The sequence below is a fragment of the Dama dama genome, chromosome 4 (genome assembly GCF_033118175.1).
Source record: "Dama dama isolate Ldn47 chromosome 4, ASM3311817v1, whole genome shotgun sequence".
NCBI lineage: Eukaryota > Metazoa > Chordata > Mammalia > Artiodactyla > Cervidae > Dama > Dama dama.
The window spans coordinates 30,492,924-30,616,146 of record NC_083684.1 but is presented as its reverse complement, the minus strand read 5'-3'; the positions used below and the strand labels follow the sequence as shown (position 1 = coordinate 30,616,146).

At 43.4% G+C, this 123,223-nt stretch overlaps 1 protein-coding gene across 2 annotated transcripts; it reads right to left on the bottom strand.

Moving 5' to 3' along the window:
- Nucleotides 1–14,119: 14,119 nt before the first annotated feature.
- NUP93 (nucleoporin 93) lies at nucleotides 14,120–118,919 on the bottom strand. Of its 2 annotated transcripts, XM_061138552.1 has the most exons (22): nucleotides 118,818–118,919; nucleotides 103,049–103,241; nucleotides 90,107–90,224; nucleotides 52,351–52,413; nucleotides 45,974–46,102; nucleotides 34,962–35,036; nucleotides 32,748–32,837; nucleotides 31,090–31,229; nucleotides 27,196–27,328; nucleotides 25,699–25,856; nucleotides 24,497–24,662; nucleotides 24,137–24,230; nucleotides 23,170–23,361; nucleotides 22,412–22,538; nucleotides 22,220–22,292; nucleotides 21,952–21,996; nucleotides 20,214–20,330; nucleotides 19,107–19,225; nucleotides 18,272–18,389; nucleotides 17,750–17,833; nucleotides 16,006–16,134; nucleotides 14,120–14,390 (listed from the first exon to the last, which is right to left on the bottom strand). In XM_061138552.1, exons 2-22 carry the CDS (start codon nucleotides 103,225–103,227, stop codon nucleotides 14,280–14,282), a joined length of 2,460 nt encoding a protein of 819 aa, XP_060994535.1. In that variant the 5' UTR covers nucleotides 103,228–103,241; nucleotides 118,818–118,919; the 3' UTR covers nucleotides 14,120–14,279. The 2 variants fall into 2 exon arrangements, with proteins under 2 accessions (XP_060994535.1, XP_060994536.1); XM_061138553.1 differs by lacking the exons at nucleotides 90,107–90,224; nucleotides 103,049–103,241; nucleotides 118,818–118,919 and adding an exon at nucleotides 59,592–59,748.
- Nucleotides 118,920–123,223: the final 4,304 nt, after the last annotated feature.

Below are 123,223 nucleotides of genomic sequence, written 5' to 3'. Positions count from 1 at the left end.
AGGACTCCAGGGCCAGGGCTCCTGGCCAGTTTTCAAGCTTCCCTGCAGCCCCCACCCCACCTGCCAATTCCTCCTTCCCTCCCATGGGGCCTCAGGGCAGAGCTTACAGATCTTATCGGCCTCTCCATCTTTAACTGCCACTTGACTGGTGAAAATCACAGCTGCCCAACACCCCCTCACACCATGTCCCCCGAGCAGCTGTGGAAAATTCCTGATTAAGATCTCAGGAGAGGAAGTGGCCAGATTCCAGCAGCACCGGGGCCCATGCCGAGTGAGGGGCCACCACTTTGCTGGGTGACCTTGTGCAAGCCACTTCCTCTCCCCTTCGCCATTCCCAGGCCTGGGTGAACTGCAAGGTTCCTCCTAGCACTGGAGCATTTGCTGTTTCAAGAAGCCTTCCGCATAGCCCTCCCCCACCCCTACATCTCTCTAGGGTGGGGTGGGATTTAAGCAGGACCCCTCAAAAGGCTTATTGGTCAGAGAATTGAAGGGACTGTCGGAACTCTGTGTCCCACGGCACAGACCCACACCCCAACCCCACCTAAGAAAGGGGCTTCCTGCCCTTGAGTGGGCGTCTATCACTTTGAGAAATGTTCACAGGGGCACTCTTCTTGATGGGGGCACAGCGCAGTCACACACGACTCCTGCCTGGCAAGGGTCTGAGACCTGGGGGAGGGAGTCACGAGAACCCTGAGCGAAGCCCTGGGATGTGGCCGCATGGGCTGTCAGGCTCCCTTCTCCACTGTCAGTTGACCCAGGGCTCTGAGCAGGCCCTCTGGTCTTGCTGAGCCTTTGCTCCGTCAGCAGCCACATGGAAACGACACCCATGCTAGCGCCGCTCGTCCTCACTCAAGGGCCCCTGTCCTCTCCTGCTTCTGAGAGGAGGGAGCACAGGGGCAGTGAAGGAACAGAAAAGACTCACTGTCGGGCAGCTCCCTGAAGTGGAAATTCTGGACACAGGGGGCTGATATGGTGAGGGCAGCAGGGCCTGTGTCTTTCACGGCCTCAGAGGCGCCTAAGTCTTGATGCACCAGAGCTGGAGTTCACAGCCTAGGCCGGCAGGTGAACCAGCAAGGAGAAGGCAGCAACAGGCTGGTAGAACAGGGAAGCTGCCCCGGAAGAGAGGGGAGCTGGGAGGGGATGTGTAGGCAGGGATGGAGGGGTTCTGGGACATGGGACCCAGGAAGGCGTGATCGGTGGAAGGGACCAGGCGTGGGACTAGAGCTCACGGAACTGGGGAGAGGCAGAGAGGAGAAAGGGTGGTAGATGAGGCTGAAAGGGGTCCGATTATTTCTCCAGTCACACACATTTATTGAGTGCCTACTGCACACCATGCCACGTGCTAGGCAAAAGAGGTACCACAGGGAACAAGACACAGGCCCTGCCCTCCAGGAGCTCACATTCTAGTGGGAGAGACAGACAGGCAGAAAACAAGCAATCGTTACAGTACATTCATTTTTTGTTGTTGTTGTTTTTCTAAAGGAGGGGCATTTAGGCTTCTCTGAGAATGAGAAATTTGAGCTGAGCTCCAACAATAACAGCGAGACACCCATAAGTGAGCAGATGTGAGCACAGGGGTTCCAGACAGAGGAGAGAGCATGTGCAAAGGCCCTGGGGGAGAGTGGTTGGGGCTTCAAGATGGCGAGGAGCCTAGGATGGTAGGAGCCAGGGGACCGAGGAGATGGGTTTGAGACACAGAAGAGGGGACACCAAGCCTTATAAGCTGGGGTTAGAAGCTTCATGTTCTATTTTGTGATGGGCAGATTTATATTTCTCAAAGGTCACGTTGGCCATTGTGTGGAGACTGGATGTAGGGAAGCAGAGTTAGACCAGTGGGGCCACTGTGGGTACATGAAAGTGGTGGCTGGGCAGTAGCTGTGGGTGACAAGGTCGTGAGAAGTACTGGGAGTCGAGATACATGCTCAAGGCAGAGCCGACAGAGCCAGCACATGGATTCATGTGGGAACAGGGAGGACTCTGGGGGGGAAAGGTGGTGTCATTTCTGAGTAGGGAAACCCAGTAAGAAGGGCTTGAATGCCAGGGTAGGAGCCTGGCCTTCGTCCTGGGGAAATCAGAGTTCGTCTGCTTCTGAAAAGCTGGTGGGGGGCATAATGGTGTGTGAGCAGTGCCAGAAGAAAACAGGAAGAAAAACAGGGCAGGGAGAGCTGGGAGGGTCTATGGCAACAATCAGGCAAGAACAGACAACTGCCCAGCTCTAAGCCCCTGACTGCACACACATTTCGCAGTCTCACGGGAGCCTCTGACAGATGCTGACTATGTGGCCCCTACTAGGGATTCTATGGGCCTGGGGCCCAAAAGGGGTGAGGGGCTGGCATCAGTATTCTTGGAAAGCTCTCCAGGTGGTCCTGAGGGGCAGTCAGAGATCCAGTGGGCTAAAGAGAACAATCTTTCACACACAGCCTGTCCGCCCCCACCCCACCCCCACGTCCACGTCCGCCTGGGTCCCACGAGGCTCGCCTGGAGAGGATGGGTATGATGCAACCCTGGTGTCGTGAAATAGCCGGGTAAGAGGATGCGCTGCTCGTCGGCCTGATTCACAACACCAGCTGCAGCAACGATACCAGAACTCGGCGCGCTTCCTCCTCTGGCCGGCGCTCCGAGGCTTCGAGGCAGCGATGACAGGCCCTGCAGACGTCCTCCCCGGCCCGCGGCTGCCCCGGGCCAGTGCTATGCAGAGGCCTGGGGCTGCCAACAAAGCAGGCTGGGTCCCTGCCCCCCAGGGGGCGCACAGACTTGAGATGAGGAAGTGGGGCAGCAGACGCACAAAACCCTGAATACAGTACAGAGGACAGCAACAGCGGAGGTGACAGGCGCTAGAAAGGTCTGGAAGCCACAGGCTGACTGCAGCCTCTCCAGCAACCAGAACCAAGAAAACTGGGGTTTCTCTACCATAATTCTGGACTTTCTATCCAGACACTGTAACAGCAGTTGAACACTGAATTACCTTGAAGCTACTGGCAGCGAAATAAAGCAAAAGGGAAACATGTTTGATGATTAAGATAGTTTTGGTGCTGAAGAACAATTCCTGGTTCTTTTTTCTTCGTGGTTAGACTTACTTAAAAAAAAAATCTATTTAGCCAACATTCACTCCACAACTAATGGCAGGTAGTAATGATGTGTTAGACTCGGTCCAGCTATTCTGGAGGGCACACAGAGACACTGCTCTCAAGTATCATGTAGTTCATCAGAGGAGGCAACAGCCAGAACCCAAGGCATAAAGGCATAAACCCCTGGATAAAACGCTACATGGCTTCATAGAAGGGATGCCTTCCTCAGGCTGGGGTGATGATGGAGGGGGATGTATGAAGTAGCACAGTTAGAGATAAGCAATCATTTAAGGAGGGAGAGTGCCATGTTAGCCTGGAGCTTCCTGGCAGCCAAGGCAAAAAGTAGAACTGTAATCAGTAGTCACTATCTGATAAAGAGTGAGATTTTATTTTCTCCCCTCTCTCTTTCCTCATAAAGAAAATAAATCTCCCTCAACCCATAATCCTGCCCCCTCACCACCCAAGCTTGGAAAAGCTCCCCAAATGAGGATGGCTTGAGCTCATTCCTGCTGCATCAACACAAACTGAAGCAGTGATTCTAATAGAAACGTGGTCCTGTAGTCACACGCATATGACCACTAGGTCTTCAACCCAATGACTGCCAATGTGCTCTCCAAGAGACCAATCCCATTGTTTCTCCTACCCAAAGCCTTTCACTTTTAAACACACCTTTAGTTTTTCTTACTTTCCTATAAACCTTTGCACCTTTCTTAAAAGCAATAGAGACCACCCATGGTCATTGTGCTCAATCTTGAATTCCATGGGTACATTTCTAATCAGAATCCTTTTCAATGGTGTCTTTTGAAGCCTAGGAGTCTCTGACTTGATCCTGGAGCTGGGACCAGGGGCCCTAGAATCATGGAACTGTTGTACAAGCTCAGCTTCCCCCACCTGCTCCCCCAAGCTGGGCCCAGCCGTAGACACATGGGGAGAGGGGGAAGGATAGGAGTCAAAGGAGGCCTGGACTACCTGGCTCTGCACCACGTACCTCACGACCTCAGGCCTGTGTGCCTTAGTTTCATCATCTGTCAAATGGATAACTCTTCTCATTCAATGAGTGTTTTGATGATCAAGAGAGGGAACTTGTGAAAGCAGCATTTCAGAAGACATTAATAAAGTTCTGCATATATATATATATATATATATATATATATATATATTCTGCCCCCCACCCCTCCTCCAGCTCTTTAGCTACAATAAAGGTGGGGGAAAACCAACTCACCTTTGACTATTTAAGGCAATGCTTTTTGGTAAGGGCAGGTGCTAAAATTTATTAACAAACAAAACAGGGCATTAGGAGGAGTTGGGGGGAAGAGGTGCTCAGGATCAGGCAGGAGGTGGAAACCCAAAGAGAGTTGGCTTTGGTGGTTTGCATTCATCAGAACTCAAGCTTCAACAGAGCAAACAGTCAGAGGAGCCTAGAAGCTCAGGGAAACTCCCCTGTCATCTTGTTGCCCCTTTACCAGAGACTTGAAATAAGCTACTGACCTCCTTAATATATATCCCAAAGGCTCTTCTGCGGGTGGTCATCCAGGGTTCAGAGGCAAAATCACACTTGCATCCAGGCTGGATCCAAGGGAGTCTGTTCTCCAGATGGGGTCCCTCAGGCCTGGTGCGAGTCCCCTGGGTATGGAGCCCCCCAGCAGGAAGTTTGAGGGCTGCATGTGGATCGGGCCTCGGGTCCTCACTCCCTGGAAGCTGAGTTAGCAGCAGCACTGAGCACATTGGAGAGGCGCCTAGTGAGCCTGGAAAGGCTAGTGCCCGCCAGAGGTGGACACGGGAGGCTGGGGGCAGGGGAGGGGGACACTGGGAAAGAGAACCCTGGATGAGGGCCCAGGGATTCAACCAGAGCTATCAGATGGTCTTTCACTTGTGATTTCCTGGGAAATGGGATACTGCTGTCCCCTCTGACCCTTTCACCCCAACCACCCCGCCTCCCCCCCCGCCCGCCCCCCCCCACAATGATGCACTTCAACTGGTGCCATTTTTAACTGATGAACCACCAACATCAAGAACCACTCTGGACAACTGGCTTTGACATTGCTGGGTACACAGTGGGCTAGCTGACCCAAAGGGCCCTAGGTATGGTACGTATTTTTCCTAACCAGTTAAAATTTTCATCTTCCTGTCTAGTGCATCTCTGACACACTACGACTTATTGATAGCCTTCCTTGAGGAGTGGGGAGGGGGAGTCCACATTTAGAGGGGCCCAGAGGCCTACTTCACTCCCTGCTTCCAGTCAGAACAAAGGTCTTGACCCTATTCTTGACTCAGGACATGAAAATCACCTGGGGAGCTTTAACAACCCAATCAGTGCCTGGGCCCCTCCACAGACCAGTTATGTCAGAAACTCAGGGGGCAGGGGCTTGGAAGTCAGTGTTTTTGAAAGCTCCCCAGGTGATTCTAATATGTAGCCAGGGCTGTGAATGGCAGTGCTGGGGCTGAAAGCCACAGAAAGTTGTGTTGACTAAGGCTGTGCACAGCACAAAATGTGGCTTTTCTTGATAAAGCTAATGCTTATTTAGGGTTTCTTAAAAATAATCTTTCATGTTGTAAAAGGATTTTAAAATGTTTCCTTTTCCTGGGTAGATTCATGAAGACATAAGTAGGCTATCAGCCCTTTGCTTGGGTTCATTGCTTAAGACCAACAGACAGATGTACAGTTACTGATCTGTACAGGTAAGTGTCCCCCTATCAGACTCCCTCATTGCTCTGCTTGATGTACCACACACCCCAGGTACAAACCTCACGTACTCACCTCTTGGACAAGGTGGGTGCCCCATAATCAGGCTTCTGCTCCGCCAGGAAGGGCTGAACATGAGGCGTGTGACCTCTGGTAGGTCTCCACCTGGCTTCAGAACCCCTCAAGTCCCCTGAGTCCTGCTGTTTCCCCAGTCAAGGTCACAGGCGAGATTAACAGTAGCGGGAGACGCCGGGGCCCCAGGGGGAGCTGGAGGGGAGCTCATTGTTACCATTCTGGGCTGGCAGGACGGCCACCCCCAACCGTGCCGTCCCACCCACAGCCCCCGCAGCTGTGGGTTTGGACCTTGGTCGTGCAGGGGGCTCCTGCATCCCCAAGCCACAGGCAACCCTGCCTCTGATCTTTAGCCCTTTCTTGTGGCATTTCCAAAAGGCTTCCTATCTTATTATGGTGTCTGTGTACACACACCTACCTCTCTTTCCCTAACCACAGCGTGAGATTATACAAGAGGGATTGCAAATCAGTCTCAAAAATCACCACATAGCTCTTAGCCCCAGGTCCCTTGTAGGTGCTGAAAGGCTTTAAGCTCTTCAGTTAGCGTAGGGTGGGGGTGGGGAGTGGGGGCAGAAGAGGCCCTTTTTATAGGAAGAGGCCCTTTGCTGTAGGTCTCACCTCAGTAAAAGGTAAGCTCCTTGAGGGCAGGGATGCCGACTCATCTCAGCTCTGTGTCTCCAGCACCTAGAATAATGCCTGAAACAGCACAGATGCTCAAACATTCGTTGAATTGCGTTATCCATTTAGCAGTCACTGAATCAATAGAAATCCCAAGTTGAACTTGACATGCTGAGGTCTGTCCCCTAGTAGCAAATTTTTGGCTTACTAATTTTAACCCTGTCTTCTTGCCAAAAAAAAAACCCAAAAAACTATCACCAGGGTGGGGGTAATTGATTCCACCCTGCACCCATGTGAAAAACCTGTTGTGAAGGGCAGAAGCCAAATGGTAGAGGAGCCCCAAGCTCCAGAGCCCCATCTAAACAAGGTTGGGGGCAGGGTGGCCAAAATTAACCTTGAGGCCCAGAGTGTGTCAGGCAGTAGGTCGGTGATTTCTGGAAATTAACTTCACCTTCTCATTAGCCTGATGGAATCGCAATTGGACCCCTGCTTTATACCTGAGCAATCTAGTTTGCAGCAGTCAACAATGTGCCCTCAGACACATGATTACCAGATTGTGAAAGGGGGACTTCAGCCCAACTTTCTGGCCACCTCCAAGATTTATGTCTCTTGAAAATGCTGGGTCTTGAGGCCTGGTGGGCTTGTTTCATCTAGGGCTCTGTGCTTGGAAAGCCTTCAAGCTCTGAACATCGGGCTGGCCCTGTAGGAGAGCGAGGCATCTGCAGTACCCGAGACTTGCCAGCCGACCTCCCCAAGGAAAAGGTCTTCCCAGCAACAGCAGCACTGCCGCACGCAGCTCCCAGCTCCGGCCTGGCTGCCCACCATCAGTCCTCCTAGTTCCCTCTGCTCCCCGGGGCTTCTATGGAACCCTGGGACCCCGCACCTGGGGTGACCAGTGGCCCTAACCTGGGCCTCTCTCCTCGCCACCTGGGTGGCTTCTGAAATATTTTAACTGAGGACTCCACCGAAAAGCCTCCAGTTCCGAGACCTGGGTGAACAGGGCTACACTTAACAGCGGTGGCCAGCTCTTCACCTGGCCCTGCGTCAGGAGGTGCTGCAGAGCCCAGAGGAGACCGCTGAGCCTCCACAGGGTCGGGGGCACTTGTATGAGGCCCAGATTTCAGGGCGACTCATCAGGAAGTGGCCTCCCCTCGGCCTCAGGGACCAGAACAAGCTGCGGGCCCCCAGGCAAAGGGAGTGGGCTGCAGCTCTTCCATGTGGCCCCTTCAAGGAGAGAACATTCCAGCCACAAGGCACCTGGAGCCGGTCTCTCCAGGGCTTCTCGTTAGGGCCAGGTGCCCCAGGTGGAGAGAGATGAAGACCCCCGACCTCCTCAGCCATTTGCACATCCCCAGACAGAAGCCCAGGCTCCAGACCCTGAAAACCCCTCCCAATCAGAAACACAGGCAGATATTGCTCAAGAAAGTGGGAGACACCTGTCCCACGACCAGGCCCAAGTCTCTCCCCTCACCAGACCCATCCTGCATCCCCTCCCCCAAGGCCAATAACTGGCTCTTGACCCCCATTTAAAATTCTTTCCACTGAGAACCCAACACCAATGGTCACAGACTTGCAGCAGCTCCCAGCCCCAGAATGCATGCCACACGCGGAGTTACCACCCATATGCTCTGGATGGTCTAGGTCCCACCACACTTCCAGCCTGACCCTCCTCAGACCCCTAGCCAGGGGACTGAACTCCAAAGCTGGTGGGGGGACAGCGAGACTTCGGAGCTGGGAGTCCTGTACTTACATAAACCCCTGAGGGCTTCGCAGACCCAGGGGCCCGGCAGGCCTCAGCCCTCCTTGCGGGGAGTGGAGGAGGGGCCTGGTGCTGTCACCCCAGAGACAGGGAAGAGGCACTTCGGCTGCCTTCTGAGGAGTCCCAGGCTGCGTCTCAGCTAAGGACCTTCCCAGGAAGGGAGCCTGAGAGCGGTTCCTGCTCCACTGAAGGACTGGGCAGAGGGGGCACTTGGGGAGAACATTCAGGAAATTTACTGGCTACAGACAGGGGTGGCGATGAAGGAACCATTCTAAACAGAGTAAATGCAGAAGTTACTGGAAGGAGCACGAGAACACATACACCGGCTCCCACCCTGTCCCTTCTCCCCACAAACACCACACAGAGCGACAGTGTCAGCAAAGCGAAAGGAGAAGAATCAGCCAACCAAACAAAGCAAAACATTCTCCCCCCGTGCATGTCTTATCAGTTACTGATCAAGTGAGCAAAGGCTGTACCTCGCCTCTTCGCGCCCTTTATAAAATACACATTGAAATTCCTGGCGGAAAAATACCCAGTAGAGGCGAGCAGCTGAAGTCAAGGGGGGCCCACACTCATCCGACTCAAGTCAGCTTGCCTGGCTCCTCAGAACTGAATTCTTGTTTCCGCCCTTTCTCAGGTGGTGCAGTGATAAAGAATCCGCCTGCCAATGCAGATGTTAGAGATGTGGGTTCGACCCCTGGGCCGGGAAGATCCCCTGGAGGAAATGGCAACCCACTCCAGTATTCTCGCCTGGAGAATCCCATGGTCAGAGGAGCCTGGTGGGCTACAGTCCACGGGGTCACAGAATTGGACAAGATTGAAGTGACCAAGCATGCATGCATGTCCTTTCTCAAGTGACTCAGCACGCCCTTTCTTAAGTAACTGTGTAGCTGTCATTTCCGCTGCCCACAGAGGAACAAACAGTGCAACAAATCAGGGCAATCCAGTTTAGCTGGAGAGCTCCTGGCAGCCTGTGCCCAGCCTGGAAGCCTCTGCACAGCAGATGCCAGCAGAGGCAAGCCTGAATCGGGTAGCCAGATAAAACTGGGACAAACTTAAAGAGTGAGAACTATTCGTTGTTTATCTGAAATTCAAATGTAACCAGGTGTCCTGTATTTTTATTGGCTAAATCTGGTGCGGATGAAGGGGCCTGCCTAGGCCGGCTCCACTGGGGCCACCCAAGAGGCTATGATGTGTGTTTCTCTGTTAGAAGTCCCCTCTGGGATCACAGGCTTTCCCACTTCCTGCTCAAACAGAAGCCACTGTCTGAGGCAACTCTTTCACCCTCCCCAAAATCTCAAGGACCCCAAAGGCAAAGGCAACAGAGAGGATAGATAGCGTGCCAATGTAGTGCTGGGTTTCTGCCCATCCCTCAACCTTTTTTAAGATTTGACCTTTACTGTTGTTAACAGTGAATCAAACGTCCACCCCCTTCTTCTCAACGTTTCCCTGCAGACTGTGCAGCTCCACAAGTTTCCTTCTTTGAAAGATCAGCCCTGGTCTCTCTGACCCCCAGGAGACACTCCCCTCTACCTTCTTTCAGGCTGAATGCCTATTAGAGGCCCCTGAGTCTGAATCCAGGCACGTGGAGCTGGGACAGAGGATGTGGGCAGGGGGCTGGTACAAGAGACGGAAGCAAAGAACCTGCTTGTTCAAATCTTTGCTAAACTAGGTGGGCTAGATTACCCAGAGAGGGCACATGGAAGCTATTTAAAAACAAAGTTACGACAAAAACATTTTCCTTTCCTGGGTGAGCAACTTAGAACCAACAGTATTTCCACTTAGGTGGTTCTGGCCAAAAAAAGAAAGATCGATCCCACTGAGACTTCTGAATGGATGGGGACTTGATTACCCTGGCCATTCCCAGCTCCCGAGCACAGCCTGGTATGTGCAGGACTGTATAGCTGAAAGGAACTAAGGCAGACACATCAATACACATCAATACATCTGTTTGGCCAGATCTACTATAGCCAGTCACAAGGCAAGAAGTACAGATCATTTGAAATTAATGTTCAAAACATTTTAGGTAGTGGTTTTAAGTTTTTTTCCACCAACCTTTTCAGTTAGAAACAAGCACTAAGAAGACAGATTCAGTTCCCTCCTGTCCCTGTCCTGTGAGGGATACCAGTATACTATGAAGCGGTCAGAAGATGGGCTGGAGGCAGATGATGTCTCAATTCCACCTAGAAGAACGAAGAATGGGGGACATCCGGGACCTCAGCACAGCCTCATTGCCTCATTTCCCTCCAGGGAGCTACATGATTTCTGTTTAACGAGTCACTGACTTCCTCCTGATATTCCTGAAAGGCAGGCACAAAAGTTTTTTTTTTACTGATACAAAACGAGCATCTTGAATGATACCATAAAGTGTGCATTTCCATTAGGAATTTTATAACATTTTTCCCAGTTTGCTGGACAGAAGGCTCAGTCTCCATGACTGACTGAAGCTAAGTGAGAGTCCAGTCAGGCTGGGGCCTGCCAGCACTTTGGCAAGCCTGGGACAATGCCCCAGTCTGGGGTTTTATGCAGTATTCCGCATGCTCAGTCACCTCCTGAGTGGTTTGATGTGAACTACCGAATGAGCTGGACAAACACTGTGATGCCTAACAGAGAAACATGGACTGTGGAGATCCATGTAAAGCAGCAGGGCACTGGCACATCTGCACGTAATGGCTTAATTGAATATTAATGCTTTGGCCCCATGAGTTCACTCAAACAGAGCAGGCAGGGGTGAGAATCCAAAGAGGAAACAGTCCACAATTTTTTTCCCTCTATATCAGCAACTGTGGGATTCTGCGGGAAAGTCTATGGTACTGTGCTTAAAGTAACCTAAACCCTAGACTTCAAGTCATTCATCAAAATAACAACAGGAGAGATGAAACCAAATGATTCACTCTGAGAGCACACTACTCCCACTCCAGTTTTCCCTTAGAAGTCAGGGGGCCAGCGCTGTTTAAAAAAAATAATCCAAGGAACAGAATCTTTGTAATTAAATCTTGAGGCCTCTGAAAAGGCCCTAGACCAAGTGAGTACTTCCCTTTGAGTGTCTCAGTGAGTTTATTATAAGCCATTTGGAGGCAGGCACTGACCCCATCAAGCTCCAAGTGGCCTTGATTTTGTTAGAAAGATTGGAATCTTATCTGGGGAAGATGACAGACTCCCAGGGCCACTTTCTCTGTTTCTCTAGATAAATGGTGAAATCACGGACCAGTATCAAGGGAGAGGATTTAGTTCCCTGACCGAGTGAGCTGAGGATGACTTTTAACCTAATAACCTGTCATAGGATCATGAATTCTGAGCATAAGCTGTAACCATGGGCACACGGTAACCTGTTGATGCTGTGGCCTTGCAAACTCAGCCTTGTGTCTCCTGCATCTCTGCATCCAGCTATATTTTACCACAGAATCAGTCAAAAGGACAAGCACCGGGGTTTGCTCCAGAAGCCTGGCCCTCCTGGAATAAACAGAGTTATCTTATTTCTCCTGTAAGTGTCTCTCGCTAGGCAGGCCCTCAAATGCCAATCAGGGACTGTGTTCCTCTCAATTCCACAGTTTCCCCATCAGGGCAGCTTTCCCTCCCTTCTGTCCAAAGATGGAGGACCTCACCCCTCTACGCAGGGCTCCTGTGCAGCTCCCCTGTTTGGAGCTGGCAGAACTGCATGACGCAAAGAAAGGCAAATCCACAATTAATTCTCATGATGAAAATGATGAACAAGAGAAGAACCAGGGAGTAAATACAAATTTAAACACCTTGTGCCTTCTGTCCTCGATGGCAATGTTACATTTCTATCTATAAGATCTAGCATTAAAAAAAAAAAAATCAGAACTCTTAAGTCACATTTATGAAAAGTCCTCAGAGAACTCTTTTAAGGCACTGTTAAAGCAAATTGTTTGCTTTGTTTAAAATACAAATCAATGCCTAGAAAGAGGGCACAACTTGCTAAATCAAGTCTCCTGCAGCGCCTGTCTTCTGAGACTTTCTCAGTAAAGCTCAACTGAAGGTGAATAGATGCCAGTCGAGGAGACAGACCCTCAAGCTACGTCCCTGATAGATATAATGGGATGCGACTGACACAGCAGATGGCCCCATTATCTACAGATGAGCCCTTTACTACAGGCAAAGGCAACAATTCGTATTTACAAGATTATGAGGGTAACCGTGCCCTGTGAGGAGAGTTTTCTCTCTAGAAGCAAAAGGTACGAGACTCTGGGGACCTTAACACTCTCCCCCGGGGAGAGCTGCTGCAGGAGCAGTCCATAAAACCAGCAGGGCCGACTGTACCCGATCCTGTAGCCCCGGCTGGCACATTCAGGAACACTCATCCTCCCGTCCTCTCCAGCTAAGCCCAAGGCCTCAGAAGAAACAGGGCCACCAATGGGGAACAACCTTGCTCAGGGACCACATACTGATGGTACTGATGCCCAGTGGAATGATACCCATAAGCTGACCTGGTCAACTGGCTTTATGAATGGAGACAGGGAGAGGAGGCTGTCCGAGGAGAGGAACCAACTAGTGGAGAAGAGAGAAGAGGTGCCAAGCAGCCGCCTCGCCGTGGAGCAGCCACAGAGGGAGAAACGGCCAGGTCTGCGCTGCCTTGAGCTCCAGCTGAGACCCCAACAATGTTCACTGATTAGACTATGGGTCTCCAGGACTATGTTTTCATCTCCAGGGGGATTTCAGCAGAACAGCAAACATTAATCCCAGCATCAGGGCAGATAATTTGGAGAATGGTCTTGGAGAAACACCAACAACCTTAGATATGCGGATGATAGCACTCTAATGGAAGAAAACAAAGAGGAACTAAAGAGCCTCTTGATGAAGGTGAAGGAAGAGAGTGAAAATGATTAAAACTAAATATTAAAAAAAAACTAAGATCATGGCATCCGGCCCCATTACTTCATGGCAAATAGAAGGGGAAAAGGTGGAAGCAGTGACAGATTTCCTCTTCTTGGGCTCTAAAGTCACTGCGGATGGTGACTGCAGTCATGAAATCAGAAGATGGCTGCTTCTTGGCAGGAAAGCAACAACAAACCTAGATAGTGTGCTGAAAAGCAGAGACATTACTTTGCCAATAAAGGGTTGTATAGTCAAGGCTGTGGTCTTCCCAGTGGTCACATATGGCTGTGAGACCTGGACCATAAGAAAGGCAGAGTACCAAAGAACTGATGCCTTCGAAATGTGGTGCTGGAGAAGAATCCTCAGAGTCCCTTGGACAGCAAGGAGATCAAACCAGTCAACTTAAAGGAAATCAACCCTGAATACTCATTGGAAGGACTGATGCTGAAGCTGAAATTCCAGTATTTTGGTCATCTGATGTGAACAGCCAACCCATTGGAAAAGTCCCTGATGCTGGGAAAGACTGAGGGCAGCAGAAGAGGAGGGTCAGATAAGAAGGCTGGATGGCATCACTGATGCAATGGACACGAACCTGGGCAAACTGTGGGATATGGTGAGGGAGGCCTGGTGTGCTGCAGTCCATGGGGTCACAAAGAGCCAGACATGACTGAGTGGCTGACAAACAACAACAACTTGGGCCTCAAGGCACGCCCTGGGGAGGTAAGAGGGAGGAGGATGTGGAGTGCCTGGTGTTTCACACACAAATCTTAACTCACCCAACGCTGAGGCTGGCTCTCACATGCAAATAAAAATGTGAAAAGCTAACTGTGACCCTGTTATAGGGAACATTATATCTAAATAAAAGCAACTCCCAAAGGCTTCATTTCCTCGCTCACTTTGGGTCAATTTTTAATCATATCAGGTCAACTTTAACCAGCTCCTGGATGCCTATACAAGGCTGTCATCTTCTGGCCCAAGCACTAGTGAAGACAATTCCTCTCACACAAATAAAAGTTTCAACAAAATTCCAAAGGGGGGGCGGGGCGGGGGGAAACAGTGAAAATAAAAGAATGTGAAAAAAAATACAAATCAAAGAAATTTATTGGTGTTGACAAAAATACATAATACAGAAAAATGAAACAAAACAAACACAACAGAAACGAAACCAGAAACCAGCCCCCACCCTGGAGGGCCCCGAGGTACCGACAGCAAGCAGCCCCGAGAGCCCCTCAGAATATCACACTTAATTCATGAGGACCTCCATCTGCACCAGCCTCGCGTTGGTATCCCCAGATGTCCTGTAGGGTATCATCCCAGCAAAGGTGATCAGGGCTCGGGCTTGGCTGCGGAGTTGCTGAGAGAAAGGGGAAGAAGAGAAGGAACCCAGTTAAGTTTTGGGTCAGAGCTCTGTCCTGGGAACCAGCACTCCATCCTTCCGTTTTCTCCCCTCGGTGGTGTCATGACAGACTCCCAATGGGTGGATGACCGTCTTGCCCTCCACTTTCACGTTCCTCCAGGGTGGTGCAGAGCAAGCAAAGATGGGCCGCCGGGCCCCCAGTTGCAAAGCCCGTTTACTCAGCAGAAGACGGATGGGTCTGCCAGGCAAGCCGCCCCATTTGAGCAGCCGCTGACCTGGCTCTGTGCTTCAGACGGTCTGCTCCACTTTTTGGAACCTCTCCCTCCCCTGACTGGTGAGGACCTGAGGTTCTAGGACCCCCAGGAAGCACCTGCACTGCCTAAGTGCAGCCCATTCCAGATCTTTCCCTCTCCTGCGTCTTCCCCTTTCCTTCTTTTCACTCCTTTCATTTCTCTCTTCCTAATGGAAATGAGTAGCCCTCTTTTCTCAGGCAACAATATTTATGAGATTCCTGGATTGCTCCAGGAGGGAAAAAGGTTTTAACTCAGGTGTTTTCAATATTAGAAACAATAACCTTCACTCTGATTTCCAAGTGATAAATCACTGAATAAAGAAAAATGAAATCTCAGAGAACAGCTCAGGTTGCCCATATTGAGGTGTGCTGGATGCTTACAGAAGGAAGGAAACCAAAGCTGGGATAGAAAGGGTGGTGGGGGTGGGTGGGTGGTCTACACATTTTCTGGACTAGTAACGAGACTTTATAGGAAAATTCACGGGTCACTTACTAGGTCTCTTAAGAACCATTCAAGAAGAAAGCTGAAAGGCAGGTGCCTTTTCCCTGATATGTGAGGTAAACTGGCAAGTCTAAGGCGGAGGTTCTGACAATGGTAGGACCTGTGGGGGTCATGGCTGAGAGAGCCCACAGACATCCTTGGAGGCAGAAGATAGATTTTCAAGGCCCTCGTTTCTTGATTGCCAAAACCAGGTATGGCTATTACACACCATACTGAGAGCCTCATCAAACATTAAGTGGAAATGTTAAAGGAAAGGTAATTCTAAAATACCACCAGTTTTAATGTTTCAAAGGGTCAAACACATTTCCCTTTTTGTCAAATCAACTGTACAGCACATGCTGTTTGGGTCCAAGGGTTCTATCTGCCTGGACTCCGTGTGACCCAGGTAATGCTGGAGGCCCCACAGGCAGTAGAAGGGGTACTGGCCCCGGTGTCAGACAGACCTGGCTTCCAGACACAGCAACTGTTAACCAGAAGAACAGTTTTCATGGAAGTGCTGAACTGAGACTCATAAAATGACTGTATATTTTAGAGTGGGCAGGAATTCTTATGGAATCAATATAAACTAGCATTTTGATTGATTTTTTAAGACCGGATATTCACTGACTTGGCACATCATTATTTTTTAGCTTGAGAAGAGGAGCAACCCCATTAATGTTCAGTTTCTTCTGGAAGCCCTCAACATAAACTTTACCCAGATGCCAGGTAGTAAAGAAACAAGCACTTTAGGTCATGAGCGGTGGTCTCATGAGGAGCAATCGAAGGCAAACCAGAAAGGTGGTTCTCAGCGATGGCTGTGGCCAACGCTGGGATCTTACAGAATCACGGTCCTCGATGACTCGCTGAGGCCTGGATGCCGAGGATGGACTTGTCCCCTTGAGCCTCTTAAACTGTGTGAACAAGATGTTCATGGTGGCGAGAAGCACTTCTGAGAGGTTGTGCCTGATCTGCAGAGAGAGACACAATGAAGTAAGAAGAAAGCACCCAGCCCTGGGGCTAAAGACGGGCTGGGGGAGCGGGGACTAGTGCTCCGGGAAGGCCGGGCCACGCCACACCCCACAGTTGCCAGCTGGTGTACTACACAGCCCCCAGGAAGGAGTGGATGGCACTGGAATGTCAAGCGTGAAAGCAAAGCCCAGGCAACGCTGTTCAGAAGGTCAGATCGGTCATTCTTCTGCTCTTTTTTAAAATATTTATTTGGCTGCACTGGATCTTGGTTGCAGCACTTGAGGTCTTTTAGTTGCAGCATGAGCACTCTTAATTGCAGCATGTGGGATCTAGCTCCCCAGCCAGGGATCGAACTCTGGACCCCCTGCATTGGGAGCATGGAGTCTCAGCCACTGGACCACCAAGGAAGTCTCCTCTGCTCCCTTCTTGATGCAGGGAAGTGAGCAGAGAGCACGTCGACTACGTCTGGCTAGCAGAGGGATTAGCAGAAGTCTGCATCTGAACATCAGGAGGTAGGGATGCACACGCTGGCCCTTCAGTCCCCATCACTGCCCACAGCCTCAGACCCACCAGACTGTCTCCCTGGGACCTGCACAGCCTGAGCAGAGTCCTTGAGAGTGTCTACAAGGACAGGCCCTGGTACCATGTTTTAGTCTACAAAACAACGGATGATGTAAGCAGGGGTCGGCAAGAAACAACAAAAGGAGGAGTAGCTAGGGGCAGAATTTTAGTAGGTGTGAAGGGAAGGTTGGCAAGAGGCAAGACCTCTTAGCTGTCTATACCATAGGAGGCAGCCACCCCACGTGTGGAAGCTGGCCTTCTTTCTTCCTCTAGAACGGACACATATTTCCATAAAAGGAATGTGTTCACCGAGTAATGCTTTTAAATTGAAACACTATTAGGAACATCCTGGGACCAGGCAGCTGGTTCTAGAGAAGAGTCTTACTCTAGCCACACACAAGAATAAGCAGGGGAGTTCTGGGCTGCAGGCTTAGATCAGAGAAACCAGAATTTCTAGGCCTTGGCATGAGGATTTTTTTTTAAAGGTCTCCTAGCAATTCCAGTGTGCAGCCTAGTTGAGCAGCCTTGGGCTAGGCAGTGGCAACATGCTAGAAACCCTGCAGAGAGAGAAGCTCTTCGGTTCTAAGGCTGATAACTGAGACCATGGTCACTGCACCTGCTTCTTGAGACAAAACTTCTCTGCTTCTTCAGAGAAGGGAAAGAAGGAAGTGGATCACAATGCATGTTTCATGCACCCGAAGGAATTACTTAATATGAGAGTTAAGCACTGATACACCCTCTAGAACAAGTAGATAATAAACAATTAAGCCAGATTTCACAGAATCAGTAAGAAACCTTTTTCTCCCAAGAATATGTCTGATCACTAGAGTGGGTGTATTTTCCAAGTCAGGAATTCAGACAATAATCTGATGGGTATACGTGTACTCACAGGAAAAACCAGCCCAGGATTCCTGAAACTGGACTCGTCTTAGAAAATTCAGTCTGGATGGTGACTGTACTAGACTCTTAAGAATTACTGGTTACATTAAAACAAAAGCTTTCAGTAGAAGTGAGGAAAAAAGAATTTTGTAATTCAGGAAGAGAAGGACTCACCTCATCACTGAAATTTCTGAAGGCAGCCACTCTCTCTTCCACACTTTCCTGATTCAGGGGCACCAGCTTCAAGCGATCAATTATCTGTTTAAAACAAAGGCCATCAGCCCCATATGATACAATCATCACAGTCATTCCATCGCTTCAAACACATGTCAGCATCTAACATGTTCATAGGTGGCTTCTTAGTAGGAAATTCTACTCCCCTTGTTCAAAGGCTTTGATTCCAACTTGCTGACTGACTCAATTCCTATTCTCGTTTTCCAAGGCAGTTTTTATTCAGAGACTTCAAATTATTTTGAGAAATCCCTGTTTTTAGATTAAAGAAGAAAGGAAAGGAAAAAAGAGAAAAAAAAGAACAACATAGAAATCCCTTTTAAATTGCCAGGATCTTACTTGTCCTCCTTCACTTAACAGGCATACTGGTGACATTTCCTTTGTTTTAAATGAATCCCACAAAATGTTTTGATTTTTCAAGGGCATAAATTAACCAGTACTTCAAACACCCCTCCTGAAACTTACATCAAAGGCTCTGTCAATATGCCCACTGTGATACTCGTCAAAAAAGGTAATCAAGTCCAACAGAAGATAGAATGTGGAGTCCACAAATTTATTTGCACTGATTCCCTGGGCCCTATACCTGAAGGACAAAAAAGAGGGAAGGGAGGCAGGGGTATATTAGGAATTTCTGTGCAATCTGTAACTTGAGGACAACATCTAAAAAATGTTAAAACCTCTTAGGGTCTCTAGATGAGGTGAACTAAGGAGTGGAAAACAGTGTCTCTTTTGTAATGGCCAAGCATTTGATGGTGGATTTGACAGAGATCCACCTATAAACGTTCTGTATGAAGCCCAGCTCTCCAGCTTTGGATGCCATCTCAGCAGGCACCCTGACCCAGTTCTCAGGCGGATCTGGAGAGGGCACAAAAAGTAATGACTGCTCCCCAGCCAGGGCGTCACACTGGTTGGAGTACAGCTCCACTCACTCATGGGGAGGAGGGGAGATTCTGAAACACTGGCCACTACACCTTGAGGAACCCCCCATCTACCCATCCATCCATCACTAGCTCCATTACCAAATCCCTTTGAGATGGCTGCTAATGGCGCAGAGATGAGTATAATGCCTAGAACTAAACTGCAGGCTTAGAATGCTGAGATATTCTTACATCCCCTTCTTTTTGAAAAAAATGTTTACCAAGTGACAGCTGGTTATGATGGGAATAAGAACTCTCAAAACTGTCAGCGCTGGTGGGACGGTGGAGCCCCTCTTGGGGACTGTGTGATGTTACAGTGAAGCTGACGACACACCTGGGTGGGTGCTGAGAGCCCGGGGCCCCGGGAGCTGCTTCGGCCTTACCGTTCCGCGATGGAGAGGGCCATGTTCTTTAGCCGCTCCTTGTTGGACTGCGGCGCGCTGATCTGGGGCACAACGGGGCTAAGCAGTTTGTTCATCAGCTCCAGCACCTTGTCAGCGTTCTGTCCAGTTTTTTGAAATTAAAGAAGGAATTCATTAAAAATAATCAATAAGAAGAAAAAAGCTAAATCACCAAGACAAAAGAGGGAACTCTTTGTTCTGGATCTTGACCTGGGTGGTGATGACACAGACATATACCTGTGGAAAATCCATCAAGCTGTTATGTATGCTGAGTATCTACACCTTTTTCTATTTTTTCATAAGACCTCAGTCTCAAAGAGGGCTTTCCTGATGGCTCAGCGGTAAAGAATCTGCTGCAATGCAAGAGACCTGGGTTCTATCTCTGGGTGGGAAAGATCCCCTGGAGAAGGAAATGGCAAGCCAGTCCAGTATTCTGGCCTAGAGAACTTCATGGACAGAGGAGCCTGGTGGGCTACAGTCCATGGGGTCACAAAGAGTCAGACATGATTGAGCAACTAACACTTTCACTTTACTTTAAGTCTCAAAATATTTTTAAATTAAAAAAATGAATTATAATCCTCTTTTTGCCCACTTCTCTCAGGTGATAAAAGGAGAGAATGCAGTCTTCTCCAGGCTATGCAGTTACTAGTATCCCCCAAATGTTCTAATGCAGAACTAACTCCAGGGCTCTCAGCACGCCTTGGCTGTGGTTTTGTTCCCAAACATCCATCCATCCCCAGTGGGTCTGCCGCTGCTTGGAGGGTGAGCACCAGGCAATTTCACCAGCAGCTTCACTGTCCAAGCATGATGGAGGTTTATTCTGCTGCCAAGTGAGACTACAGCTCAATGCCTGCAGGACAGCCTTTCAATATATCATGCTCTCGTCTGGCCATAAGCACCTTATGGGCAGAAATAATTCTGTAAAATGGGAATTTCACCCTGCCCGGATCATTAACTGCCTAAGCATTAGGAGACAATGCCTCAGCAGACAGAGGGGTACAATAACAGCACCGTTGAAATGGTTGTGCTTTTAACGCAGCAAGGCTGACAGATCTATTAGGTGCAGAGGCAAGAAAAGGACACATTTACCTTGGCAAGGTCGTAAAGCTTTGCTGCTTCTTCAAATAGTCCTTTATTTTCTGCCACAGAAGCAACTTTGTTGATAATAGGCTTCGTGTCACTGGTAAACTTATCTATGACTCCAGGCTGACAAGACAAATTATGGAAGGGAGGAAGAGAGAAACAGGGGGACAAAGCTGTCATTTTAAACACAGAGAAGCAATCAGGGATCTGAAAACTAACTGAAAATGCTTGCTCTGGGCAATGCATATATTTTCATCAGGCAGACTCTGGCTTTCCTGAAGATATAAGGGCCTATTAAACATATGAAAAGGACCAAGATGAGTATCCATGAAGAGGCAGATTCACAGGCAGCCCAGAGGAGTCAGCAGTTAAGACTCCATGCTTCCTCATTTTCCAAAATGATCTAGCGAGTACGTGAAATCATCAATGATTTTAATTTTGCAGATGACCCTAGTGGAGGCAAAAAAATCAGGAGGCTCAGAGAAAATATCTGAAAGATTTTGGATCTGCTTTATAAGACAGACAGCAAAAGAAACCCAGTCCTGAAAAAAATACACAGCAAGTGGTGCCAGGATACTAAAAACAACAAAAAAATCTGCATCATCACTCAACAGCAACCAAATGGTCAAGAGAGTATGAGACAGGCCTTAGGTAACACAGGGAGAGAGGACAGACTCTGCAACATCTGACTGGCTGCCTGATTCTTCACCAGCCTTGGACCAAGTCAGGCAACCAACCTTCTCTGCCACTCTGGCAGCACAGGAGGTGAGTGAAGAGCATGGGCTCTGCAATCAAGAAGGACTGGGTTCCAATTCCAGCTCACTTTCTTACTAGTTGTGTGACCTTGAAGACAAAAATTAACCTCTCTCGTCTCTACTTCCTCCCTTGAAAAACAGGTAACCGTTCCGACTCTGTTGGGTTCTTGTGACCATTAGGTGAGAACATATGCATCGAGCATTCAGCACAGGACCTGGCAGTTGTCACTGCTCCATAGGCATGGCCATCATCACATCGTCACCAGCACTGCCACTGGTCTTCCTGAGCTAGATGGTGTAAGCAAGTGTGAGCTCATTTCACAATTTCTGGGTCTAAAACCATCCATTTTTGTAAGCAGGGAAAGTAAGTCCCTGAGAGAGGCACAAGGAGCCCTGAGGGGGATCAGGAGGAGCCTCCACGCCAGGGCCTCTGCCCCATCCACATGGCCCCGAGTGGGGTCAGGAGGGGCCTCCACACCAGGGTCCCTGCCCTTCCACACGGCCCAGTAGCCATGATGGGTCTCAGGGAATCACTGAGGCTCATGGGAGCAGCTGCCTCTCTGGGGTCAGTGCAGAGTTCTGAGCCCTTGAAAACTACCTTTGGAGAGAGGTCAAGTGCATCTCTAATTTCCCATCTGGGGAGAATACGCGTAGTAATGAATTTCTTTCTTGCATATTTTCTGAGCCAAGAATGGCAGAAATGTAGCCTTCTCAGGTGAAAAAATGGCAGGTGTAAACAGATGAGTATTCTGAACATAATTTAAAAAGCTATCTCACCACAGATTTACATATTTCAAGGAGAAATGTAAATGTGTCTAACATCAAGGTCATCACTTGGGACCTGTAATTTTCATTTTTTGTTTTTTAAGCAACTTCATTCAGATCTGCATCTTTAGTACCTTGCATCCTAAAACCTAACTGTATTTTTTTGGACAATTGTAAATCCCCACCTGCAAACTAACACATCTCCAGGGGTGTCTTTAACCCACCTTTCTGCTTCCATCATTCTCCAGTTTCCCAAGAATCATATCGAACTGCAGAGACAAAAAATGTTTACCCAGTTTACTGGAAGAGGATATACACATAACCCACAATTCCTTGCAGATGAGAGAGGGCGAGGGGAGGTGGAGGAAGTCTCGAGGACACTGGGATTGAACCAACATTTTTAGAAACCAAAGAATACTCTAAAGCTCCCCACAACCCACACTGAGGTGATCAGCATGAGAACCTGTATACTGGGAAGGTTAGGAGATATACCTCTCGACTTTCTATCACCAGCTCGCTCACACAGCGCAGAAACATGTTTTCTCCTTGACTATCCTTCTCATCCCTAGGAGGAGACAAAAACACACTGATTTCTGAAGGTGCGACTTTAAGGCCTCTAATCATCATTCTCATAATGGCAGAAACCAAAATCAGCTGAAGTTAATGGTCAAAAGCCAGTCTCACCTGAGGAAGTAAAAGTACTGGAGGGCCTCTCTCGGGTCCGTGGACTCAAACTTCCGGGTGTAGAGCATGAGCAGCCGCACAAAGTTCAGCCTCCGCATGCAGGGAGGGTCGCCAGGCTCATGGCTGACTGCATGGGGAGGCGGGTACAGAACTGGTCACAACCACACAACCAGGAACTATGGGAACCAAGCCCAAAGACCCAGTGGCACCTACTCCTGCAGCCCAGCCAACATCTGGCAGTGTGAGCTCAGCCCAGGCCCTTCACCACCGCCCTCAAGTTCAGCCCAAGCACAGAGTGGAGAAAATGGCATTTGTAGTGAATCACTAGCATGTTGGTCTCTGAGTGAAGAGGGGGCAACAACCGACCATTACAGCATGTGCTCCGGGAGGGGCGGGGGATCTGCTGCGCTACTCAGGAAACTGCAGCCGCTCGGGCACGTGTCTTCTCTCCCTCCTGACTGCCGCCCCACGCTGGCAGGCATGTCTGATGGCTGGCTGGGCCTTCCAGTGACTCCAATTAGAGCCCCAGTGGGAACCAGTCTCACTAGGTTTGTATATTGAACTCCCCAGGGATCTGAATGGAGGATGGAGAGGCAAGACCCCTCACACTGATCATCCCAGAAGCCCAACTGTCTACAACACTCCAAAAACGATTGGCTCTGTCTGCCTGGATCCTTGTTGGTCCCAGTTCTGCGACCACTGCCACCCGATGGGGAATGTGTTATGTTGTGGAGGTGTGAGGGCCAACAAATACTCACGGAGCTGCGCACTCTGTCCTGAGGATTTTAAAAGCAGCTTCAGCTCAAAGAGCACCAGCGCCACGTGGACGGCATGGCAGCGCAGCCGCTCCATGCGGAAGAGAAAGGCAATGGCGGCTTCAAACTGCGCTGTCAGGAACAGCACTTGGAAATAGAGGAAGGGCTGCTGGTTGACCGTGAAGTGGGACTCGCCTGAGGGAGAGGAGGGATAGTTGACTCAGAAGAAGTGAGTCCAAAGGAGCAGCTGACTGGCAGCCCTGAGTGCTTAAAGGGTGGGATGAAAGCACCAGCCTGAGCAGGAATGGACTTGGGGGCTCTGGACACAGTGGACGCCACTCCAGCTTCGCCCTGCTTCCACAGCCTCCTGACCTCCCAACACAATTGGAGCCTCGGGGGCCTGTGTTGTAAAACCTGGACTTCTTGCATTAGGTGGGAGAGAAACAGAGAGTAGGACCTTAGAACAGAATGCAAAAGGGTCTGTTTATCTCCTCTGTCCTGATGAATCACTCAGTAAGGAGAGGAATGATTTCCAAGCTGCAGTTCCCTCAGGTTCATGGCATTTAACATTGCTGACCACCAGTGGGAACTTCTTTTCTTCCCAGAATTTTTAAACAGTGAGAGAAAGAAAAAAAGAAAAACTATTTCTCTCTGTATTCAGATGTAGTCATTTCGAGATCTCTGAGGGAGCAGCAGCCAAGTCCTCTTATGTCTCTCTCTGAGCCAGTGTCTACCAGAGCTGTTCAAAGAACTGTCAGTGACTGTGTAAGCCACATCCACTACTCAAGGCCATGGGTGCAGCCGCTACTCGCATCTGAAATAATTGCTTTGTTGTGCTGTGTTTTGAAGGTTTATGGGGTTTTGAAGGAGAGATAGAGTTCAGAGATGAAGGATTTTCCCAGAAAGAAGCTAACCAGTGACGTTAGGTGGAAGACAGAGAGAGAAGGCATTTATGCTCAGGGGATCTTACCATAGTCTTCCAACAGCTGTTTCTGGAACTGAGACAGAGTGAGCCTGTCCTGTGGGGAGCTGGTGCCATCGTCATCAAAACACACCTGGTTCAACTAAACCCCCAAGAGAAACACAGGCATTGGTACCAATTACCTTCTGGGCCAGGAGTGAACTTAGAGCTGTTTGAGTTCAAGGCTCAAGGCTGTGCTAATGGCCGTGTTACTGGCTGGGAATACCGCACAATGAAAGCTGGGCCAGGAGGCAGAAAAACCACGGGTGCAGTCACCTTCCTGGCATCCTACACTAAGCAGTGCAAACTGTGCGCAGTGTGAGCAGGGGGAGGGGCAAATGCCCTGCTGGGCAAGGGGAGCACGCCTGCCTTTAGCCATAGGTAGTCCTCGGTTTTGTCGGCCACCTCGCTCTGGTTGTCCGTGACGTCGCATCTGCCAATGATACAGTACACGGCCCGTTTGTAGGGGTCCGTGTTGTTTCTGAGGGCCCTGCGATAATGCAGTCGCAGCTTGTTTTCCGTAGCTGGGGACAATCTGAAGACACAAGGGAACAGACACAGGCTGAAGATCCTCAAGGGCACCTGAAAGCACCCAGGGTCCAACCACACAACAAAGTTATGAAGCTTCCCTCCGTGAAGGGGAACAGACACTGTCCCACCCACATCCCCGGGGACCATCACTTTAACCTGACTTGCAGCTCCCAGGACCTGTGTCTCTGCCTGCTGGCTTCCTCCAGTAGTGACCTTCAGGGTAGAAAGTCTGGGGAACTGACCCCCCAGCAGCCTCCAAACAGTGATGAACAAGACGAGTCAGTCCTTTAACTGCCTCAGCCCCCTCTGGCCTCTCCACTCCCTTAACCCTGTGACATCACCTCCCAAATAAACTCCCTGCACTCAAATCCTTGCCTCAGGGTCCCCTTCTGGGGAACCCAGGACACGGTCCCTACTTTACACTCTGATATGAGCAAGACAGGACTTATGGTTTAACACACTCTCTGGACATGGACACTGCCAAAAAAGTAACCCTGGTTTTCCACATGCATAACTGGGGTAACTACCGCTATTTCTTCTACATAAATGCACATATATTTAAACTAGGTTTGAATATGAATTTAAGTCCAACTACATTAACAAAAACCAAAGAAACACTAATGCTTTGCAGTTCCTTAATGTAAGAGGAAAAGAAACAAAAAACAAAAAACAACTTAGTGAAATAATTCAATGGTTATCTCTCAAGTCTGCTAATGTCTAATTCTGGCCTTTGAGCTATGAAGTGCATGACAACATATTTTCATATGCTTTTCTGGATCAACCAGAAAAGCACGAAGAGTGAACAAGTGAAGCGTAATACAATAGTTTCATTTTATAAAGCATTTCTTAAGTGCCTAGGACTTTGTAAGTCTAGACATTAGTGTCAGAGTGGGGCTCTTCAGTTCTTTGTGCTTTCCAAAATTCATTTTTTTCCCAAGCAGAAACTTATTTCTTACAAGCGTGCACAAGGAAAAGAGAGCAAGGCCACCCCGTTGATCCCCACGTGGCTTCTTCTGGACTCGGCACCTCTTTCACCGTACCTTCTGTCCTTGCTGTTCATGTACTCCTGGAACCAAGTTTTGAACTCTCCCAGCTGGTGCTGGGCTCGGTTGACCACCTGTGAAGCGGCAAGCAGGTCTCCGCAGCGCATGCAGTAATAAATTAACGCCCACACAGGATGGCCTTCCACCTCTCCATCCTAAAAAAGGAAAGGTGCTCAAGTAGACAGGCAAACAAAAGCTAACTGATGGCTTTCAATGTGCTGGTCCCCAGCTAAGCCTCTTCTTGTATTAAGTCACTCAATCTCACAACTCCACTAGATAGGGACCCTGAATGGCTTCCTCCTCTCTGTTTTACAAACCAGGAAACTGAGGCATGGGGTTGTCAAATATTTTTCCATGGCAAGCTGGTAAGCGCCAGTCTAGCCTAGAGCCTTTCCTCTACAGCACCATGTGTCCCACATGACTCAAAGCCAGCCAGTGGGTTCTCCATGGACCCCTGGATTCACAGCGAAGTGGTGACATGTTCTTCTGTGATGATTTACAGACATGCACTCTTGCCACCCCAACAAGTAAGGGCTAAAGACATTCACTTACCAATAAGAGGCTATCATCATATTAAGAGTTTCACTGTGCTTGGCACTGGGGATCTAGGAAAGCAGATCTGATCCTACCCTCTGGGCAACAGAGCATGTCTCCTAAAAGTGGCTGTGTCCTCAGACTGTGCAGCAGCCCTGTGGTTATTCCTCCCTCTGCTCCTCCTAGACTCCTCCAGAAATGTGGACTGCAGACTTTCCTTCTTGGCCCTTCCACCCTCCCCTCAGCAGGACTCTTTCTAAAACTCAGACCTGATTGTGTCACTTCCCCACTTAAACCCCTATGAGCTGTTTGCACCTTAAGTGCTTGGCCTGATGCTCCCCAAGCTGGCCCCACCCTGACACACACCCAATAGGCCAAGTGCTCTAGCCTGCCTGGACGTGTTTGTTCTCAATGTTCCCTCCTCCTCAAAAACCCTATCCGAGACCGCTGGCTGGCGAGCTCCTACTCTTCAGGCACTAGTGTGGGCCTCACTTCCCGCAGGAAGCCAGCCTCCTGTGTATTCCACCACCCTCGGTACAAAGATCTGGTTCAACACTCTGCACACAGCATGTATCTGACTGTTAACTGGACTGTGAACTGAGAAGAAAGGCACTTTCTAGGAAACACATCTAACTGTTCTGCCAGCTATTTGAGCCAGCAATCTCAGAAGTCATCCCTGACTCTGTGGCTCACACCATAGCCAAATTCTTCCAGTCCTAATGGGTCTACCTTCATAACATGTCCAGAAATCAATGACATCATCCCCCTGCACCCTCCTCCTCCACCATCACCCCCTGGACTCCTGAGCCATCAGCCTTCCCAGGTCTCCTAGGTTCTCTTCCCGCCCTCTCTGGTCTCTTCTTCATATAGCAGTTTCCACACATAACCTCATTTCAGCTGAAAATGCCTATCTGAGAGACTGATCTGGAGGAGTAACTTATCACATAAAGGTGCTAGTACCTGAAGTCCAGGCAAGGGAGCTGGAAGTTTAATATTCAGGAAACTTCGAACCAACTGGTAAGTCCCTGGCACTCCGCCCAGCTGGGCCTGATGCAAGTTTCCAAAGACAGTCACAAGGGTGTAATTCTTATAACTGGAAAAAATTTGAAGGCACAAAAAAGGGAGGGGGGTTTGAAAACACATATTACACGTATCTGTGTCCATACCCACAACATTAGACCGTGAACTCCACATGGCAGGGCCTGGACTTCAACTGAACACAGAAGAGGAAACAGAAGTGCATGCTTAATGAAGCAAGCTACATTATTGATTCAGCGGGCGGTGGATCTCTGTGAAGATTTCTCATCACTGTGGATACTCAAAAGAATCCCTAGAACCACAGAATTGTGTATTTCAAATGCAGAAAGGGCTGCCGTGCAGAAAAATAAGTGCTCTGCCTCACAGCCTAATGCTCTAGTGGGATCTTCTGAAACTTTTTATTTTGTGAAAAATTTTAAACCTACAAAAAATTAAAGAATAGTTTGACGAGTGCTCATATGCCCTTTACTTATATTCATCAATTGTTAATATTTACATGCATGCTCTTCTCTCTCTCATACATACATTTTATCTGAACCATTTGAAAGTGTTATAGAAATACAGAAATCAGGGGCCACCTCATCTCTAAATATTTTACCATGTACTTCCTAATTAGGACATTCTCCTACCTAACCTCAATACTATCATCATATCAAGAAATTTAACATTAATGTACTGTTATTGTCTAAAATATAACACATATTCACATTTCTTAATAATGTCGTTTATAGTTTTTTTCTTTTTTTAATCCAGGAGCCAATCCAGGGAATGAATGAAATTTAGTTGTCATGTCACTTCCATTTCCCTTAATCCAGGATAATTCTACTACGTTTTTTTCCATGACACTGACCTTTTGAGAAGAATCTGGGCTAGCTAGCTGGTACAATGCCCCACAGGCTGAACAGCTTCAGATGACCTGGCCCAGGTCCGGTTTCTTGCTGATGCTGCTACTGCCACAGTGAGGCAGGTAATACCATTTTGCCCCGTTCTTGGTAACATTTAATTTGATCACTTGGTTAAAGATGTGGTCTACCAGATTTCACTGCTGAAGCACCTCCTTTCCCCTCTGAAATTAGTAAGTACTCTGTGGGGTACCACTTGGAGGTCATGTGAAAATTCTGTTCACCAATAATCTTTCACCCCATAGTTTCCACTGATGGTCTTTGCTGAACGCACTGTCACACTGGTGGCTGCACACGATTTTCTATCATTCCCTGTTTATTTTCTAGCATGCTTCTTAAAATCCTTTACAGCATTTTAAATTGTTTTCATATTAAGTGGTTTGAGTTACAGATACTCAAAAATGGGGTCAATATAGTGAAAAACGTTCAGGTTCTTTCATACGCACTAAAATGTTCAACATCGGATTAAGTAAAATAGCAGACGAGAGACAGACACAAACATACATACCTCTCAGAGAAAAACACCTAAACATCAATTACAGAAGACAGACTCATCAGAAAATGATGTAGTTTCAAAAAAAAAGATACTGACAAGAAATTTTACAAGCAAACTATATATAAAACCATACATTGTACACATTGGGATCATAAGCTGTGTAAAAGATAAATATCAAACAAAATATTCATATATCCCAAAAAGGCGGTGGCGGGTGGGTGTAGAGGTGGCAGTAAGGAAGCACAACAAGGCACCAGGAGCCCCTGCATGCTCCTTTTTTCAGGTCCTCTTTTTGGCATGTTTCAAAATTTCTATAATAATCATGTAGTATTTTTATGATGAAAAATAAACATAATTTGATTTAACAAATACGAGTTCTCTATCACTGGAAGTATTTAAAAGCAGAAGTTGGCAAGGGATTAGAGAAGAGCCCCGTAGCAACCGGTACAAACAACTCTTCCAACCTGAATGAAGACAACCCACGTGCTGGAAAGGGCCTCAGCTGAGGAAACAGCCTCAATTCCCTGAGAGCTAAGAAACGCTACCTTGCTTCAAATTTGAAATACTCAAAAAATAATTTGGGACCAGACCTGCTTTGCCATCTGGTGTATTACATCACTTGAAATACTGCATGTTGGGACTTCCCTGGTGGTCCAGTGGTTAAGACTTTGCCTTCCAATGCAGTGGGTGCAGGATCAATCCCTGCTTGGGGAGCTAAGACCCCACATGCTTCAAGGCCAACACATCAAAACATAAAATAGAGGCAATGCTGTAACAAATTCAATAAAGATGTTTAAAATGGTCCACATCAAAAAAACTTAAAAAAAAGAAAAAAGAAATACTGTATGTTATACTCTCAGTGGATTAGCACCAGCAAAAATATTTTTTAAGTGAGTACAGTTATCTGAAATATTCCCTTTATCAAAAGGGACAGCAAATACTTAAAAAGATGCCGAGAGAGATGCTGTTAGATTAAAAAAGAAAATAAGCATACAATAGTTGTGCACAGGAAACTCCCGAATAGCTCCAAGTGCTGCTAAAGGAATTAATGGAACAAGACCATTCTAAAAAACCTAAATGAAAAGAATAATAAAAGAAATGGGACGGCTTAGATATAAAAAACCCCAAACTGCAACCTGGTACCTCTGATGAAGTCAAGCACCAACACTGAGGATTAGCTTTACTGAAGAAAAAGCAGTCATATACTTATATCCATTAAAAAAAAAAACCCTAATATTTTTTATACACTGTGGGAAATTTTTTGACTCATATTTTGCTAACTTGTAGCAAATAAATACCACTATATATATTAGGTTTTTCATGGCTGAAGACTTACAAAACTTACATTATAAAAATTGAGTGAAAGCCTGACACAATACTTTATGAACTCTTTGCGCCTGTGCCAGAAGAAATGAAAGACCATTTGGAGTTTCAGATTTTTCTTAACAAAAGAATGGAGGCTAGTAAGTTTAACACATCTGATGGTGTTATCTTGTGTAGCTACTCAATATTAATTCAGTATTTGGTATAAAAACCTGCTCTCTCTCTGCCGTACCAAGTCTTGCATTACCCTGACTCCCTAATGACAAGGACTGTTTTGCTGACAGAGGGTGACCACACAACAAGGCCACTGGCAGCTGCATGGGTGCAGAGGCAAAGAGCTGCAACTGAGCAAGTCTATTTAGCTTGGCTTTCTCTTCTCCAGCCAACAGAGAGAGGCCCAGCACCCTGTCTCTGAGATAAACAGGGTGTGCTGCACACTCATGACAATACCTGGTCACTTCAGAGCTAGGAGTGTCCACAAGCCGTGGATGAATGGCACGGGCCCTACCAACTAGGGGGACAACAGTCAAGGCACAAGGGCACAGCTGCAAACCCCTCTGTGACCAACTCTAATTAGTGAGGAGGTGGCAAAAACCCAGGCACAAATCAGAGGCATTAGCAACTGGGAAGGATCGGAACTCACAGGATTAACCAAGCAAAGCCAGAAGGAAAACAAAGGCTCAAGGGGCCTCCCTAGGGTTTGGAGGTGGTAAAATGCTGGGTGGGAAAATTAAAATGTTGAGAGAAAACCAAGAGCCTGAGGAGTAATGGCTGAACCCTGTTGAGGGCCCAGGATCCTGACCCAAGGCATTGTGCCCTAATAACCGTGTCTCTGTTCTGAGGGACGTAGGGTGGAGAAAGACAGAGAGAAAAGCCTAACAGGGCTCAGGGCTCCCACTCACGTGGTTTTACATCTGTGCAGAGACAGTTCCGGTAGAGAAGTGCTCCTAAAAACAGCGCAACACCTCTCAGACTTGCTCAACCTTGTTTAAATCACACCAGTTCCAGAGCACTTAGCTTGAGGACCACTTCAAACAGGGGAATGGCTGCCTTCAGGGGATTTTAAAGGCCGCCTCTGTGCTGCCGCCGCCTCACCTCTGCTCCAGGTACCCCAAGGCCTGCCTGACAAACTCCATGCGCACTTCCACGCTGTTGCGGCTCTTCAGGGCGTCAGTTGCTGGCACCAACAACACATCCGTCATTTGTTTCACCATGGCCCACATGTCGGAGATGTTCTGCACAGAAAGAACACTGTATGTTGCAGTGCTGTGGGGCTGGGCAAGCAGCCTGGTTCTTCACGGTGCTCTGACGTGGAGGGGGCTGAGGTTAACGTCCTGTCTGTAGCCCTCAGGCTCAAGCCCAGCACAGAAGATGCGCCTCGGCCCGGCCATGTGGCCAGGCTCTCATCTTCCTGTGAGCAGCTCCCGTCCTGAGTTGGGTTTTCAGATCAATTACTATTCCAGGTCTGACATAACCACCTACATAATTGAGACCACATAAAAGTAACAAGAACACTGAATCTCAGTGGGTTATCCCTTAAGAGAGAGTGAACACATTTATAATCGTCCAGAGCTCTAGGAGTTTAAACTCAAATAGCTGCATGTCAGCCCTTACAAGGTCATTTGAGTTTTTTAAGACTTAAAATAAGAGTTTAACCTAAATAATACAGGTTTTGTCCACCCGGAGCCTCTCCAGGGGTCCCTGCTCTTACCCTATTCTGTCAGCAGCATGGCCTCTCATTTCCCTGCCTACTCACTCCCCTCAAAAGGCACCCCCAGTGCAGCCTCCTAGAAGAGGCACGGTTGTGCTTGCCTATGTGTAACCACCACACAGCTGGACTCTCACGTCCCAGAACCCTCCTGGTTGTAAACTTCGCCTTAAAAGCGTGTTCCCTGAACCCTTTGCAATGTTATAAAGTTAAGAATCTCTGGAAGACAGTAGCAATTGGAGAAAAAGCAGGTATACACTTTTTCCAAAGGAAAAGAGAAAATCCCGTTTTCACTGTCTCTTGCAAAAGTTAAAAAACTGTAGAAAATCCATCTAAATGGGACTCTTTCTGGGTGGTGAGACAGTAGATAAGTTCTTTCTTCTTTATATTGGTTTTATCATCTTACACTTTATTAGGGAAAAAAAAAAGTTGGCTGCCCTGTGAAGGAAAAATGTGTTCAAGTGCTTGCTTCCATTACAGACTTCCTTCCTTTTCCCGTTCTTCCTGGCCACCTACCAATCTATCCATCCCCTTTTTTTGTTTTTTATTTTTTCCCTGCTGTGGGAGAAACTGGGCCAAGGATAAGAATTGAGGGGCAGTACTGAAAAGGGGGAGTCAGAAAGAAACAAAATCAGAGGCATATGAAAAATGCCTGTAAAGACCCCACCTGGGTCGAGTTCAAGGGGCTCATGGTATGAAAACCACATCCCCTTTACAATTCACATCTCATGAAAGAGCCCTGTCTGTCTTAGCAGGGAAACTGACAGGGTGAAGCTGGAGCCTGACAGGACTTCAAAGCAAACACAGCTTGGCTGGGCCTTTTGAAGATGCATTAAAGATACATATATTTTTATATATATATAGCCATCACCATAAAAAAAAAAAACCACCTCAAAATTACTTAAAATAAAACTCTGAAGAACAGTTAACTTCATCTTCCAAGGCACAGAATTTCTCTTTAGCACACTTCTGCCAAATCAGCAAGCCGCTAATCCCACCAGACACCCGACCCCACGTGTCTCCCGGGGCCGGCTCTGGGCACTACCTTATCATCCAGCTCTGCGACGGACGCACAGAGGTCCAAGAGGTTAGGCTGCAGGTGTCCGTTTACGATCTTCTCGTTATAGATATAAATCTGAAAGGAAGAGCAGAGTAAATGGCACAAATGCCATTTTCACCTCTCCTTTTCAGAACCCCTTGAAGCAGTTCTGAAACCAACTTCTGCCCAGTGGTCAGAAGCTTCGGCCAACCTTTCCTTCCTCACAGTGGCTGAACTGTCCACACTGCCTGGAGGGCAAGGCCTCTGGCTAGCTGCTCAGTCCTGTGTCTGAGCTTTGGGCAGTGGCATGAACACACACCAGAGCTAACTGCTTCCCCAGCCTTCCTAACCTGGGGAGTGGGAGCAGGGTGGCCCTGGGGGAGGAGCAGCACGTGCGGTTCTGTGCTGCTCTGCTCAGCAGACCCTCGGTCCCAGAGAGCAAGGACCAAAGTGGAAGATGGGACGGTGGAAGGTCTCTAGCTGCTGTTTCCTAGGAATCTGAGCAGAGTCTGGTCACCCTTCTGACAAAAGGACTGAATGGCCCCAGCCCAGGGATGTGCGTCAGGCCGCAGCCCTCCACACGTGTCAGAAGAGCACTTCTGCCCATTTGCAGTTCCCATTTCTCTCATCAAGAATCCCAGCTCCTTAGTAAAATTTCTCAAGAAAAAGGAACTATGTGATGTTTAAAGAATGGAAAGGCCAATATTACTCTGGACTATGTTTTTAAAGAACCAAAACAGTGATGGTGAAAACTAGTAAGTTCTACTCGTTGCACTGTGAAATCCTTGCTCTGCTGAGGACTGAACTAGGTAGTGATTTTAGACAAAACAGGAGCCTGTCGAACCTTACTGCCCTCTGCTCTCAATGGCGGAGAGCAGCATGTGGCCTCCAGGAGCATTATAAAGACAAGGTGGTGTTTATTCACTCAACGAGCATTTCTGAGGGGCCTTCCCTTGGGCACTGTGTTCAGCATGGGATATAAAGGTTCTCTCTCCACTGGAGGGAACTGCCACATAAACAGACATGACATGGTGTCCTGAGTGCTGGAAAACCGTAGTCTTATAAAGCTTTAGTCTTCACAGACACAGAAGATCCATGGTTTCTCTCCTCAGAAGCTTGTAATTTCATTAGGCCTGAATTCTGGAGATGTCTGTGGCAATGGTAGTCAGTCATATAAACAAAGTGAAATTTAAAAAAATGTAGATGGAGTGTGGGAGATCTAAAAATTGAAGAATAAATACTAGTAAAACATGAGGGAGTTGAAAGAAGGTGGACTTGTGTCCCAAGCTGACACAACTGGCACCGTGCTTTGAGGGGAGAATATGCTGGTGCCACTGTGGCCCTCAGCATTGCCCACTTCCTTCCTTCCACTGAGTCTGGCGTGGGGTGGGTGGAGGGCCACAGTGGCACCAACATATTCTCCCCTCATAGCACTGTGGAAGTTGGTCACAATCGAACACATGTTCCTTGGTGACTTCTGGTGCAGGACGATTTAGAGGGTAGAAGCCCACCACCTGCAATTCAAGAAACAAGACTGTTTTCCTTCTTGATACTTTGTGCAGGAAAGCAGCAAATTAGAATAAAGTACACAAGGCTGGCACAGCTTTACTCAAAAAGTCAATTCCAGGTATGTACTGTCCTAAGGGCAGTTTCGTGTAGTTTTCAGACCCTATGCTTTAACACAGAGTGTCTCAATCTATATTTACACTATCACATGGTCATGATACACAGCCAGAGCCACAACACCCCAAATACTATAAGCTTCTCCAGGACAGTAATATCCAGTAATGGTGAGTACACTATGCTTACCCAGGCAGAAAAACACTTAGAAAATTTCTTTCTACAACAAGGCAGGGAGCAGGGTTTCTGATAATACCATTTGCCAACCAGGTGATCAGTTAATATAGAACTCCATTTGCTCAGCAGTGAAATTACTCAGAGCTTTACTGTACATGAACTGTTGCCAAATGCAGAATGAAATGCCTTGGTCAGTGTGTGAGGCAGATTTCAATTTCCCTAAATCAAACCTGAGTCATTCTATTACCCAATTTGACAGACTTCTCCAGGGACCTAGCTGGTAAAATATTAACAAGTCCTCTGAATGAAAACCCAACTTGCTTTTAGGGTCTGACTTTCACATGAAGTCTGTGTTCCTTTTAACTCTCCAGAGGGCTCACAGAAGATTTTCCTGGATTTGATCTTCCTTGAGAACATGCTTACCTGCCGGGCGTAGGCCATTTCAATGCTGTCTAGAGAGCTTCGACCAGGGGGTCCTGCATCACTGATGTAACTTGGCTGTAGATAAACATACATTCAGAATTGGTTCAGAACAGCATTCAGTCATGTAAAGGGAAAAAAAAAAATCATAAACATTTGTCTTTAACAGAGCTGTGAGAAGTCTGTTTCCTAGTCAGACTTCCTGAAAACAATGATTTTGGGGGTTTCAATAGAAGGTGACTCCCTTATCATGAACACATAAGGGAGTAGGCATGGGACCCAATGAACTCAATAACAGGAGGCTGATGAATATCTCAATTCATCAGGGATATCTGATGAATATGTCATGCAGGGATATCTCAATAACTGTTTCTATCTTTGTAACATTTGGTTTCAATCCCAAGCTCCCACTCCACCTCATCTTTCTCATCCATGTCTTTATACCAGTGAGGCTGTGGTATGTGTGGGCCTCCTGTTTCCATCAATCATGTTAAACAGCTGAAGAAATGGAGATTATAGGGTCACAATACTGAGGTTCAGACATTTCCTATCTAGAGGCCACACTAAGGCAACAGCTACTGATGAACTTTCTGCATCCGAAGAAACAAAGTCAGTCTAAGTTGAGTCCTTTATTGATCTATTCGTTTATTCAGTAAACATGTGTTAAGTGTCCGCCTGCCACAAGCACAGCATGAATGCACCCATCCCCACAGGGATGACAGGAAGACAGCCCACAGAGGCTGCCCACAAAGAGCTTACCAACTGATGGGGAGAGTTAGACACCAATATATGGAAAGATTTACTAGTCTTTTTAGAGAAAGATTAAAGTTAATCTTTAGCTAAGTTTATTCCCCACTGTAAACAAAAATGGATCAAAAATAGGTATGTTCCAATTAGGGACATCAGGCATATTCTTAAACTTCCAAACTAGTTCGTACTGTACTGTAGCAGAGATCAAATTCTTAAGCTTCTCTCATTTAAAAAAAAAAAATCAATGCTCTATTCTCTAAAATCTAAAACAAAGCAGTTTTAAAGTAGGCTTTGGGGGAGCAGATGGAAGAGAGCAGCAAAACCTCCCAGCACCACCAAGGTGGTAGAAGGTTACCTGCATGAGCATGTGCTGGGGCAGAACAGGGAGGAAGGAGGGCCAGGAGGCAGAAAGGCGAGCTGTAAACCCTCAGCTTCTGGAATGAACACTGGACTGTCTGGATACCTGGGTTCCAGGAGGACCACTCCACTCCCTGGTTTTGGGGTCTGGGGCCAAGCACATTCCTTTCTCATCTGAGAAACTGATGAAAGGGCTGTCCTAGACAACCTCAAGAAGTCCTCCCAGCTCTGATTTTCTGCAGTCACTGATATTAAAGGAGCTATAAATAGTTTACTGTTCAAAATATTGAATTTGATCTCACTACAGTACAGTACAGTGTGTTGGAAATTTAAGAATATAAATAATACCTAGTAGAACACACCTAATTTTGATCCGTATTTATTTACAACAGGGATGAAACTTAGCTAAAGTTTAACTTTCCTCTTTCTAAAAAAAGACTAAGAAACTTTTCCATATGTTGGCCTCAAACTCTCCCTATCAGATGGTAAGCTTAGTAAATGCTGCCGCTTGGCTGACTCAATGAACATTTCACATCCCTTCCTCTTACCTCTAGTCACTGCCACTTCCCCCTCTGGCATATGGAGTTAAACATATCTAATAGTGTGTTGGTAAATGTTTAACAATTGGCTTGGGGAAGGGGACTTGATTTGTAGCATTTGCTGGTTTCTTTAGTGTAGATACTCCCACGCTGGCAGAATTCAAGCTATTCCAAGTGATATCAACTAGATAGTAAATTTTCTGAAAATCTGACAATAGATCCTCATGAGCTAACCCCTACACACTACCCTTTCCAGCGTCCACTGCAGCTGGGAATGGCCATGCACCACCCTGGATCTAGTCAGTGAGACGGAAGCACAAGCCTAGCAGTACATTCAGGCAAAGTGTAGCTTCTGCTTTTCCTGACAGAGGGGGAAAAAAGAGCCTGGCATGGCCTTTCAGCATTCCAAGCAGAATGCAAACAGCACACCTAGAGCAGCGGCAATCATCTTGCGAGCCTGAAGGGGCCGGGCTAAAAAATGTTGGTGTACAGAGACAAAGACGTGTCTCTGATGGCACCGCAGAGCAAGTGAATTAAGGCCCCACTCTTTCCACACCTGCAGACTTGTTAGCTGAGAATAATAAATTCCTCTTCAAGCTACAGAAACTCAAGTTTTCAGTTATTCACAGCAGAAGGCATTCCTATCTGAAATGACTGAAAATCATCAGGTTACAGTGACAATAGCCACACTTTCTGAGCAACTACTATACACCAAGCAGGGTCTTAATTTTCGTGTATTAACTCCACAACCCTATGAGAGACACACTTTTATTATATCAGTTTTACAGAAAAAGATACCAAAGGGCACAGAAAGCAACTGCCTGAGGACACTCCAGTAAGAAGTAGCAGAGCCATGGTTTGCATCCACAGTCTGGGGCCACGCTGCCTGCCAGGGTAGCCTGGGGCAACTGTCCAAGGATGGCCACTGGAGAACAAGTGAGCAGTGGTTTAGAAAGCCTGGCTCCACTGCTCACGAGCTACGTGATCTTGACTGAGTACACTGCTTCTTTGGGGCCTGGGCTTCTTTAGCTGTTGCAATGATACAGGGGCAGCAATGATAGTTACCTTATAGATGAAAAGATTAAATGGGAAGAAAATACTACCCACTTCACAAGGAGTAAGTAGGAACAAGTAGAAGGAGCTCACTGTCCAACATCTGACCAGTAAACGCTAATGCTATCACATTAAATAAAAAATAAACCACAAGGAACATGGGAATAAACCCAGTGCTGAACAATGGATAGATATGGACACTACAGAAACATAACCTACAATATTTTACTTTCTGCTGGCTGGAAATTCTCATCTTATTTTTCTACAATGAGCATGCGTTTCTTGTATGAACAGAACTCCCACCAGCTCATTTTCTACTTCTGAGTGTTCTCAGTAACACTGCGACAGTCAAGACTGTTCTATAACACAGCCATCTTTCTGGAACAGAACTAACTCTCTGAAAGCTGATGATCCCCAAGTCTTTGAAAGAACAGAGCACTAAGGTTGTTAATTACAGTAACCTAACTGGGGGGAATAAACAGGGATGAAAGGAAGAAACGGCACAAAATACTTCTTCAAGGACACAATTGTTTCAGCTAAATATACATAAACAGCCTTGAGAAATATTTTCTGGTACTACTAGAAACCTAATTCTAAAAATTATCCACTTAAAAAGTAGTTGGTTTTCAGCCTGCAAATTTCCATTTAAATGAATTTTGCTTAATACGCTTGTTTTCAAACATAGCTTTCCTTCATTTGCCCTTGGCGGAGCCTCTATTTCACCACACACAAAGTCAATTATCCACCAACAGGATGTGGATACGCACAGGCCTGAGGAGAGGAATCAGCAAACATTCATAGGAATCTCAAAGCCAGGGGCTGCTGGAGGGCTGGGAAAGTGGACGCTGGTGTGCTGTGTGGGGATAACATTTCAAACTTTTCAGGTCTGCCTGACTGGATCACACTGGGGATACCAGGAGCACGGAGTCAAGAGACCAGGAAGGCGGGGAAGATGGGAGGGCAGAGCCAGGAGGACAGCAAAGGGTTCACCAGGAGTCTTTAGATACTGTGGAGAAACAGCGGTCTCTCGGAGCACAGACATGAGAAGGGTTTTCTCGGTGTACATGGTGTTCCCAAAAGAGTCATTTTCTTTTCTTTTTTAAATCAGACTTTAAACTTTATTTTGTATTGGGGTATAGCTGATTAACAATGCTGTGGGAGTTTCACGTGAACAGTGAAGGGACTCAACGATACATATACATGTATCCATTCTCCCCCAAGCCCCCCTCCCGTCCATGTTCCCACATAACATGGAGTAGAGTTCCATGTGATATACAGTAGGTCCTTGTTGGTTATCCATTCTAAATAAAGCAGTGTGTACATGTTGATCCCAAACTCCTTATCTCTTCCCCCTACTCTCCCTCCTCTGGCAACCATAAGTTTCTTTTCTAAGACTCTGAGTCTGATTTGTAAATGAGTTCATTTGTATCATTTCTTTTCAGATTTCACATATAAGGGATGTCATAGGGTAAAAGAGCCATTTTCTAAGAGAGCATTCCAGAACTGGGAGGATATAGTTGGAGTGGCAGGGGGTAACTGTAAGCTTTTATCAAGCAGCTATTTTTGTACATAACATATCCAGAGATAAATCTTTTTCCAAGGAGGGAACATTCTAGACAGGAAAAAAGGAATGTAACTAGCATTCACTTTTAGCAAAATAAGTACAGAGTAAAAAGAAAATGTGATGATACTATTGAAGGAAGAGAGTTTTTAACTTCCAAGTGGAAGGTTGTGGCTTTACGTAAACAAAACAGAGCCAAAGTAACTAACGTACAGTAGTTGGCTATAAACTCTGTACACAGAAACTCAGTACCACTAGGGAAAAAAACACCAACTGGGGACCAGAAGACCCAGGTTCTAAATGCAACCCGACTGTGTGACTTTGGGTAATGATATCTAACTTCTCTGGGGCATAGCTCTTCATGGATAAAATGGGAGGAACACTTGGGTCATTTATACAATGAAATTTATTACAGCCACTAAAAAATGACAGGCACCTACACTAACCAAGAAAAAGCTCCAAAATAAGTTTAAAAAAACAAAACATAATGCTAAGCTGTAGCATCTATTATAGAAAATGCTGCCATCTACGGAAAAGATAATAAATTGATTGGATGAACATAAACGTATAACTGTGCACATAAAGACAATAAGAGGGAATTGAAAGGACAGGATGTCAGAGGTTATATTGGGTTTGGGGTGGAGGACAGAGGCTGAATTTTTACAAGTACGTTCAACCATCAGAACGCTGTGCAAGAAGGTGTTCATGTGTGATATGGCTTGATATTAAAATGAGTTGGTTCTTTAAACTTCTTTTTGAAAGAGCAGTGGAGCATTTTCCATACTTGAAATTCTATTTAAATTCCAGTTTGTGAAACAAAACCAGCCCTTTCAGAAACTACCAGGGAGCCATAAAATACAGTTTGGAATCATCTAGTCTGGGGTTTTTAAATTCAAACTTTGTCAGTCAATATTTTTGCTGTATTCTACTGAATCTAACCATCTATTATAAGACATCATGTTTATGTACCACTAAGAAAGAAAAATGCTGACAAACTATACCATTGATTTAAGACATATCTTGATTTCAGAGATGCTAAAATATAGAAAAGATGCGTAGCTGGGAGCTGATGAAATACGGTATTAAGTCAGTTATCAAAATTAGAGACTATATTCAACATATACCATTTACTATCTGTAATGACTAAGCTATAACAGCTTCTTGGTCAAGGCTCCTGCTTGAGAAGCTGAGTCATTTCCCACATAATACAATAAAGCACTGACCACTGACTATGTCTAACACCAATACAGCCATGGCGCACTGAGGCTAGATAAAAACTTACTTCTTTAAATACTGTTTTAAATGCTGGCTGAGATACATCAAGGATTCTCAACGCTGCTCCCAGCCTGCATGCTGTCATGCAAGCAGCACAGACTGGGGTGTTCTTCGCACAGGCCAGACGGAGGGTCTGGGGCATGGGGGTTCTTAGCCAGGAGTCTCTTTCTTGCTTTAAAGCCTATCATTTTTATTGAGACCAAAACTTGGAACATTATTAACAATCTTTCAATTCCTACTTCCTTTAAAAATTATATCTTTTTCTTCAATGATATCCTAAGGAAATTAATTTCCCAAATTGAATTTTGCTATTGAAGCATCATTTTCCTTATTAAAACTTGCCAGGAACAGATATTACTAATGTGTTGCTGCTCTTCTGTTATCAGAAGGCTTGAGGGTAAAATGTTTCAGGAATCACCAACTTCTAGTTCATTTTTGTTTAAAAAAATAAAAAAAGCCTCAAGCCTCTCTTCATATTAAATTAGCCAAATTTGGACATTTTCCTTCAATGTAAGGTCAGCTCCAAATGACTGGAAGCCTCTTTCCTAGCTAATGACTCTCCGGATTCCAACAGTCTTATTCTTCACAATAAAGTACCCAGAAAAGAATGGTTTAGATGGCAAGTCATACTTTAATTATTTCCTCTACTTATGAGATATTTTTCATTCCCAGAAACACTTCATAAATCAAGGGACAGTTAAAAAGGAACAGATCCATCTTAAAATAATAAAAATAAACTTAACAATGTGTGCATGGATGTGTACTAAGTCGCTTCAGTCATGTTCTACTCTTTGCAACCCCGTGGACTGTGGCCCACCAGGCTCCTCTGTCCATGGGATTCTCCAGGCAAGAATACTGGAGTGGGTTGCCATGCCCCTCTCCAGGGGATCTTCCCAACCCAGGGACTGAACCCACATCTCTTAGTCTCCTGCACTGGCAGGTGGGTTCTTTACCACTAGCCCCACCTGGGTAGCTGACCAAATACTAACTACCACCATAAACACTGCTGGGATGTGCTAAGCATGCGCTCTATGCCGGCTCTGAGCCAGGTGCCTTACACATGTTCTACATTCCTTTCAACCATTCTTCAAGAGAGGCCTTTTACAACGAGGACGAGAACAATGTGGTTCCCAGGAGAGGCCCGGGAACTCAGGCCTGCTAAATTCCAAAGCCTATCTCTGTGGTTTCCTACAGAGAGGGTAGAGAAAGTGTCTGCCCAAGTGGAGCTAATACTACCTTTCCATCTTTTGGAAGAAAATTATATGGGAAAAACACATGGTTTTTCCACACATCCACCAGAATGGTTGAACTGAAAAAGACAAAAAATATCAAGTGTGGCAAAGATAAGGAACAAAGAATTCTCACAGTGCTGGTGGGAGGGGACAGTGAGACACCATTTTGGAAAGCTGCTGGGCAGCATCTGCTAAGGCTGAACACATGTGTACCCTCTTGTGCCAGCAACTGCCCCCCCCAACAGATGTGCAAATGTGCGTTCACCAAAAGACAGGTACAAGAATGCTCTCACTAGCACTCGTTATAAAAGCTAAGAACTGTAAACTATTCAAATGTGCATCCACATCAGAATGGAAAAATACTGCAGTCATACTATCTGGCCATGAAGAATGAACAGCCTGCAACTACATGTTAACGATACACAGAATGTTAAGCAAAAGAAGCCAGACACAAGAGCACATACAGCATGACTCCATTTACACAGAGTTTAAAAACAGGCAAAATTAATCCATGGCATTAGAAGTCAAGACAGTGTTTTTCTTGGTGGTCATGGTGAGGGGTCGTGAACGAAAAAGCACGGGGGGGCGGGGATGCTAGGGGGATGGCAGTGTGGTTTCTTCATCTGGGTGTGTTTTGTTTTTGGTAACTTACTGAGCTATATACTTATAATGCATGCATTTTTTTTCTGTATGTATGTCATACTTTAGGGGGAAAGTTCAAAACAGCAACAAACAATAAAACCTATAAGGGTTCCAGAAATGGCAATTCCCTGGATAACCTGAAGAGAGAACCATCTGCATTATTTGCCAGCTTTTTCAGCAAAGCTATCCATTTTGATGGGTGTCACCACAGAGAACAGCAGAAGTATCAATAAGAAGGAGTCCTCCCTTTCAAGAGGGAGGACTTGAGGTCAAGGAAGAAATGTCTACTAAATAGACTAGTCTATTTTTAAGACAAGAGCAATCAAGAAAGAATATCTCATTAGCAGCTTATAATTACTTACAAATCCCAATACAGACCACAACCTATTAACACAGTTTTAAAAAATGAAGTTTATAAAACCATGAGCTGTTCTACTTCTCTGCCTAGACTCATAAGCAATTGAGAAACATCAGGCTGCCCAAGGATCTTCTACATTAGCTCTTTTTTTTTTTCCCCAAGACTCTGCTCTTCTCTGAAGTCTTTGAGTCTAAGAAATGCGGAACAAGGTCCTTAATGAGTCATTTCCTGAGATAAATGACTTTAGCATCTATTTATTTGGGGGCTAATTTAATAGAAAAACTTGGTTTTAAACCAGGAGCAAATCTGTAGACACAGGATGTGGAACGTTATCATGCAGGCATGACACTGCCAAGCTACCCACCTTTGACCCAGACTTCAACAGAACGATGGTCCAAATGTCAACAGTCCCCAGTCTCACCTAGCACAGTACAAGCCTCACTGAGCCTTAGGTGCCCAATCTTTTATGAGAAAAGAACATCAGTTAGTCAAAACAACTTCGGAGGAGGCACTGGTAATATTACTTGAAATGTCTAACGCTGTAATTTTTATAAATTTTAATAGTTTTTTGACATAATTTTTAACTTGCATATCCAAATTGCCTGAAACTACTTTTTGAGATTGTTTTTTTAAAAATGTAGACCATTTTTAAAGTCTTTTAGTGAATTTGCTACAATAGTGCTTGTTTTATGTTATGGCTTTTTTGGCCTTGAAACACATGGAATCTTAGCTCTGGAACCAGGGACTGAATCAGCACCCCTTGCATTGAAAGGCGAAATCTTAGCTACTGGACCACCACAGAAGTACCCTGAAATTACTTACTTTTAAACAGTAATAAAGGACAATCATTATGGGAGAGGGGCTTTACATTATCACTAATCTTCCCAATAATCCCATTTTACTAATGAAGACACTAAACGTCTGCAGGGTTAAATAACTTGAATATTTAATATATAAATAATAACGTGGATGTCATATCAGAACTAGTCAGTGGTGAAGCTAGGATTAGAACCCTAAAGTCATTCTCTCCCCAACACTGGTGTGGTGAATGTATGGTCACAGTTCCCACTGGCCAAGGGCAGACATCACTAATCAAGGAAGACATACTTTCCTGCTGATCCCAAGTTGCAGCCTCAAAATCCCTCTCAGGAAAGATCTCCAGGATAAGTAAGAGATAAACCCTATATAACATACCCACTCTAAAATCACACATCCCTAATACTCTGGTTGGCACAAAGTTAGCTAAGGCCAAATGATTTATTTACCAAATATTTTTGGAGCATCAAATATGTTCCAGGCACTCATCTAGGTATATGAGTAAATACAGCAAACAAAAGTCCTTACCTTCCTGGAGCTTAAATTTTTCTGGGAGAAACAGACAATAAGCAATATAAAGACATAAAAACACACACAGTGATTTTAAGTGGTTTAAAGTGAAGACGTGCTAAAAAGAAAAATATAGCAAGAAAAGGGCATATAGGGAGGGTTGAATGGGGAGAGTTTGGTTTGGATTTCAGATGTTAAGGTCCTGGAAGGCCTCATCAAGATGGCACTGGGTAATACCTGAAGGAAGTGAGGAGGACAGGCATGCAGTGATTTAGGGAAAGAGCCTTTTAGGCACAAGCAACAGGAAGCCCAGATGATCTAAGGCAGGAGCAACAAGAGCAATGGGGAGAGCAGAATAATGTGAGCTGGGAGAAGCAACAAGACCAGGCCAGAGAAAGATTGGGAAGTCAGGGCAAAGACTTTGGCTTTCCCTCCAAACGAGACGGGTGTCATTGGAGGATCCCGAGAAGAGGTGTGACATGATCTAGTCTGTGTTTAACAGCATCACTCTGGCTATTGAGAAGACTGTACGAGGGCAGAAGCAGTAGACCAGTGTGGTTGACAACCTCTAAGATGGCTCCCAATAATCCCCACGTCCTGAGATCCAAGCTCTCATTTAATCCTCTCTCCTTGAGTATAGGCTGAATTTAGTAATTTACTTTGATCAGAGAGGCAACAGAATATAACTTTCAAGATTAAGTCATGGAAAGACTGTAGTTTCTGTCTCAGGGGCCTTTGAATTCTTCCTTGGATCCTTCACTCTTGCCCCAGGAGAGGCACGCTACCCATGCTGTGAGCAGTACGAAAGAGACCCACACAACAAGGAACTCACACCCCTAGCCAAGAGCCAGAGAGGACCTGAGGCTTGTCAGGAAGCACATAAGTGAGCCTGGGACTAGATCCCCTTCGAGTTGAGCTCTGCAAGGAGTGTAGTCTCAGCCAACATCCTGACCACCAGGGCCAGGACGTCCCAAACCAAAAAACACTCAGCTAAGCTAAACGCTTGTTTTCAGCTACTATGGTTTGCAGTGATTGATTACATAGCAACAGATAATGGAAAAACCAGTTAGGAGATCGGTCCAATAATCTGAACAAGAGATGCTGGGTGACTTGGCCCCAAGGCTAACAGTACAGGTGGTAAGAAGTGGTTGGGGAGGGGGATTCAGGATGGGGGGTGGGGGACGGACACATATGTATACCCATGGCTGATTCATGTTAATGTATGGCAAAAACCTCCACAACATTGTAAAGTAATTAGCCTCCAATTAAAATAAATAAATTAAAAAAAAAAAGTGGTTGGACTCTGGGTATATTCTGAGAGAAGGGTTAAGTGGATTTGTCAGCATGTTTGAGAGTCTAGGTAAGAGAAGGGTAGGATAAAAATGAATCTGAGGTGTTGGATCTCAGCAAGTGAAAAACTGGAACTGCCCTTTATGAAGATGATAAACTCTGTGAGAAAAGCTGGGAGGGAGTTGGAAGCAGTTGCTACCACGACTCAATTCTAAACATGTTAAGCTTGATGGCTCTGAGACACCTGAGTAGCCAAGAAGGCCACTAGAACAAGTGAATCTGAGAAGATTTGGGATGGTGATGTGAATTTGAGTCTTCAAGTACATAGAAGGTATTTAATACCATAAGCCCAGAAGAGATCAACAGGGCAGTGATTAATGAAGAATCAGGAACAGGTCAAGGACGGAGCCCTGGGACAGGAGTTTGAGGAAAATTCAGCACAAGAGGTTGAGCAGAAGCAGCCAGCCATGCTGGAGGAAATCCAGGCAAATGTGGGCATCTAGAAGGCAATGAAGAAAGGGCTTCGAGAGGAAGACAGGGATCAGCTGTGCCAGGTCGGCCAGCAGTCAAGCAGATAAGTATTTTCTGACCTGACATTTTTAATAATGGTTGATTTTCTGGACTCAACTCACCTCGCTTTCTTGAGTAAAGTCAAGGGCATCTTCTCCTGACGCCAGCAGGGTGTGGAGAATCCGCTGCTTCACTTGTTCCCACTCGACCAGCATTGACTCTCGATGGTACTCCTCAGCCATGCCAAAGGTCTAGAGGAGAGGAGAAGAGAGACAGGACCCGAGTGAGAAAACAAAGAACACGGTTTCCCTTAACGTGCAATAGAAATTCAAAACCCTCTTGATCTGCCATCTTTCCATTATCAGAGCAAAGGCAAGCTATTTCAAATTATCCTTAAAGAACTTAGTGAGAGTTGTTTGCAAACATGCCCTATTTCTTCAAGTCTAACACATGAAAAGCAGATTTTTAATTGTGGTAAAATGTACTTAACCATAAAGCTTACCATTTTAACCACTTAACTGTGCAGTTCAATGGCATTAAGTTCATTCATATGGCTGTGCAAACATCACCACCATGCATCTCCAGAATGCTCTTCATTGTGCAAAAATGAAACTCTGCACCCATTAAACAATACCTCCATTCCCACCATCCCCCAGACACAGGCAACCACCATTCTCCTTCTGTCTCTAGGATTCTGACATGTCTAGGTACCTCAAAGAAGTGCAATCATACAGTGTTTGTCTTTTTGTGTCTGGCTTATTTCACTTAGCATAATGTCCTCAGGTTCATCTGTGTTGTAGCATATGCAGTCTCCTTCCGTGTTAAGGCTGAATAATACTCCACTATACGTATACACCACATTTTGTTTATCCATGCCTCTATCCATGGACACGTGAGTTGCTTCCAACTTTTGGTTAATATGAATCATGTTTCTGTGAACCTGGGTGTACACATATCTCTTCAAGTTTCTGCTTTCAATTCTTTGGGATACATATCCAGAAATGAAATTGCTGGATCACACGGTCATCCTATGTTTAATTTTTTGAGCAACTGCATAATGTTTTCAATGAGGCTACACTTTTTCATTCCCACCAACAGTGCACAATAGTTTCAATTTGTCTACATCCTCTCCAATATCACTTTCTGGGTTTTCTGACTCTAGCCATGCTAATGGGTGTGAGGTGATAACTCCTGGTTTTGACATGCATTTCTCTAATGAGTAGTAATGCTGAATTTTTTTCTTATGTGCTTATTAAGATAAATATCTTCTTAAAACTGTAACCCTCTGAACTGAGGCTACATATTATGATTGATAGCATGTCAAAAGTTTAAATTGAAGTACTATTCTTAAGTACTTTTTCTGTGCAGTACATAAAATAATGATGGATTTTAAGTCAATGGTATCTTAAGATTTAATGAGCCTCTGAGACAGAAACAAAAGATTTTCCCAGTGTCTTTTTTTAAGAAACAGTAATATTTTCATCAGTTCAGTTCAGTTCAGTCGCTCAGTCGTGTCTGACTCTTTGCGACCCCATGAATTGCAGCACACCAGGCCTCCCTGTCCATCACCAACTCCCGGAGTTTACTCAAACTCATGCCCATCGAGTCGGTGATGCCATCCAGCCATCTCACCCTCTGTTGTCCGTTTCTCCTCCTGCCCTCAATCCCTCCCAGCATCAAGGTCTTTTTCAATGAGTCAACTCTTCACATGAGGTGGCCAAAGTACTGGAGTTTCAGCTTCACCATCAGTCCCTCCAATGAACACCCAGGACTTATGTCCTTCAGGATGGACTGGTTGGATCTCCTTGCAGTCCAAGGGACTCTCAAGAGTCTTCTCCAACACCACAGTTCAAAAGCATCAATTTTTCAGCACTCAGCTTTCTTCACATCCATACGTGACCACTGGAAAAACCATAGCCTTCACCAGACGGACCTTTGTTGGCAAAGTAATATCTCTGCTTTTATATGCTATCTAGCTTGGTCATAACTTTCCTTCCAAGGAGTAAGCGTCTTTTAATTTCATGACTGCAGTCACCATCTGCAGTGATTTTGGAGCCCCAAAAAATAAAGTCTGACACTGTTTCCACTGTCTCCCCATCTATTTTCCATGAGGTGATGGGACCAGATGCCATGATCTTAGTTTTCTGAATGTTAAGCTTTAAGCCAACTTTTTCACTCTCCTCTTTCATTTTCCTCAAGAGGCTTTTTAGTTCCTCTTCACTCTCTGCCATAAGGGTGGTGTCATCTGCATATCTGAGGTTATTGATATTTCTCCCGGCAATCTTGATTCCAGCTTGTGCTTCTTCCAGCCCAGCGTTTCTCATGATGTACTCTGCATATGAATTAAATAATCAGGGTGACAATATACAGCCTTGATGTACTCCTTTTCCTATTTGGAACCAGTCTGTTGTTCCATGTCCAGTTCTAACTGTTGCTTCCTGACCTGCATACACGTTTCTCAAGAGGCAGGTCAGGTGGTCTGGTATTCCCATCTCTTTCAGAATTTTCCACAGTTTATTGTGATCCATACAGTCAAAGGCTTTGGCGTAGTCAATAAAGCAGAAATATATGTTTTTCTTGAACTCTCTTGCTTTTTCAATGACCCAGTGGATATTGGCAATTTGATCTCTGGTTCCTCTGCCTTTTCTTTATTTTCATAGGGGGAAGTAAATCAGTTAAAAAAAAAAAAGACAAAAAAACCTAGAGCCTTCTACAAGTTTCCTATCTCAGTCTACTCAAAGTCACTCTTGAAATCTCTGACAAACCTCACTCTTATTTGCTAGTGACACTGCAGGTTGCCAAAGCAAATGCACTCAGGAAAAAAAAAAAAAAGAAAGAAGGGAAACAGAAAAGAAGGGAGGGAGAAAGGAAGGGAAAAAGAAACAGCAACAACAACCCCCCCTCCCCAAAAAAGACAAAAAACCCCCTTCAAAACTAAAACAAAACCCTCTGAGGGGGAGATTAAAGCAACTTATAGACACATACTGAATCATAACCATTCTTAGCCTATGATTCTTTAATTGGCAAACCAGTTTCCCATAAGCTTGAGCCCACTTTTCAAAAAGCCATTTCATTTACAATCAGACTGGCATCCAGTTAGGCAGCACTAAGGGAATGAGTATTAGTAATGCCTGCTTTATTTCTGGCAACAAAGATAATTTATATACTGATAATATCCATATATGTGAGCTCTGGGAAACTCTAAGAAAAATCGTATACTGTTTTTACAAATGTGATGTTTGCGTATGGACCAATATTTATTAAAATATGAAAAAGAAAACAGATAGCCACAAAAATGATTAGCAAGAGGGTTGGCACATCCTGCAAATTTGATTTGGTCCATCCATCAGTATATTCCTAACGTGTACTCTAAAGACAGAAGAAGAAATGATAATCAAAAACTTTAAAAATAGACTTTCACTTGGTTCTCTTCTGAGAGTCAGGCAGAAAAGACCATTCCAGTTATCCTGGATTGAAAAAAAAATACCTAGAGAAAAATCATTTTTTCTTGCTACATTAGGGACCTTAAACATGAAAGCTATGCTTCTTGAACAGAGAGAAGAATGTTGGACAGAAAGATGGGGGAAAGGGGAGGGGAAGGGGCTAGGGTACCTAGAAGCTACCCAGAAATGCTGCATGTGTTGAACCACATTTCTTCTAAACCTCCTCCTGTTTAGTGGTCAACCACCTCCTCAACCTTGAACCTGTCTGAGTAAGGGAAAACAGAGAGCTATGTGGCAGGTGGACCAGGGTGGGCTGAAATAAAGAGGTGGAGAGCTGGCATACCATACAGCTTTCCAAACTTGCAACAGGAAGTGAAGCAAGTGAAGCAGTGACTAAGCTGTGGCACTGACCCAAGACAACAGGGCATCACATGAGTTTTTTTAAGGGTAAGCCCTCCGGCTGTTGAATGGCAAAGCAGTAAAGGCAACTGAAGAGAACACAATCTGTCTCAGAGACACTGTTGATGAGGATGGCAGGGGCAGACTTCCAGCATCATGTAAGGGTCAGAGCCACAACAGTGGGAATCAACCATCCCCTGTTAATCAAGCTGCCTACCTGTGTGCCAAGAACTGCTTCAGGAACACAGGAAGTACTCTGAAAATTGGCAGCTTTCTGGGCTCCAGTCCTCAGAATCTATCTGAGAAGTACGCCAGGCTACTCATTTAGAAACAGCCCCACAACCTGAACAAACAGCACTGTCATTCCATTCATCATTAGTGTGATAAGGAGCTTCAAATAAAAATAAATGGCCTAACATTAAAATTCTCTTCTCTTGACCATGCCACCCCTAGCTTATCTTAATTACATTAGAGATAATGGAACATCCAATTTGTGGGCTAATCAGGGATGATCAGCCGCCCATCTGCCCTCTTCCAGCCTATTCCCTTTAGACCCACATCTGAACCACCGGATTAGGTGCAAAGAAGAATGTCAACTAGAAGAGCTAATCAGAATCAACAGAGCTAAGAACCAAGAGGAGAGGAGGACAGGGAGGGTCTTAAGCGAGGTGAGAGAAAAGAAGGAAAGAAACCCAAGGGAAGAGAAGAGGGATAACCTGGAAGGGTATGCAGAGGTCTACAAATTAAAAGGAAAGACAAACCACAAAAAATGACAAAGCAGGGAGAAACTGTTATAAACTATATCTGAATCTTCCAAGTTATGTGGGGAAATAGATCTCTTAAAGACAATTAAGAAAGGCAGGCAGGGAAAGAACTGGGCAACTGAATTAAAAACAGGTGGGGAGCACTCGAACCCCATTTTCATAAAGGGAAGAGGGCAATATGCTTTGACTTCACACCAGCTTATTACTGAGCTGTTGCTGGCTTTTAGAAACTCTACATATGTTCTGATAATGTTGTTCTGTTTTTGCTGGGATGCACCAAATGGGAAAAGATAGGACACATTTGTGGTTTTGTAGCTTGTTTTCTTGGCATTTCAGCAGGACATTGGCAAGTTATTCAAACGTGAAATTACCACCAAAATGCCAGGAAGCTGCTCACCTTTTGTTTGAAAATGATTCTTGCTCAGTGGCAGCCTCCTGGTGTCCAGACAGGTGAAAGGTCCCCCCTCAGGGCCAGCTCCCAACACCGGAACACCTCCCTCACAAACACATATGCACACATTTTGCACTGTGGTATGTCACTTAAATGTTTTGGCTGGCTGCACATTTAGTCTCAGTATGGCACAACGTTCAGAGACTGCCAATTTCAGAAGCACATTCCGCAGGGTAAATGGATTAATAAGGCTCGGTGGCATTCGACAATCCTAATTTAATTTCATTGGTCCCGTACAGCAGGAGAATCAATGTTGGTGAGTAACTCATTCCAAGTGTGAACAAAAAGGAAAAAAAACCTTAAATTTTTTTTTTTCAATTCTGGATCAAGTGACTTTCTCTATTTCTAGGAATAAGTACTATTGCCAACAATATAATTAATTAAATTTTAGGGAATTTTACTCTGATAATTAAACATACCAGTCATTCAAATAATGTCTCTGAAACATATTCTTATCAATTAGAGCTGGAAAGCCCCCATGCTGCCCTGTCTCACTCACATCAACCCTAATGAGACACTTTCACCTGTATGGAGTATTTAATAAAGCACACCAAAAAGCAGTTAATTTTTTTTTCTCTCTTGTTTTTTGAACCATATAAATAATATACAAGTGTATTTCACATGATCTATGGGCTACATAAGTAAACAGCAGAACAGAGGTCCCTTCACCCCAACTCATCCTTGCAGACACAGAGACTGCTTTCAGACTAATGTGAAGTCCCCAGCCTCCTTCTTGGGAAAAGTTGCATCTTTAGAACCAACTCCACATAATCACTAAGCTGTGTCTTCCTCCTTTCCCAAAAGACTCAGGGACCTGAAAATCTCTTACTCCATAATGGAAGGTTTTGGAAAGGTTTTGATCTTTTCATCCTTGTCAAACAACTGAAGATAACTCACATGATAGTAAAGTCAATGATGTTTGAGTATCCTGTGGGAATGCTTGCTGCAAAACATTGCTGCCCATGTCATGGCTGTTCTGGCTGACTTATGTACTATCCTCTTGAACATCAAGATGTTCTTGTTTGTTCGAAAGAGCTTGGAGAAATTGTGAATTTAAAAGGTGGTATAGAAAGTCAAATTTTACGACAAAAGGAAAATAAATTAGGGAAAACTATCAAGGATCATAACTGCTTTTCTGAATTGCTGGTTCAGTAGAAACCAAAATGCCATTTATACTATAACAATGAAATCAAAGAATTGCCTTGCTCTCCCATTTCAAGATTAACTTAATGGTTAACTGCCCAGCCCAGTAGTTCAGATGCAGTCACTGGATATACACAGAGTTACAAGCATGGTATTTTCCTCAAAAATGGTTACTGTAAAACTCCCCCTGGTGAACTACCAGAAGAGCTGGGCCTGGGACAGAGAATCCAGCTTCTAGAACCTGTACACTCCAGCATCCATGCTGCCCTCACAACAGCATACATCTATGCCTTTCTTACCCTCTTCCGGGACTCTTCGATGGCAGACAGCAGGGCATTGTCCTTTTCATTCTTTAGGAAGCCCTGGGAAGGAGAGAAATGATAAAACTTAGGTCAAAATTAACAAAATTAACCTTTAAAGAATCAAAAGCACACTGTAGGAAGAAGAAGAAGAAGAAGAAGAAAAAAAAAAAACACAACCATAAGGACATCTGTTACCCTGCTTACCTTCACCCTCAACAAATGCTCTCAACTTGAAAATATTATATACTACAGTTTTGGATATGCAGCCAGTCACAGTACCTGTAATTGTTCTGGTCTACAATTTCTTCCTAATATTGAGGAAGCCATCAGCCATCCTTCTGTTTGGGTGTTTTTCACTTGTTTGTCAATGGCTGGGATACCTGCAAAACCATTTATTTACATACTTCTTCTGGGGTTATGCCACATGTGCCCCCTATTTCAGGCCAGATGACATATACTGTCTATTTAATATAGGTGGGGGAAGAGGAACCAGCCCACAAGGCTGGTTTAACATGCACAGGGTGAAATGTGTGTAAAATACAACTTCACGGTAACACAACAGACCTAGTTTTACACTGTGCTCCCCCTATTTACTGCTCGCTTGGGTGACTTGATTTTAGACCAGTCACCCAGATTCTCTAGTTTACGCAGATGTAAAATGAAAATTAAAGGAGATAATGTAATCAAATGCTTGGTCCAAGGCTCAATACGTGTAGTTCTAGCATTAGGACTGATTAGATCTAGATCTGCTGGTGACATTAAAGCAAGATGCCCAGGGTGACTTCCTTGCTGTTATTGTCTTCATTGCTCAACCTGAGATCCTGGGGAGGAGGAGAAGGTACAGCTGCAGACAGAGTGGGCTTCCATGCCTGTCTCTAGGCTAGTACCTGGCCCTTCACAGAGGAGTGAAGCTAGGATGTGGGGGCCAAGTAGGAACAAGGAAGACAATCCATTAACTAATAGTTGGAGATCAAGGCCTTAGTTGTAAATGAAAGAACTGGCATCATTCTATACATTAGATCCACCTGAACTATGGAATTCAAGGTACTTGCGCATCAAGAACACTGTGGGTGTATTTATATGTGTTCAAAATCATGTTTCTTTTTTTTTCAGAATCATGTTTTTACTGTTCTTGTTTTAGGAACTCTTTGGGGAACTATAACACAAAGTAGAATTAAGCTAAAAGTTTCATGCTAAATTGTAAAACATTATCTGACAGTTTTCTTGAAAACTTACTGTCATGATTGATATATCAATCACTTATTTATATCTCAACAACTGTAATGTTTTAGTATATTTTATTCAAACAGTCCCAGTTATAAGGCTATGATTCTTAAGACAAAACAAAACAAAACAGTGGTAGGGGGCTAGATAAGACTGGAGACATATATTTTAAAAAAATATGACTGATCCTTGCACAATTCTCCACATCTGTCATCACACCCCAACCTGGGCTGAGCACCAGAATGGACAATGGCCAGTAGCTCTGGGAGCAGTTCTCTTGTCGGCTTTTCCAGAGCAGGCAGCCCAGAGGCAGCACTCAGGCTGCTCCAAACACCTACACTGACATGTGGGGGAGGTGGAGGGGTGGAGAGAAGGAAGCATCGGCCACTTGCCAACTAATATAATAGCCTCAATAAACCAGAGTATGTAAACCTAAGACCCCATGGAATCCATTCAGGAGAGGGCAGCTTGTCACCACATGCCTGTTTCTGATCATTGCAAGGGAGCCAGACATGAAATGATGGGAAGGATTTTAATGGACCTTGTTCATACCCTTCACAGCGAATGATTACATCAAATAAACAAACCTTTATTATGGTTCCCTTTTCTTGAGCCGGTCTTCAACGGCTAGGGCCGAAGGCCTTAGTGTCACAGTTTACAAACAGAGAGACAGAACTACTATCTGCCACTGCTGCTCCTGAACAAAAAGAGCAGGCACAGTCTGTGCTTTGCTGCACTGTTTCATGCCGTTGATGGTCAGGGTGGTGGTGATAACCACTGCCTGACAGGCCTGGTTTCAATTTTTTCTTTTTGGTTGGGGTGGGAGGGGCTGTGCCAACTGCCCCACCTCCTCTCTGGGCTTCTCTGCTCTTCCCTGTGACCAGCCGACTCATTCTTTCAGCTGCGCCCATGTCTGTTTATAACCCACATACACACATTCAAACACAAATGCAAAGCAACAGACATTTGTTTAAAAGCAACATAATATTCTGTAAGAAACACAGTTTCAAAATTTCTAAGAAATGAAATTTCAAGTAGTGGTTAAGAAACAAAAATGAAGGAAAAAAAGGCATTGTTGGAGGGGGTATAGCTTACTCTCTTCTTATAACCCCACCTTCCCAAAATCTCACTAAATAAATTAAATGAAGCATTTGTGCATGAGAATCAAATTACAGATATCACCTACATATGAACAAAGACCATGAGCCATGATGAACCTCAACAACAGGGCTTTCTCTACAGCACAAGCCAAGTCTACAAAATACATGGATTTTGAATTTTAATTTTTCATCCTTTATTCACTCCTAAAATGAAATGTTAAAATATTTTAATATATTTTATTTTTAAAAAAACGTATCAGTGACCTATCTTTTGAAAAGAATCTTAAACATATTACCCAGTCAGAATAGTGCTGGGATCTGTGTGCCATCTAGTGGCAGTTAGATTCTTGTAAAGAACATATGTCTTAAGGAAAAATAACAAATCAAAGAACTAACAAGTTGGGCAAGAAAACACCTGCCTCGGTCCAAGGTTCCCATGGGTCTCTCCTTCCACCTCCCTTTTCCATGTGCGTGTTTTCTTCTCCTGTGAGGCACCTTTCAGGCCCTTCACCTCAGAGACATATTTTTAAAGCTTATCAGAAAATGGCTTTTCTACAGAGGTGAGCTGGGGCGTGAACAGTGTACTAGGAGATGCCTTCTCTCCATGGGTGGGGCTCCCTGCCCCACTGGAGATTCCTGGTCAAAGAGAAGGCCCAACAGCTCACCTCCTACCTGAAGATGCCAGCTGTGTACCTGGGGCCCTCAGATACCCTCATCATTAATTTCCCCTCTTTGTCAACAAGCGCTTTTTTAATTGCTCATAGTCCCCAACCCTTCTACTGCTGGCCCCCTCAATAAAGAACATTCCATAAACATCTGCAGGCCTTCAAAGTAAGATAACTACTCCTGACTTCCCATCTGTATATGCTCCTCTCTGCCAGAGTCCTGGAAACAGACCCTTTTCTAACTGGCTCCTTGAATGGGTTTTGGTTTCAAGCTTTCTGTAACATATAATAGCTTCTATTCAGGAAGCAATTAAGGGCCAGACACTGCTCCAAGCAATTCAAAGACATTATTGCTAATCTTTTAACAATATGAAAGAATAGACATCCATTCTCCTCCCTCCCCTCCCAATCACATTTTACAGGTAACAGATTTCAGCATTCAACTAACACTGACAAGGGTTCCCAACCAAGAAGAGGCAGGGGAAGAATTCAAGCACAGCTCAAACTCTCAAAAGACCAACTGCTTCTGAAATACTGAGGGAATAGTAAACTTAGCAATATTCGGAAAATAAAAATAAAATTTCCTTTTATCTCTAAAAGGATGGAGTCCAGGAGGGGAGCAAAATATCCTTAGATTTGTTTCCTTCATCAATTATCAACTCCCCTTCATAGATGAAGAAGTTAAAGGCTCAAAGAATACCAATTCTTATACCAGTACTAGTAAGAGTGAACACTTACATGGATATGGTTATTACTTTGTCCTAAGTGTGTGTTGCACATATTTGGTTCTAGTCTTTACTTTTAACCCAGTGCTCAACTGACTCTCAATAGTACTTAACTGGATAATCCTATAAAGTATCAATATGTTCTTAATATAGGTTTAAAAGTTGAAAGGGCTTTCGAGATGGTTTTCAGAGCTTCCATCAACTCTAAAACATTACAGTTCCTTATTAAGATGACCTGGTTCATAAGGAGTCAAGTTCAGACTTGGAATCCAAATTTTCTGACCCCTTTTCTACCTTTTTCCACTCTACCATCCAAGTCAGGATGAGACAAACAGCTGTTTTATGCTTGCATATTTACCCACCCCCCTCCCCTACCTCACACAGGTGAGGAATGAAACAATAAATGTCAAGTTTGGGGCATTTATTTAGAATAGTGTTTTTCAAAATGTGCATCAAAACTCATAATTGCGTCATGAAATTAGCATTTTTAAAATGAAGTACAATGTAACAGAGATATACGGTATGGAGAGATACTGTATTGCGAAACTTTCAATTATATACACATATTTGTATGTAGAAGTGGGTCATGGTGTTATACGTATTTCTTACTATGGATCACAGACAAATAAAAGATGGAGAAATCACTGTTCTAGACTGTCCACTGTATACTGTCCCAAAATATCACCATTATTTATTGCTGTGGAACAATAAACACTGTACGTATGCACAAGTAATATCTCCAGCCACGTGTTCCATCTTTAGAAGTGGGCTGCCCTGCAACATATACTGGCTGAGAACAATCTAGAATGCAGCCGCAAGGTAAGCCACGTCTCCTATCAAAAGTGTAGGGACCCGGTAGGCCAAACTGGCTTTTAAATGGCTTAGGTTGAAAAAGACAAGCATGAAAAACTGTCTTAATCACCACGCACACTCTGGGTTTCAGACTATAAATGACTGCAGAAAAAGCGAGTGGGCAAGGATGTTTGTTTTTGTCAAATGGCCAAATTCTCTTCATTTATTTGCTTTCCAATAGTAAAAGTGTAAGAAATAAGGGTCTCTGTGAGAAAAATTTTAGTATCCCCTTTAGCTGGCGAAGTGTGACGGCAAAAAAGAGCTTGCATTGATTCTTCCACAGTCCTTTGCTTCCCACCAACAAGTAAGTGGTTTGTCGAAGAGTTATGTAAATGGTTTGAAGTAAAGAACACATAGATTTCCTGATCATTAAAAAATAAAACAAAAAACAAAATAATTAGTCTAAGTTGGCCCCATAAAACAAAAGCCAAAAGTTTACATGGAGCTCAAAACACGAAAGACCACTCTAAGTCTCTTTCCCTTCAACAGACCAACTGGCAATCTACCCTGTCAAAATTCAAAGTGAGGCAGCCACAGCAGGCCTGACTTTCTATCAGAAGGTATCTGACACGAGACAAAAACACATGGTGAGTGCTATAAAAAAATCTCTCTTCTCTCATGGAAAACATACAAATTTAAAGGAAGTCAATAACCAACATTCCAAATCCAAAACGATATTAACACAATTAAGCAGTGACCATACTTAATGGTCACTGTGGTTTGAAAAAAAACATTGCCAAGATACAAGCAAGAGCTAGGAAGGCAAAGAAAGAAAGAAAAATAAGCAGGGCAAAAAATAAACTTAAGAAACAGAATAATCAAGAGGGTCTATTCCAAGATGAAACAAGGATTTCAATAAGCACTATAAGTATTCCTTAGAACTTTGGATAGTGAAAACAGAAATGTGTCCACTTTCTGTCAAGACAGGAATACGAGCTGCACCCATTATTTGGTTCAGCTCATTCTGAATAAAATGTCACTCCCTTAACCTCTCCCAAACCTTCTTGCCAATTTCTGAATGAATGACCTCTTCTGAAGTTTTCTCTTGGGTAAAATTTTTACAAAGGCAAAACTGCTACTTAAGGAGAAAGTGAGGAAGGACAAAGCAAGTAACGGTTTTCAGACAAGCAGCAGAAATCCTGCCAGCACTCTGCCGCTGGGCTTATCAGATGGTGTGGACACGCTTTTCATTAGCTCCCTTTGTGGTGCCTACAGAGATCGCCTGAAGGAATTTTTCAGGTGCAAAGAGATATTTACTACTGATAAAGTCCAAAGGACGAACAGAGAAATTTGAAATGGGGGGCATTTTCCAAAATTTGGGGAACTTTCATTTGGTTTTATAGCATGGTTGGTTATTTTAGTAGATCAATATTTAATGCATTAAAACAAGAAGATATAAAAGCCTATGAGAGACCAAATTCCTTTTGTGAGAAATACAGACTAAACAGCAAATCCAAGCTTTATTCACCAACTCAGATATTTACAGTAGGTTTCAGTGCTTTCACTGTTTTCTACAAAAAATTTAATATTTTAAATTGTTCAGATTGTATTAAATATATATTTTTCAGATCGCATTAAATTTAAAAGAAATATATATATATATATATGTAATTATATTTGTTTTTCCAAGAAATACCCCTGCAGAAAGCAGGGCTAAGATCTGACACTGTCAACTGTAATACATTTTTAATGCTGCTGTTATGATTCCTCCCTGTGCATTTATGCAAAAGCCTAGCCACCCTCATTCAGCAGGTGGCAGCAGATGCTGCAAGTGGCTCCGGTGTTTGTCCCCCCATTTGCCACATCAGCAGACCCACTGGCCCACAGGCAGCTCTGCAGCCACAGGTGGCAGACCTCGGTGCTGTGTGAGCACCAGGCCATCTGTCACTCTTTAGGCTGCAGGGTCCCACTTCGTACACGGTTTCCGCTGCTGGGCTAAACAAAGGGTCACACAACTATGTGATGGACTTGGGTCCAAGAAGGCGAAGCAAATCACTTGCTCCCATATAATTCAAATTGGTTTACAAGATGGTCTACAAGTTCTCACAGGTTGAAGAGAACTCAACATGTGCAAAGAGACTGTAAACCCAAGCTGTATAAACAAAGCTCTGAGCATGCTTCCTCCCGGGCCCACCTAGGGCCTTATGGCAGCACTCTGACCCAAGTGTACTGGCTGGCCTGGTCTCTTTCAGGCATGTCAGTATCGCCGTGACACAACGCCTCTTCCAGGCCTCTGAAGAGTCACAGGCCTCTGAGAGAACCACTCATATAAGTCTGTCTAATAGCCTTTTGTGGCTCCTTCCCTATGACCCTCTCCACCCCACAAGAGAACAGAAAGAAGAGGGAGGAGGCGGAAAAGGAGAGAGAGAGAGGGAACAGGAAGGGAGTTGAGGGAGGAAAAGGAATGAGGACCTCAGGCCTACCGCTTCAAGAATTAGCCTTCCTGTCTCAGGAGAGGGAGGAGGGAAGATGGGCAAGGGGGAAAATGGAGGAGGAAGGGGAGGAAGGAGAGGTGGGGGCGGAAGGAAAACAGAAGGGAAAGGGGAGGAGGGGGAGGAAGGGGGAGTAGGGAAGGGCAGAGGAGGAGGAGGAAAAAACTATCATAAAACAAACACCCAACTTCCGAGAGTCTCAGCACTGGGTGAAGAAAGCATGTGAGAGGCAGGACTCACTCTGATCCAGAAGGGAAGTCACCTCTGAGAAGGGGACACGTCACTCCTGCGGGGCACTGGTGAGGGGAGCAAGGATGCACCGCACACTTCCCGTGGCAACACAGTGTAGGCAGGTTAACGACTACAGACGTCTCTTCTGGTTCTACATCAAGGCTTCAAGCTGGGGCTGCTTATTAGCACATCTGGTTGCTGCACTTGGAGGATAAGGCCAAGGTTAAGGTCTGCATTCCAGTGAGGGCCATTTAAGTCTCTTGCGCTCCTGCTTCAAAACCAGTTCTGTCCCTTTCAGGGGGCCCAGCCATCCCCGTTATCTACCTCTGGTCATCCAGGAAAGGGAAGTGTCCAGGTCAGGTACTGAGAGACTCTATGGGGTGGGGGCGAGCAGTGAGGGCATAATATGAATGAGTAAAATAAAACACGATGGCTATTTAGTCAGCTAGGGGGAAACGCTTCTCAGCAGAAATCCCCCCTCCTCCCAAATGCAGCAGAGCCCTGCAATAACCTTTCAGGGTTGTGTAAGCAGCTCTCCCCTGCTGGTCACAGGAGGCCTGGAGAGAGGACGTGACTTGCCTGGCACGGATACCCACACCTCACCGCTTCCAGAAAACAAGCCGGAGCCTGCACCTCAGCGATGCCGCAGGATGCGCCCTGCGGCCGTCACCGGCCTCCGCTGGCCGCCCTCTCTCTCTCCACTCCTGGGAAGGGGGGGCCGAAAAGTAAGAACACTGAAAACCGAGGGAGGGAGGGAGCGAGGAGGCCAGCCTGCCAAGTGCTCTCAGCCTTGGAGGTGGCCCCATGGGAGAGAGTAAGGACAGTAGCTCTGAGCAGGTACTGCCTTCCGCCTGCCCATCAAACCCGGACCCTGGCCCCAAACCAGCATACCCGTTAGAGCTACCCTTTGAAGTCACAAAAACAGGGAGGATTCTAAAGAGAAAACTTTTCAATCTAGCTTTGTGAGTGGAATAAACTGTGTGCCAAAGTATGCCCGGCTTCAAAAATCAGCTGAAGAACCCTCTCCTCACCTAAAGGTAAGACTAGATCTAAAAAATATTAATCCCATAGCCACTCTTAGGTGATGAAAAGATAAGGAGGATACATTAAAGGGTGATAAAAATGTTTTAATGTGTCTTTGGGGAACGGATTTCCATCTTGGAGATGGATTAGTCCACGTTCAAAGAACTTTGGGTACTAAAACCGCACTGCAGTATGAAATGGGAACGTATCAATCATGGCCTTTATCACGGCCAAAGTCCCCTCCCACTGTCCCCCCCCCAACCCAAACTTAAAAGAACTTATTAAAAGAACCCTGTATTATATATATAAAAAAATACAGGTTGCCTGCTTTGTCAGATCTAGTGTCCTTTGCCCTTGGCAACAGACAAAACCAAGACTCGGGGGCTATGAGGAGGACAGATAGCAGAGGGTGTGTCTCTGAGGCAGTCAGGTGAGAGCTGAGTAGTTTTTGCCAGATTGGTTTCCACTGCACTCAGGATTAAGTTGCTGAGTTCTACTTAGCAAGCGCCAAGGAGCACCCTTAGCCAAGACAGTGTTTGGGAACCACGTGTCATATTAATTCCCTGCTGGTACACGGTGTCAGTCATTCACACTGCAGTCGAAAATCCCAGCTCCTCCTGCTATGCAGCACTTGCTTATGCTGGTGGGATTGGAGCACTGATCATCATGGCTGTCATGGAAAAGGGAGGTTTGGTTCTGCTGCAGTTTCTTCTCATTCAGAAATTCTTTTACAAAAATGTATTTGTTGGGAGACCACTAATAGACTCTCTCTTTTATAACTTCCCATTGTCTTAGACGGAATCTGTCATGGTACCCCCTTTGCTATCAGTACTTGGGGTTTCACAGTCTCTCTAAAACCTTGTTCGGAGGCGTTTTGCCTTTACCCTGTCAGAGCTGAGGGGATACTGCAGGATGCACTCACCACTGTCACTGCGGGTACAGAAAACACCAACGACTGCTTCGCTAAAACGGCAAATGCGAGCAACAGGAGGGGAGAGGGCAAGACCATTCTTTAAACACAAATTGCCTGAAACAAACAGGGAGGTAAAACTTTTCACCTAGCCTATGCATACTAGGAGGAGAGGGGCAACCCTGCCCCGTGGGACCCCTCACACCTGGAGAAGAAGGAGTGATCTGCTGGGAGGATGCATCAGAATGCCCATGTCCATGCCAGGAGACAAGTACTTCACCCTGCATGCCAAATCAACAGAGTGGACCTAAAAGCTCAACTTGTAGGATTTACCTTGTTTTAATTGTTTGTTTATAAATGCGTATCCTCTACATCAAAGGATCAGGAGGACTTCAAGCAGACTCCTTAAAGCTATTTCTGACGAGACTGAGAAGGAACATCTCTGGGAGAAGGTTGCTAAAGCACAGACAGACTTTGTTGCAAGCTCAATCCATTAGATCCATCACCAATCAGTAAGCCCACAAGAGAAACAGTCAAATGCAGGCAGATGCATAGCATAGATTATGAGTCTGATGGCCTGAATTCAGGCAAAATTGACTGCTTTCCAGACGCATGACCTTGAGAAAGTTGTTTAATGGCAGTCAACCTTGCTTTACTAAACTGTAAGATGAGCTGATTACAGTACATAAACTCTAAAGCCAGTTCCAGAAATTCTAACTCTGTGAAAGGTGGGAACAGGTAAGAAATTAGCATCGTCATGACTATAGCTCACTTCCAAAATAATCCATACCTTAAACCACAAAAGAAATACAGCAAACTTCATTTTTGAAGGCAGTTGACATATATTTCATACTTAAACTAATCAAAGCCCACAGAGAGCTAGAAAGAAAATCAGAATCAAAGACAAATAACGTTTTTTTTCCCCCATAGGAATGCCAGTTTCATCTTGCCATAAAGGAGAAGCATACTGTCTTGTTTTCTGAAAAACCATCATATATTGAAAGGAGTACGTTTTCGCAATTAAAAAAAGAAGAAAACACAAAGCAAGGAAATTCAGAAGTCTTAACAAAATACTTATTTAAATTTTTGTTTTATCCATATTTGCTACCAATTTCTTAAAAGCAGCAATCGGAAGCTATCTAGATACAAGTGCTAATTCAGTCTTTACTTCAGGAAAATCTCAAATCTCTACCGTTTAACAGAATAAAAAGTAACTGTAAACTGGCAAGGTAGTGCTGCTAGAGGTATCTTCAGACTTGACTGAAGCAAGATGACCCGTGCGGCCCACCTCTTCTCACAGGGCTCCTGGGGACGCCATTTTCCTCCTTCCTCACTGCCATCTTAGTGCCACGAACGTCTCTTAGCAGGCTGGCCGACAAGTTAGCTTATCTACATTATGGCACTGCCAGAGCATTCAAAGGTTTGATAGGAACATATTTTTTGCAGCAGAAAGACCCAGCCTCTGACTCTCTACTACCAGCCAGGCTAAAATTTCCACATTAAAGGTTTAGGAATCCCCTGCAAGTACCAGAAATGCGAGCCTCTGCCCAGTAGCCACTCTTGAGTAGACCATAGAGTAGACCATGGTGAAGGTAAAAAAAATGGAAAGCAGCTGGGTCTCTGCTATGTCCTCAGAGTACCTGGTACACAGCTTACATAAAGCCAGAGAAAGAAAATAAGACCAGCATCTTCAACCAAGTTTTACTTTAAAAATGTCAAGGAAAGGCTTTGTGATAACCCTTTATGTCATCCAACCAAACATTTATGCAGGCAAAGATGCAGTTAAGAGGAGTTCTAATTTGCTGTCCTCCAAGTCTTTTATTTCAAAGTGCAAGCCTTGTAAAAACCAAAGGAAAAGAACCCCTTTGCATTCTACTATATACAGTAAACAATTAATATATTAAATGTCTCTTTCAGGATTAGTAAAATTATATTGAGATCTAGGCTCTTACGCGACAAGCATAAGATTAATGCAAGATTTACGGAATCTTTGTGGGATTCTAAAGAGCGCTTAGGAAAACTGAGCTTCCAATTTCAATGAAAAGACTGATGTGAAAATCCTCCTCTCTCCTAGTTTCAAAAATATCTCCTAATTAGAGAAAACAGCATTCAGTGAAGAAGATGAACAACAGCTACTGCCACAAGACTTGGAAGAACAGCTGGCTTTATAAATTTGGTATCAAGTTAAAAGATACCTAGTTCTGTGAAGATTCAACTCCTGAAACAGCTACTAAAGTATTCTGAGCAAATTCTTCATGGTACAGTTTACTGTAAAACACACTTACTATAAATTGTTCAGGGTTAAGTGCTTTGAAAACATAAACACACAAATCAAAGTTAAAATCCACTTGTTTCCTCTTAGTGACACCATAAAGGAACAAAGGAATAAGCCGAGTCAAATCCAATTAATTTTAAGAATCAAGATTTCTAAGCTGACAATCACAAACAAGAGTTTTCTACAAGTAGCTTTGAAGTCAACTATCAATTAAGCAGAAGGCACTGGAAATTATCCCCATTAATGAGAGTGAAAGCCCTCCATCTACTGATCTCTTAAGGACAAAATCTTCTTTTGTTAAAACATTTTCCCTATATACTTTAATCAGCCATTATAGATCATTAACATTGGAAGCGTTTTCTTAAAAAAACAAAACAAAACAATAAAACCCCTAAAATCCAGCAATTTCTTCATAAATGGAAAACAAATTGTAAAAGACAGTGAAAAGAAGCTGGAACTCTCTTAAATATACCATATTTAGATTTCTTTTCTCTCTCAAGTATCACTTTCATCTTTGACGACTGATAAATTCATACCTCTCTCTCATTAACTTAAATTACCAATGAATACTTAATTAAAAGTATGTATTAAAACCATTCACAAAACCCATATTTCAAGTACACATATATATCAATATATATCACACTTGCTTTCTAACACATACATAAAAAATGTATCTCACAATCTCTGTTTTATACCTTTAATATTTTCAGTGTTCATTCTAAAGTCTATTTTGTCCATTCAACCAAAGACAAATTTTCAACTTCTCACCGCTATATGAGTATAAGAAATACTTACTGTAGACAAAAGGATTCCATTTTCTTTCTGGGAATGCTCTCCACCCTCCTACAGAACTCTTCTATGTAGCGTGCAATTTCATTTTCTGACTTTTACAGTAACAAAGCTCTCGTGCCACAGAACCTCATGTAAATGAAATGGCCCTGCAGCTGCCTTCAGAACCCAGCTCACCTCAACCATGATACAGCTAATTGTTAAAAATGGTGGCTGAGACATTTTCCATACATTAAATTAAGGAGCTCTGATGAAGGCACTGGCATCCTCCCACTTCAGACAAAGGAAAATAATTTGCAACTGTACCAAGGCACGGATAATTGAGTCATCTCCTATACTGGGTCAGTGTTAGAGGTTTCCTCCATCTTTACAAAATGCAAACCACAGCTCATTGTCTCATCCCAGAAATCAATTCATTGCAATGCTGCACTGGGTCAGAGTTTTAAAGCAATCTTAGTCCTGGGTAAATCTAGACCTCCAATACTGAGACAAGTGAAATTCTCACAGTTCCTGTCTTCCCTGAGCTGTTCTCTTCTATTCCTCACTTGACAGCGCCTCAAGTCTTCCTATTGTTAAGAGTACAGAAAGTCCCACACCTCTGAAGGGAGCTAAATCTCTTAACTAGGTGAGAAATTTCCAAGTCCAAGCTTCAGAAAGAAGTCTAGACCCTACGGGTCCCATGATACAAATACAATCCTTGGGATAAAAAGCTATGTATCATTGGCTTGTTTTTGGGGGGAGGGTTGTTTTTAAGGGAAGACAAGACAATCAAGCTGCTTTTTAATGATGAATCAAAAGCATTTTATCTCTGATATTAGTCAAGGTATTAACAGTGGTACAGGCAACAAACATTTATCATTTTACCACCCTCCAGATAAGGCTTAGAGGACTCGGAAAGTATTTCATTTCACTTATACAAATTATGATCTCTGCACCAAAAATTGGAAATATACTTAAAGTGTTCATATCACACTCTTCTGAGGACAAATTTGGGATAGGAAAAGTCACTATCTCAATTCAAATCACCTACATTTGATAACACTTGAGAATCCACATCTTTGATGCTGTATTTAATTTTCATTTAAAGTCTTATGCCAAAGCACTACTTGTGAGATAATTCCAGATACCTTGGATAGTACTTCTTCCCATAACAAAATATAAAAGACTGAATTACTTGGTAAAGCATACTACACACACACACACACACACACACACACACACACACACTCTCTCTCTCTCTCTCTCTCTCTCATCTACAATCCCAAAGGATCTGATTTTAGCATAGAAAAATTCTATTTTAATATTTTACCTCATGTAAGAATTCTACACTTCACATGTATCTTTTCAAAAAAAATCCTAAAGAAAGTCCACACTACTTACTACTTAAAGATGAAGTCTGCAAAAAGCCTAAATAATCGACTATTTAAATCTTTAAGTGAATGCTTATCTGCCCCACCCAACAGATTTTTTTTTTTTTTTTAAAGAAAAATGTTAGAATGACAAGGCACAAATCTGAATAATCCTCAGGAGAATCAAGTACTTTTTCTATCAAATGAGTTAAATGCTTCTGAATTCATCTCAAAATTTTAAACAAACCGAGATCTTATCTTTCAGAGGTATTGCAACAACATGCCATGAATGTATTTACTAGAGTACACTAATCTCTTTTTAAGGTGCACTCATCTTAATTTCTCTATGAAACACAGGCAATCCTACCTGCAGCTCTCCAATTTGAGGAGTTTCTCCAATTTAAGGAGACCGGCCGACGTCGTTGGTCACTGCAGCTCTTCCATACCTTCTATGTGGGATGAGCTCTGTTGGAACCAGTGCTCAAGTTTTCCCCACTCCGAACAGCCAGAAATGAGAGGGGGGAGGAGAGGAGAGCGAGAGACAGGGAAGAGAGAAAGAAGAGAGAGTACGAAGAAAAAGGAAACGATAGCACCCTGCAAATGCTGATACGACTGAAGCACTAGAGTCTAATTAGACAATGAGATTGCAGGGTCCCCTTAAAAAGGGTGCTCGCAGCCCCCAGGGCAGAGCATCATCACCCGTGTTGCCCCACACAAATTCAGAGAAGTCAGCCATCAGTTTGAAAGCACAAACTGATGGGAGTAACAGTTTATAGGTTACAGAAGGGTATTTTATTGTTAACGGACTGTACCAAGTTAAGATTTAAGAGGGGGAGAGACAACATGTAGGCAAGGAATGCTATGATACTTTTTTTTTTTTTTTGACCCAAGCCACTGCAATTACTCTGATGTGAATTTTTGATGACTTCCGACATCTTGCATGGTTAATACTCGCTTCAGCTGTCATGTTTGGTTAATGTGGAAAATGCATTTGCTGCATTGTGATGCAGTGCTGTGGCCACAGATTGTAACACCAGTTGTGAAGCTGGTCCCTTAACTGAGCAGCAGGAATTTGCACATGCCATGATGCTAAAATAAATGGTAGTTAAAAGATTTTATACAGCAGCAGGCAGATTCTGCCATTTTAGCCTACAGAATGTGTAGATTCAACCTCCACAAGCATCTCAGCTCACTGTGCCCTCATCAATTGCACTGTCCTTCAAACAGAACGGTAAATTCACCATCTTATATGTTTGGCCTCTCAGTAGTTAAAAGATTTCAATACTGTTTAAATAACTATTCAGATTAATTATAGCTTTGAACAGAACCGAGGTTATTTGCATTTCAGGAATATACAGCCAAAGAAACTGTCAGTGACACAGGAAAATGCAGACCTTTTATTAACATATGCTCAGCTCAACTGTCACTTCTCTGTACAACATTTAGGGGAAAACATATGATGTGTAAATAATGAATATTTCCATACTACCATAATGGTTTTTTAAAAATGTTTCTCAGAAAGGGATTTTTTCCTCTTTAGGTTTTAATGTATTACCTGAGAATTAAAGACTGCCTCAAAATACTAACATGTGTTTTTTACTGTCACTAAAAGAAATTTAATGCAGCAAACAACTGTGCAATCACAGGAAAGCTTGTGCAAAAGCAGAGATGAAACTGCACTGAGAACCAGGCAGGAGATGATTAAAGTCAGGCCAGTAAGGCAGCGGGCCGTCATTACAGTGCAGACTGGAAGAGAAAAATTCTTCTTTTCTGCAAAAGAGAAAGATCCTTCCACCTTCAAAAACAAAAACCACAAACCCTGTAACTGCAACTGTGTTGGCTGCAAAACTAATACCTATACTGCAGAACCTGAAGGGCACATGATTTGCCAATTTTACAACATTTTTATACAAATACTAACTTGGCTACTTAGTATCTAGAATTTGGCTACTTAAGGTTGTTACTCATCTGCAACAATCATTTCGGTATTTTAAAAAAGCAGAACCAAGTTACAGACTTTGCTGCTTTAAAAGAAAAACAACTAATATAATCAACTCATATTTCTTACATCAGAACTTTTGCCAATTAAATGCTCAGAGTTAAGATGTTTCAGACATTTCTGCCTTGAAAAAAAAAGAAAACTAAATGGAAAAAGAATGAACATAAGAACACACTGGTGTCTGCACAGTGAATAACAATGAAAGAACTTATGTTACTAACATAAAAATCAACCCATGATTTCCTTTGTTTTATTCATTGTGATAGCACCAAATGCATAATTTGGAGGTGCATGTGTTAACAAGAGCTATAAAGCTGAAGAGCTTTCTAGTTTTGTTTCTTCTCCTAACTTAAAATTAACTGTACCAACAGTGCTATTTGGTGCCATAGCAGATGTCACAGTAGTTGTAGTTAACATTCAACAATTCAAGCTTGTTTCAGACCCAATACAAGGTATCACTAGCGGCTCAGAAACCGCACAAGCAAGGAGGGAGGAAGAGAGGGAATGTGTGTTGGGGGCAGCTTTGAAATTAACCAGGCTCAGCTTATGCTCCAATTACTGAACAAAAGACGATCCTGGGGGACCTCTCTCTGAACCAGTGCAAGAAGCAAACTCTTTTGTTTCTGATCAAATAAATACAGCATTGGAGCATAGTGGATATGCAGCAAGAGGAGTCTCTGCCTGGGGATGGAAGGGGCAAGAGAAAAAAAGAACTGAGACCCCAGTGTGGTTACAGTCAAACCATTTCACTGATGGTTAAAACCTATTCCTGAGGGAGACATCTAAAGTTCGCTACAGGAGACAGAGAAAACCCCCTTTGTTACGTAAAAAACCCATGTCATTAGAGCCACGTTCTTCCATGCCACTATGGCCAAAGAAATAAATTAAGAGGATACACCTTTATGCTGGAATAAACTGTAAACCAGCTCAGCCTCAATCTATGAGCATCCCAAGGAGACCAGATGAGTTGCATGACATCTTGAATGCAAAGGACCTCAGAGTAGAGACTACTGAGAAATGTTAAGTGATCTGCCTCAGCCCTCAAGCCCAAATAAGTATAGGGAGGTCGCTAAAACACTGGAAAGAAGACACCTGACAAAAGAAGTACTTTTCCAACTGCTGTATCACTAGAAGAAGTAGTCCATTCCTAAATGCCTATTTGGTAGTCCATTGTTTAATTCTGTGTTTTGGCTTTATATAGTCCTAAGCATAAAAAACTAAAAGAGCAAATGGTAGACAACTAGTGGACTCAGTATTTATTAATATAACAGACATAAATGTGCTTGCTTATTTCACAAATGCAGAGATGATGTCGGATTCCTTCTACCAAAGGGGATTGACATGATCTTTTCAAAATCCTCTATACACTGCACCATTCTGAAATACAATGGCACCTAACTTGTACATCAGATACACATACACTCTGTGTGAAAAATGCAGACAACCCAAAGTGTAAAGACAGATGGATCTTACTACCACAATGACCAAAGTGCATTAAGGTCTTTGTGTATTTGAAAGATCTCCAAATTTCTGGTGAGGGCTCAAATTTTTAAACACTATTCCATACAAATTTCCAATGAAGTATGCCTTTAGATTGTTCCTTAGAATTCACTGTAATGAGAATCTTTAATAGAAAAGTTTCTGTGAAGTAATTAGCCTCCAACTAATAAAAAAATTAAAAAAAAAAAAAGAAAGAAAAGTTTCAAGTTCATTGTTTTTATTTCCATCTCTCTACAGATTCTCCCAGTTAGTCCATTAAGTAACTTCTTAGCAAAGTACAGGTACAGGACCAAAAAAAGACAGAAAAAAATTTCCAGAAATAGTAGCAACGCTTCCTCCAACCTCAGACAGCCATATTCCAAAGTCTCTGACTTTCTCCCTCATGTAGTTACTGGTTTTAAAGATCTGAGTAGGAAAAAATAAAAAATAAAAAGGAGGGAAAAAGTAGCTCTAATTTCCTTAGGCCTGTGTTTGAAACACAACAAGGATGAGGAGACATTTATTTAAGAGGTGGCAATAGTATGCCTTTTTTTTTTTAAACCTGTTACCATTAATAAAGAAGATTATAGAATAGAAAAAGGAAACCACTGAAATTCTGTGGTTCAATTAGAATTATGATAATCACTCAGTGAAGTTACCATGTTCAAGCATACAACTCTGATGCTTTAAAGTACATTAACAACATGTAGGGTTTCACCCAGAAATTAAACAGTTACAGAATCCTGATGAGCTCTGTTCTCCCTTCTACTGGGCTGCTGGGAAGATCAAGTAATATCACTGGAGGGCAAGTGCTCTTAAGAGCTAAAAATGAGAGAGCACGTGAGGTCAGGCAAGCACCGTCCCCTGTTCTAGCCTCCTGAGGCACGCGGCTCCCAGTCCCCTTCCTGGCCGCCCCCACCGACCTCCTCCGGGCTCCCCTCTCCCCGCGGAGCCCCTGGCCCCTGGCCCCGTGCTACATGCTTCCCCGTCTGTGCAGACACTTGTCCCGCCACAGCTCTCACCTCTAGACCGATGACTCGAGAAAACTCCGGCTGGGGCAAGTTTCTGAGCAGTGTTTCCTATCCTCTCTTCAAATGTTTCAGGGGCATTTCCATGAAGATGTCTTGCCAGAACATCAAAAACTGAAATCAAATCTCAACTCCCAATCTAGTTAGCCTTCCTGATTTCTCAGCCTTGACCAACAGCGCCCATCCTTCTCAAGCCCATCAGGCACCAACTGACACAGATGGTTTATTTCAAATGTTTCTCTCACACCTTTTCCTCTCTGTTTTTTCGGCCACCAACCTGGTCCTGGCCACCATCACTGTGCCTGGATTGCTGCAATCACCTCTGAACAACACTGCAGCAGCTATCCTTCCCCTGGCCCAGCCAACTTCCATAAGTGTTTCCACACCCTCCCTCCTTTCTTGTTGATACTTACCTGCTCCAAAACTTTTAACAGCATGCACTGCCTACACTCTACTGCTGAGTAGTCATTCCTTTCACATCTGCTCCTCCTACACTGACAGATTTTATTTCTTAGCACATAGCTTTTACTCTCACCTCCCTGACCTTGTTCAGGTTATTCCTCTCATTTCCTCTTTCACGTCCCACAAGCTAAGCCCATTTAATCTTTCAAGGCCTACTGAGATCGTGACTGTTCCAGGGGATCTTCTCCAATCACCCTAGAATTCATTCATCATTACCCCCTTTCTCTCCTCTGAACTCCCTATGGCATTTAGAATCTCAGGTGATTCCTATTTAGTTTTGCCAGTCATTTCACACGGTCTTGGACAGTTTGATCCTGTAATAGGAATGTTAGTCTTGGCTCTCTAGGTAGAGAACAAGAGTTTCCAGAGGGAAGCATCCAGAATTTAGGTTTATTCTAATTGTCATCAGTGCCTAATATACTGCAATTCTTAATGGACACTCAACAAAACCACTTCATTGATTTTTATTAGTGTTCACTAGTCCCCACCCAGGGAGACGGAGGTATCTACTTAAAGGGAGCTAAATATTACTTTCACTTATTGTTCGTTCTTTTAAATCTCTTCAGCTCCCTAAGATAATTGCAGCCTTAGGTACTAAGACAGATGCTGAGGTGGTTCTTGGCCAATGTGCAGAGGCACCAAACTCATCTTTGTGACTAAGCAATATTATCAACGGTATTCAATTCCCAAAGTTGGCTTCATTCTCAGTTGCTTCCAGAGCCAAGGAGGTTCCGGGAAAATGACATGGACCTGGCCCAAAGTCAGTGGTGTGGCATTCACAGCTGATCTGTCCTGACAAATCAGCTGAGAATGAAAAAGCAATCTTCTAATTTTATCAATGACATTTCACCTTGGGTATTAAGTGAAGACTACTAGATTTAGGCAGTCATTAAACAATCAGAGGATCTCTGCTCAACTTATTTAGCAGGAAAATAAATTAAGGTTCATTATCTGTTGTTCAAATGCAAACTTATCTGCTTAGGGCTCAAGAAGCAACAGGAAAAAGAAAGCTCTCCTTTCTACTGGCCACAGCAGGGTTCTGCCTCCATAAGCTTACCAAGGGGACACGGTAGGGAGTCGGCCAGAAACTCAAGGCAGGTGGGTGAAGGTAATTTCAGAAGCCAGGCTTCCACTTTAAACACGTCTTAAGGAAGTAGTCTCTCAGTAAGTGTGGTTATTAATGGGAAGGGGCTGAAGCAGGAGGAGGCAGCATCTCTCCTCAAATATTCCTCTGGAAAATTCACTGCAGTCCCAAGTTCCAGAAATTCAGAATGGGAGTTCTCTTGTCAGTTTGGTCCGGGTCTCTGTCTCTCTCCTTAACACACACAAACAAATACATTCCCAGCATCTAATCAAGTCTTAGTACTCAGACAAAGGGAACAAGTGATTCTGGCAAGAACTTGGAGATTATATGAAGTTCTACCTCAGTAACAACAAATGAAATAATAAAGTAAATAAAAACTCATCTTCATCATAGCCATATGAAATTTCAGGGGCAGTTCATTTCCCTTTGTGGCACAGATTAAGAAAACAAAGAAACCTAGAGTTTCACAGGTCCAGACCCTGGGTTCAGACCCGAGTTCCTCGCTCTCAGAGTTCTCTGCATAGCACTATGTACTGTATCCACACAACCTGGTGAGGGGTGTGCTTGATGAAATCCGACTTCAAGGAATCTGAAGTTCTTCCATGGAGGATGATGGTGGATACAAAAGAACAGTTTCTGGCTTGCTAGTGCTTGTTACCAATGTACTTTACACAACAGATGTACTTCTTACCAGGTTGATTGTAAATAGAATTCTTTTAATCAACTTCTATTTTAAATTCAGTAGGGAAGCTGTTATTTGAAGGAATACTAAAGCTAAATATCACCCCAAGAGTTCTTTAATAAATGCAGATATTCAGATTTTGGATTTGCTTACAAATCCAAAAAAGCAGGGCCCATCATATTATTACTATTATTTTAGAGAAAAGACATTAAAATCTTAATTTTTATGCAGTTTTTTTGCTGTATATATTTACCGTTTCTGTTATTAACTGGAAAACACTGATGAGGCCAGAAATTGATTAAAAAAAAAATTCCTCAATAGAAAGAAAAGGATTACTAAAATTACTCTGTCCTCAAGGATTCCAACAAGGAAACATTTAAGTATTTCATTATCCAGTCTGAGTTTCAAAATCTACTGACATATAAAATATTAGTCTTGAAATCTTTCTTAGAAAAATTTTATAAGAAAATAACCAGAGTTAAAAATTACATGCAAAACAACAACAAAATGAAGTGTTCCTGTGAAGCTACTTGTGTATTATTCAAACCTAATCCAGTTAAGGTCTACTTAAGCCTTATGGGTTACATGCCCTGTAACTACCTTGCCTCTGGATCCCCAAAGGCAAGGGGGTAATTAAATCCAGTGGAAAGCATCCTGAAGTTGGGAGTCAAAAGAACTGTGTTCTAGGTAACCCTACACAACTTATTCACATCATGCCTCAGTTTCCTCATCTGTAAAATGGGAAAATGCCACCACACCTATATGAAGAACACAATGTTTATCTTCACCAGCTAATACAAGAGGATTATTCTTCAAAGCAAAGAGAAGATGTTTCAAATGATTTCTAAGACACACAGGCTGCAAATTTTAATACATTTTTGAAATATGCAGACTGATTTAGACATTTCCAAGGAAATACTTATTCTGACTCTCTGCTTTCTTTCACAGCATCTGTTGTTACTAGCAGTTAAGGAAAAGTAAAATCTAATGTCATTAACAGTCAACCAAAGATCTTCAGCACTCACTTAATGCAGGAGGGGCTTACAGAGAGAAACAAATGAAAAGGTAAATAAAATGAGGATGCGAGAAACTGAGGAGAAAGGCAGAGAAAATCAGGTTAATGAGTAAAAACAACAAGTCCATCTTTCATCTCTCCTGGCTCCTACTGATGGCAGACGATATATTTAATCTGCTGAGAGACCAGATTTAAGGCCTCCCTTTGGTATAGTCAATCCATGAATTATTAACGTTAGCAGAAGCAATAGCATATCCGCTCACAGGGATCACAGAGGAAAGTGATGATTAACCAAAACAGGATTATCAATCCCTCCACTTCCTGCTCCTCCACCCCCTCTCTTCTTCATCCCCCACTGCGCTCTCACTGCTTTTTAGGCAGTGTATATTAAGCTACAGCTTCGGAATCAGAGTCAATTCCTTCATGGTGAAAAAATAATCAGTGACCGATTACAAGTAATAGACTTTTAATATACATAAGTTTTTAAATGTATTTTATTGACCACTGTGCCCTTCATAGAACAAGAATAAAAACAAGGGTGGTGGGGCTTCCAAGGGTGGAGGGCCAGTGGTTAAGAATCCACCTTGCAATGCAAGGAACATGGGTGTGACCCCTGGTCCAGGAAGACCCCACCCACAAGCCGAGAAGCTGCTCGGCCGGGCACCACAACTACTGAGCCTGTGCTCCAGAGCCCGGGAGCCACAGCCAGAGCGCCCACATGCTGCAACTACTGAAGCCCGTGCACCTGGAGCCCGTGCTCTGCACCGAAGGGCATTCCCTGCTCATCGCAACTAGAGAAAGCCTGCCATACAGCAAGAGACCCACCACAGTCATAAAGAATAAAAAAAAAAGCAAACAAAAACAAAGAAACAAGCAAAAAACCCAACAGTGCTTTCTAATTCTTCATGGTCTCAAACACTTAGATAATAAATATACTGCTTTACAGGCTGCAAGTTCAGGGTTGGTCCACCAGGTGGACTAAGTGTAACAGTTGGCAGAGATGGCTAGAAAAGAAGGGGTCACTTATCCTAGGCTTCTGTAATAGCTTAACCCAGTGGATCTCAAACTGGAGGGCTTGTTAGAACAGATTCTGGGGCCCACTTCCAGAGATCTGCATTCCTTAAGTCTGCGGTGGGACCTAAGAATGAACATTTCTAACAAGTTCCTAGGTGATGTTGAAGCTGTTGGTCTGGACACCACACTTTAGAATGACTGACCAAGAGCTTCTTTCCTGTTGCCAAATGCGTTAAGGGCATGAGAGGAATAGAGAAGGAACTTAGAGCCTGAGGGAGAAGATTAATACAAATACAAAGATGAGATATGCAGCTCCTTTCCCTTCCTAACCCCCAATGAAAAACCTGGAGGTCTAAAGGGCTCTTCAATGTCTGCTGCTCCAAAATAAACCCCATTTCCACAACCTCCCTCTCCCCAAAAGATGAGATAGTACAATGAATAAGTTAACACATGGTGAGGAACATATATGAAGCTGAGAACTAGATTAATTTATAACTCCATTCCTAAAACACCCGAAACAAAATCAAACAAATATGCCTTTTCCTTGGTCATTTTCTTCCCCATCCTTCCCTCTACTTAGGATTTGGCTTTAATGCATGATGAATCCTCAAAAAACAAGGAAGTTGTAACAGCCTTACCCAAAACAGCTAATTACTGTAACAGAAAACTTGTATACACCTTCAATATCAAGCTGAGTTAGGCACCAAAAGGAAAAAGAAAAAAAAAAAAAGAATGAAAGAAAAAGTAGAATATTAGTAGAGGCTTTAGCCAAGGGCCAAAAGTAAGGAAATGTGTTTTAGGGCATCCATTAAGAGAGCAAAATAAGTACAGGTTAGCCAGACAGATAAACTAAATTCCACCTCTCTGGGGTTTGCAAATGCAGAAAACCCAAGTAATGATAGCACCTGAGGAAGAGCAAGGCCTGGCTCCCATAGAACCAGCTTCTCCACACCACCTCAACCCCACACCCAGACTCACTCTACAGAGCACATGGCGCGGGTGGGTGCACACTGCCAGGCTGCAGGAACCATTCTAACAGCCATGATTTCACAGCTGCTATGTGACTGGAAAAAAGGAGGTACACTTCCATTAGCAATGGCTGCTCCGGATGCCAGGCAGTCTAAAAGGCCGGGGGTGGGGTGTAGACAGAGAAAGAGATGCAAAGGACAGAAGGCAAAAAGCAAGAATGAAAAGAAGAAAGGAGAAAAGACAAAAAGAATGGAAGGAGAGACAATAGTCCAAGGAAGGAAACAGGGAGGGTCAACCAGAAAGCAAAAAACTGGCAAAAACTAAAAATCTCTCCCCTGACTTGCTTTGAACCCTGACAGTGCAGTCCAACTCAAGTTTCAAATATGACTTTTGCTCTGGTTTGCCACTGAGCATTTGCTTGGCACCAGTGACCTACTCAGACTGCACAAACCAGGCTGAGAGGCTCTAGGGCAACAAATCTCCAGAAACCCTGGGCCACTTCACACAAAGGGCATCTGTAAACTGTCAGCAGCAGTTACACTTTTGTTCAGCATCACTTTTTATTCCAAAGTATATCTCAGATGGAAACGGCAAGGTTTGTCACCAGTCTATAGCACTGCTCTTCTAAGTAGCATTTTCATCTCTACAACTGATTTAGTTAACCAGCAAATCCTTCATGTGGAAAGGAATACATGGAAATGTCACCAAAGAAAAAAAGTAAGAAAAGGTCCAGGGGGATAGACAAAACCAAAACATCAAGAAATCTGACCAGTGGCAAAAGAACTAGGTTACCATCTTTGCAGAAAAATAAATAAAATAGTAATAATGATAATGTGGAATTTACCCAATTATGCATCCCTTGAGGCTTTCCTCACCAAGGCATGATATGAAGCATCTGGATTCAAGTTCCACCTTTGATAGTAACTAATCAATCTTGATCTCGATTTCTTCCCTTTCTAAATAAAGATGATGCCAACATCCATTCACCTCACCTCAAACACTGCAGAAAGGAATAAGACAGTGATGGACAAAGCCCACTGCAAAGTATTATACGAATGAAAGGATTATCACAGTGTGTCCCTCAAAGCTCACATAAAATCACTAGTCTGCTACTTCCCCCTTGATCTTCCAAATCAGGACAAAGTCATAAGACTTCTCAATAATTATTTTTCCCAATGGTTTGAGGGGGACAGTGAAATGGCATAATGATCATTCATGAAATCTGTATCAGATCTCTATTCACACATTAGAAAACCTTTTCTGTTACAGAATAAAGGAAAAGACTCTATATTACTTTAGAGGAATTGACCAATGGCCTTATGAGGGCTATTCTTATAGTCTACCTCTAACACATTTCATGAAACAATTCCTCACTGCCCTGTTAAAATAAGTTAATTTTCCTTGTCATTTTCAAAGATGTTTCACAGCTTCAAGTATCTGGTCCAAACAATTCAAAACTCCCAAAAAGGTGGCAGTCAAGAAAGTGCACTATGGAGCCATTTCCCAAGTACTCTGAAGTACGCACATCTTGCTTTTGTAATTAGACAGAAAAGTGCATTTCCCCTTCTAATGCCACTGAGTTCTCATTCACACCCTTAAAATCCCAAATGTAATAGTTTCTTGTCATCTAATTCCCTCAGCCCTCATTTACTCTCAATTCCAGTCAAGAGGTGTTCAGGTTATGAAAAGGAGGGTAGAAGTCTTTCACAGACATTGACTACTTCTCTTCCAACCACTGTGAGCCCAGCTTCCTCCATAAGCAAGACACTGTGACCGCCTCTCAGCCAGACTCTACTGTCAACTTCCCACGGGGAGAGCGGCACTGGGCGCACGCTGAGGACCACTCACTAGGAAGGGCCTGCTTAGCGGGGACCCACTGTGGCACACCACCATGCCCGCCCAGTTCCCTGCTGGTCTTCTCGTCAAGATTCTGTCATGCCAGTCTGTGTTTATTCCTAAGAACCAGTTAGTCTGGAGGTTATCAATTTGCATGACTTCAGGTGAATGTGACTCCTCACTTTTGTGCTGGCTCCTAGAAAAACCTGATTTTACTATGCAGAAATTCTTTCCTGTGTTCTGGAGCACACACACCAAGTCGAGGGCTTTGCCTGTGTCTTTAAAGACCAAACGCACATAATACCCTTAGACAGCCAAATCATATTACGAGATGTAAGATCTCAACATTCCGGCACACTGCCAGAACTTAATGGCCAGTCAGACGCTAAGTAAGGAAATGGGTCTGCATTAAACCTACAAAGAAGTCAACAATCAATAGTTCAGGACTACAGTAAAAATCTGATGTGCCCTTTAAATTGCTTCTAGCATCATCCTTCTAACTCCAGCTCAGCTTCAGAAGCAAAACAAAACAAAGATGATCAAGCAAGAAGCTGAACACAATCTATTTTCACAAGCACAAAGCCTTGGCATTTCAAAACTAAAAGCCGCTCCAGGATTTCACAGAAATCCTCTACAGTGTACCTGTAGGGCAGCAAACCCGAGAAATAACGGGCTGGGCTTAGACAGTAAATTAGACCGACAGCTCAGCAAGCAAAAACCACGGCAAGAAAGCCAGCACCTGCAGATAGATGCAGGAAGCAGGCTTGGCCTTCCTGCAAAACTCATCTCCCCCCCAAAACCAGCAGGGGTCTGTATTACAGTTTAGAGAGCACATTCCAGCCTCTCCCTCAGTCAACACGATTTTACCACTAAGCTTATCTGAACAAGAGCGGTGCCCACATATCCATTCTCTATGAGATTTATACTCTTTATTTTGCTCTAAATGAGCAATCAGTTATACTTCTATTTCCTATTTCTACCACCATAGTCTTCAAATATACCCTGAAAATTCACTCCTATGCTAAAAGAGCCTTAGTCTACAAATGAAATTTAAAACCTCATGGAATAAGGGCAAGGACTGAACTCAAATTGACAGAAGGGAGTTCAAGTCTGGCACACACAGCCTCTTAGGCCTCAGGCTCCTCCCTGGTGAAATGGGGTTAACGTAACCACCTCAGAGGGTTACTGGAAGGACTGAATGAGGAAACCTAGAAATTGCTTAGTACAGTATCTGGACACAATACATGTTTAGTTAATCTTCAGCTCTGCCTCCTTGATTTTAGCTGGGATAAAACAAGACAGAAGTTCAAACTTGTCTTTGGTGCCATGTTTCACCGTACAGCAAGGAACGCTTAAGACAAAAGAAAGGAAGGGAGGCAGGAAAGGAGAAAAGAAGAAAACACAGCTACCAGAACTACCAAGTACAGCTGAAGGAGCACCCGTCCACAGTTCCCGGTCTGTAGCAAATAACTACAAAAACTGGGAATTAGCATTTAGAAATTGTTATAGTAACCTGACAAGAGTAGTTTTATGTCTACTGACTTTAATTTAAAAAAAAAAACAAAAACAAAACAAAAAAAAAACGAGGCTTCCAGGAATTCCCTGGTCTAGCAGTCCAGTGGTTAGACTGGACTTTCTCTGAGTGGACTTTCACAGAGTGGTTAGACTCTGCGCTTTCACTGCCAAGGGCCTGGGTTCAATCCTCGGTCAGGGAACTAAGATTCCAGAAGCTGCATGGAGTGGCCAAAAACACAAAACAAACATAAAACCAAAACCTAAGGCTCATATTCTGTATGTCTTTTACTTCACTTTTTCTAGTAATTCATTTAACTTATCTTAGTCTGGGATAAATTGGGAAAAAAGAAAAAAGAAAGTTGAGAAGCATGGATTCTATTAGCACCTTTTGAGTATAATACCCATCACTCGATTTCTTCAAAACAAACACATATGGGACCTCATCACAGAACCAAGTACTACTAGTGAAGGCCTTAAACCTTTAAGGACCCACTCAGCCCTGCTCATTTAGAGACTGGTTCTGCTGAGAAAGACTGATACGTACTGTGGATAACAGAGAATCTGATAAGAAATGAGAAAGTGCTCCCAGATAATATCATACAAGTATATTTTGGTACCTTGAGCAAATTAAGCATATTATAACGTGCCACGGTTGTTTCCTCCTGTCCCTAAGAGAGCAACAGCTTTTTTAAATAGACAATTTTTTTTTCATTAGAAAAAGGAGGAATGGAGAAAACTGTGCCCCATATCCTTGCACTTGTGCCATTCAAAGAAATAAATCAAATCAGGTAGCAATAATAAAAATCAGCCAGTGGATCCATACTCCCACTTACATTCTGCTGACCTAATCCTCCCCTTTGTGTTATAAACTAAATGAATGGTTGGGGCTAGTTGTAAATGTGTTTTATAAGACAAGAGGCTTTTTGTACAGTTTCTTGGAAGCTGTGTCACACCCAGCCCTGCTCAGCCGATTCTGCCGCAGTGCTTCAAGTGCTGCGGCTTTCTGAAAAGCACAGGCAGGATTCTGCTGATGGCATCTCAGCCTCACAGCCACTCCATAGTGAGAAGCAGGGACTCGCCTTTCTGTCCTCCAAGATAATTAAAGCAGCACGTGCACTGCTGCCGATCGTTAGTGTCGCAGACCAGGAGAGTGGGGGACTCACCCAACCTCTCCACATCTGAAGTGCAAGATGGAAGCCAACCATTTGTGAGACCGGAAAATGCTCAAAAAAAAAAAAAAAAAGCAATACACAGTGGTTCTGAGAGCTCTGCAGCAAAAGAAATTCTAAGTACAGGTCTTGTTAGCAGAGGATGATGCCTACCGCCCCGCTTCCTTTCCTGGTGCCCGCCAACAAACAGAAGCAGAACCGTGGGGCTCTCCTGTCTGAGCCCCTCTCCCAGTTCCTTCACAGGGTGTGGGATTTCAGTGGAGACAGGGAGAACCTGGGCCGGCAGTCTGATGACCAGGGAGCCACATTTTGCCACCACCACCAACAGAAAGAGCCAGATCACACTGCCGGCCTGGAAAGCCTTGAATTGAACATTCCGAAACGGAAATAAGAGATCACCAGGCGCTGTGGAAAGCAGATCCGAGTGGCACCCGGGGTCAAGATCCGCCATCTGAGAAAGACAGACTGGTCTACAGTAAGTGTGTTCAATATCTGACTAGGTTTTAACCCCCATTTAAATCAAACAGTTCAGCCCATTTCTAGTTCCTGAAACCAAGCAATTTAAAGATACCAGACCGAAGATGACAATATATCATCTCCAGAGTTCGGGCATCAATAGGTATCGGCAGGTTAAGAGAAGCTGGTAAAGAGGGAGGGATGACTCAATTCCAGTTCAAAGGCACCAGTGCCTGGCCAACACTTGAAGTGCTCTATTAAATTGGTAGATAAATATTTTAGCCATGGGCTTCTTCCAAAATACTCTTACAGAACCATTCCAACTTCTTTCTTCTTTAAGTTGGTAATTGATATTCCTCTGCTCACTACAGGATATAAGAAACCTCTGAGAATACAAAAAAGCCTGTCATTTCCTGCCTGCTCAGAATGCATTCAGCATCCATTTACTTGTTTGTTCTGAAAGCCCTGCATTCAGGAGTAAGTGTGAATGGATAAGTAAAAAGGCTGAAATCTTATATCCCTGGCTAACATAAAAGCAGTTTTTCACATTTTCCACAGATGATGCCTCTAACACCCATTTTTATTACCATTTTTAATTGCATTTACAGGACACTTTAACATAATTGCATACTTTGCCACCAGATCACAATATCTACCTTTCCCCTTATCACAAACAGGCAGGAAAATTAAGTCATTTCAGTATTTACCACAGCAATCTGCATTAGCCCACCTAATTATAAACACAAAACAGGATGGCATATTAACCTGCCTCTGCAAAGACACTATTTTTTCCTTTTTACATGTTTAGTGGCTTTTACCAGCTCTGAGATTTATTCCGGGTCAGGGTTTAATGACAAGGAACAGCAAATATGCTCATTAAGTGGGGGTGATGTGGGCGCTGCAGTGTTTACATGAGAGACAAAGTCTAGCAGGGCTACTGCCTTGAACAAGAACACAGGGAGAGACGCACCTGATCCACATGCACCTCAGCCCTTACAACTGAATCATAGCGTAAAATATACCTGGTATTATTTCTAGGAAAGAGTTTCACTCTCTACTAACAGGCTTTGGATCCAGTGGGAATTGGATTCATTTGCTAGTGAACCCAAGAGTATTACCTGTAGGTTGTTTCAAGTCCAGGACAGAGAACTGTTATAAGGTGGAAAGGGCAAGATTCAAATATCCATTAAAGTCCTCTAAAAATTCAAAAGAAAGGTTAGCTTGAACTTCCCACTGATTCTCTTAGGAGCAAGAGGAATATAACAAAGGAGGTTAATAAACACAAATGCTTAACTAAATAAATATCTTCACACTGTCAGATTCCATGCAATGGTCTCTTACATTTTTATATTAATATTATGTGAAAACATTTAAGAGCAAAGTCTTATTCCCTCAGAATCCATCAATTCAAAATTCTGAATCATCCAATTTGGGCAAGATCACCATTATGTGCAGAAAAGACTGCTCAAGTATATTTAAGAGCAGAAACAATAAGGCAGGTAGGTATGTTTTGCCTACTTTAAACCATTTCTCAGAATTGTTATATAAATTTCAGTATGCAAACAGATGCAACTCTTATGAAAGAACCTCATCTCTTCCTTAATTTACTAAAGCAGTTTTGGTAAGACCTCTCCTTGGTACACACACTTAGCAGTTTCAATTTCTAGAAACGATGCAAATGACAATGATTTACATTTCTTTAAAAATAATTCTAGACCTAAAGGCAGTCAAGAAAATTCCTGGAGTAACAGGCAAATTTGGCCTTGGAGTAAACAATGAAGCAGCCCAAAGGCTAACAGAGTTTTGCCAAGAGAAAGCACTGGTCATAGCCAACACCCTCTTCCAACAACACAAAAGACGACTTGACACAAGGACATCACCAGATGGTCAATACCGAAATCACCCTAATTATATTCTTTGCAGCCAAAGACGGAGAAGCTCTATACAGTCAACAAAAACAAGACTGGGAGCTGACTGTGGCTCAGATCATGAACTCCTTATTGCAAAATTCAAACTTAAATTGAAGAAAGTAGGGAAAATCACTAGACCATTCAAGTATGACCTAAATCAAATCCCTTACGATTATACAGTGAAAGTGACAAACAGATTCAAGAGATTAGATCTGACAGAGTGCCTGAGGAACTATGGAAGGAGGTTCATGATATTGTGACTTCGTACAAGAGGCAGTGATCAAGACCATCCCCAAGAAAAAGAAATGCAAAAAGGCAAAATGGTTGTCTGCTAAGCCACTTCAGTTGTGTCCGACTCTGTGCGAACCCACAGACAGCAGCCCACCAGGCTCCCCCGTCCCTGGGATTCTCCAGGCAAGAATACTGGAGTGGGTTGCCATTTCCTTCTCCAATGCATGAAAGTGAAAAATGAAAGTGAAGTCGCTCAGTCGTGTCCGACTCTTAGCGACCCCATGGACTGCGGCCTATCAGGCTCCTCCATCCATGGGATTTTCCAGGCAAGAGTACTGGAGTGGGGTGCCATTGCCTTCTCTGATGGTTATCTGAGGAGGCCTTAAATATAGCTGAGGAAAGAAAAGAAGCAAAGGGCAAAGGAGAAAAGGAAAGGTATACCCATTTGAATGCAGAGTTCCAAAGAATAGCAAGGAGAAATAAGAAAACCTTTCTCAGTGATCAATGCAAAGAAAAAGAGGAAAACAATAGAATGGGAAAGACTAGAGATCTCTTCAATAAAATCAGTGATACCAAGGAAACATTTCATGCAAAGATGGGCATGGACCTAACAGAAGGTTATGGTATGGACTTAACAGAAGCAGAAGATATTAAGAAGAAGTGGCAAGAATACACAGAACTATAATACAAAAAAGATCTTCATGACCCAGATAACCACAATGGTGTGATCACTCACCTAGAGCCAGACATCCTGGAATGTGAAGTCAAGTAGGCCTTAGAAAGCATCACTACGAACAAAGCTAGTGGAGGTGATGAAATTCCAGTTGAGCTATTTCAAATCCTGAAAGATGATGCTGTGAAAGTGCTGCACTCAATATGCCAGCAAATTTGGAAAACTCAGCAGTGGCCACAGAACTGGAAAAGGTCAGTTTTCATTCCAATCCCAAAGAAAGGTAATGCCAAAGAACGCTCCAACTACCATACAATTGCACTCATCTCACAAGCTAGCAAAATAATGCTCAAAATTCTCCAAGCCAGGCTTCAACAGTACATGAACCATTTAATTCCAGATGTTCAAGGTGGATTCAGAAAAGTCAGAGGAACGAGAGATCAAATTGCCAACATCCGCCGGATCATTGAAAAAGCAACAGAGTTCCAGAAAAACACCTACTTCTGCTTTATTGACTATGCCAAAGCCTCTGACTGTGTGGATCACAGCAAACTGTGGAAAATTCTTAGAGGTGGGGACATAAGACCACCTTACCTGCCTCTTGAGAAATCTGTATGAAGGTCAAGAAGCAACAGTTAGAACTGAACATGGAACAACAGACTGGTTCCAAAATGGGAAAGGAGTATGTCAAGGTTGTATACTGTCACCCTGCTTATTTAACTTATATGCAGAGTACATCATGTGAAATGCCGGGCTGGATGAAGCACAAGCTGGAATCAAGATGCCAGGAGAAATATCAATAACCTCAAATAAGCAGATGACAGCACCCTTATGGCAGAAAGCGAAGAACTAAAGAGCCTCTTGATGAAAGTGAAAGAGGAGAGTGAAAAAGTTGGCTTAAAACTCAACATTCAGAAAACTAAAATCATGGAATCCAGCACCATCACTTCATGGCAAATAGACGGAGAAACAATGGAAAAAGTGGCAGACTTTATTTTGGGGGGCTCCAGGATCATTGCAGATGGTGAATGCAGCCATGAAATTAAAAGATGCTTGCTCCTTGGAAGAAAAGCTATGACCAACCTAGACGGCATATTAAAAAGCAGAGACATCACTTTGCCGACAAACGTCCATCTAGTTAAAGCTATGGTTTTTCCAGTAGTCATGTATGGATGTGAGAGTTGGACTATAAAGAAAGTTGAGTGCCGAAGAATTGATACTTTTAAACTGCGGAGTTGGAGAAGACTCTTGAGAGTCCCTCGGACAGCAAGGAGATCAAACCAGTCCATCCTAAAGGAAATCAGTTCTGAATATTCACTGGAAGGACTGATGCTGAAGCTGAAACTCCAATACTTTGGCCACCTCATGTGAAGAACTGACTCACTGGAAAAGACCCTGATGCTGAGAAAGATTGAAGGCAGGAGGAGAAGGGGACAACAGAGGATGAGATGGTTAGATGGCATCACCGACTCAATGGACATGAGTTTGAGCAGGCTTTGGGAGCTGGTGATGGACAGGGAAGGCTGGTGTGCTGCAGTCCATGGGGTCGGAAAGAGTCGGACATGACTGAGCGCCTGAACTGACTGACTGAAGATACTGTTCATCCATTCAGAATGCACCTTCCCTCAACTAATTCAAGCTAGGGAAAGCTTACTGCATTCTCCCCTCAGTATTAATATTTTGCCAGTACTAATCCTGAAGAACTGCTATTAGCATACTAATCATTCTAGGCAAGTCTGACCCTCTTGTCAACAAACTGCCATACGATTTCTGGAACCAATTCCCTATCAACAACTTGCCAGTACTACAAACACACAATTATTAATAGCACTCAACCACTTTTCCTCTTAGCTGTTATATATAGCTGCATTTTAATCAGCAGTACCTTAATTCTGAAGGTATAAAATTAAAAGATAAACCTTGAAAATAACAATTTAGGTGATATGGGATTATACCACCAGTGATTTGTTTTATACTTATCCAAAGCCATTTAGTTTCTTCTGGTTATTTACAAGATAAGCTAACAGTGGTTTGAGCATAACTCTACATTTCCAAGGACAGAAAAAGGAAGGACATAATGAATATTTTACTATAGATACAGTGTGGTAAGCAGAACAAGTTTTTAACAAATCAATTATTGCACCATTAGTTTTTTATATGTGACACATCAGTTTCCCTGACTCATTTTCTTACAGCTATTTTACTCTCTTTTTAAGAATCTTTTTTCTCTTTACTTATACAGGACAGATTTCCATCTGGAAATTTAGCAGATTATGAAGATCTTTAGTTCTGTATAGGTTTTTTTGTGTAATGAAGGGGCTATATTTTCATTTATCAAGATTTAAACTGGCTGCTAAGTCAATTCCAATAACATAATCTAGGTTGCTGTTTACTTTGTGGGGGACCATTCAGAAAGGTTTTTTTCTTCCTAAGCAGTAAAGCCAACATGCTATATTTGAAGGCCATGGGAAGAAAGATCTGAGACTATGAAAGAGGTGGCATCTAAGGAAGGCCTTAACAGTGTCAGACATTTTCAGAGGTGCTACTCCACACTAAAGCAAGGTGGTGAGCAAAGGCCGAAAGCATAGAAGGAAAACAAAACGGTTTGGTAACCTGGTTAGCTGAAGTAGAAACCTCTTTCTCATCCTCAATACTCCCTCCCCTCCTAAATTTAACACTATCTGTCCTTACCCTGAAAACTAACGTACTTAAAACTATTTTAAAAAATCAGGTTGTTTCTAGTAGTCAGCCTCACCTTTCAAAGACCTAAAAGAGAGCTGAAGATGAGATCAGATACTTGATTGAGGCTTGCAGTCCCTGGAACAACTAGCAATAGATGCCTTATCCTGACACTCCATCCAGTTGTGAAATATTGAATGTTTCATTTCAGTTAATTTACAGTTTTACATTTTCTGGCACTGTTAGTACCGTGGGTTAAAGTAGCTATGTCTAAGTCCAAACTCCTGGTACCAGTGAATGTGATCCTATTTGGAAATGGGGGTCTCTGCAAATGTAATTATGTTAAGGATCTCTAGCTGAGATCATCACTCTAAATCCAATGGCTGGTGTTCTTAGAAGACAGAAGTGGACCTGACATACATGAGGAAAAAAAGAAAACCTATGAAGATGGAGGCAGACCGCACCTGTGCTGCCACAGATCAAGGAACGTCAGGAGCTGCCAGAAGCTAGAAGAGGAAGGAGTCTCCCTTAGTGCCTTCTGACGGCTCTGCCAACAGCCTGATTTCAAAGTTCTGAGCTCCAGAACAGCGAGAGAATGAATTTCTAATGTTTTAGGCCACTAAGTTTGTGGTAATTTGTTATGGCAGCCATAGGAATCTAAGTAAGTTTTGCAATAATATTATTATATTTTGGTCTAATGCCATTTGGAAATATTGCAGCCTAATGCCAAGAAACTGCAGCTCCCATTTTTATGGCCGGCCCAGGTTATTTCTACACAGCTTTCTTGAAAAATACATGTAATCTAGTGAAAAAGCCCAGAATACAACTGAACTGTATAACTGTGCACTTTATTAGTATATAATACATATCATCCATGGTACATTAGGTCTGTTCAGACCACAGTAAAAATGTGCAGTCTACCCTCAATATTTTTTTTCCAAAGACAGAAGTGAGCAAGAGGATCTCTGCAGGAGGAACCGTACTTGCAAGCACAACAAAGTCACTCAGAACAGAGCAGTAATTGCTTTAGTACCATGTCCTGTTAACAATTATTGCGCTTCATCTCTATTACAGCAAATGTGTAGGCCTTCTTTATGAACATTTCCAAAAATTAAATCAATAAACATTTAAAAAAAATTCCACTAGTATCATTCAAACACATATTTAAGTGTGCTTATTTAAATATGCTACCTTTGCTGGCCACAACAATTTAAAAATGCATTCTCAATGCATGCCAAGATCACTAATTATGATAAACAACAAAAAACTTGTATTAATTTCAAGCTCCATTAGAAAGAGAAGGAAATACAATCAATGTTTACCAAACAGAAAAGGACAATCTATTCATGGGAAAATGCCTTTTCAAGCTTATAAGTAACGCAAACATTGGACAATACAAAGTCTTGAGCAGAATCTACCAAAGGCTCCTTCAGCATTTCCTTTTATGAATTTATAAACTGACAATAAATTCACTGACTGATACTCAGTATGTCAGATTAGGGTGTGTTCTTATCTCAGAACTGCATAGTTGGAAAACATGACATTCATATACAAAAACTGATCAGATTTATATTATGTGAATCATTATTTCAATAAAGCTGGTAAGAAAAATAAGTGAGAAGAAAGTGTGCATCAAAAAGTATATCTGGTTTTTCAAACAGAAAATGTCCAAATTAACTCTTCCTGGACAATCAATACATGAAGAGAAGGATTAAAAGGAGGCTCACTCCTATGAAGGGGGAAGCTGGCTTGGCCCCTGTATCTGATTACCACACAGGAAACCAGGCAAGGACATGATCCTGCATCGTGCACAACAAGTTAGGGCACAGGTCAACTGAGCCACACAATACAACTTAAGGCTTCAAATCTCTATCACCACTAGAGCCATCTCAAATTAGGCCAAAGACTCAGTCCTTTGAATGTTACATTTTCTTCTTTAAGGCTTTGCTGGCAAGAAGATGAAGTCAACAGAGGATTTTATTTTGAAACTGCTGTTGCTGCTGCTAAGTCGCTTCAGACGGCAGCCCACCAGGCTCCTCCTCCCTGGGATTCTCCAGGCAAGAACACTGGAGTGGGTTGCCATTTCCTTCTCCAATACATGAAAGTGAAAAGTGAAAGTGAAGTTGCTCAGTCGTTAGTCTTAGATCTTTACTGCAGGTCTAGATGATCAATTTCCAAATAATCAAAACTTATCTTGGAGCAGCCAACTCACATTTTTAAAAATATTTCAGAACAGCTCAACTGAGAGGTTAAATTCTGAAATGGAAGCATCCTTCCTTTCAAAGTTCAAAGGTTTCGCAGCAGCAGCAGGACCAAAACTCTTAGCCATGCTCATTCCAAATTAAGAAACTTTCTGTTGGACCAAGCATGCACTGCTAGGAAGCTACCTAAAGGGGCTGTTGAAGGACAATGTTCATGCATAAAGTAGAAAGTTATTCTCACTTTTTTTTATTCTAACTTTTGACATTTGTAAACCTGTCATTAATCCCTCAAAGTAAACAATGTAACACATCAAAGGTAATTCATGAAGTGCCTCACTAAACATTGCTGGGTATTCCAAATATGTATTACAAATACGCCAAAGAAAATTTTAAAAAAGCAGTTTTTAAAATAAACAACTTATTTGGCATCTTAAACATTAAAAACAACTCAGATAACAACTTTTCAGTAAGTGCCATCTCTTTCCACACTATTAGGGATACTCCCCTAAACACATGGTGATTATTCAAATTACTTGAACTCTATCCCGTTCATCCACCTTCATCCTGTTGTAAGTTTTGGGTTGGCCAAAATTCTCCTTTGTACATTTCCATAGGATGGTATGGGAAAACCCAAATGATCTTTTAGGCCACCCCCAATATTTGTTTACAGGGCATCAAGCAAAATAGAAGGTGGGGAGAGGAACAGTTAAAACTTAAAAAAAAAAAGAGGCAATTATACATCCCATTTTAAGATTACATGGAAATAAGAAAGCATCTGTTAGGTGAGAGGCAAATATAATTTAGCATATAAAACTGGGAAAAACTGAATTTCATAGTCTGGGAACATATCAATAACACAGAAATAATAAACATCTGTAGTTATTCAACTCTCAACTCAAAGTCTAGGGTTTTAGGTTTCTGAAGTGGAATAAATGCAGTAGCACTGTGGCCATTAGATGGATTAAAACAGTTCTTAAGAAGGATGGTGGGGTGAAGTGTTTCAAATTGAGCCCAAATAATAATAGATCCATTTGTACTAGGATTTGCCTCTGTAGGACCTGCATCCTTTTATCTCAAAGGTAAATCAATGACAAAAATGGTATCCTACTACCCCTGCACTCTAACACAAATCAGTGTTCCAATTCCTCAAAACTAAATGGATCACAAGATTTTTGCTTAACAATTTTGGACACACACTCACACAGCCACTAGTTTCTGATTAGATTAAAATAGCAATCAATTGTGCCAGTGGCATGCTAGGTTAAATGAGACTGGAGTGCTCTATTAGGCCATTTCCTGGTGCCACTAATGGAGCCAAATACTTCCTAGAAATCGATAAGTGGGTTTCAGTAAATAGTACTTAAGTTTTTCCCAGCTCTTTGCCAATGCATACAAGCAAGATGCAGAAAAGAAATGTGGAAGATGAATAGTAAAATCATTTGAGATCCAGCAAAGAAAGCAAGAGAAACTTACAACTAATGTCTCTGTGTCTTGGATTAAGCCCAAAGAAGGAAGACAAATCTGTGCTCGTAATTACAATAATTTAAAAAATGCAGGTCGGAACTGCTTCCTTAAATTCAGTCTTGCAGAGCACTCTGAAAATAATCCAATGTTCCTCCAAAGCTGAGCCTCTCATTCTCTTAATATTTGAAGAAGAAAATTAACAAAGAAGTATGGAATTACTAAACCAGCTGGTGAACAAAGGGTCAGGGCCTTCAGCCTAGGTTGCACGTTCAGGGTTTCACTGGACCAGTCCAGGTGCCTGGCACCGCTTACCTGAATGTCTGTATCCTTCACGGGCTCCAGAGGCTCGAAAGTGGTGGCTGCACTCAGACTCTCCAATCGCTGCGAGATGTGGGATATGTCAAGTCCCCGAGACCCAAGGAGAACTGATCTATATGAGGATACAGGGCAGGGAGAAAAAAAGAGTTAGGACATCTAATGTACTTCCTAAAATATTAGAGTATTTTTGGTATAAAACATCTTATATGCTGCCCAATTAATTTTGTATGGTTGCTTTATACCTTTCCAAAAACATCTACCACCTGGTATAATAGACACAACACTGCATTTTTCAGTAAGAGTTCTGATCATGCCTAAATTAGAGTGAGGGACCTATATAGGATAAACTGATAGCATATCAATAAAATCATAGGCTAGACTGCTCCAAATATTTTACAGTAAAGAAAACTGTGAGGTGGGTATTATTCTCAATCACCATTTTCCAGATGGGGGAACCAAAGTGCAAAGAGGTTAACCAACTTACTCAAAATCACAAAGCCAGGAAACAGCGGAGCCAGGTCACCAAGCTCCAGAGCACAAACTCAACCAGCACACTATATTTATAGCCTCTGTACAGACAGATGTAGTGAACCACAAAATTTTAGAAGCTTCAGGAGTAACCTAGTTCAAGCTTCATTCATTAAGGAAACTAAAAGTCCAGGGCAATCAATAACCTGCAAAGGGCAGTAAAACCATAATTCAAGGCCGGTTCTCCAAAGATTCTCTTCAAAAGCCAAACATCATGTAAACTGCATCTTCAAATTCCCTCTCTGCTGCCCAGTCTAACACATGACTAATAAATATTTTGAAGGGAAATGAGAATAATACAGCTGGCTTTACATCTACTCACTTGAGTAATGTGACAATGGAGACCAATAAATAATTATAGAGTCTCACTAATATCCAGAACACTTTCTGGAGGAAAGGAACCTAGGGGGATTAAGTTGTTTAGATGGCTGCTTTTGGATTAGGGTTTAATATCAAAATCCCGCTGACAAAGTCTGTGCTCACAGAGACAGCACCGGCAGCACGAGTGGCCCGAGCGCCTGCGGGTGTCACTGAGGAAGCCCAGCCCTGAATACACTCACTGGAGAAATGAAGGGGCTTCTCATGCTTATTCCCGCTGTACCAAGTACCACTACTGGTACCGAGAGCTACTCATAGGTGATGGGCACCCAGAGGACTCCCCGCTGTAGACTTTGGTCTCTTTCATCAGAATGGTCAGCTACGATACCATCCCTGGCCTCCCTGCCAGGCTATCATTTCAAACAGATAATCTTGCCTCTCTCTTCTAACAATCCTTGACAGAAAACTTCCTACTACAGTGGTTCCCAGTCTTGGTTGCACATTAGAATCACCTAGACAACTTCCCTCCCAATGATTCTGATAATGCTGGGTGAAGATTGGAGACTGGGTATCCAGTCCAGATTGGAGACTGGTATAATGCTCTCCTTCTTTTTTTAGTAACAGCTTTACTGAGATATTATTCACATATCACACAATTCACCCACTTAAAAGTGTAGAATTTCATGGGTTTCAGTGTATTCACAGGGTTGTACAACCATCACCACAATCTATTTTAGAACATTTTCATCACCCTCCCCCCTCCTAATTTCCTGACAACCCATCAGCAGTCATGGGAATGTAAGATGCTCATGTCTCCACAAATCTCTCCCCAACCACTAATTTATTTTCCATCTAACTTTTCTTATTCTGGACATTTTCTATAAATGGAATTATAAAATATGTAGTTGTTTGTGATTGGCTTCTTTCACTTAGCATGTTTTCAAGGTTCATCCATGTTGTAGCATGTATCAGTACTTTATTTCCTTTTATTATTGTACAGTACTCCATTATATGAATATGCTATATCTTATATTTATGAACATATCCATTCATCAGTTGAAGGACAGCTGGGTTGTTTCTACTTTTTGGCTATTATAAAAATGCTGCCATGAACATTCATGTACAAGTTTTTCTATTTTTGGGTAATATTTATTTATTTGGCTGCACTGGGTCTTGGTTATCTTAGTTGTAGCATGTGAACTCTTAGTTGCAGCATGTGGGATCTGGTTCCCTGACCAGGGATTGAATCCAGGCTCCCTGCACTGGGAGCACAGAGTCTTAGTCCCTGGACCATCACGGAAATCCTTGTACAAGTTTTTACATGAATATATGTTTTCATTTCTTGTGAGTATATACCTAGGAGCGGAACTGCTAGATTATTATTTTTTAAAATTAATTTATTTATTTTACTTTACAACATTGTATTGGTTTTGCCATACACTGACTTGAACCCGCCATGGGTGTACATGTGTTCCCCATCCTGAAACCTCCTCCCCATCCCATCCCTCTGGGTCATCCCAGTGCACCAGCCCCGAGCATCCTGTATCATGCATCAAACCTGGACTGGTGATTTATTTCACATATGATAATTTGCATGTTTCAATGCCATTCTCCCATATCATCCCGCCCTCTCCCTCTCCCACAGAGTCCAAAAGACTGTTCAACACATCTGTGTCTCTCTTACTGTTTTGCATATAGGGCTATCGTTACCATTTTTCTAAATTCCATATATATGCGTTAGTATACTATATTGCTGTTTTTCTTTCTGGCTTACTTCACTCTGTATAATGGGCTCCAGTTTCATCCACCTCATTAGAACTGATTCAAATGTATTCTTAATGGCTGAGTAATATTCCATTGTGTATATGTACCTCAGCTTTTTTATCCATTTGTCTGCTGATGGACATCTAGGTTGATTCCATGTCCTGGCTATTATAAACAGTGCTGCGATGAACACTGGGGTACATGTCTCTCTTTCCGATCTGGTTTCCTCGGTGTTTGCCCAGCAGCGGGATTGCTAGGTCATATAGCAGTTCTATTTCCACTTTTTAAGGAATCCCCACACTGTTCTCCATTGTGGCTGTACTAGTTTGCATTCCCACCAACAGTGTAAGAGGGTTCCCTTTTCTCCACACCCTCTCCAGCATTTATTGCTTGTAGACTTTTGGATAGCAGCCATCCTGACTGGCGTGTAATGGTACCTCATTGAGGTTTTGATTTCCATTTCTCTGATAATGAGTGATGTTGAGCATCTTTTCATGTGTTTATTAGCCATCTGTATGTCTTCTTTGGAGAAATGTCTGTTTAGTTCTTTGGCCCACTTTTTGATTGTGTCTTTATTTTTCTGGAATTGAGCTGCAGGAGTTGCGTGTATATTTTTGAGATTAATTCTTTGTCCGTTGCTTCATTGCTATTATTTTCTCCCATTCTGAAGGCTGTCTTTTCACCTTGCTTATAGTTTCCTTTGTTGTGCAGAAGCTTTCATTTTAATTAGGTCCCATTTGTTTATTTTTGCTTTTATTTCCAATATTCTGGGAGGTGGGTCATAGAGGATTCTCCTATGGTTTATGTTGGAGAGTGTTTTGCCTATGTTTTCCTCTAGGAGTTTTATAGTTTCTGGTCTTACATTTAGATCTTTAATCCATTTTGAGTTTATTTTTGTGTATGGTGTTAGAAAGTGTTCTAGTTTCATTCTTTTACAAGTGATTGACCAGTTTTCCCAGCACCACTTGTTAAAGAGATTGTCTTTTCTCCATTGTATATTCTTGCCTCCTTTGTCAAAGATAAGGTGTCCATAGGTGCGTGGATTTATCTCTGGGCTTTCTATTTTGGAACTGCTAGATTATATATTAACTCCTTGTTTAACCTTCTGAAGAACTGTCGGACTATTTTCCAAAGCAGTTACACTATTTTATAGTCTCATAAGCAATGTACGAGGGTTCCAACTTTTTCCATATCTTTGCCAATACCTGTTATTACCTTTTTGATTGCAGCCATTTTAGTGAACTCCCCCTTTTAAACTATTATAGGAAAAATCTTAATATTTTATTATAAAATAATAAACCTTGTACATATTGTTGTTCAATCGCCAAGCCATATCCAACTCTTTTCCACCCCATGGACTGTAACATGCCAGGCCTCCGGGTCCCTCACCATCTCCCGGAGTTTGCCCAAGTTCATGTCCGTTGTATTGGGTGGTGCCATCCAGCCATCTCATCCTTTGATGTCCTCTTCTTCTGCCCTCAATCTTTTCCAGCATCAGGGACTTTTTGAATGAGTTGGGTGTTTGCATCAGGTGACCAAAATACTCGTACCTATTACAGCTTCAAAAATCAGCATGTTGTAGCAAGTTTATTTCATCTACATCCCTACCTACTTTCCTCTCTCTACCACCCAGATTATTTCAAAAGAAATCCAAGATATTCCTTCAATTATTTAATAATTATAAGATTTCTTTGTTTGAATCAAACACAAATTAGTTCTCTACTTGCAAATAACTGATATGCCTCCAAATGTCTTTTTATGTATATAGGCTCCCGTCTGTCTCATTTTTTTCCTTACTATTTGTCTGGAGACTCTAGTTCATTTGTCTCGTGGAGCAATGCTACTCAAACTTGAAATGTGCATGTGAATCACCTGGGAAACTTGTTAATATGCAGATTCTGTTTCAGCAGGTCTGGGATAGAGCATGAGCGTTTCCATTTCTGAAAAGCTTACAGCTGATGCTTATGCTGTTGATCTATGGGCCACACTCAAAGTAGCAAAGATGTAGTTTCCCATATAACAGGTTTTACTGACTGCATCCCCATGATGTAATTTAGCAGGGTCCTTTGGCCTCTCCTATCCAATTTCCTGTAAATTGAAAGTAAGTGCTGACAGTCGGATCAGATTCATGTGGCATTATTTTATTTTTTTGGTTCGATTACTTCAGACTTTTATCAAGAGGTATGTAACGTCTGATTACCTCTTTTTGGAATGTTACCAGACGCTGATGATCACTGCTGAGATTCATTAATTCCTTAGAGGTTGCAAAATGGTGGTATTCTATCTTTATTAGCTGGAATATTTCCCCTCAGAGACGCTCTTCATCAACTATGTGGTTACTCTGAATAATGAGTTGATTCTCTAGCATCTTCCAAAGGTGACTGATGAGTCTTGCTTTAGTATCATTATGAACTCATGAATTTAAACATATTTGATGTGTTTCACTCCACTGCAGTTACTGTCTTTATCATGCTCAAAACTGTCTCATCTTTGGCTAACAGAAGCCTTTTCAAGTTGGTTTCTGAGATCATTTGACATGACTCAAGTGGACCTTCATAACTTCCTTGCCATCTGGTATAAGTTCATCTTACATACACCTGGAATTGGTCAACTCTCCAAAAAGCCCCAGTTACGTTTTATTAAGAAATGGATTTTCAGAGAGCACTATCTTGGCACTAGGGCTGCTCACTGCTACACTGTTCCTAAGCCCTCAACAGGCAGAGCTAGAAACAGAGTTTTTACTTTTGTTTCAGCTTCCTTGAGATAAATTACATCATGAGTTCATACTGACACTTTAAATTCAAAATTAAAAACACATAGTTTTGGGTTAACCTCATAGATTTTCTATGTGCATCTCCCTTCTCTTATACCAAAGTCCTAGTTCTCAACATCACCACCCTAACTACCTACTTGCTTTATTCTACACTATATACATAACAATCTCAAAACAGCAGTATCAATCCCTCCACCAATAATATCAACAACTGATTAAGATATTACTTGGAAATGTTCCTCTCTGAATGGTTGTGTCATCAACTGAATGAGCATTTTTCTTCTGTAGGAATTTCTTTTTTGAAATTTAATTGTTTTACAATTATGCAAAATATTTAAACAATTCCAAAGTCCAAAAAAAAATCCCTGTCTTCTCCATCTTATTTTTTCCCTTTTCCTATAGGTAACCATTTGTATTAATCACACCTTTTTATTTTCTGTATTTGCTGCTTTGACATCTGGGGCCTTGCTGATACTGGAGGGACTGCCTCTCCCAGGTTCCCTAATTCCTAGAGGCCTGCAAGCACATATAACATACGCATACTGATCAATCCACAGCCCACACCTCAACCACCTCCTTCACTGGGACACCATCCTCTGCCCTAATCAGGGCTAGGTACCAACCAACCAGAGACGTGATTCAAACTAGCCAATCCTAAGCCTGCTCACCATGCCTTCTTACAGAAACCACAGTAAAGGCTTTTGCCCACGTGTTCCCCTTACTTCATTTGCCCCGACTGACCTCAGTGCTTCCGCAGTGGCCCTGCATGGCATGCTCGGCCTCCTGTTTCTGGAGAAATTTGAGTAGAAACGTCTTCCCTTGTGACAGTCATATCCATGTCTGCATGTCTTACCATACCTTATTATAGCAAACCTTAGGTACTTTCAAATACCTTTCTTTTTTAATTAGCAGATAGATATATACATTTGTGTTTTCTACTTCTTGAAAACAGTGTTACTGAGACATAATCCACATACCATTCAATCACCCACTGAAAACGTGGAATTCACAGACACATACATATGTATGACTGAATCACTTGCTGCACACCTGAAACTAGAAACATTGTTAATCAGCTATAATATAAAGTAAAAGTTAAAAAGAAATTTAAAAAATGGCAGAAGGTTGATATGATGGGTGATGGGTACCTGGGAGTTTATTATACTGTTTTCTCTACTCTTACGAATGTTTTAACATTTCCATAATAAAAGGGTTAAAAAGAAGTGTGATGGGGGTGCGAATCTCAAAAAAAAAAAAAAAAAAAGTATAATTTAGTGGGTTTTAATATATTCACAGATTTATGCAACCAACACTACAATTAATTTTAGAATCTTTTCATTACCCAGAAAAGAAACTCCTTACCCAGAGCAGTCACTCCCCAGACCCCCTCGTCTATCACTCCCTTGACAACCTCTAATCTACTCTCTGTTTCTATAGATTTGCCTACTCTGGACATCGCATGTAAATGGTACTATACAGTGTATAGTCTTTTATGACTGACTTCTTTCACTTAGCATGTTTTTTCAAGGTTCATCCATGCTGGAGTATGTATCAGTGTTTATTCGTTTTTACTGCCAAACAGTATTCCATTATATGGATACACCACTTTCAGTTATCAATTTATCAGTCGTTAGACATTTGGATTGTTTACCCTTTTTGGCGATTACAAGTAATTCTGCTATGAACACTCATGTACAGGTTTCTGTGTGGACAACTGTTTTCAATCCTGCTGGGTATATGCCTGGGAGTAGAACTGCTCCTTTATATGGAAACTCTATATTTAACCTTTTGAGGAACTGCTAGACGATTTTGTAAACTGTGCACCACTTTACATTCCTACTGACAGTATATGAGGGTTTCAATATTTTACACATTCTTTCCATTTGTTATTACCTATCTTTTGATTACAGTCATCCTAGCAGGGGTAAAGTGGTATCTTTCTGTGGTTTCGATCTGCACCACTCTGATGATTAGTGAATTGACCATCTTTTCATTCGTTTACTGGACATGAACAGATCTCCTTTGGAGAAATGCCTATTCAGATCTGCTAATCTTAAAACTGGGTTGTCTTTTGGTGCAGCCACTATGTTAAACAATAAGGAGGTTTCGCAAAAGAAAAAATGCTAAAAATGGAACTACCACATGATCCAGCAACTTCACTGGGGATATACAAAAATGAAAACAGTAATTCAAAAAGATACATGTATCCAATGTTCATAGCAGCACAGTAGCCAAGATATGGAAACAACTCAAGTGCCCATTCACAGATGATAAAGAAGATGTGGGTGTGTGTGTGTGGGTGTGTGTGTGTGTGTGTGTGTATATGTATGCAATGGACTATTACTCACTCATAAAAAAGAATGAAAATTTGCCATTTGCAGCAACATGGATGGACTGAGAAAGCATCATACTTAGTGAAATTAGACAGAAATAAATACTGTATGACATCACTTATATATGATATCTAAAAAATAATACAAATGTAATCTAAAAAATAATACAAATAAATGTACCTGCAAAACAGAAATAGACAGACAGATACAAACTAATGGTTACCAGAAAGGAGAGGGAAAGGGGAGGAGCAAATTAGAGATATGGAATTAAGAGACACAAACTACTATACATAAAATAGATAAGGAATAAGGCTATATTGTAGAGCACAGGGAGTTATAGCCATTATCTTGTAACAACTTTCAATGGATGATAACCTGTAAAAATACTGAGTCACAATGCTGTACATCTGAAACTAATATTGTAAATCAATACTACTTCAAAATAGAGTGGTCTTTTTATTATTGAGTTGTAAGAGTTTTTAATATATTCTGGATATAAGTCCCTGATCCAATATATAATATACAAAATCACAAAAGCTTTTTAATTTTGATGAAGTTCAGTTTATTTTTGATTCTGTCACTTGTGCTTTTGGTTCATATCCAAAAAGGCTCTACCTAACCTAAGGTCAGGAAGATTTATGCCTATGTTTTCTTTTAAGAGTTTTAAAATTTTAAAGACAAATACCGTATGATTTCACTTATACGCAGAATCTCAAAACCAAATCAAGTGAACAAAGATAACAAAACAGAAATAGACTCATAGATTCAAAGAAAAGGTGGTTGCCAGAGGGGAGGGAGGTAGGGGGAACGAGTGAAATGCAGGGAGGGAGATCAAGAGGTACAAACTTCCAATTATAAAATAAATGCATCACTGGAATGAAATGCACAGAATAGAAAATACAGTCAATAACATTGTAATAATTTTGTATGGTGAGATGGTAACTAGACTTATTGTGATCATTCTGTAATATAAAGAAATACTGAATCACTATGTTGTATCTGGAACTAACAAAGCACTGTAGGTCAATTAAACTTCAATTAAAAAAAAAGACTGCTGTGGCCATTCCAGGTTCCTTGAATTTCTATACAAATTTTAGGATGAATTTACACATTGCTGCAAAAAAGCCACCTGGGATTTTGATAGGAATTGCATTATCCATAGATCAATTTGGTAAGTGTTAACATCTTAGTGAGATGAAGTTTTCCAATCCACGCACATGGACTTTCACCTGCTTTCTTAAATAAGTGATAGAGTAGTATACATGTTCCTCCACCTTTCATGTTTATTTTACTTGGCAATATGGCCTGGAGACACTCCATCCATGGTAGTGTATATTCTCATTCCTTTGTGCTACTGAAAAGCACTCTGCTATGCACATGCACCACACTTACTCAACCAGTCCCATATTGATGGATACTGGAATTTTTTCTAACTTTTGCTATTACAACCAATGCTGCAAAGAACATCCTCGTGCACACATCTTTTTGTACTTCTGCCAGTGTATCTTTAGGAGAGATCTTCAGAAGGGTGACGGCTGGGTCAAGAGTAAATTCACTAGCTACTGACAAACTCTGACCCACCGGCACTCTATCCCCACCGGCGATATGCAAGAAGGTATTCAGAGCCCAGTGATTTTAAGGCATACCAGGGTTGGGAACCTTGAAATTTAAAAATTAGCCATGAAAATTATGAGGAAAGTCATCATTTGCAGAAGCCCTGATGGGCAGCAGGGGGGAGGTGGAGAGAGGGACCATGAAGGAGGCAGGGAATCTAGGGTAAGGATAATGTTACTAATACAAACAAAGGCTGTTTCACCTTCTCAGGGTGGAAAAAGCCAAAGGTTCCCTGCCCCAAATTTTACAAGCCAGGGAGCCTCTACTGAGCAGAAAGCCAGAGAGGCTGGAGTCAAACAGTCCAGTCCCAGGAGAATAGGAAGACAAAAGCTGTTCTCAGAAGGAAGTTCAGAGGCCTGGGTTAGTCCCACCTGTCAGATACTGACTGAAAATTCTGGACAGCTCACTTGTCCAAGCTTCCTTTTCCTCCTGCTAAAATGTGGAGGAAAGCCCCGCCTCTCTCACCTCTCAGGCCTGTGAAGACCAGTCGGGAGAATGCCCATGATAAGCCTTTGGAAACTGAAAATGCCTCACAAACACGAGGGATTCTCACTGCCCAAGCTGGGTTTGAGTTCTGGTGTGACCACCTGCTATCTGACTCCTCAATATAAAAAGGAGACAGTCACACTTATTTCAAAGGGTTATTTTATTTCACAGGAAAGTACATAATGCATGTAAAGTACTTGGCACAGCGTCTGACAAACAATAAGTGCTTTAAAAGGTAGGTTAGTGGTATGAGCACAGAAAATGTTATAATCTGCTGTTTAACTCTGGGCAAATAAAAGTGTATACATGTTTTGCCTGATCATGAGGAAAACTGTGAAAGACCAAGCAAGTTAATGACACTGATCACCTTGGAGGGTGAAGTTAGGCAGAGAGAGTGATTGCTGACTTTTTCTTTGTATCCAAGATTGTTTGGCTTCTGAGCTGAATGGAAAAATTCAATGAGGCATCGCCCGTGGGAAAAGAGGGAGATGCAATTGACGATGTGTACCCAGATTGGGGTTCGCCGCTACTGTAACATTCTATATCTTAACTGTGCAATGTGCACAGCGGTATTCATTCACTTTACTACTATTTACACCATGAGTCGGCAAACTTAACTCCGTAAAAGGCAGACAGTAAGTACTTCAGGCTTTGCCGGCCATGCAGTCTGTCATTACTACTCAACTCGGCTACTGTAGCACAAAGGCAGCATAGACAATACATAAACAAGTATGTGTGGCTGTGTTCCAATAAAACTTTTAACAGGCAGTGGGTTGCATTTGGCTCCTGGGTCTTAGTCTGCCAACCCCTGATTTATACCTTCATATATGTTATGCATATTCTTTTTTATGTGTGAAGAAATTTAACAATTTAAAAATATCACACACATGCAAAAAAGCAATCAAATCTGTTCCCTAAAATGAAAAATCCAACAGTCTATTTAAACAAATGCATTTCAACACAGAACAATTCAATCTTAAATCTACAATCCAATCTTAACTAAAATCTTGAAGACAGAAATTTTTCAAAATTTATTTCATGTAAGAAAATTTTCCCTATTCACTTCTTTCCTCTGCCCTCATCCTGTACTGAAATATTCACACCACACTTTATGTCTCTGCCTATCACAGAGATGGAAAAATACAGTCATCAGCCCTTTGGTTTCTTTTTAAGCACCTGCCCCACCCTATACCCATTCTTTCAATGTTCCAACTTCCTCCCCCCTAAAATGATGAATTTAAGGTAGAAAGAGATGAGGAAGAATGGAAATTTACAAGAAAGAGAGCATGACTGATAATTGTTACCAAGAAAACATTTTCCCTTTTTGCTCTTAATAGGCTGTAAAGCTGATGCAATTAAATTATAACTATAGCAACTCAGCTGGCATCACAGTCCTTTCGCTCCAGCAGCATCCTTTCACATAAGCAAAGCCTGCATGCTCGAGCCCTGGGGTAACTGCAGGCAGCCAGGAGCTGCAGCAGGAGCCTGCAGGGAGGGCAAGTTAGTGGAAATGTCTGAAGGCTGGCTGGGGTGTTGGGCAATAGTGTAGGGGAGCAAGGATGGATAATAAAAAATCCCTGCCAGGGTTCCCTTGATGTGCCTTTACCAATACCAACAGAACCAAGAAAACTTAGTATTTTTTTAAAATTTTATTATTATTTTTTTTAAAACTTAGTATTTTAAAAAAATAAAATTCTGGGGAGGCCTACATAAGGATTTCTACAACATCCTTACCGACTCAGCATGGCAGCCAAGACATTCAGATCTCAAGATGAGTTGAAAAAAGAAAATGCAGCCGTTATACTCTTGGTGACATTATTCACTATGTATCCAAAACAATGTCCCCACCTTAATACCGGCATTTAGGTCTTTTTCAAGTTTAAGGAATGACGACGATGACTGACGATTCCCATAATGTATTTTCCACAGAGAATCCCAGCCACTTTCCAGACCCAGCAAGGTCACCAGTCACACCACCTCTCCATCCTTCCACGACCCTTCCATCAGGGCTAAAGGAGCACACACTCTGGAGCCACCCTCTCCGGGTTTGACTCCTGACTCACTACTCGCCAGCCATGTGAGCGGAGAGTTCCTTGCCCTCTCTGAGCCTCAGCTGCTCAACTGTAATACAGGGGTCACAGTCCTACTATTTATTGTGAAAGTGTTAGTCACTCAGTCGTGTCCGACTCTTTGTGACCCCACAGACTGTAGCCTGCCAAGCTCCTTGTCCATGGAATTCTCCAGGCATGAATACTGGAGTGGGTTGCCATTTTATTGTGAGGACTAAGCAAAATCTTACTGATGTACAGTAAGTAATCAATAAACACATTTGTTATGGAAAGTGGCAAGATTTTTTTTCTGCCTCACTAAAGAATAAGTTCCTTGAGGGCAAGGACCACGTCTAATTCATGGTTGTAGCCAAGAGACTGTCCAGGCCTGGCACAGTGGGGACCCCAAACATATGTCTGTAGAATCAACAACCCAACGCACGCTGTGTGGCAGCAGCAGCCACTGGTCAGACAGTCAATCTGCACTTTTCTCCCGCCGCACATTCTCGGGGCTCACCCACTTTCCTCTTCTACAATCAACTGGCAGGCACTGGTCTTTTAGAAGCAGCCTACAGGGTCACTGACAATAAGCAGACAGAATCACTACTCATGCGGATGGCTTCTCATCACTAACTGCTCATCAATTTCTTCCAAGTGCTCTTAAGAACGGTGCCCATCACTTCGTGCTCTCTGGCTTTAAAGGGTACACTTATCTGTGTGACCCACATTTACCAATACACTATGTGAACCATTTATGACCCAACAGTCAGTGAACCCAAGCAGGAAAACGGCTGGGACGACTCTGCACGGCGAAGCTCTACGCCCTGTCTCACCCTGACCACCTCTGCCTGAGACGGGGCTCACAGCCTGGTCAGGCAGGCAGGCTGGGAAAGCCGGGAAGGTGGGGGACAAAGCAGCACTGCTGACCTGTTTATAAAACCTCTTTCGAATTCCTGAGGATCTGGCTTGTATCTGAATTTTACAGACTGCAGCCAAATTCAAGGCAGGAAAGAAGAACAGCTCCTGCCCCCGAGCCCCCCAGTGCCAGAGCTCCCTCCCCAGCAGCACTCACGCCTTGACATCTGCTGTCTCCTGGGACGTGCGTGTGAGCGTACGGGAACGCAGACGCTCGCCCGCCTGCTGGATCTCCTGCAGGTTCCGTTCCACATGGGGAAGCTCTGAGATGCCCTCGGTCTCCGCGGCAAGCTGTTCAGCTTGCTGAAGGAGCTCACCGAACCCCTCAGTATCCATCGGGGATGCAGATCCTAGGTGGGGGAGAAGAAAGAAGAGACCCAAGTCAAGGGAAGGATGGGCTTCACACACTGCCTGAACCTGTCACAAGCTCAACGAAACACTGGGACTTTTTGAAAACAGACAAGGAGGCAGGTCTTCAACAAGCAGGGTTTGTTCCTGAACGTAGCCCAAGAATGACAGGTCTGACAGAGAAAATGAGTCAGACTGAGAAGAAATAGATCATTTCTGTCCATACTGACAGCCCCAAGATTGATTTCTGCCACCAGAACAAAAGCAAAGATATTAAGGCACAAACTAGAATTCCTGTCTCCCTTCACAGGCTCAGAGCTGACAGGGGACAGAACCCACGGTGGCAACCTCTGAGAGGCCCAAAGAACCCTCACCTGTACCTCCCTCCTTCCGTCCGTCTGAGACAGGAAAGTGCCCCACCTGCAGAGGGCCGGGCAATTTATAAAATAAGGCCCTTATCTTATATGATTCCCTACAACTCTGAGGATCCTGAGAAGTGAGTAGCAACGTCAGTCCACAGAGCTCAGTCCTGGGCCCAGAATAGTCTCTGCAGCAACGAGGCAGAACTGAGGCCAGAAGAGAGGCTTCTGACTGATCCCTGTTAGTCTCACACACCTGCTCCTTTGCTCACATAAAAGACGGTCTTTTAAAATTCATGTCCAAGTCTCCACTCATTGTTCTTTAGCTTCATCTCTGAGAGCAGAGATCCATCTTTGCTTGTTATATATGACACTCAGAATATTAGACTTGTTAATACACCTACTACTTTCAGAAATACCACTGCAACTAATAATTATACAATAGTAGCTGGTTTCTAGATGATGAATATTATTAGTAAGATCACCTCTTTCTCCAACAACTGACTGAGAAAAACGCTTTGAACAGTGTTGATATTTACTGCACATTACGCATTTATGAATCTTCTACATACTGCACCATCCTAGTATAAGGTTCATGACCAAGGAGTTTTTAACTACTACCACTATTGAAATCAAGAGAAGGTAAATAGTATCAACATCATTTAAAAAGTTTTCACTGCTAAAAGGTTAACAAAATTATTATTTATTAAAAAAGAACAAGTCTTTCAAAAGTAGCTTTTGTTGATTATAATTTTCCTCTTTGTTCTAAAGGCATGACTTCTATTGTACTTTTGAAATCCCTTGGTCTAGAAGTGTAGTTACAATGTTAATGTAATATACAATTACATCTCAGCTATGAAGCTCAGGTTAATGTTAAAAGGGCATGGTTTCCACCATAAATCCACAGCAAGAGAATAAGGAGTTTTAAAAATGAACATTAAAGGACATTAACTTTAAAAGCAAGGGCACAAGGTTAAAACAAAAACAGCTCAGCTGGAATAAACATGGAAACATTTCTATATTCTTTATGAAGTGTCAACTGACTTTAATATTTAGATAAAAAGTCATGTATGCCATAACTCTTTATCTAAAGTTTCTAGATATTCATGTTCTTTTTTTTTTTTTTTTTTTTTAACCTAATGGAATCAGGCTGTAACTGGCCATCTCCACCTGTGGGAAAATGCAGATTACAGAGTAAGAGGTACTTTCTGGGACAGAGGAATAAAGAGACAGAATATTATTACACAATGGCTCCTACCTGACGGAGAAATGTTTTTCCTCAGAAACCTACAAGGCCAATGACATTCTATGAACTGTCAGAAACATGGCCTCTCTCACCACAAAGAGGAAAGAAAAGAAACATGCTGCCTCTTCCCCCACATTTTTTTTTACTCTAAGATAAAAATAATTTGTCAAATAGAGCCAAGGAGAAGGAAACGCCTTTTTTCCTTCATAAGGAAAATTTTGGAACTCCTCGAATAAAACACTGAATGAAACAAAACTTTATGTTTAAAAAAAGCAGAGAGAAGAAAATACGTCCAATATTTCATGTAACATTCCCATGTCAGAGAAATTCAGCAAAGGAAACGCTCAACCTCTCAAGTGACTTCTCCATACAAAGACTTAAAGTGATGCATTTGAGGCTAAGTAATAAATGTAAAGTAAAAGTCATGCTTTACTTCAATATGGTCCAATAAATATGATTTGTCAAAGTTAATGAAGTAGGATTATTCTGACCATAGGAAAATAAAGGCTGAATCTCTAAACAACATCCTAAACTTCAGTCAAGTCAGTTCAGTCACTCATTCGTGTCCAACTCTTTGTGACCCCATGGACTGCAGCATGCCAAGCCTCCCTGTCCATCACCAACTCCCAGAGCTTACTCAAACTCATGTCCATCAAGTCGATGATGCCATCCAACCATCTCATCCTCTGTCACTCCCTCCTCCTCCTGCCTTCAATCCTTCCCAGCATCAGGGCCTTTTTCAATAAGTCGGTTCTTTGCATTAGGTGGCCAAAGTACTAGAGTTTCAGCTTCAGCATCAGTCCTTCCAATGAATACTCAGGACTGATCTCCTTTAGGATTGACTGGTCTGATCTCCTTGCAGTCCAAGGGACTCTCAAGAGTCTTCTGCAACACCACAGTTCAAAAGAAAGCATCAACTCTTCGGCGCTCAGCTTTCTTTATGGTCCAACTCTCACATCCATACATGACTACTGGAAAAACCATAGCTTTGACTGCTGCTGCTAAGTCGCTTCAGTCGTGTCCGACTCTGTGCGACCCCACAGACGGCAGCCCACCAGGCTCCCCCGTCCCTGGGATTCTCCAGGCAAGAACACTGGAGTGGGTTGCCATTTCCTTCTCCAATGCATGAAAGTGAAAAGTGAAAGTGAAGTTGCTCAGTCGTGTCCAACACAGCGACTCCATGGACTGCAGCTCACCAGGCTCCTCCATCCATGGGATATTCCTCCAAGAGTACTGGAGTGGGGTGCCATTGCCTTCTCCCACAGCTTTGACTAGACAGACCTTTGTCGGCAAAGTAATGTCTCTGCTTTTTAATATGCTATCTAGGTTGGTCATAGCTTTTCTTCCAAGGAGCATGTTTTAATTTCATGGCTGCAGTCAACATCTGCAGTGATTTTGGAGCCCCCCAAAATAAAGTCTGCCACTGTTTCCCCATCTATTTGCCCTAAGTGATGGGACTGGATGCCATGATCTTAGTTTTCTGAATGTTGAGTTTTAACCCAGCTTTTAAACTCTCCTCTTTCACTTTCATGAAGATGCTCTTTAGCAGTTCTTCACTTTCTGCCATCCTAAACTTAACATGCCCCAAACTGAGCTTTAACCTCTTGTCTATAAAATCTGCTCCCTGGCCTTCTCAGTGTGGAGACCCCATCAGTCACTTGGGTCAAAATCCTTAAAGCTCTCCCCAATTCACATCCCACATGAGACAGGCCAAGCCTTTCAATCTACCTTCAAAGTGTACCCAGGATCTACTTCTTCCTACCACCTCCCCCATCCAACTCACCATCACCTCTTCCTGGCTCCCCGGCTTAAGCCTTTGTCTCCTACACTCTCAACCTGACAACCAGTGGTCCTTTAAAGGTCTGATCACATCCATCCTCTGTTTAAACCTCTTGTGTTAACACAGAGTGAAGCTCCGTGAAGCAACCCACCTCTTCTTTCCTTCAAGACGCATCTCCAGCCCCGTCCCTCCTCCTTTCCTGCACTCCAGTCACTCTGGGCCTCCGTGCTGCTCCCCTATGGGTCAAACATCTTCCTGTCCTTTTTCTATACCCTAGCTCTCTCAACTGTCACCGTGCCTTTGATGCCAACCTGGGCTTCCCTGGTGGCTCAGATGGTAAAGAATCGCCTGCAATGTGGGAGACCTTGGTTTGATCCTTGGTTGGGAAGATCTCCTGGAGAAGGGAACGGCTATTCACTGCAGCATTCTTGCCTGGAGAATTCCATGGACAGAGGAGCCTGAGGATACAGTCCATGGGGTCACAAAGAGTCAGACACAACTGAGCGACTTTCACTTCACTTCATTTCATAGAACAAAATATTTAAGGGTGCAGCCCGCAACCAGCCTCAGCACTCCTCCATCTCCCTACGGTCTGTCACCCCAGCTAGAATGTAAACTGCACAAGGATGGTGATTTTTACCTGTTTTGTTCACTGAGGTTCACTCAGGTTCCTAGAACAGTGCCTGGCACATAGTAGGTGCTCATCTGTTGAATGAATAGTAGTTTTGTTCTTCCATTTATGGAGACTGTTTTTCTTGAAGGCTTCCTACACATTCTTGCCAAATCCACTGGCAAGCAGAAACCAGAGCAAAAACATTCCCTTCCGACTACCAACTGATACTTAACATTTCCGAGGCTGCACAGCATAAGGCAGTGACAGTATAAATGGCATGAATTCAGATCACACTTGGTCCAGACAAGTGCTTTCCCTCTACATACCCAGACAAAAACCCAGTGGTATTTTAGAAGAAATAGCCCAGTTTTCAGGTGAACAAATTCCAAACTAAAAGAACAAATAATACATAGAATTGTGCTATACAACTTCAGAGCAGAAAATAAGCTTGTTCCATGTCTGTCTGAAAGAAGACAGTAATGTATATAATACTATATTTTGGAAAAACTGGATTTGTCCTGCATTATAACTCAACCAATGGAAACTGATTTATCAAAAACTGCTATTAAAGTTTCCAAGTCTACACTTTGATGCAGTCATCATCCCGTTTCACTAAAATTTTTAAATGCATGGTTAATTTAACAAATTTAAAGACAATTTTTAACCTTTCTGCAAAAATATATATCAAATTAGCCACAAAATATAGGGGGTTAAACCAACCAAGTATCAGTATCACTTGATCCAAGATATTGAAAACTGATCAGGGAAATAACCTCACAAGCTTAGTCCAACAGAGAGAAGTAAAATGGGATGGGGAGGGGGGAGTTGTCAGGGTGAAGTCCAAGCTCTGTGTCGGGGAAATCTGGTCAGGACACACGCACAGACTGGATGTCAGCTGCACCCCGGGAAGCTGTGGAGGAGGGAGCCACTCCACGGCAAGAAGCCACTGAGAACCCACCCAAGTGGGCTATGGCACAGCCAAGGCAGCAAAACGGGGGCTGGGTGGAAAAGACCAGCAAGGACAGCTCACGGCACTGGGGCCCCTGTCTGTCCGCAGGACTCCTGCCTGACTGCGAGGGGCCCCTGGAAACACTGCAAGGTGCTTCAGAGAGCACAGCAGGGTACGAGGGCTTTGCACAACCACCTGTGCTCTCTGCCTCTGGGAAGAAGTCCTCCAACGACCTCCTCAAACACCCGGTGAAGCTTAAAATGAAGGGCAAACTTATCACTGCTGTCAGAAGGCAAGACTGGTTACCCTTTGGCGGGGGGAGGGGTGGGGAGAAAGGAGGCTTCTGGGGATCGGTAATTTTCTTACACTTGGTGCCGCTTAATAGTGTGTTCAATTTGAGCAAAACTCATCGCTTATGCACATTTCTGATTGTGCATCACACCTGAGTAAAAAGTTCCCCTCCAAAATGAAAGGCAATGACCCACTGGTGAATGCTTCTTAAGTGGAAGTTCCCCAGTTCAGACCTCTTCACCACACCTAGAGGATGCTGAGAAAATTAACTAGAGGAAAAAATTAAAGCCTGCAGCTTTAGAGAGACAGCTCCTACTTAGAGTGAAAGCCAAGGACTGGGCAGATTTCCATTTCCTCAAATTAGTTAGCATTCACCTGTCCTTCAGTGTCCAAAAAAATGCCCCTTCTACGCACATAAACATTGTCAACAAAGAGGAAGTGCATATAGGATGAGGGTAAAGCAAAAATGCATCAAATAATTTTGGTCTACTTGCTATTAACATGTGTCTTAATTATGAAAAATATGGTCATTTCCACTTTAATCAAGTCAGAAAAGAGTAGTGTAGTATAATAAATACATTTGGTCTTTGTCCCCAAGTTCCTGGCACAAAGCTTCTATAACCCCTGGAATGTGCTGAAGTTCTGAGTCTTCAGTAACTCACAATGAACCCTTTTAAGCACACCTGAATTTATGCAAATGAGGTAACTTGGAGGTGCTATGTTAGGTGGCCTCAGGATGGGGCTGGTCACCAGGAAGACCAAGTGATTAGAAGGTTGGAACTTTCAGCCCTACCCACCAACCTCTGGCAAGGGGAAGCGAGGGCTGCAGATTAAGCTCTATAGAAACTCCTGAACAATGAGATTTGCTGAGTTTCTGGGTTGGTGAATCACCTACATGCTGGGACAATGGTTCCAGGGGAACAGGAATGGTACCCAGGTTCCACAGAGACAAAAGCTTCTGGGCTGAAGACTCATCTGGACCCCATCTTATGTACCTTTGCACCTGGCCATTCATCCTTCACGACAAACTGGTGAACGTTAAGTAAATGTTTCTCTGATTTCTGTGAACTGCTCTAGTGAACTAATTAAACCTGGAGGTGGGGGTGGTGGATACAAGAGCTTCTGATCTGTAGCCAGTTGGTCGTAAGTACAGGTAACAATCTAGGAAAGATTAAGGGTAGGAGGAGAAGGGGCTGACAGAGGATGAGATGGTTGTATGGCATCACCAACTCAATGGACATGAGTGTGAGCAAACTCGGGGGAGACTGGGAAGCCTGGTGTGCTGTAGGGTCGCTAAGAGTCAGACATGACTTAGCGACTAAACAACAACTACCCTTGCAATTACTCAACTCCACTTTAAAGTAGTTAACAGGTAAACAAGTGTGGAGGCGATCCAATACAACTTTAATCACGGCCACCTGAATATGAATTTTATAACATTTTCACATGTCATGAAATAGTCTTTAGATTTTTTTCCCCAAAATGACTTAAAGACATAAAAAACAAAAACTCTTCTCAATTTCTCTGGCCCATAGCTAGCAGTTTGCCAACCCCTAGTTTGCCGAGGATATCTGAGACAGACCTGATAAGTGCTTACTAGCCTGCTTCAATGTCCTGCCAAACCTACCCTCACTAGGCCTTAGCAGTGAAATTACTTCTATAAAGACTGAGTGACACAATCGGCCTGTTGTCATTTCCCTTCCCTCTTTTAAGCTGTTCATTTGGAGAGTACATCTGGGAGAAGAAATCTGTTTTGTAAATGATGAAATGTGTCCAGTAAAGACACACAGAATGTGTTCTGACCTACCGCATAGAATGCTAGTGAGGGCTCACTGCCCTGTTCAGATATTGCAACATACTGAACAACCCCAGTGAGCTTTTCCTTCTCCTTATCACCCACAATCCAAACAGCCTAGCTATCCAAGAAACACCAAGGGCTGAGAAAGAGATGAAAGGATAAAGACGAGGCCAGCCATTTTTTCTTCAGCGTTAAGGACTCTCAATTCACTGAGGTGCACGGGGAGATGATACCAGCTACTTTCCCTGCAGAATGTCAAAGTACTCAAACAATACTTTATTCCCACTCACTGTGAAATTCTAATTTTACCATATACCCAAACATTCTCTCTTCCAACTACAAAGATCCTGCAATTTAATAAACGCACATTTAGCACTGCTATACATTTTCTGGATGTTGTCAGAGGAGGATTTCATATACATGAGGGGAAATAACTGATGCTGCAGTTTATACCTTTTTTCTTTAAAATATACAACTAACAATGTTATTACTTCTTTTGATTACTTTTAGAAGTTTTGACAGTAATAAAAAAATATTTTAAAAGGAATTGGAGAAAACAGGAAAGAAAACATGTAAACAGGAGAAGACTGAACTTTGAGCCCACATACCTGGTTCAAATCTAGAAGGTTCACTTACTAGCTAAAGGTGGGCTGACCTACCCTGGGATAGAATCCCAATCTCCCCCACAATTTCCTTGTCTCTAAAGGGGAGAGGACAATGCCTACCTATTTCAAGGAGCCGATGACACACAGGAAGTATTTTTATTAACTCTTGTGATTTACGTCATCATAAAATGGTATTTTAGCTTCTTTCCAAAGTTGCCAGTTTGGCAATATTTTGTCAATTATAAACATCTCTGCTTCAAAAAAATCTAGTAAATATATGATACTAAATTATGACTTATTTAACCACAGCTTCATATCATTCAGTAAGAACTTCTGGGAGACAGCACAATTTTTACATGTACCATTTTTAAATTCCCCACTATCAAATATGGTTTTAATTATAAACCCAAATTTCCACAATGAAAGTGTGACTCAAAAGAAATTTAGCATTGAATTTGAAGCGGAAATCTTGCCCTCAAACCTTCTTATTAATTAGACTGTAGTAGGATTAAAACACAAGAAAAATGTTCAATGTTCAACACCAAGATTAAGGAGGAAAGCCTCACAGGAAGTGTCAAAAGTTGAAGACTGGCCCTGTTCTCCACTCTTCTTCTGAATATATAAACTATGGTTAAATGACAATAGCATTCCACTTTATGCTGTATCTGTCAGCTGTCAATTACAACAATAACCAAAAGAAAATTACACCCTAACAGATACTATTGTTTCAGACACTTCTAGAAGACTAGGAAAAAAATGATTTTTAAAAAGTGTTTTCAGATACTTTTTTATAGTCTTGTGAAACTAAGAAAAGAGTTAGACCTAATCATTATTCAGAAGGTAGACATTGGAGAAAATAAAGAATTAAAACAAATTACCCTAGACAGAAGAGAAATGAAAGACCTGGTGATTCAGTACAAGTATAGGCCTAGATGACTTGGTCAGGAGTGTGTAGTGTTAGCTTTCCTGATACATAAAATAACACTTGTATTATTTCATTTCAAGGTGCAAAGAGAAGCAGAAACCAAGTATCCACACAGCCCACTTTCTGACAAACTCTCACAGTGGATGGCCTGGGGTAGAATGTGGACCCCATCCTGGCTTTGCCCCACATCAGCCCTCTGACCCTGGGATCTGCCCTTCCTCAACTCTGGATCCCAGCTTCACCACCAGTGAGATGAAGGGGTTGGCTCAGCTGATTTCTAAGGTCCTGCCCACTAAGAAGAAACTACAGATGTGGGATATTTTAATTGTCTCTAAACTCAATAGAGGATGAGATGGTTGGATGGTGTCCCTGACTTGATGGACGTGAATTTGAGCAAGCTCCAGGAGTTGGTGATGGACAGGGAAGCCTGGTGTGCTGCCGATCATGGGGCTGCAAAGAGTAGGACATGCCTGAGCAACGGAACTGACTGAAACCCAATGAACGTGTCCTTGGAAGGAGCAGCCCCAACTCAGTGGTGATGAAAAGTATCTACGTAGAATCTTGGGAACATAAACCAGGGCAGATCACCAAGTCTACCCCAAAAAGGCTTTAGCTCTCCTCTCTAAACTAAGGGTTCCCAGCTGGGGGCGGCTTTGCCCTCTGGGGAGTTCTGGCACTATCGAGAGGCATTTCTGGTTGCCACAACTGAGAGAAAGAGAGACCACGTGCCACTGACATCTAGATGGCCGAGGCCAGGGGTGCTGCTAAACATCCTACAATGCACAGCACAGCTCCCACAACAAAGAATTATTCATCCTAAAATATCAACAGTGTCAAAGCTGAGAAACCTTGTAGGAAACTAAGGAAGGCTCTTGTCCTGAGGGCCATGACACTAGCATCAAAGGCACCAGGAACCTCTGGAAATATATGCATGCATCTTAAAAAAATATACAAGAAAAGCACTACAGATGTTACCAGATTCTAACAAAAGTCTGAGTCCCCTTCCCACCCTGCCCCAAATAATCTTAAAACACTGGACAGTACAGAATTATGCCATTTGAGTTTTTCATGATGGTATATTCATAGCCCGGTGTACCACACAGCACTGGAAAAGATCAAACCACAGCTACATGGAACAACGGGGATAAAAGGAACTACAGCAGCCACATACCAAAAGGACATATCTCATGATTCCATTTCCATGGATTTTAAGACCAGAAAAAACTCATCTATGGTGCTAGAAATCAGAACACTGGTTATTGGTGTGGGGGAGGCAGGCGTTTAAGGGGAACAGGGAATGATTGGGAGGAAGGACAACAGAACTTTCCTGTTACCGCAGACTGAAACGTGTCCCTCCAAAAGTCACTGTGAAAGTCGCTCAGTCGTGTCCAACTCTTTGCGACAACTATGGACTATAAAGACCATGGAATTCTCCAGGCCAGAATACTGGAGTGGGTAGCCTTTCCCTTCTCCAGGGGATCTTCCCAACCCAGGGATTGAATTTAGGTATCCTGCATTGCAGGTGGCTTCTTTACCAACTGAGCTATCAGGGAAGCCCATAGAAGTCATTATGCTGAAGTCCTAACATGAAAATATCTTGAGAAGTGGTCTCTGGGAGGTAATTAGGTTTAGAGGAGGGCATGAAGAGTGGGTCCTCAGGATGGGACTAGTACACTACTAAAAAGAGACACCAGAAAGCTGCTTCCCCCATCTCCTATCCTCACTCCACACACATTCACCCAGGAAAGTACACGTGAGCACACTTGAGATGGTGGCCAGCTACAAGCCAGGAAGAGAAAGGGCCCTCACCAGAACCTACCATGTGGCACCCAGTCTCAGATTTCCAGCCTCCAGAGCTGGAACTCTGTTGTTTACACCACTCAGGCCATGGTAGTTTACAGAGCAGCCCAGGAGAAGACATCAGGGTATTGGAAACATTCTATATTTCAAAATGGGTGATGGCCACAAGATTGAGTAAATATGTAAAAGTTCATAAGCTATACTAAATATATATTTACTGTATATATAATATATATATATTAAGGCTTGTGCACAGAGAGTATTTAGAAGACCTAGCAAGAAACTTAGCATTACCTTGAGAAAGAGAGCAAAGCTAAGATTTGGGAGATTTCTACTTTTCACTTCATGCCCTCTGACAATCTGAATTCTTTTCCATAACTGAATGTGACCCTTTCTAATTTTTAATAACTTGTTTATCTTAAAACTGCTCTGAACTCTGCCTCAGTGTTTGCCTCATCACTGCCCCTGCCTCCTCGATGGCGATGAACATCAAACCCACACCCCCACCTGCTTCTTGCACGCGCTCACACTCCAGCCCAGGAGCGCCGAGGCACTGCCTGCGCACTTCCACTCAGGCCCATGGCCGTCACGCCCCGCATCTCCAAATGCAGTTCTGCACCGCCGCTGCCGCCGGCCGCCTTCCCAAGCCCCCCACCATACTCTGGCTGCTCTCTCAGGTTCTAACTCACCCTTCTCCTTGCATCTGGGTATGGAGTGTTTGTTTATAGGTATTCTCCACTCTTCAGACTCAGAAAACAAAACAGATGCAGATACACTTTTGAGAGACAGCAGGGAGGTATTCCTCATTATCCAAACTATTGCTACTCCCTAACAAAATCTCAGAAAACCAGCATTACAGATTTAGATGACATGACATCCCTCCAAATCCCTCATTACCTAAACAGATTAGACAGCAAGGGATACTATATTTTTCCAGTGTCTTCTGTTGCTTTTTTCTTTTTCCAGCTTTACTGATATGTAACTGATACATCATCTTGTATCATTTTAAGGCACACAATGTGATGATGTGATAGACATACATATTGTGAGATCATTACCACAAGAAAGCTAGTCTAACTGTTGCTTCCATCTTCATCACCATCGCTCTTGGCCAGACTTCCCACCCTTTAAGCCCAAGTTCTTGCTGGATGCCAGTCCCAGCCCCTCCCAATGCCTATCACTTGCTCACAGCGACCGTGTCCGTCTTTCCACCATCACTTTCCCTCTGTTGCTCCTGCACAAGAGCCCTCAATATATCTGATTCCTGGGCTCCAGATGAGGCACTGTTTTTGCAGAAACCCTGTGTATGAGCAATGTGATCCACTCTGCCTCTGACCATCTTCACCCACTCCCTGCTCTGTGCTAGTGCCCCATTTTTCACAGCCAGGAACATCTACTCACCCTCCACCACCCCCAGATCCAGCTAGGAACTGTACCCTCTTGGGTGACTTTGGGTAGTTAACCACTCCTTCTGCGCCTCGCCTACGAAGTGGAAACACAGCTGTACCTTCCTCACCTGCCACACAATAACCACTCAAACATCAGCTACCCTTACCACCAATTCAAGTCCCACCGCCAAACGGTGCTCCTCCATGCCGATCTCCCCACATCTAAATCCCTCTCGACCCCATTTATCTACTTGTAGCACAGCACGTTTCCATATGGCCAACAGTCTGTTTCTAGGCTCCACAGGGTTTCTGTAGCCTCCTTATTTCATTCTGGAGCTTTCACAGAGCTATTTTTCATCAACATCTAGTTGTTTATTTGTTTCTATGGGAGGACAGGCATTAGGACCTGTTAGTCCACCACCCTGCTAACTTCATTCTCATTTGCCTTGTTATTGTCTATTAATATCTAGATTCCTTCTCTCCCAAACAGCTTAAAATTTAAAGTATTCTGGAGCTTTGCCTATTTAAAAAAAAAAAAAAAAAAGCCTTCAACTACAATTCCCACCAGTGGCCATTAGCCTTCCAGATGGCTACAGACCTCTCTGAATCCGCTCACATACACGTGTTCATCCAAGAGAAACACACACACACTCTTGAACAGGCAGTATCAGGAAGTTCAATGTTGCCTTTCCCCAGGAAATCAATCCAAGGACCTCGGTGGTCTATCCAGGCCCAGGCAAGGAGCCTCATCTGTCAACACAAAGGTGACTTCCATATCTCTATGTCTAGCCGAGCTCTCTCCCTGGGCCAATATTTCCAAGTGTCCACCTGACATCTATACCTGGCTGACCAGTGGGTGCCTCAAGCTACACATTATCCCAAATGCTTCACTTCTCCCCGCTTCCTAGCTGCCACTGCAACTGCCACCATCACCACCTCCTCCTCCTCCATTTCCAGTCTCTCTAACCTCATTCTTTTCTCCTGATCACCTCAACAATCTAAGCCTTCTCGTTCCTCTAACCCATCCTCCCCTTGGCCAGAGAGGTTAATTCCTTCTGAAATGCTCCTCTACCTTTACACTTGACCCACTCAAGGCCACCTTCCATACCCTGCAGGAAGAAATGCTCAGGCTCTGACATGGCCAACTGAGGTGTCCTCCAAAGAACGGGTACAGCCACCCTCACCGTCATCTCTTACTGCCCGCCACTCATAGATACCCCAGCAGTTCACTACTCCTTGGGGTGCCTCATGCTGTTCCCTCCCTTCATACCCCAGGACACACAGGTGCACACTCTGCTAGAACACAAACCTACCCTGTCACACTCTTAGGTATCTTGAAAAGTGGGCTGGGACAGTCCTAACTACTTCAAACTGCTCCCTCACGATTCTGAACCTTCGATTACTATTCTTCCCTGGACAGCTGGAAAAACGGTCATGATCTCTTCCCAAGTCTGTCTCCTTCTCCACATGGAGAATTCTGGTGGGGTAAGGTCCACAGACCACTCAGCTCTGAATCTTCAGTTGCTAGGTTTGGCACAAAAAAGGTACCAAATCAATGTCTGCCGAATCAAAGTGGCCAGTTCTCTGAGGACCTGTACCTCAGGTCCTCACCTCCGGATCTTAGCTCTGACCCCTCCCTCTCAGTGGCATATCTTTCTTTCTACCTTATTTTCTCCTGCAGTCCGTCAGGAAGCAGGTGCAGACACTCAAGTTCACTATCTTGAATCTCCAATATTCCCACCTCAGGGTATTTGCACTGGCTGTTTCCCTCCAGGAATGCGCTTGCCCTAGATATTACCCTCTCAGATTTCAATCAGGTCTCTGTTCAGATATCCTTGTCCTCTTTTTAAAAGGGCCCTGCCACCACATGCTATCCCTGTGGGCTCACCACCGGTGCTGCGCCCCACAGAAACAGCACCTCAGTGAGTGCAGGCCTATCTCAGTCACCACTGGATCCCCAAACCTTTATCGGTGTCAGGAACATGGCCTTATTTCCTATGTGCTGAGCACATACTGTGTGGCAGGTCTAGGTGCTGGAGACAGCAAGGAACAAAACATAAAAATTCCCCCTTCATGTTCCCAAGGGGAAAAATAAACAATACATACATAAGATAAACAAGAAAAATATAACAACAACAAAATCAATAAAGGAAGATAGGAAGTGGGAAAAGTCTCACTAGATGACTCGCAAATAAAAATCTGAGAGAAATGAGGGAGCAAACCATGCGAATACTGAATTGCAAGCCCAAAGGTTCTGAGGCTGAAGAAAGTCTGCCATGTGCAAAGAGCAGGGAGCAGAAACTAAAGTGAGAAAGTAACAGTGGGTCAGATTATAGCTCCCTGTAAGGACTTCATCATTTGTTTGTTTTTTCTTTTTGTTTTTTGGTCATGCAGCACAGCCTGTGGGATCCTAGTTCCCAGACCAAGGATGGAACCTGGGCCTGAGACTCGAGTCCCAACCACTGGACCACTAGAAGATTCCCAAGAGTTTATCTTAAAATGAGATGGGGACCCACTGGACGGTTTTATGATCTGACTTACAGGGATCCTTTTAATCTGCTGTGCTGAAAACAGGGGTTAGGGCAGAAGCCAGGAGAATAGATGGGAGACTATTTCAATAATCCAGGAGAGAGGTGATGGTGACTGGGCCAAAGGCACTGGATGTGAAAAAGCAGTCAAGGATAACTCAAAGGTTGTTGTCAGAGTCTTTTACGTTACTGAGAAGAGAAAAAAATAGCAAGAAGAGCAGTCTGGGAAGAGAGGTGGAATGGAGCCTGCTAGCCCTGTCCTGATATGTTCAGTCTCAGTTCCCTACCAACCATCCCAGTGGAGACAGTAAGTAGGCAGCTGCACATAGGTGAAGGGAGAGGCCCAGGCTGGAGATATTCAGGTGGGATCTGTTAGCCTAATAAACAGGTATTTACAATGATAGCCTCGAGTGACATCACCAGGAATGAAAAATAAAAATGTCCCAAACACAAATTCACAAAGAATAACGACTGAAAAGAACAGATACGATGCCTAAGGACACCCTCTCACCCTCCAAAGAGAACAGAAAGGTGACCCTTGCTGAAAGACATTTTGGTCAAAACAAAACCTCCTTCTCACAACCGGCAGAGGGGCAAACCACGACCAACTCTGCCAATGGGTCGTCCAAACTTTGAACAAAGACCCTTGCGGTCCCAGTAATTTTTCAAAAACGAGACCCAGTAAATGTAGGTATTGCCTTTGTAAAAGATGGGGTGCTGTGGGCCCAGAGAAAGTGAGGGCCACGTCCAGGTTCTAATCACTAGCATATGCCTGCACGGGAAGGAGCATTCTGCTGGATGCAAACGGAGGAGATAGGCCACGGCTCACAGGGTTGTCCCTCTCCTGGGAGGGCAAAGCCTCCCGACAGGGTCAATCCATCTCTGAGGGGCGAGCGAACTGGCAGGGCGCGGTCAGGAACGTAATCTGGAAGAGTGAGGTGGCGGGGAGGGGCATCGATACAGACGAGGGTGGACTCGCAGGGCAGGGGTGGACGTGGGGGCGTGGCGCGCCTGCAGAGCGCTAGGGTGGGACAGGAGGGGCGCCAGGAGCCCGCGGCTCGGTGTTCGGAAGGAGGGCAGATAGAAGGCAGTCCGCCGGCGCATCCCGACGCTGTAATAAGGGGCGGTTCGACAGGGCGCTGTGTAGCCGGCGTGAGGCGTGCCGGCTGCCATGAGGCGAACGGGAAGCGTGGGCAGCACGGTTCTGAGCATGTGGACCGGGCTCCGCCCAGCCTCGGGGGCCTGGGTTCAAGGATACGCCGCGTGTCAGAAGGACGGGGCCAGAAACACCCTTACCTGGCGCAGCAGCAGCCGTGTCCCCCTCGCAGGTCCCGGCTGGAGAACGCGGCCGCCGCTTCTCGCGCCGCTCGTCCGCGCTCCCTGATTGGCCGAGGCCGGCCCTCCCAGAAGCCCCCGCGCGGCGCGCAGCCAAATGAACTTTATGGAGACCCGTGGAGACGGACACGGACACGGGCGGGGCTAGGGGCGGGGCCTTCGACTGAGCGGTCACTCCCCACACTCCCTCGACCTCTGCCCTCACCCTTCCTACGTGGTTAGAGTCAACTCGGGCGCCAAGAAAGCGGTCGCACAATGGCCTGCGCGGACTTCTTACCCTTTATTGAGCACCATCCAAGTGCCAGGCACTATTCTAGGCACGGGGGGTACAGTGGTGACCACGACAGACAAGGTCCCCGCTCTAATGGAGTTCTCAAGGTGGTGGGGGAAATGAAAGTCGCTCAGTCGTGTCTGACTCTTTGCAACCCCATGGACGCTACAGTCCATGGAATTCTCCAGGCCAGAATACTGGAGTGGGTAGCCTTTCTCTTCTCCAGGGGATCTTTCCCAACCCAGGGATCGAACCCAGGTCACCCGCATTGCAGGCGGATTCTTTACCAGTTGAGCCACTAGGGAAGCCCGTGGTGGGGGAAATAAAAGACAATAAATGACTGCCAGTCTGTAAGGAAGGCAATGGCGAAACAAGCAGGGTAACGGGAGAGACAATGCCTGCGTGATCAGAGAGGGCCTTTCTGAGAAGGTGATCGCTGAGCTGAAACTTAAATCATGAGAAAGGGTCAGCCTTGCATAGCCTTGGCTGCAGAACATTCCTACTAGAGGGAACAAATCTGAAGGTTCCACGGGGAAACACCTGGTGTTTGAAGAATAGAAAGAAGCAGGGGGGCGGGTATGACTGGTAGAAGATGATGGAGCACAGGTGGGGTAAGACTCACAGTTGGCTGGGGCCAGACTTTGTAGATCCTTCAGGTTGCAGCGAGAGAGTGTAAGTTATTCCTCATGCAAGTGGAAGCCACTGGAGGGTTTGATGCTGAGTTCTGACATGAGCTGGTTTACTTTTGTAGACAATCCCTCTAGTCCTTTTGGGGGAGAATGGACAGTAGGCCTCAGAGAGGAGCTGGGAGGCCACTTCTGTGTTTAAGACGTAAGCAGAGGACTTCCCTGGTCCTCAGATGGTTATAAATCCACCTGCCAAAGCAGGGGACATGAGTTTGATCCCTGCTTCAGGAAGATTTCACATGCCCCAGGGTAACTAAACACCACAACTACCAAGCCCAAGCACCGCAGCTAGAGAGTAGCCCCCTCTTGCTGCAACCAGAGAAAGTCTGCGCATGGCAATGAAGACCCAGTGCCGCCAAAATAAATAAATAAAATGAAAAAAAGACAGACATGAGGAGAGTGGAGCTAGGATTGTTGCAGTGCCCAGTCATACAATACAATTAGTGCTCACAATATGCCAAAAATGTGTAAGACCTAGTCCTTATGATCTGATGAAAAGTGGGTGCAGAAAGAGTGTATTTCAGTGTAATATGTAAGGATGCTAAGGGAGTTTAACCCAGTCTGGTGGGTTGAAAGGAGCCTTCCCCTGGGGGTGGGTGGGTTGATGCCTTCACTGAGCTGTAGAGATGAACAGGGCTCAGACTGGCAGAGAGAGAAGGGAGCTCTTTCCTCGCCAAGGGAATAGAATAAGCAAAGGTGGAGAGGAAAGAAAGTGTCTCCCCACCCTCTCGATACATTACCTCTCAATTCTGAGAAAGGGAACCTCTACCCAGGCTCCTCTGAGACCTGTTCTCTTCTAGCTTTCAACCTGCACCTGTAAAGACTTGAGCAAAACACTAACATACTTTCTATGAAAGTATGAAAGCTATGAAAATCAGATATGAAGGTGGGGACATTACTGCACTAATAAGAAATAAGGATAAGAGTACTGTGAACAATTGTACCCTAACAAATGATGGATGGTATGGGCCAATTCCCAGAAACATAAAACTTACCAAGACTAAATCAAGGAAAAGTAGATAACCGGAGTAGACCTATAATTAGATTGAATCAGTCAAAAATCTCTCAACAAATAAAAGCTTTGGATCCAATGGCTTCACTGGTAAATTCCACCAAATATTTAAAGAGCTACTACCAATCCTTCTCAAATTCTTCCGAAAAACTGAAAAGGAAAGAATACTTTTTATGAGTGTTCTGTGAGGCCAGTATTACCCCAATTCCAAAGCCAGCAAAAGATACCACAAGTAAAAATTCTTAGCGAAATACTAGCAAACCAATTTCATCAACATATTTTTAAAAAGATTTTTTGGATGTGGACCATTTTTTTTAAAGACTTTATTGAATTTGTTACAATACCGCTTCTGCTTTATATTTTGTTTCTCTAGCCATGAGGCATGCAGAATCTTAGCTCCCTGTAAGTGCATGCTCAGACGTATCTCACTCTTTGCTACCCTATGGACTGTAGCCCACCAGGCTTCTCTGTCCATGGGATTTTCCAGGCAAGAATACTGGAGTGGGTTGCAATGTCCTCCTCCGGGGGATCTTCCTGACCCAGGGATCAAACCCGCATCTCCTTTGTCTCCTGCATTGTAGGCAGTTTCTTTACCACTTGAGCCATCAGGGAAGCCCTTAGCAGCATATTAAAATGAGTATAACACCATGACCAAGAAGCATTTATTTCTGGAACGCAAGACTGGTTCAACATGTGAAAATCAATCAATGTAATACACCACTTTAACACAATGAAGGAGAAAAATCATGATAATCTCGATTGATGCATAAATACATTTGACAAAATTCAACACCCTGTCATTATAAAAACACTTTGCAAACTAGAAACAGAAGGAAAGTACTTCAACAGAGTAAAAGCCATATATGAAAACCCCCACAGCAAACATCATACTCAATGGCAAAGAGCTGAAATCTTTTCCTTTAAGATCATAAACAAGGCAGGGATGCCTGCTTTTGTCACCTCTATTCGACATAGTACTGGAAGTTCTAGCCAGAGTAGCTAGGCAAGAAAGAGAAATAAAAGGCATTCAAATAAAAAAGGAAGAAGTTAAATTATCTCTGTTCCCAGATAAGATTTATATGTAGACAGTCTTAAAGATCACACACATACACACACAAACACACATACAAACAAACCCTGTTAGAGTGAACAAATTAATTCAGCAAAGTAACAGGATACAAAGTCAACACATAGGAAACCAGTCACATTTCTATACTCTAACAATGAAAAATCTGAAAAGAAATTTACAAAAACAATTCAGTTTTTAATAGCATAAAAATAATTTAGAAATTAACTAAGGAGGGAAAAACTTGCATAATGAAAACTACAAAATAGCTGAAACAAGTTAAAGAAGACATAAATAAGAGGAAACACATTCCATGTCCATGGATTGGAAGACTCAGTATTGTTAAGATGTCAATATTACTCAAAGAGATCTGCAGAGTCAATGCAATCCCTAAAAAAATCCTTATGACTTTTTTTTTTTGCAGTAGAAAAACTCATTCTTTATGAAGAAGCCTCAAAAACTAAAAACACAATTTCCATATGATCCAGCAATTCCACTTCTGGATATATACTCCAAAGAATTGAAAGCAGGGTCTCAAAGTGACATTTCTACACCCATGTACATAGCATTATTTATAATATTCAAACTACAGAAGCAATCCAAGTGTCCATGATGGATGAATGGATATGCAAATATAGTATATACAGAGCATAGAATATTATTCAGCCTTTAAAAGGAGGGAAATCATGACATATACTATAACTGGATGAACCTTGAGGACATTATACTAAATGAAATAAACCAGTAACAAAAAGACAAAGACTATATTATTTCACTTGGAGTAGGTAAAGTCATAGAGACATAAAGTAGAATGGCAGTTGCCAAGAGCTAGGGTGTGGGTAGAAATGGGGTTATCATTTAATGGGTACAGAATTTTAGCTTTACAAGTTGAAAAGGGTTAAGAAGATAGATGGTAGTGATAGCATTATAATAATCATAAACACATTATTGCAGTATTTAATACTACAGAACTGTACACTTGAAAATTAAGATGGTTAATTTTATGTTGCATATTTTACCAGCATAAACAAAAATGTTTTTAAGGTTGTGGAGCAACTAAGACCATCATACACTACAGAGGAGTTGTAAATAGGAACATCCATTTTGGAAAACTAGCAAAACATATTAAGTTAAATGCACACATACTCCGTGATTCAACAGTTTTATGTATGTATGTATATATTTGTATGTTTTAATCCATCTCTTGCATAAATGTGTACATATTTTCGCTAAAGCCATGTACAAGAACATTTAAAACACAATATTTTGTACTAGCCCCAAAGTGGGAACTACCCAAATGCCATTAAAAAAAGAATGCAATAAATAAATTAT

Bases quoted from the DNA above. Each gene is read 5' to 3' on its own strand.
- NUP93 (XM_061138552.1), bottom strand. From the start codon at position 103,227: ATGGATACTGAGGGGTTCGGTGAGCTCCTTCAGCAAGCTGAACAGCTT. The intron at 35,037-45,973 runs GTGAGTTGAGTC...GTTTATCTACAG, and splicing joins ACTTTACTCAAGAAAGCGAG to CCAAGTTACATCAGTGATGC. The intron at 24,663-25,698 runs GTACGGTGAAAG...TTGTGTCTTCAG, and splicing joins ATGAACAGCAAGGACAGAAG to ATTGTCCCCAGCTACGGAAA.